This window comes from Grampus griseus (assembly GCF_964374135.1).
Source record: "Grampus griseus genome assembly, chromosome: 19".
Classification (NCBI taxonomy): Eukaryota; Metazoa; Chordata; class Mammalia; order Artiodactyla; family Delphinidae; genus Grampus; species Grampus griseus.
In genome coordinates, this window is record NC_139013.1 from 46,289,085 (window position 1) to 46,410,980 (window position 121,896).

At 50.9% G+C, this 121,896-nt stretch overlaps 5 protein-coding genes and 1 pseudogene across 8 annotated transcripts; 4 read left to right on the forward strand and 2 right to left on the reverse strand.

The window, feature by feature from the left end:
* Positions 1-6,891: 6,891 nt before the first annotated feature.
* On the forward strand, positions 6,892-8,826 carry ZFP1 (ZFP1 zinc finger protein; the record flags this gene model as incomplete). The annotated part of the gene is made up of 2 exons (XM_082677831.1): positions 6,892-7,047; positions 8,651-8,826. 2 exons carry the CDS (start codon positions 6,892-6,894, stop codon positions 8,720-8,722), a joined length of 228 nt encoding a protein of 75 aa, XP_082533957.1. The 3' UTR covers positions 8,723-8,826.
* Positions 8,827-48,241: 39,415 nt separating this feature from the next.
* On the forward strand, positions 48,242-49,346 carry LOC309836611 (4-hydroxybenzoate polyprenyltransferase, mitochondrial-like; annotated as a pseudogene). The gene has a single exon. The product of its transcript is annotated as a 4-hydroxybenzoate polyprenyltransferase, mitochondrial-like (transcript).
* A 13,245-nt stretch (positions 49,347-62,591) lies between these two features.
* On the reverse strand, positions 62,592-67,029 carry LOC309836595 (chymotrypsinogen B; the record flags this gene model as incomplete). The annotated part of the gene is made up of 7 exons (XM_082676708.1): positions 62,592-62,753; positions 63,214-63,347; positions 64,261-64,441; positions 64,698-64,776; positions 64,878-64,957; positions 65,080-65,183; positions 66,978-67,029. 7 exons carry the CDS (start codon positions 67,027-67,029, stop codon positions 62,592-62,594), a joined length of 792 nt encoding a protein of 263 aa, XP_082532834.1.
* A 10,296-nt stretch (positions 67,030-77,325) lies between these two features.
* LOC309836783 (chymotrypsinogen 2) lies at positions 77,326-80,443 on the forward strand (the record flags this gene model as incomplete). 2 transcript variants are annotated; one of them, XM_082676952.1, is made up of 7 exons in its annotated part: positions 77,326-77,380; positions 78,146-78,249; positions 78,373-78,452; positions 78,793-78,871; positions 79,213-79,393; positions 79,472-79,605; positions 80,258-80,443. In XM_082676952.1, the coding sequence occupies 7 exons, from the start codon at positions 77,329-77,331 to the stop codon at positions 80,417-80,419; spliced, it is 792 nt and encodes a 263-aa protein (XP_082533078.1). In that variant the 3' UTR covers positions 80,420-80,443. The 2 variants fall into 2 exon arrangements, with proteins under 2 accessions (XP_082533078.1, XP_082533077.1); XM_082676951.1 differs by lacking the exon at positions 79,472-79,605 and having other exon boundaries at positions 77,329-77,380.
* A 490-nt stretch (positions 80,444-80,933) lies between these two features.
* On the forward strand, positions 80,934-85,239 carry LOC309836218 (chymotrypsinogen B-like; the record flags this gene model as incomplete). The annotated part of the gene is made up of 7 exons (XM_082676100.1): positions 80,934-80,985; positions 81,768-81,871; positions 81,967-82,046; positions 82,429-82,507; positions 82,917-83,097; positions 83,967-84,100; positions 84,561-85,239. 7 exons carry the CDS (start codon positions 80,934-80,936, stop codon positions 84,720-84,722), a joined length of 792 nt encoding a protein of 263 aa, XP_082532226.1. The 3' UTR covers positions 84,723-85,239.
* A 118-nt stretch (positions 85,240-85,357) lies between these two features.
* On the reverse strand, positions 85,358-121,003 carry BCAR1 (BCAR1 scaffold protein, Cas family member). 2 transcript variants are annotated; one of them, XM_082676099.1, is made up of 7 exons: positions 120,865-121,003; positions 98,097-98,708; positions 92,851-93,012; positions 92,557-92,673; positions 90,577-91,674; positions 89,656-89,745; positions 85,358-86,682 (listed from the first exon to the last, which is right to left on the reverse strand). In XM_082676099.1, the coding sequence occupies exons 1-7, from the start codon at positions 120,874-120,876 to the stop codon at positions 86,170-86,172; spliced, it is 2,604 nt and encodes an 867-aa protein (XP_082532225.1). In that variant the 5' UTR covers positions 120,877-121,003; the 3' UTR covers positions 85,358-86,169. The 2 variants fall into 2 exon arrangements, with proteins under 2 accessions (XP_082532225.1, XP_082532224.1); XM_082676098.1 differs by lacking the exon at positions 120,865-121,003 and adding an exon at positions 108,245-108,319.
* Between the last annotated feature and the right edge of the window lie 893 nt (positions 121,004-121,896).

Below are 121,896 nucleotides of genomic sequence, written 5' to 3' on the forward strand. Positions count from 1 at the left end.
TCTGCCAATAACTTAACTATCTGGTGGAACAAAACTGCTATACTCTGCTAGTTCTCCTGGAGGCTTGCCTTCCACCTGCACATGTTAGGAGCCAGCCAAAGATCTGAGGTGAATTTTTTTTTTTTCTTTTGCGGTACGCGGGCCTCTCATTGTTGTGGCCTCTTCCGTTGCAGAGCACAGGCTCCGGATGCGCAGGCTCTGCGGCCATGGCTCACGGGCCCAGCCGCTCCGTGGCATGTGGGATTTTCCCAGACCGGGGCACGAACCCGTATCCCCTGCATCGGCAGGCGGACTCTCAACCACTGCACCACCAGGGAAGCCCTGAGGTGAATTTTTATGCAGAATTTTAGAGCCCCTTCTCTATGGCTTCCTATCTCCATTACTCTGCCCCCAAATCCCAGTTGTTTTGCAGACCCAAATCCAATTTTTATTTATTCCATGTAGCAATACTGTCACTTTCTGCTTGATTTCTATTTCTCTGTGCCATAGTCTAGAAAATATCTTTAGGGACATTTTGCTGGATATAAAACTCAAGATTGATCATTTTTGCCTTTCAGCACTTTTATCATTGGTGTGAATGTTTAGTTCCCTTCATGCTCACCCATCTTTTCAATAATTGTAGCCCTGCAGTGGTTGCTTTCTGTTTTAAGCTGCAAACTGTTTTATTTATTTGCCCAGCTTTTGTTGTTTTCTTCTTTCAGAATTTTGAAGTCATTGCTTTTTGGTGTTGTATTTCAACAAGTACAAAGTCCTGTCTATTTATCAGAATGTGACCTGTTCAGTTCTCTCCTGAAACTTACAGGCTTTTCTCCTTTTTCCCAGGGTTCTAAATTTTTCTGATTTCTCTTCCTGTTTGCCTAGTAATTCATAAAATATTTTTATTTTTCTTTCTTTTTACTATTTTTTATTTTTTCTTACCATTTTCTTTGGGTTGAGCTCCAAGGAAGTTTGTCACTTACCTGTGTTTGGTTTGATTCTGTTAAGTATGAAAATGCACAGAAATACAGATAAAAGCATATTAGGTTGAGCTATATGAAATTGCCATTTTTGTATGTCCAAATAGTTGAATGTCATCACTTGCAATACAGTTCAGTCTAATAACTATCAACCAGTTACACCATCCAGTAGTCAATATTTATCATCTTGGCTTATTTGCCTCCACACATAATACGTTTTTTCCTGTTTGTTACACAATTCATACATGAATTCTGTCTCTTACTCTCTCTCACTATATCATGGTTCTGCCCTCCTAGCATGCTGTCACTGCTGGTATTAGGTCACCTCACTCAATGCTAAAATCTTTTTGACTATTAAAGCCAGTCTCCTCACTTTAGAGGTAGCCAGTTCTCTTTTCTGATATTTTTATATTCATTAAGTAGAATTTGAGGATCATGGTATATACATATTTTTAGAATTTTTGTTTTAACTAATTAGTGATGTTCCTGGGCTAGCCGTTACAATGCCTTTTATTTTCAAGCTTTGTGTTATTTAAGTTTGTCTCTTGTAAAAAGTATGTTGTGGTTTTTGTTGTTGTTTTTAAACTTCTCTGAAGGTCTTAATCTTTTATGAAATGTTTTCAAATCTCAGTGTCCCTAGATCAAGTTTTATTGGAACACAGCCATGTCCATTTGTTTACATATTGTCTGTGCCTACTTTCGTGGTAAAACAGCCAACTTGATTAGTTGTAGTTGAGGCTACATACTGTCTACAAAACCTAAAATATTTACTAATTGGCCCTGTATAGAAAATATTTGCCAACTCACATTCTAGTATCATGAGCGCTTTGAGGGTATTCTGTTACTTTCCGGCTTCCAGTGTTTGTATTGAAACAACAGAAAACAATGTATTTTTTTTCTTCTGAGATTGTTAGTTTTTTTATGATGTGCCTAAATGTGGTTTTCTTTATATTTATTCCTGGGGTTAGAGGTATTCTATAGTCTGATGTGAGCTCTTCCAGAAAATTCTCAGCCATTATCTCTTCAAATATGTTTCTGTTGCATCTTGCTTCTCTTACTGGGGCTCCAGTTGCAAGTATATTAGACCTTTACTTTGTGCCACGTATCTCTTAGGCATTTTGATGTGTTTTCCATCCTTTGTTCTTTTTCTATTTCAGTCTGGATATTTCTCACTGATCTATCATCAGGTTTACTAATCATCTCTTCAGTTGAATCTAACCTGCTATTAAATCCAATTATATATATTTTCTAAGATTTTTTTTTTCTACTCAGTTTTACGGCTGGGCTGTTCCTTTCTTTTGTGAAAGGTTATTTAGCCCATGACTTATGCCTCTGTGATGATGAGTCACATTGTGTCTCTACTTACATTGTACTGACAATGTAGTGATGATTTTACTTATACTTACTCCATGAATAGAGTGACCATATCCTGGATGCTGAAGAGCTAAATTACCACTAATAAGACCAATACCAAAATGCAAATAAATTGTCAAGAGCAAGTTCAGCCAGAATTGATCTGGGAATCAGTTGTATTCCCAATTGTTATTATTGTTTGTAATGTAGATTACAAACAATAAAAAGCATTTTTAATGAAGAGACAAGCATACTAGGGCATGCATGACATCTCAGGAAAATAAGCCACATTTTAGGATTTACCAGATATTACCAAATTTTTTTGTATAATCTGAGTACAGTTCAGATGCTATATTATTTTAGCTAGCTACTTAGGATATTGCTATAGGAATTGTGTGGCATGGCTCTTCAGGAAGCAAGAAAATAGTGGGAGAAAAATTTGAATACTGAGCACCATTCAGTTAGTATTGTTTTTTGTTTTTTATAAGTTTATTTATTTATTTTTGGCTGTGTGGGGTCTTTGTTGCTACACGCAGGCTTTCTCTAGTTGCGGTGAGCGGGGGCTGCTCTTTGTTGTGGTATGCAGGCTTCTCATTGCGGTGGCTTCTCTTGTTGCAGAGCACAGGCTCTAGGCACGCGGGCTTCAGTAGTTGTGACACGTGGGCTCAGTATTTGTGGTTCACAGGCTCTAGAGCGCAGGCTCAGTAGTTATGGTACTCAGGCTTAGTTGCTCCACAGCATGTGGGATCTTCCCGGACCAGGGCTCGAACCCGTGTCCCCTGCACTGGCAGGCGGATTCTTAACCACTGCGCCAACAGGGAAGTCCCCAATTAGAATTCTTTTTGTTTTATTTTATTTTATTTGAGTCCCTAACTTGTACTCATGTATTTTGTGCTAACAGAAATACAGAGATACAATTTCTGGTCTAAAAAATCATAACATCTAATGGGGAGAGTAAAAGAAATAGGGCACATTTTTTAAAAAAGGAAAGAAAAAAGAAAGCAGAGTGAAATATATGCCACAAGAGACATACAAATAAAGTACTCCAGGTTTAAAAGAGAGTAGGGACTCAAATTATGGAAGATCACATCTAAGTGATCTGTGATGTGTCCTAAGTGGGAGGACCTGTGCATAGAGGGGGAGTCAGGGGAGAGAGGGATGGAAGAGGAATTTGAATGGTGTTGAATGCTAGGCAGTCATAGTTTATTTCAAGACATAATGGATGATGTTTCTAATCAAGGTAATTGTATGAGTAGAGCTATACTTTAGAAAAATCACGTCAGCTTTATAATGTGGAGTAGATGAGAATGAGAGGAGACAGGAAATAAGAGTTAGGAAGCTTTTGTAATAGCTGGGGTGGCAGTGGAAAGAGGAAGCAAAGATAAGACTTGAGGGGTTCTATAGCTTGCCTATAAGGGTGAAGAGTGGTCTTGGGTCTTGTGTCCTTAGTACTTAATTTAGTCCCTGGGAAATTTCCTAGTGTTCCTATTTTTAAAGCTATAATTTCAGAAGTGATCTGAAAGTGGGAATAAATATTTACTGCTGGGAAAATCTTGACTCCATGATTGTTGACCTCAATATCATTGATCTCAGGCATAGATGACCCACCACTGGCATTCTCTGCTCCCATGCCATGTGGCTAAAGATTCCTATAAGATGTCCTAAAATAATACTATTGGGTTACCTGAAAATTTGTGCAATATAACTAGGTCATTTGTAGTGCTCAGACCTTTATCTCATTTTTTTCTTACTTTCTGTGACTTTTCCTGAGGCTACGAGTTATGAGTGGGAGATGGTGGAAAGTCACTGACTGGGGCATGTATTTTAAAGATGGTGACAAGCGTAATGTAGATTTTGGAGGTATTTGGAGAAAGGAGCGGTTAAGGAACTGGAGGTCATAACTGAAGAGGACAGTTACGTGGATTCAGTAGACAGGGAATGTGAATAGGTTAAAGAGGATTCTTGTACTCAGAAGTAAATTCGTAGGTGAAGATTTTAGACGTTTAACAGTTTGAAGTATTGAGGTCTGCTCTGGGTGTCGAATACACTAAATACACCTACTCGTGGCCATAGGATTTGTGCTCTGAACACCAAACTGATTCCATCAAAACTGCGTCTGTCATTGACAAAAGTAATTCTTTGAGGACAGTCATGTTTGACATCCCTTTTAGTCTATACTATCAGAATTGTGTTGTATCTCTAATTTTTGGAGGTTTTTTGTTTGTATAGAGTATGGAAAACAGCATTGTGAGAAAAAATACAAAATATTTTCATATTTGAGGGTAGAGTCATTTCTAAATCATTGTAACTTGAGCCAGAATGGTGTGCCACAGGTTTATTAACCCTTGTTGGTCTGGCAGCGATGCAAAAGTTCTTATTATACTTATCCTGTGGCCAAGTGAATGTAGATGATTTTTGAAAGTTATCAAATGGCCTTCAGTTTTTTTCCTTATAACTCTTCTTGGTTTTCATTACAGTCTTGGTTTTCTAGCTCATGACTCCTCACATTTATATGCTTCAGCATGTCTTTTGTTCCATGCGGATTGTTTACTGTAGTGAAAAGTGTCATATATACATTCAGACCAAGAAATGAAAATTAGCCAGCATTCTTGAAACCCTTGTGAAATCTTCCCTCTGTAGCTGGAATTAGTTCCTTTTCATTGCTTTATAGTACTGATTGTTTTAATGTACCACGACAAATTAATCTATTGATGAATGTTTGTTTTTACAGTTAAGGGCTCTTATGTAAACTGCTGCTGTGGATATTTTTTTATTAAAAGTAATAGACTTAACTTTTAATTATTTTTTATTGAGGTATAATTGACATAACATTTTTAGTTTCAGTTGTACATTATTTGATATTTGTGTGTACTGTGAAGTGATCACCACAATAAGTCTAGTTAACATCCATCATCACCAGTTATAATTTTTTTTATGATAAGAACTTTCAAGATCTGTTAGCAACTTTCAAATCTGCAATACAGTATTATTAACTACAGTCCTCATACTGTACATTACATGACTTACTTTGTAACTGAAAGTTTGTACCTTATGGCCCCTTTCATGCATTTCTCCTACCTCCACTCTCCAGCCTCTGGCAACCACCAATCTGTTCTCTGTATCTATGTGCTTGTTTTTCTTTTTTTTAGATTCTACATAGAATTGAGATCATACGGTTTTTGTCTTTCTCCGTCTGACTTATTTCATATAGCATAATTCCCTCAAGGTCCATCCATGTTGTTGCAAATAGCAAGACTCCCTTCTTTTTTATGGCTGAATATTCCATCCGTGGATACTTAGGTTGTTTCCGTATGTGACTTTTGTAAATAATGCTGAAATGAACATGGGGATAGTCATCCTTCAGTATCCTAGGGGTGTTGGTTCCGGGGCCCCCCATGGATACCAAAATATGCAGATACTCAAGTCCCTTACATAAAAGGCATAGTATTTGCATATAACCCATATACATCCTCCCTTATACTTTAAATTATCTCTAGATTACTTAAAGTACCTAGTACAATATAAGTGATGTGTAAATAGTTGTAAATGTCTTTTTTTATAATAGCCTTTCTTACAGGTGTGGTGATATTATTTCACTGTGGTTTTGATTTGTATTTCCCTGGTAATTAGTGATTTTGAACACCTCCTGTACCTGTTGGCCATTTGTATGTCTTCTTGGGAAAAATGTCTATTTATCTCCTCTGCCTTTTTTTTTTTTTTTTTTTTGCAGTACGCGGGCCTCTCACTGCTGTGGCCTCTCCCGTTACGGAGCACAGGCTCCGGACGCACAGGCTCGGCCATGGCTCACGGGCCCAGCCGCTCCGCGGCATGTGGGATCTTCCCAGCCCGGGGCACGAACCCCTGTCCTCTGCATCGGCAGGCGGACTCTCAACCACTGCGCTACCAGGGAAGCCCTCCTCTGCCTATTTTTTAATTGGATTGGGTTTTATTTTTTTCTTTGCTATATATTAACCCCTTAGCAGATATATGATTTGCAAATATTTTCTCCCATTTGGTAGGTTTTGCCTTTTCACTGTGTTGATTGTTTCCTTTGCTGTGCAAAAGCTTTTTAGTTTGATGTAGTCTCACTTGTTTGTTTTTGCTTTTCTACCCTTTTTATGGCTTGGATATGGTAGAGCGATCTTTATTTATGCCTGATATTTTATCTTACAATTGGGATTTCATCTTCTGCCTTTAAATATTCAAAGCTTTAATTAACTCTTTAATATTGTGTAGTTTGAGACCACAAAAATAATACCTATATGAGCATCATCACTAACTGGTAACATTATATACTGCATAATAATGTTTATGTAACTGTCTTCATATGTACATCTTCAGAGGAGAAACAATGTTTTAGTAATCTTAAATACCTGCTTAATATGACAGCACCAGAGATACAGGGGAATCTGAATAAATGCTTTAACTATTTATAAAAATATTTTTTGGAGACATGACAAAACAGTTGGTATCACATGTAAGTTTTTTTAAATGAATGATTCTTTTACAACATGGTAAGAGTAAGTTTTCATATGTCCTTCCTGCATCACCAAATGCTGATCATTTCAGAATGAATAGCAATATGCCATTTCAGGGATCAGTATCATTTACGGATGTGACTGTGGACTTCACCCAGGAGGAATGGGAGCAACTGGACCCCTCCCAGAGGATCCTCTACATGGACGTGATGCTGGAGAATTACAGCAACTTACTATCAGTGGGTAAGGACAGCTTTCAGGTGTAGTTCGTAGTTCAATGTTGCCTAGTAGTGTTTAGGTCCTTTCTCAGTTACCAAAAATTATAAGATTCTGAATTGCTAAATGGTTTTGGTGTCAAGCTTCATGTATTTAAGCTGAGAGAGAGTGCAGACTCTGAAGTTCTACCTTCTTTATTTTCAGGCTTTCTGAAGTCCAAGCAGTTAGGAGCTGTGTTCCATTATCAAGTTCTCTGATATTATCAAACCAGATTTTCATGTTGGATCAGTGAGAAGAGTTATGGATACCAGAGTTAGAATTTCCAGTTCACAACTTTCTAGGGAAGATGTGGAAGGTCGGAAGGAGAATCAGATAGAAGCCAGTGGAAGTAATATCCTAGAGATTATGAATGGGTTGGTATCTTTGAAATATTTTTTAGGAATCTATTTTTCAAATCCCTAAACCTTTAGAGGTAGCTGAGAACAGATGACTTGTGCACCTCATATCCTGAGTCATACCTCCAGATACCAGTCTATTGCTGCTTAACGTTTTCCCTGTTTAATTTCTATAGCTTTTCACCTCTCACACTCAAGCCTTGATTCTTGCCTAACATGTTTTAAACCTTTGTTCTGTGATTAGTTCCTCTTTCATTAGTATTCTCACTTAGCCAGAATGGTGACTTCTATATTTTAGGTCATGGGAATTGGTTTAGTGGCCTCAAGGAAAATACAAACTTTTCAGTACAAGAGTGATACAAATGGCAGCAGGATCACAAGAGTCAGGAATAACCAGTAATACAGAGATCAGAGTAAAGGTTCTTAAAGCATAGCTTGAGGCCGGGTAAATTTGATCCTTAAGATTCCTTCAAATAAAAGCAGGGACGAGATTGGTTTGAGGAAGAAATTAAACACATGAAAAGGAGAAATACAGGATACAGTGATGGAAACACTTTCCAACAACTTCGATAGAAAAAGTAGTGCAACCCGCAGTAGCAGTGAGCAATTCTGTCAAAAATATCTTAGATCCATTTTGTATTTCCTACAGAATCTATGAATTTCTGGATTTTGCCTTCCACTTGGAAAAGTCCTACTTGGGAGATTTGGAGCTCTGCATAGGGTTCTCTCTGCAAACCTGTGAGAAAGGTTGCCTTTAGGATGTTATTGGTGCAGATGAAAGAAGGAGAGAAAAGGGGAAGGAGCCTCGAGCATGTAGGTGAGGTGGCCATCCGACCACAGTAATTCAGAGTCTCAGTGTTGGCTGCTCAACTTAGACCTGCCTGGGTTTTTTCCCTTAACATCTCCTTATTTTCTTGGTCTGTACCAACTGGTGTCCTTGAGGACACCAAATAGACTTTGTCTCTGGAATTGCCAGCCTTCTTACATCATTTGTTTTTATTTATTTCCCTTCACCCACTTTTAAGGCCATTTTGTAATCTGGCAGTGCTATTTGTGCCCATTTTGCCACAGGCTTTGTCTTTTTCTTTCAGAGTTTAAGAGCTAGGAGCACTTGGAACTGGGGACTTTTTTATACTGGAAGACTGGGTCCCAAACTAAAGAGGTAGCCCTACAATGGAACATTTGTGGAGTCTTCACATTCCGTAACATTGTGGTGAAAGGGTTGACAGATATTTCATGTGCTCTTTCCTAGAGGTATGGAAGGCTGATGACCAGATGGAGAGGGACCACAGAAACCCAGATGAGCAGGCAAGGCCATTTATAATCTTTAAGAACCAAACCCCAATTGAAGAAAGAGATAATCTCTTTGGAAAAACATTTAATCTTAGCACAGACTTTGTTTCTTTAAGACAAGTACCCTATAAATATGACTTATATGAAAAAACTTTGAGATATAATTCAGACTTACTTACTAGCGATAGAAGCTATATAAGAAAGAAAGACGACGACTGTAATGGATTTGGAAAAGCACTCCTCTATCTGAAGCAAGAGAAAACCCATACTGGAGTGGAATACTCTGAATATAATAGAAGTGGAAAAGCCTTCAGCCATAAAGAAGGCATTTTTAAACACCAGAAAATCAGAAATTTGGTGCAACCTTTTATCTGTAATTATTGTGACAAGGCGTTCTCATTTAAATCACTCCTTATTAGTCATAAGAGAATACATACTGGAGAAAAACCTTATGAATGTAACGTGTGTAAGAAAACCTTCTCCCATAAGGCAAACCTCATTAAACATCAGAGAATCCATACTGGGGAGAAACCCTTTGAATGTCTTGAATGTGGAAAAGCTTTCACCCACCAGTCAAACCTCATTGTACACCAGCGAGCACATATGGAGAAGAAGCCCTACGAATGCAGTGAATGTGGTAAGACCTTTGCCCAGAAATTTGAACTTACTACACACCAGAGAATTCATACTGGAGAACGACCCTATGAGTGTAATGAATGCGCCAAAACCTTCTTCAAGAAATCAAACCTCATTATACACCAGAAAATTCACACAGGGGAGAAACGCTATGAGTGCAGTGAATGTGGAAAATCCTTTATCCAGAACTCACAACTCATTATACATATGAGAACTCATACCGGAGAAAAACCCTATGAATGTACTGAATGCGGCAAAACATTCAGCCAGAGGTCAACTCTTAGATTACATTTGCGAATCCACACAGGAGAGAAACCATATGAGTGTTCTGAATGTGGGAAGGCCTTCAGCAGGAAGTCCCGACTCAGTGTCCATCAGAGGGTTCATACCGGGGATAAACCCTGAGACTGCAGCCAGGTTGTACTGTGAGAACCCTTCCAATAGGGAGAAACCTTGCAAAGGTGCTGAAGGAACATGGGAACTCATACTGAGATACAATCTGTCAACTCAAAGTGTGTAAAAATGAGGTCCCCTAAGAACAATATTGTACTGATAGTTAGGTATATGATACCCAACTAAAGAATACATATCAGAATGTATCCAATTGTAAATAGACGTACTTGGCTGTATTACAGTGAGTTTTTTAAAATCTTGAATAATTCATTCAATGATGAAATATTCTGGGCAGCAAGCAGCATAAAGGAGCTAGAGACAGTACCCTAGGAATTCAGTGGTTATGTGTGAGAATATGCCACAAAAAAAAAACTATTTTAGATCTGCACATGTAAATTTAACAGACACTAAGAGTTTGGAATTCTTGTCTTGATAATCAAATTAGGACACATCAAACATGATTTTCCATACTGAACATGTGTTTTTCAGTACCTTTACAATCCTGTCTGCATTCCAAATGAAACACATAACAGATTTCCATAGCATGTAGCATATGTTTTCTCCTCCTCCTTGCTGGCATATATAAGTTGGTATGACCATTGTTATTGAGCTGCCTCTTCAGTCAACAGAAGACAATGTTGTTGAAGTTTTAACCTGGGTTTGCTGAAGATTTCCTAGAAGTATTATTGACATAAATATGCAAGTGTGAGATAATTAAGAGAGACTGAAGAGAGTGAAAGGCAGCAGATGTGGGTTCTATCACTCAGTGTGCACCAGGGAATAAATGGGCTGTGTAAAGCATAGCCACACCCATCATGCTCTTGTTATTTTCCACTGGGATATTTACATACAAATGCAAATGCATGTCTTTTACCAAAATATTATATAACCCAGAAACTACATGTATTTTTGGGTGTTTCGCTATTTCTCTTAATATTTTATAAATTGTCTTGCAAAAAATAGGATGCATATGTAGTTCAAGTGTTACATTTCAGAGACTTTAGAGGAAAAATAATTTAAGAAACTGTCAATAAATGTCTTATATTGCTTTTTAAATTTTCCATGTGCTTAGTCCACTTTAGAAATAAATTTTTGCAGAATTCTGTTTAAAGGAGGCATTTCTTCCATGAATTTCACTATCATCAACCAAAAGCATTTCCCTTTGGAACCTGACTTAGCGTAAGTTACAACTTTGCTTTAAAGGCTCACAAACACTTCATAAATTAGACTTTAGTGATCTCTCCATTATATTGATTATTAACCTTAAAAAATTTCTTATTTTTGCATAACTCAAAGATTCCATTTTAGGCTTGATTTCAAATTCACCAGTTCCTGTCCTTATCCATCACAAATCATGCATTAGAATTGTAAATGGCCACTGTAACTGGCCTTTTTTTCTTTTGTTTTTGAAGATTATTGATGTGCTATGACTGTATATGAATGTGAATGATTTTTCTGAACAAATTTATCAGAATATCCATAGTCCAGTAAGTCTTTGTCTTTCTAAATTGTCATCTTATCTATAGTAATGGCAAGGAAGCAAGGGAAGAGGTTAACTTCCTACACTGCTGTTAGAAATGCAAATTGTGACAACCTCCTTGGAAATAATTGACTCTGTCTTCTAACGTTAAGAACACACATGCAGTTGGCTCTTGAACAGCACCAGTTTAATATGCGCAGGTCTGCTTATACACGGATTGTTTTCAGTAAATGCTACAGTCCTACACAATCCATGGTTGGTTGAATCTGTAGATGCAGAACCTTGGATACGGAGGACTGACTTTATACTTGGGTTTTCGACTACACTGAAGATCCGTGCCTTTAACCCCTATGTTATTCAAGGGCCAACTGTACTCTTCAACCCAGCAGACTCACTTCTGGGAATCCATCACTAAGAAAAAAAATAATGTGCCAGTACCTAAGACTATGTGTTTATCAATGTATATTGTAGTTTTTGGTAAGGACAAAAAAGGAAACAATGTGAATGACCATCAGTAAGGGAATGATTGAATAAACTGTGGTAAAGATATACCACAGCTGGACAGTATTCCATAGGAAAGAGCGTTTAGGGGCAAATGCCACCAAGACAGATGGGGGGAGGGGGGAGAGAAAAAGTGTGTGTGCGTGCCTGTGTGTGTGTGTGTGTGTGTGTGTGTGTGTACACCAAATTTTGTAAAATAAAAATCTAAAAATGTTGTGTTTATGTGTATTTGTATATGATTTTATGGGCCTGGAGAGTAGAATTCTCCAAAGTCAAAAATATAATTAACATTAATTTCAATGGAAAATTTTTCATGCATTCCTTAGTCTCTAACATTTGTTTATTCTGGAATACCAACATAACCCATTTAAGTGGACACAGTTAACTAACATGAGTTAACATAGCATGACATAAAGCAGTTCCCTTACTCTGTACGGTGGCCGGCTGCTGTGTTCTGCTCCAGCTTTCATGGCTGTGTTGTAGTCTTGAGCCTGGGTTCTCAACTAAAACACATATTTGACATTCCTTGTTGACATGATGGAACCTTTAATACAAAAAAAAAAAAGACTAGTAAAGACAGAAAAACCAATGAAAAAAATGCAGGGAATGCCAAGGTTATCATTACTCTAAATTAGCAAATAACAAATGCTTTGAGAAAATTCAGCATAAACACCTTTACAATTAAACAAATGACCATAGGGGTGACTGTCCTTTCATGAGCTGTTTGCTCCCAAGGCCTTAGAAATCCAGATCAGAACTCATAATTTTTTTAAAAAGTGCCTTGTAATCCTCGTATACAGAAGTGGTCTTAGAGGATGAGACTCCTGAAGACGAGTTCTTATAGCCTGGACATATGACTTTATTTCACCAACCTTACAGCAAGCTAGAAGGCAAGTTGTCATTTCACTGGTGAGGTGCAGGCCAAGAGGCGGGACAGTTTGCACAACAAATTCTACCTGTCTGACTCCAAAACCCATGCCCACTGTACTTGACCCCGTGACATCTTCACTCCACTGATTTTTTTTTTTAATGTATTTATTTTTGGCTGTGTTGGGTAAATGGAATTGGTGTCACTCTACTGTTGGTAAGTATCAGGACTAGTCAAATGGGGCATAAGATGACAGCACCATAGGCAGGAGGCACAAAGCTCGCAAAGATGTGGAAATGTGAGACACTGGGTCCTCCTCAGGAGGTGGGGGCTTTGTGGGGTGCTGCTGGAGGTTTAGTCCCAGCCACCCCTGCTGTCTCCCCTGTCACATTCACTACTCTCGCCCACAGTCCATCTTCATCTCTTCAGCTGAGTGACCTACATAGAGCCCTGTGCCATCCCCAGGCCGTGTGTGGCTCAACCCCTTACCTGATTGTCACAGCAAATCCTGCTGGCCAAAGTACAGTGGACTCTTGGGACCTGGTCTCCACTCGACAGTCTTGCGACTTCATCCGGTCTGTTCTCTGGTGTTTGGAGAAGGAAACTCCATAGCTCATCCTGCTGAGCACAGTCAGGGAACCACGGCTGGGATCCCTCTGCTTTATTTTCCAGACCTCAGCTGGATGTTAGTGACCATCTTCTCCTCAGGTCTTAGCTCTCCTCCTGCCCCCAGAGAGAGGCTGCCCTTCTGCCTCAGACACACACATTGAATCATTTCATGTGTGACATATGTTTTAGTAATGTAGAACCCACCTTCCTCAGTAGTATAAGGACTGTCAGAATGTTAAACAAAATGCAACTAACAAGCCAAAACATATAAAAATGTTAGGGACTCGTGTGAAAGAACCCAGAGATGGGTACTGAAGAACCTAAGGGAGCATAAAACCCCATGAGACATCTGGACCATGGCTACTGACACCAATCATGGCAGCAGATGAGGAGACACTCATTCATTCCAAAAAGACACTCTAAGCACCAACAAGGGAGCAGGCACTGTGGGCTTCTGGGGATATGCTGGTGAACAAGATAATACTATGACAGAGGGCTCCTGCCCTTGGGGCATTTACATATGAGCAGTGCATCCCAGGAGCAGACAGACAATCCAGGCAGAGGATAGGTTCCCTGAAGCTGGAAATGCAGGTATGGGCTGGGCCTGTCCCTGTGAGAAAAATGAGAAGCCATAGTAGGGTCTTAAATAAGAAGTAGCATCATCTGCTTTTTAAAAAGTAAATGAGCTTGATACTAACTGGGAGGAGAATTTGGGTAGAGATGCCCAGAAGCAGAAACCCCCTCTCAGGAAGAGAAGCCTAAGAGATGGCGTTCTGCCAATTGATAGCTCCCATCTGACTGCTTTCAACAAAACTCCTTCAGAGAGTAAGCAGTGTTTCCTCCTGTTACTGACTGTTGGCAATTAGTGAGAAACCATCTTGCAAGGATCCAGGTTCACTTCCTTCCACCTTCCTAGATCTGTTCCTAGTGTCTTCTGGTGTTTTCCCTATTCCTCCTGCCTCCAGCCTATCCAGACCCCTGAGGATTACCTATGCCCACCTCAGAACTGTGGAATTCCATGCCCTGAAAAACATTTACAGTAGTTCATGCAGGTTGTTTGGGGGTGGAGCTGACATGAGCACTTTTCCTTTGTCTGGTTGATGCTGAATGTGGGAGGAGGAAGTTATTCTGTGTCCCTGCAGGTTGCTGAGGCCATTACTGAGAGTGAGGAAACTTGGGGCAACAGGTGGGGCTTGATACCTCTTAGGGAGATGAAGAGACACCAGGGCTGAGCAGAGACTGCCCCCTGAGATACGGGGAGTCCTGTCATGTGGGAAGTATGCACTTGAAGATAGCAGGAGGCCTGTGGGACTGTGGCCTCAGATTATTTTGCTCAGAGCAACAGACAGCGAGCCAGGCTTTGTCTGTGATGAGGACCTACGGGCGGGCCTGGCTCTGATCAGCTGATTTGGCTCTTCTGGGTACAAGAGCAGCCTGAAGGGTAGGCACCGGACGGCTGAGCCTGAGTAAGGAAGAGGCAGCTGCGGGTTGCCCTGCTGAGACAAAAACTTTCATCGATGGAGCAGGCCACCTAGAGGAGCGGGTAGAAAAACGTGACCTCAAGGGGGTCAAGCTGGTGAGGATGTCAGTATGGCTCCCCTGTGGCCTCAGGAGGTCAAACAACAACAATAGCAACTACCACCAGACCAGTAGTCGTAGTGGTCATAATAGTGAGACAAGCTGGGACCTGGACCCTGGGCTGCAGTGCTTACACCTGGACAAATGTCTCCTGGAGCAACAAAATACGAAGAAATTATAAGGGACTAAAACCCCTGTGCTCGCACAGTTGGGGCAAATTATGGACAACAAGGTACAAAAAGACAAAACCAAACCAAACCCAACTGCCACTTCTGAAGAGCTGGGAGCAAAAAAACAGGGTGTCGGGAGCAAAAGCAGGGTCCTGCGCGTGCCCCCTGCACTCACCACCACCAGAGGGGAAGGCAGACCAGCTAAGCCACCCCTCCAGCGTGACCCCTGGACACACCCCTACCCTAACCTCATATAAGGAACCAGCTCGCCCCCCCCCCCACCTTTATGGAGCGAGAAGGGGAACCTGTTACTTTTTCTCACTCCCTCCTGCTGCAGCAGGGGCCCCAGTAAAGCCTTGCCTGAATTTCTTGTCTGGCCCCTATTGACTGGGAAAGGCCAAGAACCCTGTTCTGTATCAGACTTAGTGGCACCCATCGTGGGGCACTTGTCCCACGTTGTTCCAGGGAGAGGAGCTGGGCACCTCCAGGACCACCGAATGCAGCTTCCCTGTGGGTGGCAAGTGGCCACCTGAACGTCTTGTGTCAGCATCACCACATTTGGTAAGTCTGCCTTCCTGGCCCCTGGGGGCCTCAGTACCCTCATTCAGGCAACGTTTTCCCCTCCCCTTTGTCCCTTTCCCTCTCCTGAAATCTCTCTACTTCTCCTTTCTCCGTCCTCTCCTACTTCTGTCCTGTGGTTCCGAGAGAGTGGATGTTGGGCAGCTACAGCATCACTCCTCCCAGCTTCTGAGACCTGCTCCCTCTGGCCGGCAGTGGCTCACCTTGATGGGTGACAAGCAGAGGTGGGAGAGGCTCGCCTTACACCATGCCGACACTGGTCCAGCAGGCTCTTCTTGATGGGAGATTTATGAACGATAGAGGTTCAAACCTCATATTGTGTACTGGCTGGAAGTCCTATCGTCCCAGTATTCCCACCTTTATTACTGTCTCTTTCTCTTTTTCAGTCTTTTCTGTTCCTCCTCCCTTTACTTCTCCATTGATCCTTATAACCGCACTCCCATCCCCTTTATCCTGAAAACTTCTTGTTTGTGTCTTTAAGTTTTTGTCATTGGTGTCTTTGTTTCATGTAGTTTTGTCTGTCCAGCTGCTCCTGCAAGTCTCTGCTGAAATTGTGGGCACGATGGAGCATTTAAGCCTTGAAATACAAATACAGCCCACATTACCTGAGACTCCAGCCTTGGGTTACTTGGTGGGATTTTAAAGAGCAAAAAAGAAAAGAGAGGCGCTTGCATTTCTCTCCTCTGCCTTTGCAATGTAGCTATTCTACCTGGGCTCTCAGGAACTACCTGATCCATCTGTAGTCCCCCAGACTGAGGGAAAAAAGAGAGGCCTTTTAAAATTCAAGCGGGAAAACCATGAGGTCTCTGGTTCTGTCTGTCTTTATGTAAGAACTAACTTGTAAATGAGTTGTATTTAATTGGCTTAACAGAAAGTAAGCACTTAAATACATTCTCAGAAATAATTTTTAAAAAACTCAACAGAATACTTTTCAGGTTCATGGGATCTGGGAAATATCCAATATTGAATTAATATCTGGTATTAAAGCTAGCTTAAGTTTGTGGGTTTAATGAATACAGACCTGTCTTTAGAGTCATCAACATTACATATAATACTTCTATTGTCCTAGGGTTACTGGAAGTGCACATTGTTATGAAATTTGTCAAGAGGGAAAGTAACCTGATATGATTAAACTTTTAAGTAAATGTAACTGAGATAAGAGCTTTTTGGTAAACTCTATAGGAATAATTATGTTTTGGAAATGTCCATCTAAAATAGTCCCCCCAAATTTTGGTAACTTGAAACTAAATTAAGCTAAATGATAGGAATTCATTGAATATCCAGGCCATTTCAAATAAGAAAAGGGAAAAACTTAAACTCTACCATAACACTGCCTGGCCTTTAAATAAGTTGGGGGAATGGAGAAAAATGGTCTGAAATGGGTCTCTAAATTATAATACCATCTTGCAATTGGATTTTTACTGTCGCAAGATGGGAAAATGGACTGAGGTTCCCTATGTTCAAGCCTTCATGATCCTTTACCAAAACCCTGCTCTGTGCAGCTCCTATAATCAAAAGCCTGCGGAATCAGAAAGCACTCCTGACATTTCAGACGATCCCCTTTTAACCTTCCCCAGCTCTCAGGGGGGAACCAAGTCTCCCCTTCTTTTCCGGAACCACCTGCCTCTCCGGAGCCACCTATTTCCCCAGATCCCTCTGACCGGTCCCAAACTCCACCTCCCTGTGTCCCTTTATACCCTCCGTTACCCCAGAAAGAAGAGACTAGTCCCTCTGGGGTAACTTTTAGTGGAACTTCCTATCACCCAGGATCACGAAAATATGCCCTCTTAGGGAAGCGGCAAACGGTGAAGCGACAATCAGAGTACATGTGCCCTTCTCTATAACCAATTTAGCCCATTGCAAACAGAGACTGGGCCGATTTTCTGAAGACCCTAGTAAGTTTGCTGGAGGGTTTCAGGCCCTAACTCTGACCTTTGATTTTACTTGGAAGGATGTCCAGATAGTCATATCCAGCTTGCCAGGGACCAACCCAAACATTTTGGTATGGGTGGGGAGACAGTCCCAAATCAGGAGCCCTGCTGGAATTATAATTCCCAGGATGGAACAGAAACCAGGAAGCAAATGATCCAATGTGTATCAGAAGGGATGAGAAAGTATATCAAAAAGCCAATTAACTATGAAAAGGTTAAAGGAGTGACCCAAGAAGGCCAAGAAAATCCAGCTCTCTTTCAGGGACAGCTTGTGGAGGCTTTTAGAACCCTTACTGATCCATCTACTCCCGAGGGCCAATCCCTACTTGGACAACTTTTTATCAGCCAGTCTGCCCCCGGCAAGAGCTCCAAACGTTACAATTATGCACACAAACCCTGATGCCCAACTCCTAGAGGTGGCCTTCGGGGTATTTCATAATTGAGACCAAGCTGAGGAGGAATAGAGAACTTAGTGTGAAAACAGGCAGACCAGGGCTCCTGCTAAACCAATGGCCGTAGCTATCAGCCACGCCTTATGACCTCAGGGCAACCCAAGGGGGCCAAGGAAGTTTAACCATCCACCTGGAGACAAAACCAGCAAGGGGAAATGCTTCAAATGTAAGTCAACCGACCACTGGGCCCAAAACTGCCAAAAAGAGCCCCTGGTCCATGCCCAGTCTGCAAACGAACAGCTCATTGGAAATGGGACTGTCCCCAGTTCCGAAGGGGAAGGGAGGTTCCCGCTCCCGAGACGGCCATGCTAGACGACTGAGGAGGCCCAGGGACTCTGGCGGCTCCCTTTCATGAGACGTCTGTCTCTATCGAGTAGCCCCAGGTGGTCCTTGACATGGCAGGTAAGAAAACCAGTTTTATAATTGATACAGGAGCCACTTACTCTGTCTTGATCTCTCATGCTGGGCCTCTTTCCTCCACAAGCTGTACAGTGACTGGTGTTGATGGAAAGCCTCACTCCTGTTATTTTACTGGGCCTCTCACTTGCCAATGTGAACAGCATTTAATTTCACATGTCTTTTAAGTTGTGCCTGAGTGTCCTACCCCACTAGTGGAAAGAGACTTTCTAGGCTCCCTTGGAGCCGTATGACGATTAGGAGGCGCTGAGCAGCCCCTTTTCTTGACTCGAAGACAAACCAGCTGGAAGAACAAAGCCCTATTCCCAGCCATATTCTACACAGAGTAAACCCTGCAGTTTGGGACAAAGGAATCCCTAAGAAGGCTATAAACGTCCAACCTGTAAAAATCAGCCTTAAGCCAGAAGTCACTTATCCTCACGAGACAGTATCCCATAAAGTTGAAGCAAGAAAGGGTTTGCAACCGCTCAGAGATAAATTCCTAAAGCATGGGCTCTGAGTGCCCTGGTCTCTGTGCATTACCCCTCTTTTGCCAGTTGTTAAGCCAAATGGGGAACATCAAATGGTCCAAGACCTTAGAGCAGTAAATGATGTAGGGATCCCTATACATCCCCTTATGGCTAATCCTTATATTAGCCCAGATTCCTGGAGATGCCAAATGGTTTACTGTCCTTGACCTCAAGGATGGATTCTTTTGCATCACAGCTCATCCTTCATCTCAGTATCTGTGCCTTTGAGTGGACTAACCCCCACTCAGGCCAAATGCAACAATATACCTGGACAGTATTGCCTCAGGGGTTTCAGGACAGCCCACTTGTTTGCCCAGGCCCTAGGAAAAGAACTAAGGGAAATACACCTAAAAGAAGGGGCTGTCCTACAGTATGTAGATGACATATTAATACGTAGCTCCACCGTGGAGGCCCCAGATCAGAATACCATTGAAGTCCTTAATTTCCTTGGGGCCCGGGGCTGCAGGATCTCCCAGAAAAAAGCACAAATCTCAAAGCAACAAGTTAGGGCTTTCCTGGTGGCGCAGTGGTTGGGAATCTGCCTGCCAACGCAGGGGACACGGGTTCGAGCCCTGGTCTAGGAAGATCCCACATGTCGCGGAGCAACTAAGCCCGTGAGCCACAACTACTGAGCCTGCACGCCTGGAGCCTGTGCTCTGCAACGGGACAGGCCGTGACAGTGAGAGGCCCGCGCACCGCGATGAAGAGTGGCCCCCACTCGCCGCAACTGGAGAAAGCCCTCACACAGAAACGAAGACCCAACACAGCCAAAAATAAATAAATAAATTTATAATTAAAAAAATAAAGCAACAAGTTAAATATCTGCAATATATTGGGCTTCCCTGGTGGTGCAAGTGGTTGAGAGTCCGCCTGCCAATGCAGGGGACACGGGTTCGTGCCCTGGTCTGGGAAGATCCCACATGCCGCAGAGAGGCTGGGCCCGTGAGCCATGGCCGCTGAGCCTGCGCGTCCGAAGCCTGTGCTCCGCAACGGGAGAGGCCACAACAGTGAGAGGCCCGCATACCACACACACAAAAAAAGAAAAATATCTGGTATATATTATAAACCCTGGAAGTAGACAGTTGTCTCCAGATAGAAAGCAAGCTATATTAGGCCTCAGTGCCCCAAAGACAAAAAAAAAAAAGAACAAAAACTTCGTACTTTCTTAGGCATGGCAGGATTTTGCAGAATTTGAATTCCAGGATTCTGACTAATGGCTAAGCCTCTGTATGAAGCCACGAAAGGCCCAGAAACAGAAGCATTACTTTGGGGAACAAGAAAAGGCTTTGAATAATATCAAACAGGCCCAGCTGAAAATCAGGGGACAGCTCTGGGGGTCCTTGTACAAAAGCTAGGAGAAGTTCCTCAGCCTAGGCTATTTTTCCAAACACCTAGATTCCATGGCCCGAGGCTGGCCTGGCTGCCTCCAGGTGGTAACTGCCACTGCTTTATCAGTGGAAGAAGCTGACAAGCTTACCTTGGGACAGCCACTGGAAGTCCAGACCCCTCATCAAGGACAAGGGATTCTGGAGATTAAAGGCCACCATTGGTTAACTGGAGGTTGCCTTACTAAGTACTGGGCTTTACTCCTTGACTCCCCGGAGGTAACCTCAAAACGTGCCACATCCTTAACCCGTCTACACTGATGCCCACTGAAAGCCCAAAGCTAACACATTCCTGCCTCGAAAACTGTGCCCAGGTTTATGCCTGTAGGCCCGATTTAACAGACCAGACTGTAGAAAACCCTGAGGGAGAATGGTTTACTAATGGCAGTAGTTTTGTTAAAGACGGAGTCAGGAGGGCAGATTATGCTATTGTGAGCGCTCATAGTGTTATAGAAGCAAAACCTTTGCTCCCTAACAAGCCCAGAGGGCTGAGCTAATAGCCCTAACTTGAGCCTTAACGTTAGGGAAAGAAAAAGTATAAATATACACACAGGCTCAAAATACGCCTGCCTTGTTTTACACGCCCATGATATCTGGAAAGAAAGAGGACTTTTAAATGCAAAAAATTCCCCTGTAAAATACGGGGCTGAGATTTTACATCTCACAGAAACGGTTCAAAAACCAAAACAAGGGCTTCCCTGGTGGCGCAGTGGTTGAGAGTCCGCCTGCCGATGCAGGGGACACGGGTTCGTGCCCCAGTCCGGGAAGATCCCACATGCCGCGGAGCGGCTGCGCCTGTGAGCCATGGCCGCTGAGCCTGCGCGTCCAGAGCCTGTGCTCCGCAACCGGAGAGGCCACAACAGTGAGAGGCCCGTCTAGATTCCCTGGCCAAGGTGTTACTTGACAAACAACTGACCCTCGATTATCTACTGGCAGAACAAGGAGGGGTATGTGCAATTGCCAGTACTTCTTGTTGCACATACATCAACACCTCTTCCCAGTTAGAAACCAACATTGAGAAAATTCGACAAGCCACCTAGCTTCAGTGGACAATTAATCACCAATCCTTGCTATTCAACATGGGCGGGGAAATTGAAAACTGGTTCTCTAGTTTGTTGTCTTCGATCCCACAGGGTATAAAAAACTTTCTGGCAGGAGGTTTTCATTTTCTCATAATCCTTTTCAGTCATGCTGATTTATGCTATATTTCACCTAGCGCTCCATTGTCTTCGCTACTGTTGTAAACCTGTGACTAAGACTTTTCAGTCCAAGAAGGAGACCAGGGACCACTAGGTCCAGACCTTCCATTCTAAAAATAGAGAATCATGTTAAACTTTAACCCTGAGATTAACAAAAATATACACCCAAGCAGAATGGCTTCTTGGCAGGGGTGACATCACCTCCCCTGTCTGGTCAACAGTTAAGGAAGCCCTCCCAAAGTTACCCTGGTTCCTTCCCTTTCTAGGCCCTTTAATGGCTACTGGTGTTCTTCTCCTTTTTAGCCCTTGTTTAACCTTTTGGTTAAGTTTGTGTTTTCTAGGCTCCAGCAATTTGAAGTAAGGCTTGTGATGGTTCAAGAAATTCAACCCATATCAGCGCAGAGTGGCCCGGGTCCCTACAGGTCCTTGGAATAGTCAGAGAGGGACTTATACACCTCTAGGGTAGGCTAGGGTCTGCGGCCCCTGTCCAGCAGGAAGGAGTTTCAGAAGAAGAGATCTTTGGCTCCTTACCCCTTAAGAGTAAGGGTGTAGAGTCTCTCGGGGGGAATGAGACAGGCTGGGACCTGGGACTTTTTGCTGCAGTGCTTACACCTGGACAAATGTCTCCTTGAGCAACAAAATATGAAGAAACTATAAGGGACTAAAAATAACTGCATGTGGGCTTCCCTGGTGGCGCAGTGGTTGAGAGTCCGCCTGCCGATGCAGGGGACACGGGTTCGTGCCCTGGTCTGGGAAGATCCCACATGCCGCGGAGCGGCTGGGCCCGTGAGCCATGGCCGCTGAGCCTGTGCATCCGGAGCCTGTGCTCCGCAACGGGAGAGGCCACAATAGTGAGAGGCCCGCGTACCGCAAAAAGAAAGAAAAAAATAATAATAATAACTGCATGCATGTGCAGCTGGGGCAAATTATGGACAAAAGATACAAAAAGACAAAAAAGAAAATAAAAAACAACCCAACTGCCACTTCTGAAGAGCTGGGAGCAAAAAGAGGGTGTTGGGAGCAAAAGCAGAGTACTGCACATGCCCCCTGCACTCACCACCACCAAACGGGTGGGCAAAACACCTAAGCCACCCCTCCGGCCTGACCCCTGGACACACCCCACCCTCACCCCACATAGAACCAGCTCGCCCCCAATCAGGGAGTGAGCAAGGGAACCTGTTACTAGTTTTCGCTGCCCCCTGCTGCAGCAGGGGCCCCAATAAAGCCTTGCCTGAATTTCTTGTCTGGCCTCTAGTCAATTTCTATTGATTAGGGAAGGCTAAGAACCCTGGATGGTATCAATAATAACAACAGCACTGTTGTTATTGATGACGGTACAAAGGTATTTCCTTGCTTATTCTGCTCTTGAAAGCATACTATCTGCTTCATATGTGTTAGCGCGTTCAATAGTCAAATAACCCATGACCCAAGTTGTTTATTCTTGTTTATAAAGGAAACTGAGGTTCAGAGAGGCTAAGGAATTTGCTCAAGTTACATGACGTGATACAACACTAAGACCATGAAAAGTTCAGGTACATTGTAATCTAGAGCAACCACTGAAAAAATTATGGAAAGAAGTATATCTAAAAAGCTAACAGATAAATTAAAATGGAACTCTTAAGAACATTTTTAACCCAAAAAGAAGGCAAGAAAGAAGAAAGGAACAAAAAGGGGGGGAGGAACAAACAAAACAAGTAGTATGATGGTAGACCTAAAGTTCAATCATATTAATGAAAGGCAGAAATTGTCTAATGCATAAAAAAAAAGCAAGGCCAAACTATATGTTCTACAAAAATCATGCTTTTAATGTAAAGACAGATGGAAAAGTAAGTGGATGGAAAAAATATTTCACAACTAGTAAACACAAGAAGCTTGGAGGGTACTATTACTATCAGATAAAACAGACTTCAGGACAGAGTATTACTAAAGGGTAATCATAATGGGTTAATTCAGGGAGACAAACATGTATGTGCCTAGTAACAGAGCTTCCAAATAGACAAAGCAAAAATGGACACATTTAAAAAAAAAATGAACACATTTAAAGAAAGACAATAAAGATGTAAAAAAAAAAAAAAAAAGACAAACCCACAAGCATAGTTGAAGATTTTAACTTCTTCTCTCAGCAATTGATAGAATTAGACAAAAATTCAATCAAGATATATAAAATATGAACACCACTATTAACCACCTTGATCTGACATTGATAGAACATTTCACCAGGAACTTCCCTGGCAGTCCAGTGGTTAACACTCCACACTCCCAGTGTATGGGACACGGGTTTGATCCCTGGTTAGGGAACTAAGATCCCACACACCACACAGCACAGCCAAAAAAACAAAAAAAAAAATTTTTCACTAATATCTGTGGAATATACATTCTTTTCAAATGCACATAGCACATTCAACAGAATAGATGTATGCTGGGCCCTACAAGTCTTGTTTAGAAGGATTGAAATCGTACAGAGTGTTGCCTGACCACAATAGAATCAAATTAGAAATCGGTAACAAGATAACTGTAGTCTAAGCACCCGACTGCTGAATTTTTTTAAATTGTAATGCAGGTGCCTGGCTTAAGCTTTTGACCACTGAGGCATCCATCTGAAAGACAGGTACCCCAAATAACAGGAGACCCTACCTGTGACCACTGAGTCGGTGGGTCATACCTGGACCATGTGTCCTGACCCAGACAAGTGAAATAGCACCAATGGCACCATGAAAGGGGTGATACAGTGGAGGCGTCGGGTCTCTGTGTCACCACTTGACTCACTGCTATGGCTCTTCCTCCCCTGACCCAATGGGATATATCATGGGTCCAATCCCTGGTGCAATGTTGCTAAAAAATTAATAGACCAATATGAACATCCTAAACATCTGGTGCCAGCTTCTCCTAAGAACCCTGCAGAGGTGCACCGGCTCCTTGATAAACTCAGAACCTCCAACAAGCATCCTGTGCTGCCGCACACCAGCATGCCAGGCCCTTATGTTCCACTCCAGAGGCTGAGCAGCTGTTCCCAAAGACCATGTGAGTACTGTGCTAGTGGAAGCAGACCCCACCCCAGCGAGGTCAGCTGGGGCACCCTGGAGAGGAGAGCAGCCGCTTACAAAGCGGGCTCACAGGGACGTCATCCACAAACATCCAGTAACAACGCGTAAGATTAAGGTAACAGGAGAGGATCACAAAGTAGAAAGAGATCAGAAACTATACCTTAACTGAAATTCAAACCTTCCTGAAAGATTTTGGGAGACAGGATCAGGATGGCAGAGGAGTAGGACAGGAAGCTCACCTTCTCCCACAGAGACGTTAAAAATACATCTACAAGTGGAACAGTTCACACAGAACATCTACTGAACACCAACAGAAGACCTCAGACTTCCAAAAGGGCAAGAAAACCTCCACATAACCAGACAAAAGGAAAAAGAAAAAGGAGTTGGGATGGGGCCAGCGCCCAAGGGAGGGAGCTGTGAAGGAGGAAAGGTTCCCACCTCCTGGGAAGCCTCCTCACTTCAGGGAGATCAGCCTGGATGGAGGGGGAGCTTTGGAGCCTAGAAGGAGAGTGCAGCAACTGGTTTGCAGAAGGCAAAATGGAGAATAACCTGCACAGAAGGTCAGCACCAGTGCCCTGCGCTCCCCACCCTGAGACCCCCGTCTGTTGGTGCAGGTGGGGGCTGGGTGCTGACGTTTAGGCTTCAGAGGTCAAACCCAGGGAGAGGACTGGGGTTGGCTGCCCAGGGACAGCCTGAAGAGGCTGGACTGTGGCAACTGAGGGTGTACTCAGAAGAAGCCTGGGCCCACCAGAGAGGTAAGGTACTATTACTGGGGGGCACATGAGGAGAGGGGCAGGACCACCATAAGAGCTTCTTTCCTGTGAGCCCTCCCACACAACAGGACACTGCCTACAGGAGCTTCGGGGGAGAGTGCAAGTTGATGCCACCATCGTGGGCTGCAGAGGTGGGCACAGGGCACTGCTACAAGACCCCTGATCAGGTACCAAGCACTGCCCCTGCTGTCCCCGGAGTGTGCAGACAGCAGCTGCACATACAAGACCCGTGAGCAGGCAGCAGGGCCTGCCCCCACCATCCTGGGAGTGCGCAAGGGCCGCTGCACCTGCACACCCCATATCAAGAAGGTAACAGCCAGCACACACTGAGGAAAGAGACAGCAAGCATCCGAACTAAAAGCAGCCCCTTGATTTCAGAAAAGATGGCAGCGCAGAAGGACTTGAGCTCCCCTCCCCTCGCGAAAACACTCAAATCACAAGTAACTGCTGAACAACCATCTACAAAAAAGACTGGAACCTACCAAAAAAGATATTTTACATTCAAAGACAAAGAGGAAGCCACAACGAGACAGTAGGAGGGGCACTTTAGCAACATATTCAAGTCCCACACCCACAGGAAGGGTGACCCACAAACTGGAAAATATTTATATCGCAGAGGTTCTCCCACAAGAGAGTTCTGAGCCCCACAGCAGGCTCCCCAGCCTAAGGTCTGGCGTCAGGAGGAGTAACCCCCAGAGCATTTGGCTTTGAAGGCCAGCAGGGCTTGAGTGTAGGAGCTCCACAGGACTAGGGGAAACAGAGACTCCACTCTTGGAGGGAGCACACAAGCTTACACATACAATGGGATCCAGCACAAATCAGTAACTCCACAGAAGCCTGGGCTGGACCTACCTAAGAGTCTTGGAGGGTCTCCTGGGGAGGGGGAGGTTGGCTGTGGCTCACAGTGGGGGCAAGGACACTGGTGGCAGAGAGGCCCCAGAGAAAACTGATTGGCATGAGCTCTTCCAGAGGTCGCCATTTTGGCATCAAGACTTGGCCCTACCCAACAGCCTACAGGCTCCAGTGCTGGAACACCTCTGGCCAAACAACCAGCAGGATAGGAACACAGCCCCACCCATCAGCAGACAGGCTGCCTAAAGCTGTTCTGAGCTCACAGCCACCTCTAAACACACCTCTTGACATGGCCCTGCACATGAGATGGACAAGACCCAGTCCACCCACCAGTGAGCAGGCACAAGTACCTCCCACCAGGAAGCCTGCACAAGCCTCAGGACCAACCTCACCCACCAGGGGGCGGACTCAAGAAACAAGAGGAGCTACAATCCTGCAGTCAGAGGAAAGGAGACCACAAACACAGAAAGTTAGACAAAATGAGACTGCAGACAAATATATTCCAGACAAAGGAACAAGATAAAAACCCACAAGAACTAAATGAAGTGGACATAGGAAACTTACCTGAAAAAGAATTTAGAGTAATGATAGTAAAGACAATCCAAGATCTCAGAAAAAGAATGGAGACACAAGAAATGTTTAACAAAGAGCTAGAAGATTTAAGGAACACACAAACAGAAATTAACAGTACAGTAACTGGAATGAAAAACACACTAGAAGGAATCAATAGCAGAATAATTGAGACAGAAGAATTAATAAGTGAGCTGGAAGACAGAATGGTGGAAATCACTGCCATGGAACAGAATAAAGAAAAAAGAATGAAAAGAAATGAGGACAGTCTCAGAGACCTCTGGGACAATATTAAATGCACCAATATTGGCATTATAGGGGTCCCAGAAGGAGAGAGAGACAGAGGGCCTAAGAAAATATTTGAAGAGATTATAGCTGAAAACTTCCCTAACATGAGAAACGAAACATTCACTCAAGTCCAGGAAGTGCAGAGTCCCAGGCAGGATAAACCCAAGGAGGAACACATCAAGACACATATTAATCAAACTGACAAAAATTAAAGACAGAGAGAAAATATTAAAAGCAACAAGGAGAAGCAACAAATAACACACAAGGGAATCCCCATAAGGTTATCAGCTGATTTTTCAGCAGAAACTCTGCAGGCCAGAAGGGAGTGGCATGATATATGAAATCATGAAAGGGAAAGGGAAAGTGATGAAAGGGAAAAACCTACAACCAAGAATACTCTACCCAGCAAGGCTCTTGTTCAGATTCGACAGAGAAATCAAAAGCTTTACAGACAGGAAAAAGCTAAGAGAATTCAGCACCACCAACCCAGCTTTACAACAAATCCTAAAGGAACTTCTCTAGGTGGAAAAGAAAAGCCCACACCTAGAAACCAGAAAATTATGCATGGGAAAGCTCACTGGCAGAGGCAAATATAAAGTAAAGGTAGTAAATCATCCACACTCAAATATGCTATTAAAACAAGCAATCATGAAAAGAGGAGAGTACAAATGCAGGATACTGGAGATTAAGAGACCAGCAACTTAAAATAATCTTGTACCTATATAAACTGCTATATAAAAACTGCACAGGAACCACAAACCAAAAATCTACAATAGATTTCTACAAAAAAGAAAAAGGAATCCAAACACAATACTAAAGATAGATATCAAATCACAAGAGAAGAGAGCAAAAGAGGAATGGAAGCAAAAAGACCTTTAAAAACAAATTCAAAACAATTAACAAAATGCCAATAAGAAGATACATATTGATAATTACCTTAAACGTAAATGGATTAAATGCTCCAACCAAAAGACATAGACTGGCTGAATGGATACCAAAACAAGACCTGTATATATGCTGTCTACAAGAGACCCACTTCAGATCTAGGGACACATACAGACTGAAAGTGAGGGGATGGAAAAAAGTATTCCATGCAAATGGAAATCAAAAGAAAGCTGGAGTAGCAATACTCATATCAGAAAAAATACACTTTAAAATAAGGACTGTCACAAGAGACACAGAAGGACACTACATAATGATCAAGGAATCAATCCAAGAAGAAGATATAACAATTGTAAACATGTATGCACCCAACACAGGAGCTCCTCAATGTATAAGGCAAATACTAACAACCATAAAAGGAGAAATCAACAGTAACACAATAATAGTGGGGGACTTTAACACCCCACTTACATCAATGGACAGGTCATCCAGACAGAAAATCAACAAGGAAACATAGGCCTTAAATAACACATTAGACCATATGAACTTAATTGATATTTACAGAACATTCCATCCGAAAGCAACAGAATACACTTTCTTCTCAAGGGCAAATGAAACGTTCTCCAAGATAGATCACATTTTGGGACACAAATCAAGCATTCGTAAATTTAAGAAAACTGAAATAATAGCGAGCACCATTTCCAACCACTCTGAGATTAGAAATCAATTACAGGAAAAAAAAACAGTAAAAAACATAAAGACGTGGAGGCGAAACAATGTGTTACTAAACAACCAATGGATCACTGAAGAAATCAAAGAGGAAATCAGAAAATATCTAGAGACAAATGAACATAAAAACACAATGATCCAAAACCTATAGGATGCAGCAAAAGCAGTTCTAAGAGGGAAGATTATAGCAATACAATCTTACCTCAGGAAACAAGAAAAATCTCACAAAAACAACCTAAACTTACACCTAAATCAACTAGAGAAAGAAGAACAAACAAAACCCAAAGTTACTAGAAGAAAAGAAATCAAAAAGGTCAGAGCAGAAACAAATGAAATAGAGACAAAGAAAACGACAGAAAAGATCAATGAAACTAAAAACTGGTTCTTTGAAAAGACAAACAAAATTGATAAATCTGTAGCCAGACTCATCAAGATAAAAAGGGAGAGGGCTCAAATCAGTAAAATTAGAAATGAAAAAGGAAAACTTACAACAGACACCACAGAAATGCAAAGGGTCATAACAGACTACTACAGATAACTATATGCCAATAAAGTGGACAACCTAGAAGAAATGGACAAATTCTTAGAAAGGTAAAACCTTCCAACACTGAACCAGGAAGAAATAGAAAATATGAACTGACCAATCACAAGTACTGAAATTGAAATAGTGATTTTAAAACAGGACCAGATGGCTTCACAGGTGAATTCTATCAAACATTTAGAGAAAAGTTAACATCTATCCTTCTGAAACTCTTCCAAAAAACTGCAGTGAAAGTACACTCCCAAACTCATTCTATGAGACCACCATCACCCTGATACTAAAACCAAAGACACAACATAAAAAGAAAATTACAGGTCAATATCAATGATGAACATATACACAAAAATCCTCAACAAAATAGTAGCAAACCAAATCCAACAATACACTAAAAGGACAATACACCATGATCAAGTGGGATTTATCCCAAAGATGCAAGAATTCTTCCATATCCACAAATCAATCAGTGTGACACACTAAATTAAAAAATTGAAGAATAAAAATTATATGATGATCTCAAGGTGCAGAAAAAGCTTTTGACAAAATTCAACACCCATTTATGATAAAAACTTTCCAGAAAGTGGGCATAGAGGGAATATACCTCAACATAATAAAGGCCATATGACAAACACACAGCTAACATCATTCTCAATGGTGAAAAACTGAAAGCATTTCCTCTAAGATCAAGAACAAGACAAGATGTCCACTATCACCACTTTTATTCAACATCATTTTGGAAGCCCTAGCCATGGCATTAGGAGAAGAAAAAGAAATAAAAGCAATCCAGGTCTGTTCTTCTGCAGACTTACAAAGAGGTTTATGTGGGCCCACAGTGAGATGGCAGCGGCTTACAGGCCAAGAAACAAAGCCTCAAATGAAACGCCAAGTACTCCTTGGTGTGAGCCCTCCCAGAGTCCGCCATTAGCCCCACCCATCAGCAGTCAAGCAGATTAAAGTTTTACTGAGCTCTGCCCACCAGAGCAACAGCCAGCTCTACCCACCACCAGTCCCTTCCATCAAGGAACTTGCACAAGCCTCTTAGATAGCCTCATCCACCAGAGGGCAGACAGCAGAAGCAAGCAGAACTACAATCCTGCAGCCTGTGGAACAAAAACCACATTCACAGAAAGATAGACAAGATGAAAAGGCAGAGGGCTATGTACCAGATGAAGGAAGAAAATAAAACCCCAGAGAAACAATTAAATGAAGTGAAGATAGGCAACCTTCCAGAAAAAGAATTCAGAATAATGATAGTGAAGATGATCCAGGACCTCAGAAAAAGAATGGAGGCAAAGATCGAGAAGATGCAAGAAATGTTTAACAAAGACCTAGAAAAATTAAACAACAAACAAACAGAGATGAATACAATAACTGAAGTGAAAACTACACTAGAAGGAATCAATAGCAGAATAACTGAGGCAGAAGAACAGATAAGTGACCTGGAAGACAGAATGGTGGAATTCACTGCTGCGGAACAGAATAAAGAAAAAAGAATGAAAAGAAATGAAGACAGCCTAAGAGATCTCTGGGACAACATTAAACATAACAGGATTCACATTATAGGGGTCCCAGAAGGAGAAGAGAGAGAGAAAGGACCAGAGAAAATATTTGAAGAGATTATAGTCGAAAACTTCCCTAAAATGGGAAAGGAAATAGCCACCCAAGTACAGGAAACACAGAGAGGCCCATACAGGATAAACCCAAGGAGAAACAAGCCGAGACACATAGTAATCAAACTGGCAAAAATTAAAGACAAAGAAAAATTATTGAAAGCAACAAGGGAAAAATGACAAATAACATACAAGGGAACTCCCATAAGGCTAACAGCTGATTTCTCAGCAGAAACTCTACAAGCCAGAAGGGAGTGGCATGATATACGTAAAGTGATGAAAGGGAAGAACCTACAACCAAGATTACTCTACCCGGCAAGCATTTCATTCAGATTACATTGAGAAATCAAAAGCTTTACAGACAAGCAAAAGCTAAGAGAATTCAGCACCACCAAACCAGCTTTACAACAAATGCTAAAGGAACTTCTCTAAGTGGGAAACACAAGAGAAGAAAAGGACCTACAAAAACAAACCCAAAACAATTAAGAAAATAGTCATAGGAATATACATATCGATAATTACCTTCAACGTGAATGAATTAAATGCTCCAACCAAAAGACATAGGCTTGCTGAATGGATACAAAAACAAGACCTATCTATATGCTGTCTACAAGAGACCCACTTCAGACCTAGGGACACATACAGACTGAAAATGAGGGGATGGAAAAAGATGTTCCATGCAAATGGAAATCAAAACAAAGCTGGAGTAGCAATATTCATATCAGATAAAATAGACTTTAAAATAAAGACTGTTACAAGAGACACAGAAGGACACTACACAATGATCAAGGGATCGATCCAAGAAAAAGATATAACAATTATAAATATATATGCACCCAACATAGGAGCACCTCAATACATAAGGCAACTGCTAACAGCTATGAAAGAGGAAATCAACAGTAACACAATAATAGTGGGGGACTTTAACACCTCACTTACACCAATGGACAGATCATCCAAATTGAAAATAAATAAGGAAACAGAAGCTTTAAATGACACAATACACCAGATATATTTAATTGATATTTATAGGACATTCCATCCAAAACCAGCAGATTACACATTCTTCTCAAGTGCGTATGGAACATTCTCCAGGATAGATTACATCTTGGGTCACAAATCAAGCCACAGTAAATTTAAGAAAACTGAAACCATATCAAGTATCTTTTCTGACCAAAACGCTATGAGATTACAAATGAATTACAGGGAAAAAAACGTAAAAAAACACAAACACGTGGAGGCTAAACGTTACTAAATAACCAAGAGATCACTGAAGAAATCAAAGAGGAAATTAAAAAATACCTAGAGACAAATGACAATGAAAACACAATGATCCCAAACTTATGGGATGCAGCAAAAGCAGTTCTAAGAGGGATGTTTATAGCTATACAAGCCTACCCCAAGAAACAAGAAAAATCTCAAATAAACAATCTAACCTTACACCTAAAAGAACTACAGAAAGAAGAACAAACAAAACCAAAGTTAGCAGAAGGAAAGAAATCATAAAAATCAGAGCAGAGGGCTTCCCTGGTGGCACAGGGGTTGAGAGTCCGCCTGCCTATGCAGGGAACACGGGTTCGTGCCCCGGTCCGGGAAGATCCCGCATGCCGTGGAGCGGCTGGGCCAGTGAGCCATGGCCGCTGAGCCTGCGCGTCCGGAGCCTGTGCTCCACAATGGGAGAGGCCACAACAGTGGGAGGCCCGCGTACCGCAAAAAAAAAAAAAAATCAGAGCAGAAATAAATGAAATAGAAACAAAGAAAACAATAGCAAGGGTCAATAAAACTAAAAGCTGGTTCTTTGAGAAGATAAACAAAATTGATAAACCATTAGCCAGACTCTTCAAGAAAAAGAGGGAGAGGACTCAAATCAATAAAATTAGAAATGAAAAAGGAGAAGTTACAACAGACCCTGCAGATATACAAAGCATCCTAAAAGACTACTACAAGCAACTCTATGCCAATAAAATGGACAACCTGGAAGAAATGGGCAAACTCTTAGAAAGGTATAAGCTTCCAAGACTGAACCAGGAAGAAACAGAAAATATTAACAGACCAATCACAAGTAATGAAATTGAAACTGTGATTAAAATTCTTCCAACAAACAAAAGTCCAGGACCATATGGCTTCACAGGTGAATTCTATCAAACATTTAGAGGAGAGCGAACATCTATCCTTGTCAAACTCTTCCAAAAAATTGCAGAGGAAGGAACACTTCCAAACTCATTCTACAAGGCCACAATCACCCTGATACCAAAACAAGACAAAGATACGACAAAAAAGAAAATTACAGACCAATATCACTGATGAATATAGATGCAAAAACCCTTAACAGAATACTAGCAAACAGAATCCAACAACACTTTAAAAGGATCATACACCATGATCAAGTGGGATTTATCCCAGGGATGCAAGGATTCTTCAATATACGCAAATCAATCAATGGGATAAACCATATTAACAAATTGAAGAATAAAACCATGTGATCATCTCAATAGATGCATAAAAAGCTTTTGACAAAATTCAACACCCATTTATGATAAAAACTCTCCAGAAAGTGGGCATAGAGGGAACCTACCTCAACATAATAAAGGCCATATACGACAAACCCACATCAAATATCATTCTCAATGGTGAAAAACTGAAAGTATTTCCTCTAAGATCAGGAACAAGACAAGGATGTCCACTCTCACCACTATTATTCAACATAGTTTTGGAAGTCCTAGCCACGGCAATCAAAGAAGGAAAAGAAATAAAAGGAATACAAATTGGAAAAGAAGACGTAAAACTGTCACTGTTTGCCGATGACATGATACTATACATAGAAAATCCTAAAGATGCTACCAGAAAATGACTAGAGTTCATCAATGAATCTGATAAAGTTGCAGGATACAAAATGAATACACAGAAGTTTGTTGCATTCCAATACACCACCAACAAAAGATCAGAAAAGTTAAGGAAACGATTCCATTTACCATCTCATCAAAAAGAATAAAATACCTAGAAATAAACCTATCTAAGGAGGGAAAAGACCTGTACTCTGAAAACTATAAGATGCTAATGAAAGAAATCAAAGATGACACAAACAGATGGAGACATAGAACTTGTTCTTGGATTAGAAGAATCAATATTGTCAAATTGACTATATTACACAAAGCAATCTACAGATTCAATGCAATCCCTATCAAATTACCAATGGCATTTTTTACAGAATTAGAACAGAAAATTTTACAATTTGTATGGAAACAAAAGACCCTGAACAGCCAAAGCAATCTTGAGAAAGAAAAACAGAGCTGAAGGAATCAGGCTGCCTGACTTGAGACATTACTACAAATCTATAGTAATCAAACCAGTATGGTACTGGCACAAAAACAGAAATATAAATCAATGGAACAGGATAGGAACTCCAGAGATAAACCCATGCACCTATGGTCAACTAATCTATGATAAAGGAGGCAAGAATATACAATGGACAAAATACAGGCTCTTCAGTAAGTGGCGCTGGGAAAGCTGGACAGCTACATGTAAAAGAATGAAATTAGAACACTCCCTAACACCATACACAAAAACAAACTCAAAGTTGATTAAAGACCTAAATGTAAGGCCAGATACTATGAAACTCTTATAGGAAAACATAGGCAGAACATAGGCAGAACACTCTCATAAATCACAGCAATACTTTTTTAGATCCACCTCCTAGAGGAATGAAAATAAAAACAACAATAAACAAATGGGACCTAATTAAACTTAAAACTTTTGCACAGGGATTTCCCTGGTGGTCCAGTGGCTAAGACTTTGCACTCCCAATGCAGGGGGCCCAGGTTCAATCCCTGGTCAGGGAACTAGATCCTACATGCCCCAACTAAGAGTTTGCATGCTGCAACTAAAGATCCTGCATGCCTCAACTAAAGGTTCCGCATGCCACAACTAAAAAGATCCCGCGTGCTGCAACTAAAAAGATCCTGCATGCCACAACTAAAAAGATCCTGCATGCCACAACTAAAAGATCCCACATGCAGCAACAAAGATCCTCCTGTGTGCTGCAACTAAGACCCAGAGCAGCCAAATTAATTTTTAAAAATTATTATTTATTTTTAAAAAACAACTTTTGTACAGCAAAGGAAACCATAAACAAAACGAAAAGAGAACCTGCAGAATGGGAGAAAATATTTGCAAATGAAGCAACCAACAAGGGATTAATCTCCAAAATACATAAACAGCTCATGCAGCTCAACATCAACAAAACAAGCAACCCAATCAAAAACTGGGTGAAAGATCTAAATAGATACTTCTCCAAAGAAGGCATACAGATGGTCAAAAAGCAGATGAAAAGATGCTCAACATCGCTAATTATCAGAGAAATGCAAATCAAAACTACAATGATATATCACCTCACACCAGTCAGGATGGCCATCATTAAAAAATCTACAAACAATAAATGCTAGAGAGGGTGTGGAAACAGGGAACCATCCTACACTGTTGGTGAGAATGTAAATTGGTACAACCATATGGATAACAGTATGGAGGTTCCTTAAAAAACTAAATGTGATCCAGCAATCCCACTCCTGGGCATTGACAGATGAATGGATAAAGAAGATGTGGTATACATATATACAACGAAACATTACCCAGCCATTAAAAAGAATGAAGTAATGCCATTTGCGTCAACATGGATGGACCTAGAAATTATCATACAGGGACTTCCCTGGTGGTCCAGTGGTAAGACTCTGTGCTCTCAATGCAGGAGGCGCAGGTTTGATCCCTGGGCAAGGAACTAGGTTCCACATGCATGCTGCAACTTAGAAGTCTGCATGCCACAACTAAGAAGACCACATGCCACAATAAACATCCTGTGTGCCACAACTAAGACCCGGTGCAGCCAAAATAAATACATACATATATACGTACATAAATAATTTTTTTTAATTATCATACTTAGTAACCCAAATAATGAAAGATAAATATCATATGAGAGACCTTCAAGATGGCGGAAGAGTAAGATGTGGAGATCACCTTCCTCCGTACAAATACATCAGAAATACATCTACATGTGGAACAACTCCACAGAATACCTACTGAACGCTGGCAGAAGACCTCAGACCTCCCAAAAGGCAAAAAACTCCCCCACGTACCTGGGTAGGGCAAAAGAAAAAACAGAGACAAAAGAATAGGGACAGGACCTGCACCAGTGGGAGGGAGCTGTGAAGGAGGAAAGGTTTCCACACCCTAGGAAGCCCGTTCACGGGCGGAGACTGCAGGTGGCAGAGGGGGGAAGCTTCAGAGCCACGGAGGAGAGCACAACAGGGGTGCGGAGGGCAAAGCGGAGAGATGCCCGCACAGAGGATCGGTGCCGACCAGCACTCACCAGCCCGAGAGGCTTGTCTGCTCACCCGTCGGGGCAGGCGGGGCTGGGAGCTGAGGTTCGGGCTTCGGTCGGAGCACAGGGAGAGGACTGACAGCGTGAACACAGCCTGAAGGGGTTACTGCACCATGGCTAGCCGGGAGGGAGTCCGGGGAAAAGTCTGGACCTGTCGAAGAGGCAAGAGACTTTTTCTTACCTCTTTGTTTCCTGGTGCGTGAGGAGAGGGGATTGAGAGTGCTGCTTAAAGGAGCTCCAGAGAAAGGCGCGAGCCGCGGCTAAAAGCGCGAACCCCAGAGACGGGCATGAGATGCTAAGGCTGCTGCTGCCGCCACCAAGAAGCCTGTGTGCAAGCACAGGTCACTATACGCACATAGCCTCCCGGGAGCCTGTGCAGCCCACCACTGCCAGGGTCCCGTGATTCAGGGACAACTTCCCCGGGAGAACACACGGCGCGCCTCAGGCTGGTGCAACGTCACGCCGGCCTCTGCCGCCGCAAGCTCGCCCTGCATCCGCACCCCTCCCTCTCCCCGGCCTGAGTCAGCCAAAGCCCCCTAATCAGCTGCTACTTTAACCCCGTCTTGTCTGAGCGAAGAACAGATGCCCTCAGGAGACCTACACGCAGAGGCGGGGCCGAATCCAAAGCTGAACCCCAGGAGCTGTGCAAACAAAGAAGAGAAAGGGAAATCTCTCCCAGCAGCCTCAGGAGCAGCAGATTAAACCGCCACAATCAACCTGACGTACCCTGCGTCTGTGGAATACCTGAATAGACAACGAATCATCCCAAAATTGATATGATGGACTTTGGGAGCAATGATATATATGTATATATTTTTTTATTTTTCTCTTTTTGTGAATGTGTATGTGTATGCTTCTTTGTGTGATTTTGTCTGTATAGCTTCACTTTTACCAACTGTCCTAGGGTTCTGTCTGTCCGTTCTTTTTTTTAGTATATTTTTAAACGCTTGTTATCATTAGTGGATTTGTTTTCTGGTTTGGTTGTTCTCTTCTTTCTTTCTTTCTTTTTTTTTTTTTTTGCGGTACGCGGGCCTCTCACTGTTGTGGCCCCTCCCGTTGCAGAGCACAGGCTCCAGACGTGCAAGCTCTGCGGCCATGGCTCATGGGCCCAGCCGCTCTGCGGAATGTGGGATCTTCCCAGACCGGGGCACGAACCCGTGTCCCCTGCATTGGCAGGCGGACTCTCAACCACCGCGCCACCAGGGAAGCTCCTCTTCTTTCTTTTTATTTTTAAATTTTTTTATTACCTTTTAATTTTAATTTTTAATAATTATTTTTTATGTTTTACTTTAATAACATTACTTAATTCTTTCTTTCTCTCTTTCTCCCTTTCTCCCTTTCCCTCTTTCTTTTCTCCCTTTTCTTCTGAGCCGTGTGGCTGACAGCCTCTAAGTGCTCTGCCTGGGTGTCAGGCCTGTGCCTCTGAGGTGGGAGAGCCGAATTCAGGACAATGGTCCACCAGAGACCTCCCAGCTCCACATAATATCAAACAGAAAAAGCTCTCCCAGAGATCTCCATCTCAACGCTAAACCCAGCTCCACTCAAAGACCAGCAAGCTACAGTGTTGGACACCCTATGCCAGAAAACTAGCAAGACAGGAACACAACCCCACTGATTAGCAGACAGCTGCCTAAAATCACAATAAGGTCACAGACACCCCAAAACACACCACCGGACGTGGACCTGCCCAGCAGAAAGACAAGATCCAGCCTCATCCACCAGAACATAGGCACTAGTCCCCTCCACCAGGAAGCCTACACAACCCACTGAACCAACCTTAGCCACTGGGGCAGACACCAAAAACAACAACTACGAACTTGCAGCTTGTGAAAAGGAGACCCCAAACACAGTAAGTTAAGCAAAATGAGAAGACAGAGAAACACATGGCAGATGAAGGAGCAAGGCAAAAACCCACCAGACCAAACAAATGAAGAGGAAATAGGCAGTCTACCTGAAAAAGAATTCAGAGTAATAATAGTAAAGATGATCCAAGATCTTGGAAATAGAATGGAGAAAACACAAGAAACGTTTAACAAGTACCTAGAAGAACTAAAGACCAAACAAACAATGATGAACAACACAATAAATGAAATTAAAAATTCTCTAGAAGGAATCAATAGCAGAATAACAGCCAGAAGAACGGATAAGTGACCTTGAAGATAAAATAGTGGAAATAACTACTGCAGATCAGAATAAAGAAAAAAGAATGAAAAGAATTGAGGACAGACTCAGAGACCTCTGGAACAACATTAAATGCACCAACATTCGAATGACAGGGGTCCCAGAAGAAGAAGAGAAAAAGAAAGGGACTGAGAAAATATTTGAAGAGATTATAGTTGAAAACTTCCCTAATATGGGAAAGGAAATAGTTAATCAAGCCCAGGAATCACAGAGAGTCCCATACAGGATAAATCCAAAGAGAAACACGCCAAGACACATATTAATCAAACTATCAAAAATTAAATATAAACAAAAAATATTAAAAGCAGCACACGAAAAACAACAAATAATATATAAGGGAATCCCCATAAGGTTAACAGCTGATCTTTCAGGAGAAACTCTGCAAGCCAGAACGGAGTGGCAGGACATATTTAAAGTGATGAAAGGGAAAAACCTACAACCAAGATTACTCTACCCAGCAAGGATCTCATTCAGATTTGACAGGGAAATTAAAACCTTTACAGACAAGCAAAAGCTAAGAGAATTCAGCACCACCAAACCAGCTTTACAACAAATGCTAAAGGAACTTCTCTAGGCAGGAAACACAAGAGAAGGAAAAGACCTACAATAACAAACAGAAAACAATTAAGAAAATGGTCATAGGAACACACGTATCGATAATTACCTTAAATGTAAATGAATTAAATGCTCCAACCAAAAGACATAGACTGGCTGAATGGATACAAAAACAAGACCCATATATATGTCTACAAGAGACCCACTTCAGACCTAGGGACACATACAGACTGAAAGTGAGGGGATGGAAAAAGATGTTCCATGCAAATGGAAATCAAAAGAAAGCTGGAGTAGCAATTCTCATATCAGACAAATAGACTTTAAAATAAAGACCATTACAAGAGATAAAGAAGGACACTACAGGGCTTCCCTGGTGGCACAGTGGTTGAGAGTCTGCCTGCCGATGCAGGAGACACGGGTTTGTGCCCCGGTCCGGGAAGATCCCACATGCTGCGGAGAGGCTAGGCCCGTGAGCCATGGCCACTGAGCCTGCAAGTCCAGAGCCTGTGCTCCGCAACAGGAGAGGCCACAACAGTAAGAGGCCCACGTACTGAAAAAAAAAAAAAAAAGGACACTACATAATGATCAAGAGATCAATCCAAGAAGAAGATATAACAATTGTAAATATTTATGCACTCAACATTGGAGCACCTCAATACATAAGGCAAATGCTAACAGCCATAAAAGGGGAAATTGACAGTAACACAATCATAGTTGGGGACTTTAACACCCCACTTTCATGAATGGACAGATCATCCAAAATGAAAATAAATAAGGAAACACAAGCTTTAAATGATACATTAAACAAGATGGACTTAATTGATATTTATAGAACATTCCATCTGAAAACAACAGAATACACTTTCTTCTCAAGTGCTCATGGAACATTCTCCAGGATAGATCATATCTTGGATCACAAATCAAGCCTTGATAAATTTAAGAAAATTAAAATCATATAAATTATCTTTTCCGACCACAACGCTATGAGACTAGATATCAATTACAGGAAAAAATCTGTAAAAAATACAAACACATGGAGGCTAAACAATACACTACTTAATAACCAAGAAACACTGAAGAAATCAAAGAGGAAATCAAAAAATATCTAGAAACAAATGACAATGAAAACATGATGACCCAAAACCTATCGGATGCAGCAAAAGCAGTTCTAAGAGGGAAGTTTATAGCAATACAGTTCTACCTTAAGGAACAAGAAACATCTCAAATAGACAACCAAACCTTACACTTAAAGCAATGAGAAGAACAAAAAAAAAAACCCCAAAGTTAGCAGAAGGAAAGAAATCATAAAGATCAGATCAGAAATAAATGAAAAAGAAATGAAGGAAACAACAGCAAAGATAAATAAAACTAAAAGCTTGTTCTTTGAGAAGATAAACAAAATTGATAAACCATTAGCCAGACTCATCAAGAAAAAAAGGGAAAAGACTCAAATCAATAGAATTAGAAATGAAAAAGGAGGAGTAACAACTGGCACTGCAGAAATACAAAGGCTCCTGAGAGATTACTACAAGCAACTATATGCCAATAAAATGGACAACCTGGAAGAAATGGACAAATTCTTAGAAAAGCACAACCTTCCGAGACTGAACCAGGAAGAAACAGAAAATATAAACAGACCAATCACAAGAACTGACACTGAGACTGTGATTAAAAATCTTCCAACAAACAAAAGCCCAGGACCAGATGGCTTCACAGGCGAATTAAACATATAGAGAAGAGCTAACACCTATCCTTCTCAAACTCTTCCAAAATATAGCAGAGGGAGGAACACTCCCAAACTCATTCTACAAGGCCACCATCACCCTGATGCCAAAACCAGACAAGGATGTCACAAAGAAAGAAAACTATAGGCCAATATCACTGATGAACATAGATGCAAAATTCCTCAATAAAATACTAGCAAACAGAATCCACCAGCACATTAAAAGGATCATACACCATGATCAAGTGGGGTTTATCCCAGGAATGCAAGGATTCTTCAATATATGCAAATCAATAAATGTGATACACCATATTAACAAATTGAAGAATAAAAACCATATGATCATCTCAATAGATGCAGAAAAAGCTTTTGACAAAATTCAACACCAATTTATGATAAAAATCCTCCAGAAAGTAGGCATAGAGGGAACTTATCTCAACATAATAAAGGCCATATATGACAAACCCACATCCAACATGGTTCTCAATGGTGAAAAACTGAAACCATTTCCAGTAAGATCAGGAACAAGACAAGGTTGCCCACTCTCACCACTATTATTCAACACAGTTTTGGAAGTTTTAGCCACAGCAATCAGAGAAGAAAAAGAAATAAAAGGAATCCAAATCGGAAAAAAAGAAGTAAAGCTGTCACTGTTGGCAGATGACATGATACTATACATAGGGAATCCTAAAGATGCTACCAGAAAACTACTAGAGCTAATCAGTGAATTTGGTAAAGTAGCAGGATACAAAATTAATGCACAGAAATCTCTTGCATTCCTAAACACTAATGATGAAAAATCTGAAACAGAAATTAAGGAAACACCCACATTTAACATTGCAACAAAAAGAATAAAATACCTAAAAATAAACCTACCTAAGGAGACAAAAGACCTGTATGCAGAAAACTATGACACTGATGAAAGAAATTAAAGATGATACAAACAGATGGAGAGATATACCATGTTCTTGGATTGGAAGAATCAACATTGTGAGAATGACTATACTACCCAAAGCAATCTACAGTTCAATGCAATCCCTATCCAACTACCAATGGCATTTTTCACAGAACTAGAACAAAAAATTTCACAATTTGTATGGAAACACAAAAGATCCCGAATAACCAAAGCAATCTTGAGAAAGAAAAACGGAGCTGGAGGAATCAGGCTCCCAGACATCAGACTATACTACAAAGCTACAGTAATCAAGACAGTATGGTATTGGCATAAAAACAGAAATATAGATCAATGGAACAGGATAGAAAGCCCAGAGATAAACCCACACACATGTGGTCACCTTATTTTTGATAAAGGAAGTAAGGATATACAATGGAGAAAAGACAGGGCTTCCCTGGTGGCGCAGTGGTTGAGAGTCCGCCTGCCGATGCAGGGGATGCAGGTTCGTGCCCCGGTCCGGGAAGATCCCACATGCCGCGGAGCAGCTAGGCCCGTGAGCCATGGCCAAAAAAAAAAAAAAAAAAACTAAGGAAAGACAGCCTCTTCAATAAGTGGTGCTGGGAAAACTGGACAGATACATGTAAAAGAATGAAATTAGAACACTCCCTAACACCATACTCAAATATAAACTCAAAATGGATTAAAGACCTAAATGTAAGGCCAGACACTATAAAACTCCTAGAGGAAAACATAGGCAGAACACTCTGTGACATAAATCACAGCAAGATCCTTTTTGACCCACCTCCTAGAGAAATGGAAATAAAAACAAAAATAAACAAATCGGACCTAATGAAACTTAAAAGCTTTTGCACAGCAAAGGAAACCAATAACAAGACAAAAACCTCAGAATGGGAGAAAATATTTGCAAACGAAGCAACTGACAAAGGATTAATCTCCAAAATATACAAGCAACTCATGCAGCTCAATATCAAAAAAACAAACAACCCAATCCAAAAATGGGCAGAAGACCTAAACAGACATTTCTCCAAAGAAGATATACAGACTGACAACAAACATGTGAAAGGATGCCCAACATCACTAACCATTAGATAAATGCAAATCAAAACTATAATGAGGTATCACCTCACACAGGTCAGAATGGCCATAATCAAAAAATCTAGAAACAATAAATGCTCGAGAGGGTGTGAAGAAAAGGGAACCCTCTTGCACTGTTGGTGGAAATGTAAATTGATACAGCCACTATGGAGAACAGTATGGAGGTTCCTCAAAAAACTAAAAACAGAACTACCATATGACCCAGCAATCCCAACACTGGGCATATACCCTGAGAAAACCATAATTCAAAAAGAGTCATGTACCACAATGTTCACTGCAGCTCTATTTACAATAGCCAGGAGATGGAAGCAACCTAAGTGTCCATCCACAGATGAATGGATAAAGAAGATGTGGCACATATATACAATGGAATATTTCTCAGCCATAAAAAGAAACGAGTTAACTGTAGTGAGGTGGATGGACCTACAGTCTGTCATACAGAGTGAAGTCAGTCAGAAAGAGAAAAACAAATACCATATGCTAACACATATATATGGAATCTAAAAAAAAAAAAGGGTTATCAAAAAACCTAGGGGCAGGACAGGAATAAAGACACAGACGTAGAGAACGGACTTGAAGACTGGGGAGGGGTAAGGGTAAGGGTAAGCTGGGACGAAGTGAGAGAGTGGCATGGACTTATACATACTACCAAATGTAAAACAGATAGCTTGTGGGAAGCAGTCGCATAGCACAGGGAGATCAGCTCAGTGCTTTGTGACCACCTAGAGGGGTGGGATAGGCAGGGTGGGAGGGAGACGCAAGAGGGAGGAGATACGGGATATGTGTACATCTGTATAGCTGATTCACTTTGTTATAAAGCAGAAACTAACACACCATTTTAAAGCAATTATACTCCAATAAAGATGTTAAAATATATATATATGATATCACTTATATGTGGAATCTAAAAATAATAATAATAATAATACAAATGAACTTATTTCCAAAACAGAGACTCACAGACATGGAAAACAATCTTATGGTTACCAAAGGGGAAAGGGAGGTGGGGTGGAGGGATAAATTAGGAGGTTGGGATTAACATATACACACTGCTATATATAAAGCAGAGTGCTCGCCTTGGCAACACATATATTAAAATTGGAAGGATACAGAGAAGATTAGCATGGCCCCTGCACAAGGAAGACCCACGAATTCGTGAAGTGTTCCATATTTTTGTTCAGAAAACATAAGGAAGATGAAGATTCACCAAACAAGCTCTATACGTTGGTTACCTATGTTCCTGCCACCACTTTGAAAAATCTACAGTTAATGTGGATGAACACTAACTGCTGATTGTCAAATAAAATTATAGAACTGCAAAAAAATAAATAAAATAAAATAACCAACAAGGACCTACTGTATAGCACAGGGAGCTACACTCAATATTTTGTAATAACCTATAAGGGAAGAGAATCTGAAGAAGTATATATATATATGTGTGTGTGTGTGTATATATATATGTGTGTATATATATAATCACTGTGCTGTACAACTGAAACTAACATGATATTGTATCACTAAATCAACTACACTTCAATTTTTTAAAAAACAACAACAACAACAAAAAAGTCTTAGGAGCTCTGTGCCAGAAATGGGGATGAGGATCAAATATTTATTTCTTATTATAAATCACGGCTTCACAGTTGTCAACCAAGAAATAGTGCAGGAGGCTGCAAATAAGAAACGAGTTTACTGGGCGTCCTAAGAATTGCAATTCAGGAGACACAGATTCAAGTAAAACCAAAAGAGTGTTTCCAGGAAGAGTCACGGCTTACAGAGGCAAAAAGCCACAAAGTTAAAAGTTGCCTGGCAAGAACTGTGATCAACTCTGACACAAGTTGGAAAACATTTGTCCTTAAGGAATCACAAGTTATTTTAGGGTCGGGTCCAATAAGTAGATAGGTTATCATGAGTTATTTTAGGGTAAGGGTCTGATAAGTATCTTGAGTATCTGGTAGATGTTCTGAATGACTCCATTAGGACAGTAAGTGGTCAAAATGTCAGATTCCATCCAGGCTGAGATGTGTATAAGCCACACTTCCTTAATGGCCTCCAGGCTCTCTTAGCAATGGCAACTCCATTTTGCTTTTCCTTTCACACAGTCCACCCCTTGGTCTTCAAACATGAATCCTTTATAACAAAACAATCTTAAAAGTCAAAAGATACTGGCACATTACTAGAATCCCATTTAGTTATTAATAAGTATCCAGTCCACCAGGATGTCCTATGAAAATGTCTACCACAGTGAGGTGGAAACCGAGGGCAGTCAAGAGTTTGATCCCTTACACTCTAACTTGCTTAGTAACATCCCATAACCTGCCCTCACCAATCAAGCTTGTCTTAAATGTTCCTGCAAATTGTATACCCTCCAAGCTTCACATAGCTTAGACACATAGCTTATGGTAAGACTCCTTTAACCACCCCCAACAGATAACACCTGTGACACAAGGGTCACTATAGTAACGGTTACTTAGTTTGTTTTTCAGGAACATGGAGTTAGTCTTGCCAAGTTCAAACTGACTGGCACCATGGACCCTCCTGCTGGGCCTGTACAAGTGTCCAATGGATGACTTTTTGATGTCAGGGCCAAAATCTCCACCCTCAGATCATGCTAACACCACCATTTTCTGAACATGCACCCCTGAAGAAGCATGTAACTCAGATATGCCTGTACAGAGCAGCCAGTACTTCACCTTTTTCCTGCCTCCAATCACCTGGAAAGTCAGCTGATAGCTTTCTGGGAGTTCCCTTGTACATAACTTGTTGCTTTTCCCTTGCTGCTTTTAAGATTCTCTGGGGTTTTTTTGTTGTTTTTTTGGTAATTTATTTATTTATTTTTGGCTGTGTTGGGTCTTTGTTTCTGTGCGAGGGCTTTCTCCAGTCGCGGCGAGTGGGGGCCACTCTTCATCGCAGTGTGCAGGCCTCTCACTGTCGCGGCCTCTCTTGTTGCGGAGCACAGGCTCCAGACGCGCAGGCTCAGTAGTTGTGGCGCACGGGCCTGGTTGCTCCGCGGCATGTGGGATCTTCCCAGACCAGGGCTCGAACCCATGTCCCCTGCATTGGCAGGCAGATTCTCAACCACTGCGCCACCAGGGAAGCCCAGATTCTCTGTTTTTAATTTTTGCCATTTTAATTACAGTGTGTCTTGATGTGATTCTCTTTGGGTTGATTCTGTTTGGGACTCTCTGTGCTTCTTGGACCTGAATGTCTGTTTCCTTTCCCAGGTTAGGAAAGTTTTCAGTTACTCTATCTTCAAACACATTTTCGGTCCCTTTCTCTCTCTCTTCTCCTTCTGGGATCTCTATCATGTGAGTTTTAGCATGCTTGATGTTGTCCCAAATTCTCTTAAACTGTCCTCACTTTTTATTTTTTCTGTTCAGCTTCAGTGATTTCCATTACTGTCTTCCAGCTCACCGATCTGTTCCTCTGTCATCTAATCTACTTTTGATTCCTTCTAGTGTATTTTTTATTTCAGTTATTGTATTCTTTACCTCTGTTTGGTTCTTCTTTATAAATAAAAAGGCTCTTTAACTCTTTGTTAAACTTTTCACTGTTTTCATCCATTCATCTCTCGAGTTCTTTGATCATCTTTATGATCCTTACCTTGAACTTTTTTTTTTTTTTGGCTGCATTGGGTCTTCGTTGCTGCATGTGGGCTTTCTCTAGTTGCAGCAAGTGGAGGCTACTCTTCATTGCGGTGCTCAAGCTTTGTTTTAGTTCTTCTTCTGGGGTTTTATCCTGTTCCTTTGTTTGGAACACGTTCCTCTTGTCACATCATTTTGCCTAATTTTGCTGTTTTTATTTCTGTGTATCTGGTACACTGATATTATTTCCTGACCTTGGAGATGTGGCCTTTTGTAGGAGATGTCCTAAGCCTCCCAGCAGCACACTCCCCTCTGGTCACCAGAGTTACGTGCTCTAGGGGTGCCCCTATGTCCATGAGGGCTGCGTGGGTCCTTCCGTTGTGGTGGGTTGACTATGTAGGTGGTCTGCTAGGCGTGGCTGGCCCCTGGTCCAGTTGGTTGCCAGGCCCTCCTTGTGCGGAGGCTGCCAGCCATGGTTCCCAGGGCTGGGTCACAGGCAGCTGGCGGTGGAAGCCTGGGGGAGGGGGGTCCCAGGGCTACTGCTGGCCCACTGGTGGACAGAATGGGGTTCTAGGGTGAGTAGCTGTGGGGCTGGGGCTCCCAGGTCCATTGCCAGCCTGCTGGCGGTTAGGGTCAGTTCCCGACATGGCTAACTGCAGGTTCCGGGATGTCCCAAAGCTGGACTTGGCCCACTGCTGAGCAGGGCTGGAAACTGGAGCGGCTGGCTGAGGGGTGCAAGGTGTCTCAGAGCTGGGGTTGGCTTGCTGGTGGGCACAGCTGGGGCCCAAGGAGCCCTGGGGCTGGTGTGTTAGTTGGGTCCTGACAAGGCCAGCTGCAGAGCTGCAGTGATCCTGGGGCTGGTGCCCACCCACCGGTGGGTGAAACCAAGTCCTGGGGCCAGTACTAGTCCACCAGCATACAGAGTCAGGTCCTGGGATCTCTGGCTGCAGGGTGCAGGGGTCCCAGAGCTGGTGTCGGCCCACTGGTGGGGGTCCTAGGGCTAGCGCTAGATTGCTGGTGGGTGGATCCAGGTCCCAGGGTCTCTGGCTGCAGGCCCCTGGGGGTCCCTGAGTTTGAACCCAATTTTCATTGTATATGTGAGGAGATTTCCCCCACACCAAACAACTCAATTCTGAGGCCGTCTACCTGGAGATGTAAGCAGCTCTTGTCAGGAAAAAGAGCTCTCTGCAGGAGGCCCCTTTTGTCTTGTCACTTTAGCTAAGCTACATTCTAACTAACCGTAAGCCAGGCACCCCCATGCTCTACTCATCTCCGGCCCAAGCACACCTTTCTTAACTTTGTTTTTTTTTTAATAAATTTATTTATTTTATTTATTTATATTTGGCTGCGTTGCATCTTCATTGCTGCACGTGGGATTTATCTAGTTGTGGTGAGTGGGGGATACTCTTCGTTGTGGTGCTCGGGCTTCTCATTGTGGTGGCTTCTCTTGTTGCAGAGCATGGACTCTAGGCACGCAGGTTCAGTAGTTGTGGCACGTGGGCTCAGTAGTTGTGGTGCACAGGCTTAGTTGCTCTGCAGCATGTGGGATCTTCCCGGACCAGGGCTGGAACCCATGTCCTCTGCATTGGCAGGTGGATTCTTAACCACTGCGCCTCCAACTTTCCTAACTTTTTTTTTTTTTTTTTTTTGCGGTACGCAGGCCTCTCACTGGCCCGGAGCATAGGCTCCGGACGCGCAGGCCCCGGACGCGCAGGCCCAGCAGCCATGGCTCATGGGCCCAGCCACCCTGCGGCATGCATGCGGGATCTTCCCGGACCGGGGCATGAACCCGCATCCCCTACATCGGCAGGCGGACTCCCAACCACTGTGCCACCAGGGAAGCCCCACCAACTTTCCTAACTTTTGATCACACAATACCGTGCCTAACCTGTTGGTTCTTTCCATAGATCAAAGAAGTAGAAAGGAAGAATAAATAATTAACAGATGACCAGATCTCCTCCCTAGCTTCCCCTTCAGTAATCTCTCAAACAAACTGTGTGAACAAGATAGCATCTAAAGAAAGGTCGACAAGCCTGCATGCAGTGGGAGAAGGTGACAAGTCTGATCCCCTATTTCAATAAGTAACTGAGGCCACTTCCCCTTTTCCCTTTAAAAACTTCCATGGCCCGATGCTGGGCGCGGGAGGCGTGGGGCTCGCGGGCCAGGACACAGGCGTGGCTATGGGGCTCACAAGGCCGCTCCCTGGCCTTGGCGCACGCGGCCCGCGAGCTCCACACGGGAGACTGGCGGCCCTCGGCGGGGCTGGGGCCGGGCGGGCGTCGGCTGAGCCTGTCGGCGGCGGGGATCGTGAATCGGCGCCCCACCGTCTGCAGCCCCACCTGTGCCTCATGCGGTTGGACAAGCCCATCGGAACCTGGCTGCGGCACCCGCCATGTACTCGGAGCACTGCTTTGGCAGCCCAACCAGGCTGTTTTCCGGATTGGTACGTGTTATCCCTCTCTGGCACTGGAGCTGTTCTGCTGCGTGAAGCAGGCTGTACTATTAATGACATGTGGGACCAGGACTATGATAAAAAGGTTCCAGGAACAGCAAGTCACCCAATAGCTGCTGGAGACATTTCAACTTTTCAGTCCTCTGTTTTTCTCGGGGGACAGCTGAACTTGGCACTAGGTGTTCTTCTGTGTCTGAATTACTACAGTACAGCTCTTGGAGCAGCATCCCTACTTCTTGTCATCACCTACCCGCTAATGAAGAGAATTACACACTGGCCTCAATTAGCCTTGGGGTTGACTTTTAATTGGGGAGCATTACTTGGATGGTCTGCTATCAAGGGCTCCTGTGATCCATCTGTTTGCCTCCCTCTTTATTTTTCTGGGATTATGTGGACTCATATAAGATACTATCTAGGCTCGTCAGGACAAGACAGATGATGCTCTGATCGCGTTGAAGTCCACGGCAGTGCTGTTCCGTGAAGATACTAAGCAGTGGCTTGGTGGCTTCAGTGTGGCAATGCTGGGGGTGCTGAGCCTGGTGGGAGCGAACAACGGTCAGACTGTGCCCTACCACACTGCTCCGGCTGCTGCAGCAGGAGCCCATCTGGCTCACCAGATTTACACTCTGGACATGCACAGACCTGAGGAGTGTTGGGATAAATTCACCTCCAAAAGAACAATAGGACTAATACTTTTTTTAGGGATTGTCCTTGGGAATTTGTGGAAAGAAAAGGAGACAGGTGAAACAAAGAAAAATACCGATAATAGAATGGAAAATTAGCAAATTAAGTTTATGTGGTGATTTTTAAAACAAACTTTTACAAAACACTCTCAGGTCTTATTACCACATAACTGGATCTGAATAACAGTCTTACAATATGTTAATGAATTACAAACCAGTAGACGAAGTTTTAGAGCATTTTTGCCTGGATTTTAGTTCACGTATGTACTAGTCGAGTTCTTACCCTGTCACGGAAACCGGGAACTCGTCAGGATTTGCCATCGCCTGCAGTATTTTTAAGTTAATGCATGCTTCTCATTATAATTCTCATCTGCAGTTACAGGAATTATGTGAGTTTGGGCACTTCGGAAAAAACCTAATGTGTGTCTCATCTAAATGAATGTCTCTGTATGAAAATAGACTCTCTTTTTAGGGGAAAATAAAAGTTGCTACAGAAAGTTTGGGCTTATTGTTCTCTGTGTTGACCTTTACTTATGGCCAAAAGCTGTAATTCAGGAAACCATTCTATTTTTTATATTTTAAGAGAATTTAAATCAGTAAACAAAGATTTTTACCTATTATACCTGTTAAACAAAACAACAAACTTCTATGGCCAAGCATAATCTTCAGAGTTAGATTTGGGACACGAGTCTGCCTTCTCTCCAGAATGCTAGCTTTCTGATTAGGAACATTAGGAAAAGGAACATTTTTCATTTCTCCTAACACTTGCCTCCTGAGTATTGATTTTCAAGCAGTGGCAGCTGGACCCGAGTTTGGTAGCAGAGGTAACCTCAGATTCTGCATTTTAAGGCTTCAGTCCTACCAGACAGCACCCCGACTCATTTCACACTCCAGTCACAGGTCCACGTTGTTACCTGTGCTTCTGACCAACCAGCTATAAATCAGAGGTTCCCACGACCCCCTCCTTGGGTTCAATTAATTTGCTAGAGTGGCTCTCAGAACTCCAGAAACTCATTTTTACTCACTGGATGTATTATATAAGAATATAAGTCAGGTGGAACAGAACAGTAGTCAGTTGAGAGCCCAGAAATAAACCCCCACACCTACAGTCAATTAATCTGCAACAAAGGAGGCAAGAATACATAATGGAGAAAAGACAGTCTCTTCAGCAAGTGGTGTTGGAAAAGCTGGACAGCCACATGTAAATCAATGAAGTTAGAACACTCTCTCACATCATACACAAAAATAAACTCGAAATGGCTTAAAGACTTAAATGTAAGACTGGATACTATAAAACTTCTAGAAAAGAACATAGGCAAAACATTTTCTGACATAAATCGTAGCAACGTTTTCTTAGGTCAGTCTCTCAAGGCAATAGAAATAAAAGCAAAAATAAACAAATGGAACCTGGTTAAACTTACAAGCTTTTGTACAGCAAAGGAAACTATAAACAAAATGAAAAGACAACCCACAGAATGGGAGAAAATATTTACAAATGATGCGATCGACAAGGGCTTAATTTCCAAAATATACAAACAGCTCATACAGTTCATACAGCTCAATATCAAAAACAAACAACCCAATCAAAAAATGGACAGAAGACCTAAATAGACATTTCTCCAAAGGAGACTTACATATAGCCAACAGGCACATGAAAACATGCTCAACATCACTAATTATCAGAGAAATGCAAATCAAAACTACAATGGGGGGCTTCCCTGGTGGCGCAGTGGTTGAGAGTCCGCCTGCCGATGCAGGGGACACGGGTTCGGGCCCTGGTCCGGGAGGATCCCACATGCCGCAGAGCAACTAAGCCCGTGAGCCACAACTACTAAGCCTGCGCTCTAGAGCCCGTAAGCCACAACTACTGAGCCCGTGTGCCACAACTATTGAAGCCCACATGCCTAGAGCCCGTGCTCCACAACGGGAGAGGCCACGGCAGTGAGAAGCCCGTCCACCACAACAAGGAGTGGCCACTGCTCGCCACAACTAGAGGAAGCCCGCGCCTAGCAAAAAAGACCCAACTAAGCCAAAAATAAATAAATAAATTTATAAAAAACAAACTACAATGAGGTACCACCTCACGTGGGTCAGAATGGCCATCATCAAAAAGTCTACAAATAACAAATGCTGGAGAGGAGGAGAGGATGTAGAGAAAAGGGAACCCTCCTACACTGTTGGTGGGAATGTAAATTGGTGCAACCACTATGGAGAACAGTATGGAGGTTCCTCAAAAAACTAAAACTATAGTTGCCATATGATCCAGCAACCCCACTCCTGGGCATATATCCAGAGAGAACCATACTTCAAAAAGATACAGGCACCCCAATGTTCATTGCAGCACTATTTACAATAGCCAAGACATGGAAACAACCTAAATGTCCATTGACAGATGAACGGATAAAGAAGTGTGGTACATATATACAATGGAATATTACTCAGCCATAAAAAAGAATGAAATAATGCCATTTGCAGCGATGTAGATGGACCTAGAGATTACTTTCTGAAGTCAGTCAGAAAGAGAAAGACAAATACCAGATGATATCACTTATACGTGAAATCTAAAATATGACACAAATGAACTTATCTACTAAACAGAAGCCGAATCACAGACACAGAGAACAGACTTGTGGTTGCCAAGGCGGTGGGGGGAGGGATGGACTGGGAGTTTGGGATTAGCAGATGCAAACCATTATATAGAGAATACATAAACAAGTTCCTACTGCATAGCACAGGGAACTATATTCAATACCCTGTGATAAACCATAATGAAAAAGAATATGAACAAGAATTTGTGTATATATATATATATATATATATATACACACATATGTATAACAGAATCACTTGGCTATACAGTAGAAATAAACACATCATTGTAAATCAACTATACTTTAATAAAATAAATTTTTTTTAAAAAGAATATAACTCAGAGGACTTCTCTGGTGGCACAGTGGTTAAGAATTCGCCTGCTGGGCTTCCCTGGCAGTGCAGTGGTTAAGAATCCGTCTGCCAATGCAGGGGACACAGGTTCGAGCCCTGGTCCAGGTAGATCCCACATGCCGCGGAGCAACTAAGCCCGTGTGCCACAACTACTGAGCCTGCACGCCACAACTACTGAAGCCCACGCACCTAGAGCCCGTGCTCCACAACAAGAGAAGCCACCACAATGAGAAACCTGAGCACTGCAATGAAGAGTAGCTCCCGCTCGCCGCAACTAGAGAAAGCCCACATGCAGCAATGAAGACCCAATGCAGCCAAAAATAAATAAATAAATAAATGAGTGAATGAATGAATATAACTCAGGAACAGCCAGATGGAAGAGATACACAGGGCAAGGTATGGGGAAGGGCACAGAGTATACACGCTCTTTCCAGGTGTACCACTCCCCCTGAATCTCCAGGTGTTCACCAGCCCAGAAGCTCTCCAAACCCCGTCCTTTTGGGGTTTTATGGTTGCTTCATGATTGATTCAACCTCCCTGGAGGTCAGATCCCTCTAATCACATGATTGGCTTCTCCAGCAACCAGCTCCCAACCTTAGGTGAGTTCCAAAAGTCACCTCATTAACATAAAAAAGACACCTTTGTGACTCTCATCACTTCAGAAATTCTAAGAGTCTTAGGAGCTCTGTGCTAGAAATCGGGATGAAGAGCAAATATTTGTTTCTTATTATCAGTCACAACATCACAAATGGGTTTATTATTTCCATGGCCATAGTGACCCAAATGACCCCTTCATTTCCAACCCTGAAGAGTCCCAATTTGACCCTGAGTCCAGAGAATTCTTTTCACGTGGCACTCCCCCTTGTTACAGGGTGGCAGGAGTACATTTTATTGGAGCTGCTGAAACCATCCAAAAGGTACTGGAGGGCGCTGACATGGTTGCTAGACATGGAGGAGATTCCCACCCAGGAGCCCAGATACTTCAGACTTGTGAAATGGAGCCAAGAGGCCAGCAGAGGGAGCTCTCCCCCCACATACCACTCCGCCATCAACCCAGACCTTGACAGGTAGACCCTTACTTGGCATCTCCCACAGGAAGTGACAGCACCATCTCCAGGAGGAGGAAGATTTTCTCCTTGCCTGGCAGCAACTCAGCCAATGAGAGACTGTCACCACTCAACCATGAAAAGCCCCTATACTTCAAACTCCCAGTTTCCCCCAATGGACTTTGGTTTATAACAGCCCATCCCAACTTCCCCTTCTCTAGGAAAGAGGTTCCTCTCCTTTGTTTTACTGGACTTCCATGTGGTTTGCCCTAGGTGCATGTCCCAAATCGCAATTCTTTGCTGTTCTCGAATAAACAAATTTTGCTAGGCTGTTTTACTGTTTTAGGTTACGGACTCATGGCCCTCTACTCCGGTTGCCCTGGAAGGGTCTCCCTTGAACAAATTTCCCTCAACAAAAAAGATTCCCCACTCCCTCTTCAACAAACCCCCAACTTAGACAATAAGTTGCCTCTTATGGGAATACTTATGGGACTACTTAGGCAAGCCTTATGGGAACACTTAGGCAAGCCTCTACTGGGAGTTCCAAAAACTCAGGGGTCCTGGCCACTTGACCTCTGGGTAGCCAGTCTCAACTCCAGGCCCTGGAACCTGCATTCTCCAGCTACAGCCTCCCTCTGCTGTCCACCTTCCTGCCACACAGACACCTCCTGACCCCGAGCCTGTCCCCGATGCTCCCTCTGCCTGCTTCCCTAACCTCCAGGGCTGGCAGCCACCTAAGCCCCCACCCTAGAAAACTGGCAGCTCCCTGAGGCTTGTCCCACCTCCTGAGGACAATCATCCTTATACCACTCTGGTGGTCCATTTGGGACAATAAAAATTTAGTCCTTTTTGGCCCTATTAGGCTCTGGGGCCCAAGTCACTGTCATTTGAGGCAATTCCTCTAAATTCCCTAAAAGGAAGTCCTTTCCCTATAAATCAATCAAAGGTGTAAAAACCCATTCGGATGTAACTATTGGGACCATTCATCTCAAACAGCTAGCTACCTCTGGTGGTGCCCCCCTGTTTTTTTCTTTTCCTATTGCAGGCATGGATCCATTGACACAACACCATGCCCCATGGACTAAGCCCAAGCTCTTGGCTTCGCTGGTAGGACTCGCCAATTGGGCACCGGTGACTCTTTCTCCGGGTCAAGATGGTAAACATTCCCCAATACTGATGTAAACAGGGCACTGAAGGCCCATGTCCTATGATTAAAGATATGCTTGAGGGGGCTTCCCTGGTGGTGCAGTGGTTGAGAGTCCGCCTGCCGATGCAGGGGACACGGGTTCATGCCCTGGTCCAAGAAGATCCCACATGCTGTGGAGCGGCTGGGCCCGTGAGCCATGGCCGCTGAGCCTGCGCATCCAGAGCCTGTGCTCCGCGACGGGAGAGGCCACAACAGTGAGAGGCCCACGTACCGCAAAAAAAAAAAAAAAAAAAGATATGCTTGAGGGACTTCCCTGGTGGTCCAGTGGCTAAGACTCCAAGCTCCCAATGCAGGGGCTCTGGGTTTGATCCCTGATCAGGGAACTAGATCCCACATGCCGCAACTAAGAATTAGCATGCTGCAACTAAAGATCCCGCACATTGCAGTGAAGATCCTGCATGCCTCAACTAAGACCCGACACAGCCAAATAAACAAATATTTTAAAATAAATACATAGGACATCGCTGGTGGCTCAGTGGTTAAGAATCCGCCTGCCAATGCAGGCCACACGGGTTTGATCCCTGGTCCGAGAAGATCCCACGTGCCGCGGAGCAACTAATCCCGTGTGCCACAACTGAGCCTGCCTGCCACAACTACTGAAGCCCGCATGCCTAGAGCCCGTGCTGTGCAACAAGAGAAGCCACCGCAATGAGAAGCCCGAGCACCGCAACGAAGAGTAGCCCCCGCTCGCCTCAACTAGAGAAAGCCCGCGTGCAGCAACGAAGACCCAACGCAGCCAAAAATAAAAATAAATAAATACATACATAAAATAAATGAAGATATGCTTCAGCTGAGAGGCATTCGGCCCACAGTCTCCTTTGCAACAGCCCCATGAGGCTGGTACTTAAGCCACTAATGATGGCCCCTCACCCTTGACAATGGAAACCTCAATGCTCAGCTTCTCCCCGCTTAAGGCTTCAACTCCTAATATCATAGAACTCACTGAGGACGTACAACGGGTCCAGGAAGCATCCTCAGTAGTCGTCAACCTACTCACCAGTTCTATTCTGTTCCCATTATGGAGGATGGGGACATGTTCCCCGGGGAGACCCACCACTCCCTCGGGCAGGTTGATTTCCTCGGCCGCTGCCCCCTCCTGTCGACACACTCATCGCTGCTGACATGCAGGACCCCTCTGCTCGACCCCCGCCCAGGGTTCCTCCTCAAACAGGCCTTTCCTGACTACATTTGTCTTGTGCCCTTTGCATCACTAGACATTACTGACTCTGACCCGGGCACCCACTTTGCTGGCCTCACCAAGCACGAGAACAGCATATTTTCTTCCTTTTTTTGGCAGTGTTGAGCCATGCCGAACAGCTTTGCGGATCTTAGTTCCCCGACCAGGGATCAAACCCGGGCCAGCAGTGAAGCCCCGAGCCCTAACCACTGGACTGCCAGGGAATTCCCAGAATGGCCTCCTTAAAGAGCCTCTCCTTACAAGCAAGGGGTCCCTGAAATGGATGAAGCTAGGGCCCCATCTTGCTTGATTCTCACCCCCGGGGCCTTCTTATCCCACATAACAATTACTATCCACCCCCCACCCCGAAGTTCCACTTTCAGTCATCTCCGGCAATCCTCAAGCTTTCACCCTCCAAAACAGGGTCCTTTTTATTCTGTCCTCTGACTCTACTCCCCCCTTCCACCAGGGTTTTTCCATCATTTCATCATTTGCTTCACACTGGCGACCTGATCGAGGGCAGGTAGTCCCACGTGACCCCTCATCAGTGCGTGTCCCCCAGGCCAGAAGCCCAGCAAGTTAGTGCGAAATCATTTCTTCTAAAGCCCTGACAATGGAGGGGTCACCTCCATGCTGGTCGCTCTCCCTGTTTATAGAGGCTGCTAGGGCTGGCAGATGAAATGAGATCTCCTACTAATTCACAGGAAGTAGAACTCACTGCCTGAGGACCAATCCCTGGCACAGTTTGGGTGTCTGAAAGAGGGAAAGAAACTCTCTGCTCGGTAGCTTTGAGCCCAACTTGGAGACGAGAATATGGTGAGAAAGCTACACGTCATGGCCGTACCCCCATGCTAGACACCGTAACCCACCACTTTCTCCCCAAGCATCACCACTCAGCCGTTCATCAATATACAAAAAGCTCAGCCACGGAACCTCCACCCCGCCCACCCAAGCGCATCAAGCATCAGTGGCTGTGACTATTCTTATGACTTTGCACTGGCCCGGGTGATGGGGTTACTTGTAGACCGGTTACTCGGGCCAACCATCGTGCAGATCCAATGCTGGAAGGTACCACTCCCGCTTGCAATTGCACCACCTGGTGGAGAAGCAGGAAGTGTTGGAGAGCCCTACTGAGAAGGGCTCAGGCCACTATGCCACCCAGCCTGGGGCAAGGGAAATCCCTTTATAGGCAACTGGTCCTCTGGAAGCAGTGTCTGAATGACACTCGCCTCCGGTTTCCTATACATGGAATATTGCTACCAGCTGGCCCTGCTATTGCCTGTACATAAAACCCCTCTGGTTATGGGAACTGTGGTCTCATGGTCTCTCCTCTGCCCTCACAGATCGGTCCCAGGAAATAGCACTCCTAAGATCCTCTCTAGCCTGGAATATAAACGTGCGCAGGATCTTCACATGCTTTGGAAGAGCTCCTTGGGAGATGACAGGGCAGCTGCCTATGCCGTGGCCGAATGTGCCCCTGAAGACCCCGGGGAGCCTTCACAGTTAGGTTCACTAGGGAGCAGCAGCAGACAGGCAGCTCAGTCCTCAGGGAAACCTCCGAGTCACATCAGGGTAGCCTACGACCAGCCCATGACCAGTACCCCAACCGACAGCCACATGGGAGGGTCGCCGGGGTGACTGCCTCTCCACAGCACCTCACCTCTGAGATGGATTCATCGCTGGAGAGGACACCATCTCAGACGACATGGCCCCAGCCCAAGTTTGCCACTGGAGATGCCTATACCTCTTGCACCAGAGATGACACCCCAGGGACACACCACCACGTCAGAGACCTCACCATTTCACGTGCCCAGATGTTGAAATATTACCCAAATCTTCGAACAGATTCCCAGAGTCCCCGAGATCACTGACCTATTCTCATGGCTGGACGCTTTAAGTTTGCGACAATAGCTACGAACAACATCGCAGACTGTATGTCATTATAGGATTTGTACATTTAGGATTTAGAGGTGTACTTCATAGGTTACAATGTGCCCTCCCCCTGACTTCTAACTTATCTGCTACCCAGGCTGTTAGTGTCCTTTTACCACTGACTCTGATGCCTCAGCATCACAGGGTGGATTGTAGTGTAAGTGCCAGACAGTGAGGTGTTTTGTTTTGTTTTAATCTTTTGGCCGCACTGTGAGGCATGTGGGATCTTAGTTCCCCGACCGGGGATCGAACTCAAGCCCCCTGTGTTGGCAGCATGGAGTCTTAACCACGGGACTGCCAGGGAAGTCCCTGTTTGGTTGGGTTTTTTTTTTTTTTTTTAGATTTCATTTATTTATTTATTTTTGGCTGTGCTGGGTTTTCTTTTCTGTGTGTGGGCTTTCTCTAGTTGCGGCGAGTGGGGGCCACTCTTCATCGCGGTGCGCGGGCCTCTCACTGCCGCGGGCCTCTCACTGCCGCGGCCTCTCTTGTTGCGGAGCACAAGCTCCAGACGCGCAGGCTCAGTAGTTGTGGCTCACGGGCCTAGCCGCTCCACAGCATGTGGGATCCTCCCGGACCGGGGCACGAACCCGTGTCCCCTGCATTGGCAGGCAGACTCTCAACCACTGCGCCACCAGGGAAGCCCTGGTTGGGTTTTTTTAATTTTAAATCAACTGCCTGATAAACTTGCTGAGACACCCACTTCAAAGACAACTACGTCACAATAAACACGTTGCCAGTCGCACGACGAGGTAAATAGTCAGCCCACCCCCACGTGATGCTGCCGCAGCTGGGCTGGAGACCCACTGCGGGAACCTCGTTCGTGATTAGCAGCACTGCTTTGTGGCGTAAGCAGAGGAACGGCTCCTGCCTCATAAAGCCCACAGTCTAGCCTAGTAAACAGGTGAATCCAGTGGAGCATAATTAGTTTCTAGCAGAGGGGAATACAAGGCTTGTGAGACCTCGGAGGAGGAAGCATCTAACTCTGGTTGAGGCAAAGGAGGCCTGAGGCAAGTTGGAGGTGCCGCAGAATGCCAAGTTGTTTACTGAGGCCACTTAGCCTGCTGGTCGCCCGTCCTTGATTTCTTTCGATCACACACATTGAGCAGGGCCCCCGGTAGCGGTCCATCTATTCTGCCCCAGCGCTTCCAGGCCCTCCTAACCAACTCCATCACTCTGCGGGCCAGGACCCAGCTGCCCGTCCCGCCCTGCCACCATCACGGTAACTGCATCCTCCTGGCAGCTGCTCGTAGCAGTGTCTCCTACTGCCCAGGCTGGCCCAAAGAGGGCACCGGGGGGTGAACTTCTCAGCCAGCCTGGTGCCCCTCCCTCCAGCACATTCCTTCCTACTCTGGTGCGCCTTCCGGGCCTTCCCGTGGAAGCCAGCCACTGGGCATCCTGCTTTACACAGCACGGCCACCCTACCACGCCCGCTTCTCTCAGCCTTAAATCCCTTCTTCCACCGTCTGACCTGGTCATTCTGGCATGTGGCCCTCATTTAGTGGGGTCCAGGGCTGGTTTCTGGCTTCTAGGAGCCATCCAGGCAGCAAGTGGGCAACCATCCCTGGGGGACCCGGCTAGGGTGTTAAATCCTGTGTCCTGGGAGAGGGCTCCCAAATCAGTAATCTCTCCCTTACCTGATTTTATGTTCTGACCCCACTGGATCCAGGGCTCACCTGGCCTTGCTGGCGAGGTCCTGCAGCGCCCTTGGGACACGGTTTCTTTCCTCTCTTATCCGGCCCAGCACACCTCCAGGAGTGGAGGTGGGGCCTGTGCGGAGGAGCCTGCGGTCCTGCAGGGCCCTGACCCTGGCCTGGCAGACCCGCCTAGCTTGACCGTTTACGCTGCTCTACGACTACACCCTGGGCCCTGTGCTCAGCTTTCTCACCAGGGAGCCGCGGAGGTTGGGCAGCTCTGCCTGTGCTCCCAGGGAGGCTCTCTGGCCTTCACACCTAGCTTTTAATGGGCTATGAATCACTCTCAGCTTTTCCTTTCCTTTTTCTGAAGCCTGAATTGTGCTTAGCAACAGCTACGCCGTTTCACCAGCCTTACAGTTTCTCCCTCCCCCCCCCCCGTATTTCACCAACTCCTGACATATGGGAAAACCCACTAGTGAATTCTCTCCCACCAGACGACCATCCCAGTTTGTCAGGGGTGGAAGTCTGAACAATTTCATCGTTACCTTGTGCCGCGGGCGGTGCCGCTCCTACCAAAGGGGAAGGTGTCCTCACGGCCACAGCCGGCAGAGAGCGGTCCAACTCCAGAATCCCGTCCTAGCGCCTGCTTTCTGGAGTCCACCCACTCCTGGTACCAAGAGTCACAATTCGAGCTTCCGGGGAGCAGACTCTGAGATGAAGGTCAGCACCAGGAAGTGAATCAGGGAGTGCTTCCAGGATCAACACCTAGGAAGGGAAGGGATGGGCCTTTAAAAGCCAGCTGACCAATCAGGGATGTGGGCCGCCCAGAAAGGCAGCATGACCTTGGTCAGGAAGATTCTCTGCAGCTGAGGAAATTGCCAGAGAGGGCTGACAGCTGAGGGCTGTCTGTGGGCAACACTCCCTGCAGCTGGGGTGTGGGTCAGCGCTGGAGGGGGTCTGGGCAGCTCATCACCGTGTCCGCTAGCTGTGGGTACAGATGTCGGCTGATAAGTGACTGGTGAACGATGTGACACTCTCCAGATGTGAACGATGACCATCCTCTTCTGATCGGTCCAGACATTTCAGTTAAATAGGAAGCTAGGTGATCTGTGGACAGAGAAGGTTGGCCATATGCCCTAATTGTGCCTGAGGAAGAATAGGAACACTGGATGGGCCAAGGGAAGTAAGTCAGAAAGAGAAAGACAAATGCCATATGCTATCACTTATATGTGGAATCTAAAATATGACACAAATGAACCTATGTATGAAACAGAAACAGAATCACAGACATAGAGAACAGACTGGTGGTTGCCAAGGGGGAGGGGTTGGGGGAGGGATGGAGTGAGAGTTTAGGGTTAGCAGGTTCAAACTATTATATATAGGATGGATAAACAACAAGGTCCTACTGTAGAGCACAGGGAACTATATTCAATATCCTGTGATAAACCATAATGGAAAACAATATGAAAAAGAATATATGTATAACTGAATCACTTTGCTGTACAGCAGAAATTAACACAATATTGTAAATCAACTATACTTCAATTTAAAAAATTTAAAATAAACAAATAAATAATAAAAAAAAAAAAGAATACTGTATGGGGCAGCCTCAGCAGGGCCCATTAAGCACACCCTGCCTTACAGAGGGTCTGTTTGCAAACGGAGACAGACTCCCAATTAATCATGGAATTTTTTAACTATACTTTTCAGTGTAACCCCTAATTGGAAACCACTTGGGTATGCAAGTCTACTTTTTCAACTGCAATATTTTATGAAATTTAAATACAGATCAAGTATTCCTGATGAAAATTTAGCATCCTAATTGAGATGTGCTGTAAGTGCAAGTTACACACTGGACTTCAAAGACCTAGTATGAGAAAAAGAATGTAAAATATACCATTAATAATTTTAAAACATGTTGAAATGATAATAATTGGATATACTGAGTTAAATAAAATATATACGTAAAATTAATTCACCTATTTCTTTTAATTTTTTTTTAGAAAGTCTATGAGATCATCTAAAATCACCCATTGGGCTCACATTACATTTCTAAGTCAGAAGCCAGGCACAGACTTGCAGTTTTCATATGGGCCACGAGGTGGCGATCTTATCCCGGGATTGCGGTTTTCAGACTCCAGGGGGAGGGTTGGCAAAATGGTTGGCAGAGGTGAAGGCAGGTCTTGCTAGTGAGTGAAAAAGTAACTTAACCAGGCTTGTGTTCGCTACTGCATTTTTTTTTTTATTTTATTTTTATTTTTTATTTTTTATTTTTTGCTACTGCATTTTTATACGCATCACATCCCACATTCATTTGCATGTAAATGGTTTTGATGTAGATATAAAATGCTTGTACTTTCCTCTCCAAGTTTGAGGGGTTCCCCCACCCCAAACCTCCAGTGTTCCTTAAAACACTGGGCTTTAAATAATATTTTAAACACTTTACTTTGTGACTCCACTCCTCTGCCCAACGCTTCTCTCTCATTTTTCTTTTCTCCCTTTCACATGTTCATTCTCCAAATCAGGTTCCGCTATCTGGGGGCTTTCTTCCGTGTCCTTAGTAATTAAATGGTATGTGTAACCTTAATTTCAACATATTATGACCCACTATCAGAACACCTAAAATTCCACCAGGAAGGGAAAGATATTAGGAAGAATACTGAAAGGGAAATGCAGCAGGGAGGCCAATGCCATTCCTTCCCAGATGCCCGGTGAGTGTGGACTACCAGCTGCCTTCCCAAAGACTAGCCTTGTAGAAACTCCAGAGGGAAAGAAACATCAAGATATGGGACCTGGGAGAGGATGATGTGAACCGGGGTTGTGCGTGACCGACACGTAGTGCCGTGACTGATGGCGGAGGCTATAGGTCTGACTGTGGGAGGATAAAATGGGAAATGAACTGTTGTAATTCTGTCTGCTTCTCCCCTAAACCCAGTGCTTTGGGGGCAATAGATGCCTGCTCCAGGCCCATCTATGACAGAGAGTACAGGAATCGTCGGGATAAATGGGTCTTACAGAAATGTGCAGTGAAGAGCCAAGGAGGATAGAAAGAGCATCTCCACAGTCCCACCCTGCCTTCCCAATGCCCACCTCCGGGGACTGCACAGCCTGGCCGAGACTCCTGCCTTCCAGAAAGCTCCATGGGCCAAGCTGCCTCCAGCAATTAGTCCCTGGGCTCTACCCCAGGACGGAGTCCTGAGCAGGGAGGATGAGATACAAAGACTCAGCTTCCTGAGAGGGGGGTTGCTGGGGTACTGGCAGCCTGGAAAGGGAGCAGTAACACCTCCCCTTAGTGGGTGACAGGGACCACTGCAGCCCCACGTCGCCCAGGCCACACAGAGAGACATGTGCAGACAGATGCTTTTATTGGGGACCCTCAGGGTTGGGATGGCAGGAGCCCTGGGCTCAGTTGGCGGCCAGGATCTGCTGTACCCAGGGGATGAGTGCAGTAACACGGGCGTACACAGCAGGTGTTGATGTGGAACAAGTGCCGCTGCCCCAGGACACAATGCCCACCAGGGTCCAGGCTCCATCCTTCTGGCAGACCAGGGGGCCACCAGAGTCACCCTGCAGGAGGAGATAGGACTTGTATTCAAGCCTGAAAGGGAGTACCAGGGCCCTGGTGTGCCCTGACCTGGCAAGTCCAGGGGTGCAGACAAAGCACAAGTGGGGGCCCAGTGGTTGTGCACAGGAGACTCAGATCTGCTCAGATGGCAGCCCCAGCCCTGCCACCTACTCCTGGAGGGCCTGGGGCAGGTGGCTTATCCTCTCAGCCTCCCCATCAGCTGTAAAACAGGCTGAAGCGTCCAGCTCGTGGGGTTGGTGTGAGATTACATACGCCCGGGAAGCCCCACACCACGCCTGGCCAGAGCCGGCCCTCACCAGGGGCATCTGGTCCAGCCCTTCACTGGGGCACTGGGCAGGGCATGAAGTTAGACAGGTCATGGCAGAGAGGAGTGGGCCTCCTGGCCTGGCCAGGGGAGGCACGGGCAGTGAGGGCGGGCAGGGTGGCGGAGCTAGGCCGTACCATGCAGGAGGAGACGCCGCTGGCGCCCGCACAGATCATCACGTCGGTGATCTTCCTGCCCCAGTACTTCTTGCAGTCGGCGTTGGACAGGATGGGCAGGGTCGCCTGCTGCAGCTTGTCGGGGATCTTGTGGGCTGGAAGGACAGAGGGCGTGGGGTCAGGGCCCCTCATGCCACCAGCCCGCCCCTGGGGAGAAGAGACCAGGGGCCGCCTGAGCCCCGCCCTCCCCCTGCAAGGTCCCAGTCTTCCTCCATCGCGATGATCGTGGACACCGAGCTTCGAACCTTCCCTGACACCTTCAGGGAGTCTGGGACGCGGCTCCTCTGCGATTCCACACCAGGCAGCGGGGACTGTGCTTCCAGCAGCTGCTGCAACAGGTCCTGCCTCGGAGCCCCGCGCGCCCTGGGCCCTGGCGGCCACTGTGTGTGGGTGGAGGGGCCGTCCTTCCCCCCCAGGGAAGGGGATGCACGTCCTTCTGACCGGGGACACCGGAAGGGACCCCCGAGGGAGCACCTCCCTCCTGCTGCCCTTTCCCGGCTGCTTCTGTCCTGTTACGGGACCAGCCGGGGGCCGTGGCCGGGGCAGAAGAACTCAGGACACCGAGGAAGAACCTGCGGATGGAGCAGTGCTGGGGGGGCGGTGGGGGGCCGGTGGGGGGCACCTGGGCGCTCAGGCCTGAAACCGACCAGGACACTGGACTCCGGGCCCAGACTTCAGGGGCGCTGGACGCACCGCCCTCCTCAGTCTGGAGGGAAATCCGGGCTGTCCCTCTCCTTGCAGGTGAGAGGGGGCGAGACTTGCTGGTACTTAGGTGTTTCTTCAGAAACTGTTTATGTATATATTATTAACCCTCATTTTTATTCATGTCTGGTAGCCTTTTAATTGAGAGCGTTTTAAATAAAGAAATGGAAAGATTGATGACTGTATAGGAATTTAGACTAAAACATTTTTAAAAGAGCCACATGTGTCCCGCCTGGAGACTCCTGCGGCTCAGGCCGCCCCTACCCCGGACACGCCTCGTGGATGGAAAGGCCACGGCCCGCTCACCGTTGTGCTTGGTCTTGCCCCAGCCCGTGGTGGCGCACAGCGTCCCGGGGGGGAAGTCGTCGTTGGCGCTGGGCAGGCACACGGCGGACACGGTCTCGCAGAAGCGCGCGGGCGTGGCCAGCTTCAGCAGGGTGATGTCGTTACGAACGGTGAACATGTTGAACTTGGGGTTCTTGAAAACCTGCGGGTGGGGCCCAGAAAGACGAGGTAAGGCCCTGGGTTAAGTCGGGGATCTCCAGGTTTCAAGGAGACCAGCTCCTTTCCTGGCAATCCATTCAGCGGAAACAGACCCATCGGAGCCCGGAATGAGAATCCTGAGACCGGCCTCATCTGCGCTTGGCTCCTGTCTCTCAAGCGGCCGAAGGGTCTTCGTCCCCCTGCCCCTGCCTCCAGCCCCGCGGCTGATCCCGGGGCGGCCCAGCAGGGCCTGGGCGTACCTTGGCAATCTTCAGGACCTGGATGTTCTCGGCGTCTGAGCCCTGGTCAAACTCCCCGGCCACCACCAGGTCAGAGGTTCTGGGGGAATCACATGGGGGTTGAGGACTGAGAACGTGCCCTACTCCCCTCCCCCACCCCAGACTGGAGCCCGAAGCAGAACCCTGAGCCCGGGCCCTCACTTGACCCCGCAGTGGGCAGCGGTGACCACCCAGTCCTCGCTGATGAGGGAGCCCCCGCAGAAGTGGAAGCCGGTGCTGTCCTAGAGGAAGATCGGAGGGTTAGCCCTGCCCGGACACCAGCAAAACCAATCTGGGCAGCAGCCCCCAGCTGGACTGATATCCCAGTGCATCCCCCTACTCGTGTGCAGAATTCCCCCCTCACCTGCAGGGACACCTGCCAGGGCCAGGAGCCGGGGACAGCCTCCTCCCCGTTGACGATCCTGGACAGGCCACTCAGCACAGGGTCGATGGCAGGGACCCCGCAGCCTGAGGAGGGCGAGGGGACGAGGAAGAAGGTTTGAGACCCGGAGCCAGTCTGCAGAAATCCTGGTTTGTAGCTCAGCTGCCCAGGCTGACTCAGGACCCTCTGCCACACTCCCCCCTCCTCCAAAAAACTTCTCCTGGTGCCTTCCACCTGTGGACTCAAGGATCCCCACATACAGCCTGCTGACCCCAGTGTCCCATCCAGGGATGCAGAGGAACAGGGCTGCTCCCACCCAGGGCCACCCTGCCTGAAAGAGCAGAAAACAGGCTGAGTAATCGGACTACCCTGCCTGGACTCCTAGGCCCCACCCTTCCTTGCTGTGAAGCCTCAGAGCAGTCACTGAATCCCCGATGCTCATTTTCCTCAGTACACTGGGGAGCAAACAATCTCACCTCACAAGTCAAAGCTCACCCATTAGACTGGTGGGGCCTGGGGGGTATGGAATTCAAATCTGATAACCCCAGCCCCTGGGGGACCCAGAATTCCGACAGCTGATGGGGTATGTTTTACACTGAATTCACTAGTCCCAGAGATTTCAGGAACTCTTCATTGTATAAAGTTTTAGTTAATTATTTAATACAACGGGACTTTGATTCTTTGATGCCGTAAAAGGACACGTTGAGGAAACTGAAAACAAAGGACCTGAATTGTCACAAAACAATGAGAAAAGTCACGTGTACTTAATGTGTCCCTGACGCATTTGCTGTGTCAGGACCAGGTGAGTTCTCGGCACCTGCGTACAGGTTTTACAATTTGGCGACAGTAAAGAAAGTTGGGCAGGTACAGCCCTTACGACCAGCCAGGCCACCCGGGGGTCATGCAGGCCTTGCCGCATGCCCGGACCGGCATCCCGCCCCTGGGGACGGGGGGATGCACCAGCCACTCACTGAAGGTTGTTATCGCCCAAACATGTCATCAACATAATCCACTTTTTTGTAATAGCAAGAAGATTAGAACATCAGCTGTGACGTATTCACACAGCCGAGTGTTTTACAGCGATTAAAGTCAACGAGCTGGGTCTTCATACGAACCGGGATAAATCTAAAACCACCCGGGTGGGAAAAGGCATGTTATAAACCTGATGTGGCGGATAACACAGTTCATGTAAGTTCTTACAAATGTTACACTGTGTTGATGGACTTACGAATGTGTAGTAAATTTGTAAAACCCCCACAGAAGTGACACGCAGTGAGCTCAGAATAGGGGTCACCTTCCGAGGAGGAGAGGGGACTCTAGCTGAATCTGTTTTATGTTTTAAAAAGAAATACCTGAAGCAAACCTGGAAAAAGATAACATTCGCTAAATCCCAATGGAAGGTACATGGATGTCGTATTATTTTTTGTATTTTTCACTATTTCATCTTTTTTTAATAGAAAATGAAACGCTTAGCAAGTGCCCAGAAGAGTAAATAAAAACCCCAGGTGGAGGCCGTGGGAGGGCTCTTGCTACCACACCCTTCTCTGTCCACAGCTCCCCAACTTGAGCCACTTCTGGGGCCTCAGATCTCGGTGCGGCCCAGACTGGCCTTTTCCACCCTTCCAGTGCAGGGTGTGAGGGCTCAGAAAGCTCCAGAAGGACCCCTCTCCTCCCTGCAGGCTCGATTGCCTATCGGGGTGTGAGGCCCAAGGGAGCAGGGAAGGGGGCTCAGATCTCCCTCTTGGCCAGGCCCCCAGGTTGCTCCGGACAGAGCCCCTCCAGCCTCTGATGGGGCCTGGCTGCGGTGCCATTAGGGGCTCAGGGAACTACTCCTCAGCCCCCTCCCAGACCTGGCTGGCGCCCCTAGCCCCAGCACTCACCGAAGGCGGCCCCCAGGAGGGCGAAGGAGGAGAGGAGCCAGAGAAAGGCCATGCTGCTACCGTCAGGGAGATATGGGGCACCTGCCCCAGCGGCTCCTTTTATATCCCCTGCGACCCCACAGGCCCAGCCCAGCCAGAGAGGCCTGAGAGCCACCCTCCTGTTATCCAGGAACCTTGGGCGATAAGCGGGACGGGGGTGGGGGGGACGAGCCCCCTTCGAAGCCTGTACTGGCTCTCAGCTGGGGACATCCAGCCCCTGGAAAAAGGGCAGCTGCCCTGGCACAATGTCACCCAGGAAACTTGGCAACGCCTGGCATCCCCAGGACACTGCGGGCAAGGCCAGTGTCCAGGCTGGGAGCTCAGGCCCTGCATAGCCCAGCTCTGCAACCAGAACGCAGGGCCGGGGGCTCTGCCACGCCCAGTGCACCAGGGAGGATTCCCAGCTCCTCAGTACAGGCAACCCCACCGTGGGGTCCAAAGAATCCCAGCTGGTCATCACTGGGGGGCCTCGCGTTCCCATCGAAGAGGGTTTTCAATGTGAGATTCAGGATGGGACTTCCCTGGTGGCCCAGTGGTTAGGACTCCGTGCTTCCACTGCAGGGGGCACGGGTTCGATCCCTGGTCGGGGAGCTAAGATCCCACACGCTGTGATCCTACATGCCTCGCGGTGCGGCAAATAAATAAATAATGTTTTTTGAAGTGTAGTATCATACAGAGACGCCGTGTCATCCAGAGGGTCACCTTGAAACCAGCCCAGCCAAGCAGCTTCAGAGCCTGCATGAGGACACATGTAGGCATGAAAGAATCGCCCCCATGGGTGGCTGTGGGCGGGTCACAGGCTGGCAAACATGCTGACTGCCTGTCCCTTATCTGCCGCTGAGCTCACCCGAATTCTCTTCTCCTGTCATCATTCTCAACTTAAGGAACTGGTCACCACATAACGCTTGAGTTTCATATAAAATGGGGCTTTGATTTCACACCATCAAATGACACATGGAGAAAACAGAAAAACGATTTTAATTGTCACAGAACAACGAGAAGAGGACAGATGTAGGTAATACACCAGTGATGCGTTTGCCGTAAGTGGAGGCCAGAAGACTTGTCAGCACCATGGGCACAAGTTCCTTCTCTCCCCTGGGACAGCGCCTGATCTGGACACTGGAGCACCCACAGGAACAGAGCACAGGGCACCCCTGCCCTCATGGGTCCAAGACCCCAGTGAGAGACACAGACAGGAAACAAACAAGAAAAGAACAGGATGAGTCTGAGAAACCTGGAGAGGGTCTGGAAAGCTGCTGCCCTGGACAATCCAGCCTGGGCCTCACTGCTGAGCCGGTTTGAGAAGGAAAATATGCTGACTGGGTGAACTGCACCTGCTTCCAAGGCCTCCGGGGCTCTGCGGCCACAGGGCCATGGTCATCTAGGGAGAAGTGGGTCAGAGCAAACAGGACAATGTCACAGGTCTTGATTTGGACTTGATTAGTTTTGAAGTTTTGTCTCTGAGTTGTAACTTTAGTTTTGTTTTGGAGCTGTAAATTTAATTTTGTTTTAGAGTCGTGTGTTCTCTGCAGGGGGATGTTCAAACTATTTAACCACTGTTGAGCAGAAGCTCTGACCAGGGAGAACAGTGGCTTCGGCAGGGACTGGCCCGTGGAGGCCCCGAACCCTGTTCTCTGGGGGAGGGCGGAGACAGCCAAATTTCAGGGGGCAAACAGACTGGGGCCAGCAGCTGCTTGGTAACCGGGTCTGAAGCTTTGTGATATTTTAACAGACTGGGTTCAGGCCAGGGATGTCAGCCCTGGCTTTGAGCATAAGGAATCCATATTGAATTCCAGGCCAAGGTAATTTATGTAAATATTAACATTTGCTGTTTCGTTTTGTTTTTCCTTCACTCATTCCAAGCAGGTAGAAAAGACATTTGTATTTTCCTCGCCTCGAGGACTTTTCCAGAGCAGGAAACGGAAGCAGCCTGAGGCCACTGGCTCTTGAGGTCTGTTGGGAAAGTAAACTCTTGGCGAGCAGAGTACAGGAGGGATATGGCCTTGGAGGGTATGTCACAGGGGCGGGAGCGTTTCCCTGGCCCACAGAGATTTGTGCACATTGGCTGGTGTGTTTCTTACTTTGAAGGATCCCTTTTTGCTCCACCCATCCCCTCGTTCAAACCAGACCACGAGGTGAGTACTCCCTGGGAGCAGGGTGACCATCCCGTCACAAGGAGGGACAGCCTTTGCCACTCACCTAGAGCCATCTCCCCCTTCTTGTCCCCGTGGAGGGTTCCCGGGGAGCGTCACACCACCCCAGCTCTGGGGGCGGCGGGGGGAGAGCTCTGATGAACATAATCCCGTGGAGGCAGAGAGGTGAGGAGAAGCCCAGCCCTTCTCCTGCACTTGGGCTGAGTCCTGAGGGGAGGCGGGGCTGGCCGCCATCTTGAGACCAGAGAAGAAAGACCCTGACCAGAACCACACCATCGCCCAGTGCTGAGCGAAAGGCTACAACTGCACACCTCCAGATCCCTGCTGTGTGAGAAAAGCAAACGACTGTTGTTTAGCCACTGTTAGCCACCTGCTCTATTACTAACAGCATCTGAAGTGATACAGAATAGCTGTAAGAATGGCTGTGGATGTCTTCCGTTTTCCCCTTCAGATCCACTCTCCATCCTTCTCCACCTTGCTGGCCTACAGCAAGACTGACCCTCAGGGACGAGACTGCAGAACAGCTTCCAGGCTCTCAGGCTTCCTGTTGGGGTCAGAGCCGGAGACGGGGGAGGAGAGAGAAGTCGGGTATTTATTCTCTGGGTTCCCTCCCTGGGAGGCTGCTGTGGGCTGGCTGTCTCCCTCTGCAGAGGCCACGGATAGCTCGGCTCCTTTCAGGTGGCTCTGTCTGCTCAGCCACCCTTGCTGGGTTCCACAGCTACTCCCGCTGTGTCCCTTCAGCTCTAGGTGTGTCCCCATTGTTGCTAGAACCCTGTGCACCTCACCATCCTTTGTTGGTTCCCTAAACCCTGCCCACACCTTTGTAAAAATTCCCTTTATTCAAACTTTCCTCAAATAACCCAGTTTGAACGTGCCACCTTTTCTCAGGCACGACCATGACTGATACAGTAACCGTGGCCCCAGGACCACTGAACATGGGATTCTGGGATTGGTTAGCTCACACACTGGAGTGGTCCATGGACAACTTTGCCGGGGAAGATGAGACGTGGTGGCCCATGGCACGCAGTGGCATCACAATTACTCAAATTAACATGGGAGGCGGCAGAGGCTGAAGTGCAGGTGGAAACAGGCCCTGGCGGTCATGTGGCTGGGGCACTAAGTTCCTACAGCATCAGTGGTGATTATAAATATTGAGGAGTCATACAGATGGCCAATGAGCACATAAAAAAGTGATCAAAAATCACCAGTCTTTAGGGAAATGCAAATCAAAACCACAGCGCGGTATCAATTCACACTCATTAGGATGGTTAATATAAACAACAAAAAAGAAAAAAAACAAATTAATAAGAATTGGAGAGAATGTGGAGATATTGGAACCCTTGTGCACTGTTGATGAGAATGTAAAATGGTGCAGCCACTGTGGAAAACAATATGGTAATTCCTCAAAAAATTCAAAATAGGGCTTCCCTGGTGGCACAGTGGTTGAGAGTCCGCCTGCCGATGCAGGGGACACGGGTTCGTGCCCCGGTCCGGGAAGATCCCACATGCCGCGGAGCGGCTGGGCCCGTGAGCCATGGCCGCTGAGCCTGCGCGTCCGGAGCCTGTGCTCCGCAACGGGAGAGGCCGCAACGGGAGAGGCCGCAACAGCGAGAGGCCCGAGTGTACCGCAAAAAAAAAAAAAAAAAAAGATGCACAACATCGATAATTATTAGAGAAATGCAAATCAAAACTACAATGAGGTACCACCTCACACTGGTTAGAATGGCCATTATTAAAAAGTCTACAAATAACAAATGCTGGAGAGGGTGTAGAGAAAAGGGAACCCTCCTATGCTGTTGGTGAGAATGTAAATTGGTGCAGCCACTATGGAGAACAGTATGGAGGTTCCTCAGAAAACTAAAAATAAAATTTCCATATGATCCAGCAATCCAACTCCTGGTCATATATCCGGACAAAACTATAATTCAAAACGATATATGCACCTCTATGTTTATAGCAGCACTATTCACGATAGCCAAGACATGGAAACAACCTAAATGTCCACTGACAGATGAATGGATAAAGAAGATGTGGTACATATATACGATGGAATATTGCTCAGCCATAAAAAAGAACAAAATAATTCCATTTGCAGTAACATGGATGCAGCTAGAGATTATCATACTAAGTGAAATAAGTCAGAAAGAGAAAGACAAATAACTACCATATGCTATCACTTATACGTGGAATCTAAAATATGCCACAAATGAACCTATCTACAAAAGAGAAGCAGACTCACAGACATAGAGAACAGACTTGTGGTTGCCAAAGGGGAGGGGGAGGGGATGGGGGAGGGATGGAGTGGGAGTTTGGGGTTAGTAAATGCAAACTATTACATATAGAATGGATAAACAACAAGGTCCTACTGTATAACACAGGGAACTATATTCAATACCCTGGGATAAACCATAATGGAAAGAATATAAAAAAAGAATGTATAGGGATTTCCCTGGTGGCACAGTGGTTAAGAATCCGCCTGCCAGTGCAGGGGACATGGGTTTGAGCCCTGGTCCGGGAAGATCCCACATGCCACACAGCAACTAAGCCCGTGCGCCACAACTACTGAGCCTGCGCTCTAGAGCCCACGAGCCACAGCTACTGAGCCCGCATGCCACAACTACTGAAGCCCGCGTGCCTAGAGCCCGTGCTCCGCAACAAGAGAAGCCACCACAATGAGAAGCCCGTGCACTGCAACGAAGAGCAGCCACAGCTCGCCACAACTAGAGAAAGCCCGTGTGCAGCAACAAAGACCCAACGCAACCATAAATTAATTAATTCATTAATTTTAAAAAAAGAATGTACATATGTGTATAACTGAGTCGCTTTGCTGTACAGCAAAATTAACACAACATTGTAAATCAAGTCTACTTCACTTAAAAAATTAAATAAATATTACAAAAAGATATTTGTACACCCATATTTATAGCAGTATTATTTACAGTAGCTAAAAAGAGGAAGCAACCCAAGTATCCATTGACCAATGAATGAATAAACCAAATGTGGTATATATAAACAATATATACATAAACAATGCGGTATTATTCAGACCCAAAAAGAAAGAAAATTCTGACATATGTTACATCATGGATGAACCTGGAGGACATTATGCCAAGTGAAATAAGCTAATCACAAAAAGACAAATACCGTATGGTTCCACTTATACCAGGTACTGAGGATAGTCAATTCAATGCTAGTTGCCTGGGGCTGGGGGTAGGAGAGTTATAGATTAACGGATATAGAGTTTCAGTTTTGCAAGATGAGAAGAGTTCTGGGGGGAGGGGCAATATAGGGGTAGAGGATTAAGAGGTACAAACTATTATGTATAAAATAAGTTCCATGGGGGATTTCCCTGCTGGTCCAGTGGTTAAGACTCCTCGCTCCCACTGCAGGGGGCACAGGTTCAATCCTTGGTCAGGGGAACTAAGACCCTCCCCCCATGCCGTGGCAGGGAGGTCGGGGGGAAGAAAAAACAAAAAAGCTACAAGGACACATTGTACAACATGAGAAATACAACCAATATTTTACAATAACTATAAATGGAGTATAACCTTTAAAAAATGTGACTCACTATATTGTACACCTGTGACATACAATATTGTACATCAACTGCACTTCAATTAAAAAAGAGTTCTGGAGATGGATGGCGGTGATGGCTGCACAACAATATGAATGCACTTAGTACATTCCGAGCTGTCCACTTAAAATGACTAAGATGGTAAATTTTATATTATACGTATTTTAGCACAATTTTGAAAATTGAAAAAAAAAACAGTGAGGTATCCCTTCACACCTATACTTTTTTAAATGGAAAATAAGTTTTGGCAAGGTTGTGGAGAAACTGGAATCCTCATACATTACTGGTGGGAATGGAAAAGTGATGCTGCCTGACTGCCAGGCTATAGCAAGCTCCGAATGAACAGCCTCTACTCGTTCTCATTGGGGTGGTCTTCACTGATTGCCACAAAGGCCAAGCTCCTGTTGGCGGCCTCCCCCTTGCATATCGCCCTCCCCAGGGGCCAGGTAACCACTCTTGTGTTTCCAGGCCCACTGACCCTAGCCCTAAGCTGACCTGCACCTCCTTATGGTTTCCCTAAACCCTGGCCACACCTTTAGAAACAGTCTCTTTGTTAGACTCTCCAGTGAGACTCCTGGGAGAATAAAGGATCGAAATTCAAATTTCATTCTCTAATAGAAAAAAAAGAAACCTACATTTCTTGCCTGCCTATGTTTAGGGCTGAGAATCACTTCATTACAAGGAGCAAAAAGGGAGTGGGGGGCTTCCCTGGTGGCGCAGTGGTTGAGAGTCCGCCTGCCGATACAGGGGACATGGGTTCGTGCCCCGGTCCGGGAAGATCCCACATGCCGCGGAGCGTCTGCGCCCGTGAGCCATGGTCGCTGAGCCTGCGCGTCCGGAGCCTGTGCTCCGCAACGGGAGAGGCCACAACAGTGAGAGGCCCGCGTTCCGCAAAAAAAAAAAAAAAAAGGGGAGTGGGGTGGGGGAGGGGTAACAGCCCAAATGTCCTAGCCGGAGAATGGGTGCACAAAGTGTGGTGTGCTTATGAAGTGGAACACCACTCAGCAATAAGAAGGAACACACTGGGGATACACGCAGGAACACAAGTGAATCGCAAAACCATCTGGTGGAGTGAAAGAATCCAGACACAAAGACAGCATACTGTATGGTGGGGGTGATGATACTTTATATGGTGGTTGTGGCGTTTGTTACACTATGGTATGTATATGTCAAAATTTATCCGTCTCTTCACTTAAGATCTGTGCATTTCACCATGTGTAAATTATACTTTCAATATATCTTATTTTTAGTAAAACAGAGGGTTGGGATTTGACCCCCTCAGTGGCACGACTTCAAGAGGAGTAGCTCCTTCATCTAAGAAAACTGACTTCTGAGTTCCTGCCTCGAAGAAGATGGCACAGTCTCAGAGATGCGGGTCCTGGAGGGACGCATGCGCACTGCCCCGCCGCCCAGTCAGGACCTGGAACCCTGACACACCACCACTCCCAAGGCCAAATCCCAGGAGGTGGCTGGGCAGGGAGTGGATTAGGGCCCCCTACTCCAAGCAAAGCTCTTTCCCCAAACCCAGGCTGCCTGGGAGAGAGCCGACCCCATGAGGGTCCCCGTGCATTGGGTCATCTCCTGAGTGACTTTCTTTGATTTACACCTGTTCGTGGGCTGATTTCAGCACTGCCCATTAAACACACTAGACGCCACATACCTGCAACGAGGTAACAGGTGCAGAGTGAAGGTTTTCTGACGTGGCAGACAACCCGCGAACAAGGCTGTACCTTCTCCCTGGGAGTTTGCATGAGCAGAGATGGCTGGGCTCCAGGCGTCTAGAGATGAGGCAGGGTTCCAAACCCGAGGATGGGAGAGAAAAGTATCAGCGACAAAGTGAACCCAGGAAAATGCTCTTTACTGTAAACTTGATTGGCTAAACAACTTCTGGGTCCAGGGATCTATCGACTCATCCATGGCCTCTGACTGACGCCGGCTTTGCCGCTGGTCAGCCATAACCAAGGCTGAACTGCTGCCTACAAGGAGGCGCTCACGGCCGGGGCCGGGGCCGGAAGGGCGGTGGACCTTCTAAAGGGAGCGAACAGAGCGGGCAAAGGCCCAGAGGCAGGAAGTTCAGGGCCCGGCGTTTTGGAGAATGGGGGGCACCTAACACTCTGAGCTTAAGCGTTCTTCCTCGGGGTCGGGCGTTCTGCGGAGTGCGCAGTCTCTCTGGTCGAAACGCCAGGCGAGGGGGCGGGGCGGGTGGAGGTCCGCGCGCCCGGCCGCAGTCAGCTTTGGCCCCGCCCCCAGCAGGAGTCGAGCACCTGCGGGGGCCGCCTTCCCCGCCCCCACCCGCAGCTGCGCGAGTTCCCAGGTCTCTGGCAACCGTGAGCAGGGGGTGCTGGGCGGGCAGGACTCGGGCCAGCTGTCGGCTCCCAAGGCCACAGCCACGGGTGGGTTCGAGCCGCCGCGTGCCCTCCCTCACCGGCCACGCCCCTCCCCCACTCAGGCCCGGCGGCTGCCACCTCGCATCTTGGCAGACACTCGGGACAGCCCTGTACCTTCACCAGGGCCCTCCTCTGTCGGACCCTTGGCCTCTCCGCCCTGCCTCGTGTCCTCTCGGCTCTTGGTGCCACCCAGGCTCCCTCCACCAGGCCTTTGCCCTCCCTGAGCCCTCTCCCTGGACACCGTCTCCCCCCAGATAGCTTGGCAAACTCTTGGGTAGCAACTTAATGTCCCCTTCGGAGTGAGGCCCTCCTGCCTCGGTATTAATAATAATAATAACAATGATAATGATAACTCCTTAGCTGGTAGTAATGTATATTTTACTTTTTTTTTTTTTTTTTTTTTTTTTGCGGTACGCGGGCCTCTCACTGTTGTAGCCTCTCCCGTTGCGGAGCACAGGCTCCAGACGTGCAAGCTCAACGGCCATGGCTCACGGGCCCAGCCGCTCCGCGGCATGTGGGATCTTCCCGGACCGGGGCATGAACCCGTGTCCCCTGCATCAGCAGGCGGACTCTCAACCACTGCGCCACCAGGGAAGCCCCCTACTTTTTTTTTATTTTTAACTCTTTTCCATCAACTCCCCACCCCTTTCCCACCTAAGCTTGTAAGTCAGGAATTTGTGTTTCTTTCGTTTGTTCTGTTCCAGCAGGGGCCTGGTAAGCGCTGGTTGATGGGATGGATGGAATTGCACAAGTGGTGGGTTTCACACAGATGGTGCCACACTCTGCATCCTGTTTCGTTCCCTGCTTTCCCACCTAATGCACTGTGGCCATCCCTCCCTGTTATTGGCAGTCTTCTAGAAAGCACAAAGGGACCCCACAGGCAAGTCAAGAAGAAGTACTAGGTCTGACCAGCGTGGACTGTGTTAGGCCTGGTCCCAGCACACTCAGTATGGACTGTGCCCTTTCATAAAGCGGGGCCCTTGCTCTAAGGATCCCCATTTTACATATTTAGAAATGGGATCAGAGAGGGTAACTTGCCCAAGGCCCCACAGCTGTTTTGTGCTGAAACCTGTGACCCACCACACAACAATCATCAATGCAATGGAAATTAAAAATAGCCATAAGTGGGCTTCCCTGGTGGCGCAGTGGTTGAGAGTCCGCCTGCCGATGCAGGGGACATGGGTTCGTGCCCCGGTCCGGGAGGATCCCACATGCCGCGGAGCAGCTGGGCCCGTGAGCCATGGCCGCTGGGCCTGCGCGTCTGGAGCCTGTGCTCCGCAACGGGAGAGGCCACAGCAGTGAGAGGCCCACATACCGCAAAAAAAAAAAAATAGCCGTAAGATATCGTTTTACCTATGTGTTTTGGGGTACTTGCCCTGTGCCTGGTAGCCTCACCTTCAAACTTCCCCCTCCCCAGTTTCCCAGTTGCTGGGAAAGGGCCCTGCTGCCCACCCAAAACAGGCCTCCTTGCCCCCTGCTTTCCCGCCTGGTGTAGCCTCCAGAAGCTCTTGCTGGGATGATAGCAGAGGCCCCCTGGCTGGCCCTGGGCCCAGTCCTGCACCTGAATGCCATGTACTCAATTCCAAGGGCAGGATGCCTGGGTGGAGGGGCCTGACTCCGCGTGAACGGGCAGTGGGCGGCTTGCCCTCTGAACCAGCCCACGTGACTGCCCCTGATATTGAACTGAGCCACTGAGCCTTCTTGGCCATCCTAAGACTAGGGGAGCATCCTCAGCCCACTGGTCCCCTGTGCCCTCACCATGCTTTGGTCCCTGCCCCTCCCCCTACTTGACCACACTGCCCATGGGGTTTTGAACAACTGCAGACCAACTAAATTACTTGTCCAAGGTCCTCCAGACCATGAGAGACTTGGCTGGGGCTCAAATCCAGCCCAGGCCTGGCTGCTGCCCGCAGGGCCCTCTAGCGGTAGGGCCTGGAGGAGGAAACCTGAATGTCCCCTTCCCCTTAGCTGTGGGTGGAGGGCCGCCTTGTTTGGCCCCAACTTTGCCCTAGATCCTGGCCCCAGCTGCTGCCATCCCAGGCCCTGATGCCAGCCCTGCTCTGGCATATCCTGCCCACTGGGACACATGCCCAGGAAAGGGATTATCACCTCAAGGTCTTCAGATAACAGCCTGGTGCACAGGGATATAATGGGGAGCCCTCCAGGCAGGCGTCCTACACCTCCCTGACTGCGGCACCATGACCTTCCTCTGGCTTCTCTCCTGCTGCGCCCTCCTGGGCACAGCCTTTGGTGAGCACCAGGGCAGGCAGAGGCCGGGAAGGCTGCCTACCCTTCCACCAACTGCTGGAAGGGGTGCTGGCCCCACCAACCCCAAGGCCAGCAAGGAGCAGCGGGGTCCCTGCTCCCAGTTCAGTTGTGTGTGGTGGTGTGAGCCCGAGCGAGTCTTTCTCCCTCTCTGAGCCTCACCAGCTCCATCTCTACAATGAGGATGCTGGGAGGACTGGACCAGACCAGCCAGTGTGAGGCCCCCGGGGTGGAGGTGGACCTTCCTGGGGCCTCGCATCGTGTGCAAGGAGGGGCAGCAATTCCAGAGGGACAGAAAGCTCTGTGAATAGTTGGTGGCTCCCAAGCAGGCTCAGATGATGAGCAAGTGTGGCTTGGCCCCCATCAGCCCTTTCATGCCCTTGAACCAGCCCTTTTAAACTTTTCCACTTTTGTTCACTGTGTGCCAGGAACTGAGCAAGTTCCTGCTTTGCCTGCTTTGTCTACTAAGGCAAAGCATCTTTCATCCTTATTATACCAACTCTGTGAGGTTAGCCAACTGTAAGATCCCCATTTTGCTGGTGGGAAAACTGAGACTCAGAGTGGTTGAGGTAGGCAGTGATAGGGCCTCCCAGCCCAGGCTTTGGCCCTGCCACCACCTCAAGCTCAGCCTGTTGGGCTTGTCTGGGCTGGAGCACATGTCAGCCTGAATTGTCCCCGGAGTATTCCTGGGGTGGTGAGTCCTGGGTGGGACCTTGGCCTCCACCCCTCACTCCATACTTCCACCCTCAGGCTGCGGGGTCCCTGCCATCGACCCTGTGCTGAGCGGCCTCTCCAGGATCGTCAACGGGGAGGAGGCTGTCCCCGGCTCCTGGCCCTGGCAGGTGTCCCTGCAGGTGAGGGGGCAATTCTGCACACGAGTAGGGGGATGCACTGGGGTATCAGCCCAGCTGGGCGCTGCTGCCCAGATTGGTTTTGCTGGTGTCTGGGCGGGGCTGACCCTCCCCATCTTCCTCCAGGACAGCACCGGCTTCCACTTCTGCGGGGGCTCCCTCATCAGCGAGGACTGGGTGGTCACCGCCGCCCACTGCAGTGTCAGGTGAGAGCCCGGGGTCCCCAAGAAACCCCTTGGGGTGGTTTCCTCCAGCACTGAGGCCTTGCCCTTTAACGCCTTCATTTCCCAGTTTCTTATTTGGAAATGTGTGGCAAAGCCAGGTCCTTCCAGTGACCTGGGGCCCCTGGGAAAACACATGGCGGGCTGTAGGCCCAGCTGAGATTCTGAGCTTCCATCTCTGATCGACACCACAGCCGTGTGTGCAGACGCACAAAGACACGCATGCGCATTACGCGTGCACACGCGTGCCCTCACACACATCAGCACCCTGCATCCCAAATGCCCCCTCATGGCAGGAACCACTCCTTTCTCTGGCCCTCTCCAGAACATCCCACCTGGTCGTGGCCGGGGAGTTTGACCAGGGCTCAGACGCCGAGGACATCCAGGTGTTGAAGATTGCCAAGGTATGGCAGCCCCCAGGGTCCAGGTGTGACCCCAGGCAGGGTGGACCCTCGGGAGTGTGCAGCCCAGGCTAACCCCCAGGGCCCCAGCTCCTCCCGGTCACCCCAATACCCCATCATGATGGGGCAAAGCAGAAAGCAGGGTATGCAAGGCTCCATGAGGGGAAGGTCTGCACCTTGGGCCTGGGCCTCGGGCTCCTGGGGCCATGGAAGGAGCTGCCGAGTTGAACAGGCCATTGTCGACGGAGGAGCACTGAGGCCGTGAGGGGTAGCCTGGCGCCAGGTTCTGCCCCGGTCGGCTTCTTCCCAGACCCCAAAGGCAGCTGTCTGGCCCTGCCCCACAGGTTTTCAAGAACCGCAGGTACAACCCGTTCACCAACAGCAACGACATCACCCTGCTGAAGCTGGCCACGCCTGCGCGCTTCTCCAAGACCGTGTCCGCCGTGTGCCTGCCCAGCGCTAACGATGACTTCCCCGCCGGGATGCTGTGTGCCACGACTGGCTGGGGCCTGACCAAACACACCAGTGAGTGATGAGAGACCACTGGCTGGCCAGGTGGGAGGTAGGGGCAGCAGTCACTAACCACCCACCCTGCCCTTCCAGATGCCAACACCCCCGACAGGCTGCAGCAGGCGACTCTGCCCCTCCTGTCCAACACCGACTGCAAGAAATACTGGGGCAGCAAGATCACCAAGAGCATGGTCTGCGCCGGCGCCAGCGGCGTGTCCTCCTGCATGGTATGGCCTCCTAGGCTCCCTTCCCTCCCAGCCTGGGGTGGGTTCAGGCCAAAGCCCAGGCCAAGGGCTTGGGCAAAGAGAGAAGAAATGGAAGTAGCAGGCAGACCTCTTTCTAGGGCCTGCCACTCTCTCCCTGGGCATTCCTGCCTGAGTAGTTGGGAAGACAGGGCTCCTGGAGGGTCATCAGTGACCTCAGCAGAGAGGTACCAGAGCAAGGGGCTCTGGTCTCAGAGCTACCATATTGCAAGATTCCACTAATATCAAAGTCTGAGTAATGGCACCTCCTGGAATTGTGCAGTGCACAGCCTGGGCAGCAGAGCATGGTGGCCCAAAAGGGCTCCAGAAGGGGTCTGGCAGCCCTTCCTCCCTCACAGTAGCCCCACGGCCAGCACCACCCATGCTTTCCTCCTATCAGTGAAACCTGCTCTATTGAGCCTCTGTTATAGGACCCCACCCCAGGGGGTAGCCCAGACTTCCAGGGGCACAAACCACAAGAGCTGCTGAAGTTTCTTTCATAATCCTTCTCATATGCATGTTCTGAGCTTCTACTGGCTATCAGGCCTGGGACTGGGCTCTGGGAACAACGTTCAGTGGCCTCTGGGCCAGGCCACCTGGGCCGCCAGACCCAAGCCCCCTCCTCCCTGTCCTGCAGGGCGACTCTGGTGGCCCCCTGGTCTGCCAGAAGGATGGAGCCTGGACCCTGGTGGGCATCGTGTCCTGGGGCAGCGGCACCTGCTCCACCGCCAGCCCCGGCGTGTATGCCCGCGTCACTGAACTCATCCCCTGGGTGCAGCACATCCTGGCAGCCAACTGACGACCAGGCTTCACCCTGGCCTCCCTGCTGACCTTGCTTCCACAAAGCCTCAATAAACCAGTGGAAGACGTGCTGATGGTGTCTGTGACCTGTTTTGGGGCTTCTGGGAGTCCACTCTGCTCCTGAATTTGGACCTTCACTGAGCCAGGTGTCCGGGGGTGTCCAGGAGGGCCCCTCCTTAGTCCACCTCCCAAGAGTGGCCAGGAAGGGCACAGGCAGATAAAGGGGGACCGTGACCCCCACCTCTCACCTCATGCTCCCACCTCCAACTTCGGGGTCCTCACCATCTGCCCCCGGCTCTGTGTGCCCGGGGCCTGCCCACACACCTGTGATTCCAGGAAACCTTCCCAGGAGTGGCCCCCAAGGGCTCAGGCCCGCGCTGGAGCCAGGTGCTTCTCGGCCCAAGGTCTCATGATAAGGAGGGGATGGCGAGGCAGGCTAAGATTGGAGGCTTGAGGGAATATATTGGGCGGTCCCTCGGGCAGGCCCCATCTCACCTGCTGAGTCGCGCGCCATGGCCCTTCTCTGGGTTGTCCTTGGCTTCTTCCTCTTTGGCAGCAGCTTCGGTAAGCGCGAGGCTCAGGCAGCCCCGGCAGCCCCAGGCCGAGCCTCGCCCACCCCCTGACCCCCCCACCCAGAGGCAGGGAACAGGAGGGCCCTAGTCCTCGTACCTCTAACACCCCTGCCACCTGCCCCTGCAGCTGCCCCCTGAGCCTCCTTGGGCTGCTCTGCCCAGCCCCCCACTCCTCCACTGGGCGCTCCTGGAGCGCCCTCCGCTGCCTGGAGGTCCCGTGGGCCCTGCCTAATTTGGTCTCCTCCATTCACTCAGAAGCTGGGGTGGTCTGGGCTCCTCCACCCTCCAAACGTGCCACCAAGCTGTGTGAATGCTGCCTCGAGAACGTCTCCCAGGTCCATCCATCTTGCCCTGCACCTCCACCCTCGGGATCTGGACAGCCTCCTGCGTGTGTGCCCCCCCAACTGGGGTAACAACCTCACCCAAACCTGCTCCCCCGGCAGACTCAGAGGCCATGAGAACCCCCAGGACTCAAGCAGGACATCCCAGCCCCCAGGACAGAATCCTGGGCTCAGAGTGGCATGGACACTCCCCTCAGGGCACAGAGCAGGCTGGGGAGCCTGGGCCCCGACTCCAGATACCCTCAGCCTCGGGGACCGTCCACAAGGGCACCTTCTAAGGGCAGCTGTCAGCTGGACCGGTGGGGGGCTGAATTCCTTGCAGCGGACAAAACTCTGAGTGCCAGGGTGCCACAGAGGCCTGGAAGTGCTGAGTCTTCCCCTGACCCCCTTGGGGCACCACCCACTGACCAGCCGCACTGTCCTTGTCCCTCAGGCTGCGGGGTCCCCACCATCGACCCTGTGCTGAGCGGCCTGTCCAGGATCGTCAACGGGGAGGACGCTGTCCCCGGCTCCTGGCCCTGGCAGGTGTCCCTGCAGGTGAGGGGGAGTCTGGGGAGGGGCAGGTTAGACAGAGAGGGCTCAGGCAGAAGAGGCAAGGCTGACTCTCTCTCCCCCCGTCCCGGTCTCCGCAGACTAGCTCCGGCTTCCATTTCTGCGGGGGCTCCCTCATCAGTGCGGACTGGGTGGTCACCGCCGCCCACTGCGGGGTCAGGTGAGGCCTGGGCTGGGGCAGGAGGGGCCCCCACCTCACCTGCCTGAAGAGACCACCTTCACTCGCCCCTAACCCCAACCGGGCGCTGCCAGCGAGTGGGAAAGAGTCTGGCAGAAGCTGCTCTGTCCCCAGGCTGCAGGCAGAGCCACAGTCAGCAGAAAACCCCAGCCCTAGCGCCCCACCTCCCCAGACCCCAGCTTGGTCCGGGGCAGCTGGCCTGGGCCTCTGCCTTCACTGTACAGATGGGGAAACTGAGGCTCCAAGGTCACCACGCGGTTCAGTGGCCCAGCCGGGGCTCACCCTGCCTGGCACGCTCTCCGGGCGCTCCTCTGAGGAGGTGGCCGTAAGCCTGAGCTCCGTCTGCCACCTCCTTTCTCTCCAGGAAGAGTCACCTCGTGGTGGCCGGGGTATCTGATCACGGCTCCGAGGAGGAGGCTGTTCAGGTGCTGAGAATCGCTGAGGTACGGACGGCCGGGCGGGCAGCCAGGAGGGTGGGCCCCTGGGGCACAAAGGAAAAGGAGGGCAGGGGGGGAGTGGGCAGGCGACCCCGGCCGGCGGCTCAGGCCTCACCCCACTGGCACCCCTCCAGTCCGAGCTCTCTTCTCTTTCCCACATAATAAAGCTCCTTTACAAACGCTGAAGGTTGTTTCTGATTATAAACTTTGCTCATTGTAGAAAAACGCAAAATACGTCACATGCCATCTCCCCAGCACCCCAGAGATTTGGTCTGTTCAGCCTCATCTGGGTTCCCTTCTCAACACTCTGCCCCTTTAGCACCGCCGGCCCCTCCCAGTCTGCAGGTCTGTGTGTCCCTAAAATCTCCCAAGTCATCCCTCTGTGGCCCACCGAGCCCCCACCCTTTCCACACAGGTCTTTGAACACCCACTGTGGGACCTGCGCACGGTCCAAAACGACATCGCCCTGCTGAAGCTGGCCACGCCCGTGAGCCTCTCCAGGACCGTGTCCGCCGTGTGCCTGCCCAGCGCCAACGCCAGCTTCCCTGCGGGCTCCCTGTGCACCACCACGGGCTGGGGCAAGACCCGGTACAACGGTGAGTGCCCTGAGGACCTTTCAGGAGTGAGACTCATTCTGTATTTTGGTCTAAATTCCAAACACAATCATAAATTGCAACAGTCAATAAATCTTCCATTTCTTTACTTAAAACCCTCTTAATGAAAACCCTACCAAACATGAATAAAAATGAGGGTTAATAATATATACGTAAACAGTTTCTGAAGAAACACCTAAGTACCAGCAAGTCTCGCCCCCTCTCACCTGCAAGGAGAGGGACAGCCCGGATTTCCCTCCAGACTGAGGAGGGCGGTGCGTCCAGCACCCCTGAAGTCTGGGCTCGGAGTCCAGTGTCCTGGTCGGGTTCAGGCCTGAGCGCCCAGGTGCCCCCCACCGGCCCCCCACCGGCCCCCCCAGCGCTGCTCGATCCGCAGGTTCTTCCTCGGTGTCCTGAGTTCTTCTGCCCCGGCCACGGCCCCCGGCTGGTCCCGTAACAGGACAGAAGCAGCCGGGAAAGGGCAGCAGGAGGGAGGTGCTCCCTCGGGGGTCCCCTCCGGTGTCCCCGGTCAGAAGGACGTGCATCCCCTTCCCTGGGCGGGGAGGACGGCCCCTCCACCCACACACAGTGGCCGCCAGGGCCCAGGGCGCACAGGGCTCCGAGGCAGGACCTGTTGCAGCAGCTGCTGGAAGCACAGTCCCCGCTGCCTGGTGTGGAATCGCAGAGGAGCCGCGTCCCAGACTCCCTGAAGGTGTCAGGGAAGGTTCGAAGCTGTGTCCACGATCATCGCGATGGAGGAAGACTGGGACCTTGCAGGGGGAGGGCGGGGCTCAGGCGGCCCCTGGTCTCTTCTCCCCAGGGGCGGGCTGGTGGCATGAGGGGCCCTGACTCCACGCCCTCTGTCCTTCCAGCTCTCAAGACCCCCGACAAGCTGCAGCAGGCGACCCTGCCCATCCTGTCCAACGCCGACTGCCAGAAGTACTGGGGCAGCAAGATCACCGACGTGATGATCTGTGCGGGCGCCAGCGGCATCTCCTCCTGCATGGTACGGCCTAGCTCTGCCACCCTGCCCGCCCTCACTGCCCGTGCCTCCCCTGGCCAGGCCAGGAGGCCCACTCCTCTCTGCCATGACCTGTCTAACTTCATGCCCTGCCCAGTGCCCCAGTGAAGGGCTGGACCAGATGCCCCTGGTGAGGGCCGGCTCTGGCCAGGCGTGGTGTGGGGCTTCCCGGGCGTATGTAATCTCACACCAACCCCACGAGCTGGACGCTTCAGCCTGTTTTACAGCTGATGGGGAGGCTGAGAGGATAAGCCACCTGCCCCAGGCCCTCCAGGAGTAGGTGGCAGGGCTGGGGCTGCCATCTGAGCAGATCTGAGTCTCCTGTGCACAACCACTGGGCCCCCACTTGTGCTTTGTCTGCACCCCTGGACTTGCCAGGTCAGGGCACACCAGGGCCCTGGTACTCCCTTTCAGGCTTGAATACAAGTCCTATCTCCTCCTGCAGGGCGACTCTGGTGGCCCCCTGGTCTGCCAGAAGGATGGAGCCTGGACCCTGGTGGGCATCGTGTCCTGGGGCAGCGGCCGGTGTGGCCCGTTCTCTCCAGGCGTGTACACCCGGGTCACCAAGTTTATTCCCTGGGTTCTCGAAGTTCTGGAGGCCAACTGAGCCTCTGCCCCGCCCCAGCCCCCATGTGTGTAAAACCCAAATAAAACTGCTCGCATCTTCACTTCTGTGCCTTCGCCGGGGCGGGAGGATGGCTGCCTTCACTGAGGTCCCCTCTGGAGCTCAGAGCGGAGAGAGCTGGCAGATACCCAGCCCTATCCCCTTTTTCACAGAGATGGGGGAAATGAGACTCAAGTTCACACACAGAATGGTGAGAGCTCGGAGCAGGACCACTGGTCCCCAGAGCCCTCACCTTACTTGGGCTGCCAGACATACTCCCGACTGCCGGAAAGGGGACCACTGACCCAGGGTGAGGGCCCCTCCTGTCCCCTACCTCCCAACTGGGAGTCCAAGTCCATGTGTAATTCAAATGGACACTTGTGGAGAAGTTCCACAAGCTGAAATTAAGAGCTTCCTTCTACGAGCTACGTTCTAGATAAGGCCTGTGAAAGCAAGTTTCTCTGCGTGGAATAGTGTCTCTCCCAGCGGTGCCCCCAGCGGGGCGCCCTCTGCCTCGGGACGCAGGGGCCCGAGCAGGGCTCACTGGCTCCTGGAGCTGCTCCCACCCGCACATCACCCTGCATCTGCCTTCGCCTCGGCCGCCTGCCCAGGGACCATGCTGGATTTTCATCGAAACTCGGCGACGGCTGCGCCCTTGGCCACTGTGCTCACGCTGAGCCTTCCTGGCCTCAAGCCCTGGATTCTGACGGCCGCTCTTCAGCCTCACTCCAGCTGCCCAGGCTCCCCCCACCTCAGCTCCCGGCCCAGCCCCGCTTCCCCAAGCCTTCCTTTTCTGCTGAAGGGACCCACCTTCTCCTCACCCTCCCGAGGCGCTGCCCACAGCCTCGCCACAGATCTCGCCAACGCGTGACTCCACCTGTGGCATCCAGACTGGCAAACACCTGCCCTCCCGCTCACAGGTCCTCTTGCCTCTCACACCTCAGGAGAATGCTTTTCATCTTTTTAATTTTATTTAAATGTAGACTATTAGTCAAATGATTGGAAAATCAATAATGAAAAATAGTTTTTTAGGGTTTTCTCCTGGTGCAGAGAGAATACACCACAGCCACGCTTGCCCTGCCAGGGGGGCACGGCACCCTCATGGTCAGCCCGAGGGGTCACCTGAGGCCATGTGGGTCAAGCGGTCTGCGAGCCCCCAGCCCAGCCCCGAATGTTGGGCCCCTCCGGGCCCTCAGCACGCTCAGGAAAGACGGCCAGCCACTCCTGGCCTGGGCTCCGGGGCCCAGCTCTGCTCGGGCTCCTTTGAGGAGGCACCGTCCCACATCCTGCCCCGCCATAAATATACACAACTCCCTGTACAGTGTACAGTCTGGGGCACCAGGCCCAGGTGGAGCTGGGGTCGCCTGTCCCCACGCCCGCGGCACGGTGGCTCTCTGGGGCCCATCGCCACCCTCCTCCCCTTGCCCTCCGTCCCTCTGGCTGACGGCTCTCAGGCAGCTGCCAGCTGGCCCAGGACCCGGCGGAACTGCTGGGTGCTGTGGCCCAGCTCCTTGACCCTGTCCACCATGTCCTGGGCGGCGGCAGGCGACGGGTACTGGAGGGCAGCGGCCTTGGTGGTGGCCACGATGCCGCGCAGGAGGTCACACAGCAGGTTGCTGTAGTGGGTCACCTGGCTGCGGACGTCGGCCGCCTTAGCCTGCCGTGACAGTGTGTCCCCGATGAATACCAGCTTGTGGGCGCTGAGGATGACAAACTTGCTGTGTGCCACGAAGATTTTGGGGGGCTGGTTGGTGGCCACGGCGGTGAAGAAGGCATCCACGGCGTTGGTGAGCGTGGTCAGGTTCGCCTCGCACTGCTCCAGGTAGAAGAGCAGCAGCTGCCGGTCCGAGGGCCCCAGGCCGCCCGTCCGGCCCGGGGCCAGGGGCTGGGCTGGCATCCAGTTGGCCAGGTCATGGTCTATGGGCCGTGACACCTCCTGCTCCAGCCGTTCAAACTGCTTCAGCTGGGGAAGAGGGAGAACAGAGTGAAAACCACGGCCACAGAGCAAAAGGGACAGCGAGGGGGCCCTTCTGGCCCTCTGAGTGACAAAGCTCAGAGTCAGTGGGCAGGGGAACAGGCCACCTCTGTCCTGCTGGCCAAGCACATGTCCCTGCCTGCCTCCAAACAACTTTCCCACCAATCTCAAATAATTCCGTTTATATAACATTTTTGAAATGACAAAATGCTAGAAATGGGAACAGATGAGCAGCGGCAGGGGTGAGGGATGTCAGTCTCTTGGTTTGGGTGCTGTTATCTAGTGATTTCAGATGCGGTCACTGGGGGAAGCTGGGAGAAGGGGACACAGGACTGCTTTGTACTTTCCTTCAAACTTTCTATGAATCTACAAATACTTCAAAATGAAAAGTTAAAAAAAATATTTTTCTCCTTAACATATGCAGTGTAAAAAGATTCACAGACACCAAGCAGAAAGAAAGATAGTTACCAACTGGAATCCCATGCACCCAGAAATCTGTTAAATCTTTGGTAAATCGTCTTTTAGAAATATACACTGACGTATTTGCACATGAAATGATGTAACGTCTTCAAAACGATCGGGCGGAGGGGGTGGGGGTGTCACCGGGCGGGAAAGGGGGCTACATACACTGGATTAGTTGTGCTGAGAATGGCTGGGGCTGGGTGAATTGTACCCGGGCTTCCTTTTCTCCAGTGGGTACCTGGGAGACTATTTTCCTCAATTTTATACATGTATTAAATTTCCCATAATAAGAATTTTAAACAAAAGCAAAAAGGTCATGGTATTTGCAAATTTCAGAAAACAAATATTCACAGCAAAAACCAGTGAATATTCCTCAAAGACATCTTCCTTTAAACAGGAATATTCCTACTTCTTTTACAATCAGAAAACCGGAAACACACAATATATAATATTTTATAGCCTACCTTTAGCACCCAAAAACGGGTCATTCATTTCCTATCAGTGAGAACGTATAAAGCACGTGGTAAAAGTTTCCACCAGCAGCAGCCCTGCCTAGGCGTCAGCGGTGTGGACTGACACGTCCTCACCACAAGCTGGTTCTGACTGGGTCGTTGGGACCAGCCGTGCACACAGACTCAGGGACTCAGGTACTTGTCTAACCAAGGTTTCAGGCTTTACTTTAATTAGCAAACCAGCGTGAAACTGTCCCTTCCTAGCATGTGAAACCCTCTTTCTTTCCCTCCTAGGCTACCTGGTGAAATTTGCTTGGCTCTCCTGTCCGGCGGGAGAATACACTCATTTTTGTTCTGTTTTACCTTCAGTGGGTCTTCTGCATTCTTTGACAAATTCTGGGTAGCTACACAATATTCTACTGTACGAATGCTCACACGATATTCAACCAGTACTCTACTGTGAGGTATTTGGTGGTGGCAGCCAGGGGCTGTTTCCAGATTTTTCACTGATGCAGAAATGGAGCGACAAACGTCCCTGTCAGGGTATTTTATGTTCTTGTATTTTATTTGTACTTGATGTCCCTCGCTTAGGAACTCTAGATCTTTAGTTTCTCACTCACATTCCTCTTACTCCAGCTTCCAGTAATTTATCTAAGTGACTGACCAGATATGTGAAGAGATTTGGTCAAAAGTAGCTCTGGGAACAAACGAAGTGTCCACCGACACGGGACTGGTTAAATAAATGCTGCGACAGTCCAGAGGAAGACAAAGAAGATAAAGCACATGCCCATTTCCTAAGTCGGTGGAGATTCCATACACATATAACTATTAACATCTGTACCTTTATTGGACATGTTCTATGTGCCCAGCACCTCCTAAGTATTACATATTGTTTACTCATTTAATTCTCACATCGACCCCAAGACGGATGCAACTACGCTTCCTGCTTGACAGCTGGGGAAACGTGGCTTTGAAAAACGCACGCCATGGCCCGGGTTTCAGGGTGAACCTGGCAGGCTCTCTCCTACACCATCCTTCCCCATGCCCAGGGAAGGTGGGGTGAGGAAAACTTTCCGGGTGATATTTCTGTGTTTATTTTGTATTAGACTATATTTTAATTTTTAAAATCTTCATAATCAAAATAAAACTCCCTTACAAAAAGAAAATCCCAGACTCCCCTAGTGGCGCAGTGGTTAGGAATGCGCCTGCCAATGCAGGGGACACGGGTTCGAGCCCTGGTCCGGCAAGATCCCACATGCCGCGGGGCAACTAAGCCTGTGCGCCACAACTACTGAGCCTGTGCTCTACAGCCCACGAGCCACAACTACTGAGCCCACGTGCCACAACTGCTAAAGCCCACGCGCCTAGAGCCCGTGCTCCGCAACAAGAGAGGCCACCGCAATGAGAAGCCCACGCACCGCAACAAAGGGTAGCCCCCGTTCGCTGCAACTAGAGAGAGCCCGTGCGCAGCAACGAAGACCCAGTGTAGCCAAAAATAAGTAAATAAATAAATTAAAAAAAAAATCCCTCTCCTACTCTATGGAAACAAACCAAAATATGAAGAAAATCCAATGTCCTTAGATAAACACAGTAGCATTATCTACAGTAAGAAAAACTGGGTACAACGTAAACATTCGACCATAATAGACATAGGTTGACGTTAAAAACAACTTATGACGAATATTTAATGCCATGGAAACACCTTGCGATAAAAGCAGACATAATTGTTCACAAAGTAGCATCTCAGACACGGACAGAGGCCCCTTCCGAGGCAGGAGCAAGACCGGAAACCAGCCCCAGAGCACGGTGACCACCCCTGAGGGTGAATGGCTTCTTTTCTGTCTTCACACTTTTCTGTGTGCGCTGAGATACCTAACTGTGATTACTCTGATAATAACCTAAACATAAATCCAACGAACACACGGAGACCGTCATGCAGTTGAGTAGGGACGGGCTGAGCAGGGAGGGCCCTGGGAGGCTCAGCTTAGGCGACAGATTCTTAGGGACGCCTGTACTGGGAGAGGCTGGGGAACCTGAGTGTCCTCACCTGCTGCAGCTCCAGCTGGCCCTTCCCCTGCCGCATTATGTTGCCCTTTTCCAGCAACTCCTTCTGGGTCTTCTCAAACTCTTCCTTCCCCTGGAGGGTAGACACAAGGATGCGGCTGAGCCGGAAGCCCCCTGAGGCCCAGCGGGGTGCAGTGAGACCAGCGGCCACCAGGTGGCGCTGCAGCCGCGCCCAGCTCCCGCTGTGGCCTCAGGCCCAGGGTGGGGGCAGCTTCCGGAGGAAGCGGCTCTCCCGGGCCTCCTTCACCTCCTGACCCCAGGAAGGGGCTAGGCACACTCCACACGGCCATGTCAATCTTCCCTGCCCCAGCTCCCATGGCAGGAATCACATCCAGGCCCCTCCCCTCGGCATACAGGGTCTGCCCACCCATCCCTGACCGCTGGGCCTTGGCACCTGCTGGCTCTCAGCCCGGAATGCCACTCACCGGGACGCCCAATTGGCTGGCACCCTGGCCTCTGCCCAGAGGCCCACCCCACCCCACCTATCGATCACTTTGCTTGTTTTCCCCACACCTGCTACTATCTCTGTCTTTGCTTGTACTTCGGAATTCACCTCTCCAAATCCCTAACCTCTGCCCTGGCCACGAGAGGCCCAGCCCTTGCAGGTGTTCAGGGGCCCTCCCTGGCTGGCACTGCAGGATCCCTGATGTCAGGGCCACATGGGTCCAAAGGCCTGAGACAGCTGAGGATGGGCTTCCAGGGACCCCTATGGCCTGGAAGGTCCAAGTGAGGAGGGCACAGGGACTCAGCAAGGTCTTGCTGGGGACCACACCTTCCTTTGGCCACAAGAGCCCTCTGTGGGGGGGAATCAGGGTGCCCACGACAGGGTGGCAAAGTCAGAGCCCCGAGAGGACCAGGGGACTTCCCCAGGGGCCCAGGGAACCTGGGCAGAGCGGGCACCCACCTGCAGGTGTACGTAGTCGTAATCCTCCATCCAGCCTCCCTCACTGTTCTCGTACTGCCCATCAGGCGAGTCCTGGGAGGTGAACTTGGGGGGTGAGGGCAGGGGCCGGGACTGGATGCTGCTGGCCTTGTCGGTGGGGTTGAGGTGCAGGGGGCCACCCCCCTCAGGCCCTGGGACAGAGGGCTTGGTCCGTCTGAAGAGCAGCGAGGCGTTGCCATGCAAGAAGGAGGCCAGCTGCTTGACATCCTCGGGCACAGCCCGCGAGCAGGCCACCAGGCGGTCCAGGTCTTCGGGAGTGGCCCCCAGGCCTCCCCGGCTACTGTCAAGGGCCTGACCGTGGGCCACCAGCGTCTGGTACACGTCCTCCATCTTCTGCAGTTGCCGGCTAAGCTTGGCATGCAGCGTGCGGTCGGAAGTGTGGGCGGCATTGCCCACGGCGCTGCGGGCAAACTCCAGCAGCTCGTGGACGGCCCCGTGGACGGCGGCCACGGCAGCCCGCAGGTCCTGTGCCGGAGGCTCCTGAGGCTCAGAGGTGCTGCGCCAGCCCCCACACCCGCCCGCACTGCCTGCCAGGTCCAAGAGGTGGGCCACGGTGGCGCTCACGCCCTGCTGTAGCCGTGCCAGGGCCTCCACGGCCACCTCCAGCTCCAGGGGCTCACGGCCCGGCACCGCTGCCTCCAGGGAGGAGGCCGACTGGCTGCTGCGTGTGCTGCCCGTGCTGGAGGCTGACAGGCGCTTGGCGTCGGCCGGGGCCTCTCGCTCGGCAGGGGGGGGCACCGCATACACACCGTCGTCGGCCACGCTGCCGTTGGCTGCCTCGGGAGGAAGGACCCGCTCTCGGGGCACGTCGTAGAGGGTGCCCGGGCCAGGCCGCCGCAAACCGGGGGGCACGTCGTAGAGGTCAGGAGCCGGGGGCGGCACGTCGTACACGTCCTCAGCTGGTGGCGAGTCCGGAGGGGGTGCGGCGAGCACCAGCGGGTGGCGGGTCGGGTCAAAGGGCTTGGCCTTGGCGAAGGCGGGGGGCACGTCATAGGTCTCCTCACGCAGCAGTGGGCCGTCGGGCACGTCTTTGCTCACCGATGGAGGAACATCGTACACCTGGGGGCCAAGAAGTGGTCAAGGCTGCCAGCCCATCTGCCCACCCGGGAGCCTACGGGCAGGACCCAGCCACACACACAGACACAGCCCAGCGGGCACATTTGTCATGATTCTTACTCATGCAGGTTACGATTGAGAGCCCGACTCTGGGGCCAGACCAGGGTACGAAATCCTGGCTCCACTGCTTACCACCTGTGAGACCTAAGGCAAGTGACTCCACCTCTCTGTGCCTGTCTGCTCACCTATAAGATGGGAAAACTCCCTCACAGGTTTGTTGTGAGGATTACGTGAGCTAATTCACTGCGTACCTGCAAACGCTCAGTGAGAGGTCAGCTATCATACCACTACTGCCGCCACCATCAGCACCCCCGTCACCACCATCACCACCCACGTGACCACCAGCATCACCATCACCACCACGTGCATCTTCTCTACTCTGTGGCAGGTACCTGGCTGAGCTACGTGCAGGCTGTATTCAGGGCGAACACCCTGGTTCGCCAGGACAGTCCTGGTTTGTGCCTGATGCCCCCTCATAACTATCTTGTCATTCTCCTTTCACTCTCAGAAGTATCCTGGTTTGGATGATAAGTCCTGTGGTCACCTTGCTGACATCCTGTGTGATCCTCTCAAGAACCTTCTGAAGAAGGCCTTACAAGGGACCCTTTTACAGACGAGGAAGCTGAGACTCAGAGGGGCTCAGTTTCCACCTCCGTCACAGAGCGAGTGAGGGGCAGAGCCGGGGTTTGGAGGCAGGTCTCTCGATGCCCCCGGCTCTGCAGACCTGAGTCCCCACTCCAGGGCACGCACATACACTCACACCCAGAACCCCATGCACAGATCGGGCCTCAACCTGTGAGGGCCCCGCATCCCCTAAATGCTTACCGCATGATGGCTGGACGGCGGCAGGCCCTTCTCCACACTGGGGGGCACATCATACACGTCCAGCGATGGGTCCCGGCCATTGGGACCCTTGACAGCCATGGGGGGCGTGTCATATACCTGAGGGCAGAAAAGGTGCAGTAATACAAGTGCCAGGGCCATCTGAGGGGACAGAAAGAGCAGAAACCCGCAGCTCTACCCCAGGACCACCCAGGCTGGGGCCAAGAAAGCCCAGCTCTCCATGCAGGGCCAGGCTGAGGCCCCCCCCTCCCCGTGCCCACCGGCCCCGACACCTACCTCCTGGCCGTACTGGCTGGGAAGCAGCCCCCGAACAGGGGGCACGTCATAGATGTCCTGGGGCCCCGGGGCCAGCAGGTGGCGTGGGATGTCGTACTCGTCCTGCTCGGGCTGGGGGTCCTCGAACACATAGCCTTGCCCCACGCGGGTGGACACCGCCACCTGGGGGCAGACAGCCAACCGTCACCACCGGCCCTGGAGAGATTCCACCGCCCCGTGAGGTGAGCGGGACATACGTAAGGGGGCTCCCCAAGGGTGGGCTCAGAGGCAAGGGTGTGCGCATCCCTTCGTATTCCCTGCCCTCTCTCTCTTCAATGAAATGCAGCACGTGGGGAATACAAGGACCCCCACTATTTGTTTAGAGCCGTCTGGTTCTGGCAGGAAACAGAAGTGGTCTCTACAGCTGAATGACCCAGAAGGTTCCAGAGGAGAGACCATGTGGGCTGATGGAGAAGGGGCCACCCTTGAGTGAGGCGCCCCTGCTGGATGGTACCTCCAGCTGCACCCTCCTGCGAGAGGCCTGCCCAGCAAGGGGTTGTCCCTACCATATGACCCAGCAGCCACCTTCAGGCTACAGGACAGATGCGGGAGGGCTGGACTCAGAGGAGGTGGCCTGCAGGAGATCCTGACAGTCAGGGCCTGGGGGCTCCAAGCCCTGCCCTCCTCGTCCCCCCAGCGCTCTTGGGGAGATTCCTGAGAACGGGGCCACCAAGAGCCCCCAGCCCCTCGGGGCCAGCCCTCCCACAAATGGAAGGAGGGAAGCTGTTTTGGCAGATTGTGTGTGGGTGTGAGGGACTGACCAAGACCAGAACCAAGACCTGTATTCCCCACCGCACCACACCCTCGGGGCCACGGGGACCACCCCTCACCTAACAGGATAAGGCCTTCGTGGGGGGATGTTCGCCCAGAGAGGAGGCCAGCCCCTTCCCTCCCCGGTGCCCCTCCCCTGTCCCGAGGTGCAGGGCGAGACCGCTCGCAGGCAGTGTTGGGTGGGCAGCTTCCTTCCCTGTGGGCACCCGGCCCTGTGGGAGGGGTCAGCCCTGTAGGAGGGGCTGGCAGGATCTTCTAACCCAGCTCAGGGTACACCTCCTCCACAAGGCTCCTGGCTCAGCTCTTCTCTGACAAAAAGGCCTTTTGTTCCCTAATCAAATGGGAGGTCTGGGACAGTGGTGACTCAGGCGCTCCCCCCCACACATCCCTGGGGACAGCAAGGCGGAGGCAGGGACTGCCCTGGGGCTCATGCCCCCGGAACCCTGCATCCCGTGCCTTGCACAGCCCCCAGGACACCAACAGCCAGCTCTGCAGGCCCGTGGGCCCTGGAGGGCACCGGCTGTGTGCACGCACCGGGCACCCCAGGAGCAGCAACGACCCCGCTGAAGTGCAGGCACCATCACTTTCTGATCAGCCCAGGGCTCCGCAGAGCCTCCTGCTGATGCAGCCCCCGTGGCCTCCCAGGCAGGCCGGCAGAGCTGGCTCCCTGTCAGCTGCTGGGGTGAGCGCCGCCAGGGGGTGTTCCAGGTCCACTGCACCCCACCCCCGGCGGGTCTGGGAGTGGTGCTGGCAGCCCTTCCCAGACTCATTTCTCTCCTCAAGCCCCAGACTTGAGTCTCCTCCAGAGCTATTTTTAGACCCTGGAACCTGCCAACAGCAGGGGGGGGGCGGGGGCTGGCGGGGGCTGGCGGGACGTGGCAGGTTGGCGGGGCCTTGAGGCGAGGCCTGAGGTGTCTCCAGGCCCTGCTGGCCTCGGAAGGCAGGTGGGGACCCAGCCCAGGACAAGGGGTGTGTGCCGCCCTCTCCACGCCCCGACGCTGGTGCGAGAGGGCGGGGCGCAGGCGGAGGGGCGCTGGGGCCGGACCCCAGGCCTGGGCCGTGGGCAGCTGGCCACTGACGCGGCTGAGTCAGTGACAGTAAGCAGCCATACTGGCCAACAAATGTTTTCTGTTAGAAGAAAAGGCAGGCAGCCACCAGCGGGGGAAAGCTTGTTAGGGAAACCAACGCTCCAGAGAGCCGCTGAGCCCGCTAATCACAGGCCACCCTGCTCCACACCTGGGGCCCCATTAGCAGAACCTGGAGCCCCCTGGGGCTGGGGGACAAAGCCAGAGTCTGGGAGGAGACACAGAGCCCAGCCCAAGACCCACAAGCTCTCTCACACACACATCTCGAGGGCGCAGAAGGCAGACACGCAGAGGCAGAGAAAACGCGCACAATGCCCACGCCAGACGCACACCCGGACACACAGACCCAGGCCGGGCAGCTCATCAGGGCGCCTGCAGGAGTGAGAAGGGAGGCTGAAGGCCCCCAAGACCCCAGGGACGGGGCAGGCCGCCTGCTGCCTTCTGCCTGGGCCCCTGACCACCTCCGGGCCGCCTGGCATCTCCCCTCGTGACCCAGGCCGGCTTGCTCTGTCACTGCCCCCCCCGTCCCCCCCCAAGAGCCTCGGGCTCCTGCTCTGGAAAACGGAGCACCGCTGGGGGGCCTGGGGGATGGAGGCACACGCCTGATGTGGGTCCCCTCCCTCCCAAGCTCCTGTCCTCCAGAAGGAACAAGGCTGATCTGAGCTGCGTCTCCCCCAGCCTGACCCAGTGCCACAGCTGTTCCCTCAGGCACAGCTGCAGCCCTGACCCAGAGCTCCCCCAAGAGTGACCTCACAAAACACCTCCTCCTCCGGGGGCCCCACGTGCTTCTGCCCTCAGCAACCTAAAAGCGTGGCCCAGCCCCAAAGGGTGCTGACACCCGGTGTGGCCCTGACCTTCCCCCGGCAGCCACGCGGGTCACCCTGCTCCAGGCTCCAGGAGGCTGACCCCTCCTGGCCACCAGCCTTGTCACTTGCCCTCTGCTTTCCTGGACCCAAGGCCGCACCCACCCACCCCACGGTCTTGGCAGGGTTTCCCCTCAGCAGAGCCGACCTCCAGCCCTGGAACCAGGGGCCTCAGTTGCCCAGGCTTCTGAAAGCACAGCCTGAAAGGTGGGCACACATGCACGCTCCAAGACATCTATGGCCTTACTGCCATTAGAAACCGCCTGGAGCCTGCCCGCAGCAGAAGGGGCGACCCAGCAAAACCAGTGGTGATCGTCATGATCACGCTCAGGGACCCAAAATGCTTCTGATATCTGACGTTGGATTTACAACCTCAAAATGCAAAAGTATGTGTACAAATCTGTGAAAGATGAATAGGGAACACGCTAGACAAAACATGCTGAAATCCCCCAGCGATCCCGTCTTGACTGGGGAAGCTCACCTCCAGGCCTCCTCATACATTACACATTCCCGTGACAAGCAAGCACACTTCCATGGACCATAACACGAAAGCAGCCGCGATGGAGACTGCCCAGGCCAGGAGCCATGAGGCTTCTCAGGGGAGGGCAACCAGGTCCCAGCACACAGAGCTTTCCTCCTGGGGCCATCAGCCCGGTCTGGGTCCTCAGGGACACAGGGCCTGGGCAACCCCGCCAGTGGGCATGTGCAGAGCACGCACCAGCCAGGTGAGCTCAGAAGCAGTCTGAGAGCAAAGCCCCTCGTATGGGAGGGAAACAGTACCAATGACCAAAACGTGGGCTCAAATCCACAGCCCAGAGTAAAGGCCTCACTGCTGCTCCCTGGGCCACAGGGCTTCCAGGGCCTGTCCTGGCCTTGGAGCTGCCTGGACTCAGGAAAGGAGAGGATGGAAAGGGGAAGGGCATGCCTCCCTGGGGAGTGTGCACAGTGTGAGCTGTGTGTGGGCATGGGCACAGAAGGATGGCCTATGGCCTGTCCCAAGGCTAACCACCGGTCACTCCTCCTCCCCCAAAGCCATCTTGGGAGCTGCCCAGTCTGGGCTATCCCAGTCCAGCATGGCTCACTTCTGCCACTGGCCTGTCTCCGGCCAGGCGGTTGAAGGAGCAGGTAGGGAAGTGGAGCCAGTGACCCAGAGTCCCCTGGGGGCCAGTGTCCATGGAGCCCCACCCTGAGCCAGCCAATGACCTGTGTCCAGGTCTCCCGCTCCAAGCTCTGCCTGTGGCGGGGCAGGGCAACACTGCATGCTGAACCGCTGCCCAGCTGGCATCTGACCCCTGGGCAGGCTCTGAGGAGAGGCTCAGCGCCACGCGGTGAGTGTCCTCAGACACTAGACATGGCACTCTCCAGTCCTGCCTCCTTCCTAGGCAGACAGCCCTGGGTGTGAAGACACATACGCAGGTCTGTGTGGAGCTGAGGTGCTGGGCTCAGAGCCTTGCCCCCCGCCCAGCCTCCCACTGGTAACAGCCCACAAGGGACTTGAACAAGAGCCCCTTTCACGGTGACCCTACAATCCCGCAGGCAGTGTCCTCCCCGTGGTTTAGGAGTCACGAGCAGGGCACCCTGCAGGCGCCCACAAACACGGCCCAGGAGAGGAGAGGGTTGGGTGCGTGTGGATCTAGATGAGCTGCACCCACAGGGGGACCGTGGGAGCCCCTGGGCACGCGTTGGCTGGCCTCGCCCCTTTGTCCCTTCCTCCCTTCTCTGCCGGCTGGAACTCACACGGCCACTGTTCTGGCCCGCGAGCCCTGTGACGAGGCGGCAGAGCAAGAAAACGGAGGACCTGCCCTCCACCGCCGGCGCTCCAGGAGGAACCACAGGCTCCGACAGTCTCGGAGGTGCCACCAGCGCCACACCGCTCACCCCCAGCCGTGCTACGTGAGAGAGAAATGACTCTGTCATCCAGTCCAATCTTCTGGGTTTCCAGCCACTCTGGCCCAACTGCGGCCCTGTGCTCCATACTCCGTTTCTCCCCTTCAGGTGCCTCCCAGCTCCCCTTTCCTGGGCTCCCTACACCCTCCCCTCTGGGCAGAATGGCTTCACCAGGATGTGGTTGGGCAGGTCACTCCTACCCAACACCCTCCGCCCTCACGAAGGTTCCAGGCCCCTGGGGGTCCGTTCCCAGCTGCTGCTCAGGCCTCCGTGGTCAGGCCCCACCTGCCACAACAGTCTTTGACAGGCTGTGTCCTCTGCTGCCGACACCCTTCCACTGGGGCTTGTCAGCTGAAGGCCACCTCACGGTCCACGGCCAGCTCGGTGTCTCCTCTCGGGCTGCTCACACCCACGTCAGCAGACATATAAACACATTCCCCAGACACTCACCTCCCCCCTCGACCCCAGACCAAACGCGGAGCCGCTGCTGGAGTCCCGGAGGTCCCAAGCAAGGGTGCCTGGCCGGGCCCTGCTGCATCCAAAAACTGGGCCCAGCCAAAACCCACCAGGAGGGCTGCCTGGCCACCCAGGGAGGCCTTACCTTGGCTGGTGGCTTCGTCCCCTCCCAGCTCCGTGCATCCATGGATGGGGGGACCTGGTAGATGTCGTGTCCTATCCCAGCGGAAGGCGGCACCTGGTAGATGTCCTGGGCAGGGCTGCCAGGCCCTGGGGGCACCTGGTAAAGGTCTGGGGCTGGGCTGGGAAACGGGTGATGGGGCATCTGCTTGGAGAATGTGGCTGTCTGCTTGGCCGGGGGAGACTGGAACTGGGGGCTGGGCCCAGGGGCTTGGTAGAGGCCTTGCTGAGTCTTGCTGGGGGTGGGCACCAGGTAGACACTGTCCGGCTGGGGCTGGTACGTGGCAGGCAGCATGGGTGTGTACTGGGCTGCCGGGGGGTGGAGGCTGGGCTGAGGCAGGGCCGAGCTGGCGGGCGGGCCGGGGCCGGGCCCCACGGGCTTCTTGTCATGCATGCCCACCAGGATCTTGAGGCGGTTCCCGGGCACGATGCCTTGGCGCCCGTGCAGCGAGCAGAGCCACCAGCCATCTAGGCCCTGCGTGTCCCGCTCCAGCACCGTCATGATGTCGCCCTTGCGGAAGGAGAGCTCATCTGGGGACTCGGCCACATTGTCGTAGAGGGCTTTGGCCAGCACGTTCTGGGGGAAGAGGACACAGGTGGGCGTGAGGGCAGGAGGACGTGCGCTGGGGGCTCGGCGTCCCGCCCAGCTCCCACCCCCTCCAGGACTGGGGAGGCACCTGGCCTTGGCACCGAGAAAGGAACTAAGTAGGGTTTGGCGAGATCCCCACGCCTCTGCCCCCGCTGCCCCTGGCGGAAAGGCCCAGCTGATCCCGGCAGTTTTTCCAATGAGCCTGGATAGTGTCTCAAAATCCTCTTGACCACAGCCATCACCTGCACTCCAGGATGGTACTCAAGATACTCTAAAAAATACTCCCGGAGTCACGCTATAAGCTGGACCTAATGCTGGGGAAGGCAGCGATAATGACAATAATGGCCACCACGTCCTGGGGAGAAAACAGGATGCACACCCTCCCAGCTTCAACTCAACTCCCTGCTGCCCCACCAGTGCAATCAGCCAGGAGGAAAAGACCAGAGAGTGGGGAGGGGACACACAGGGACAGAACAGTCATCATCTGCAGACCATATGTCATCTACATACAGATTCCAACAAACAAGAAGAATCAACAGTGCTGAGGAGTGAACCTCACAGAAAAGATGTCACCAGATAACAGAAACTACAAGTTATCCAGGAGTTAATGAAGCAAAGACTCCAGAGGAGAAAATGTAACAACTGGGCCAAGCTTGCTTAGTAAGTTACAACTGCAATAAAAATGCCAGCCGAACATTTTTTTTTTTTTGGAGGAATTCAACCAAAGGAAAAAAATCCTTCTAGAATTAAGCAGAGGAATAGAGGTCCACAAATAAGCAGGTCAATTCTGAAAATGAAATGCAAAGAGGCACTTCCTTCCTGCCGTGAGGACAGGCCACAACTCCAATCCCTAAGCAGGACAGGCAGCAGCGGCTGGGAATCACGCAGCGATGATGGGGGCAGGACTGTAACCGAGATGCTACCAGGAAAACTCACTCACCATAGGAAGAAAAGTCAATTGGGACACTTTGCCTCATGTTATAAACAAACGGTAATCAAACACCTACATGTGAAAGTTATAACCTTAGAGCTGATAAAAGAAAAGAATTGTGGGAGAATATTTCTGTGACCTTGAGGTGGAAAAAAATTATAAACAAAACCCTAGAAAAAAAGACCACAAAAAGCACAAAACATAAGGTAACAACAACAGAAACAAAGAGATGGATTCAACCTCATCAAAGTGAACGGTTTCAGCTGGGTGGGGGAACAGCAGAAAGCTGACAGGGTGACAGGCCACCAAATGACAAGAGTCTCTGATCTAGAATCTGGAGGTTCTCCTACAAACAAGCGAGGAAAAAACAAGAACACCAACAGAAAACCAATAAAATATGAAGAGTTTTCTGAAGGGGAGACCAGAATGGCCAAGATGGCCACAAAGGACGTTCAGGGATCCAGCCAGCAAAGCGGGACAGACCTGCGACTCTGCTCTGTGCTCCAGCAGGTGCCCAGGTGTCTGGTGAGGAACACCAGCCACACCCCCCGAGTCAGAGGAACAAACAGGAGATCTACAGCCCAGAACGCTTTACGTAAATGTTACGAATACCTACAAAAGAACTCTATGTATTTTTCACAGACACTTGTCCAAGGGCAGATTCCAGACACATTACATTTGCATGGGTGCTTCTGGAAGAGGGACGGGAATGAGACAGGCATCAGGAATAAATGGGGAGAATAAAGCAAAACAAGGAAGCCGTCCCATATAGACTGAGGACGGCCACAGAAGGACAGCACCCCACGCCCAGCCCCGCTCTTTACTCCTGCAATTCTCCTGTTAATTCTCACAGGCACCCCAGAACCACTGCTATGGGTTCCGTGAGTCGGCAAACCCTCCTGGAGCCGGGACACATGCTCCGTGCAGAGGCCCAGTAGCCCAGCAGCCTGTGCAGGCCTTGGCGAGGCTGTGGGGACAGACAGGAGGACCCCAGCATTGGCAGGCACTGTGCCGGCAGGCCCAGAACCTCACCGGGGACAGAGAACCGGGTGGACAGGCCCCACATTTTCAGTCCTTGGCCTCTGCTGCTTGCGCGGGTGAGGGCTCAGTCTGGGCCCAGAGATAGCACAGGGGGGCCCCAGCCAGAGGGCCAAGGTGAGTCCAGCAGAGGGCAGGAGCAAAGCAGGTGCCTGGGTGGGAAGGCCAGGCCTGTGGAGAGGACAGTGCCAGGCCAGCTGGGCACCGGCCCCACCAGCCAGGCCTCAGCTCTGGTCGCCCTCCTCTGAGTCTCCTGGGGACTGAAGATGCAGAGCCTGGTCTAGATCTGACTCGGAAATGGGACCTGGGTTCGGACCACCCTTCCCCACGTGGGCCTGGGTCTCATCCCCTGGATTCCAACTCGGGGCAGAGAGAAGTCGGGGTGAGGCCTCACCCAAGTCTAGGAGGGCCCACCTCCACACCAGCATCAGGAGCCGGAAGGAGCCCCTCTGAACTCTGTCTCCCCTGCCCGTCACAGTGAGGATTAGGGAAGAGGACGGAACACCATCAAGGGGGACGGCAGCCCACGGGGGAAGCCGGGGCAGGCAGTGCGTGCTCCAGGCCCAGGACTGCACGCTCAGACTCGGGGGCGCACTGGCGGGAAGCCCACTCCTCCAGGGCAGCTCAGAAGGACCCAGAGGCCAGAAAGCTGGGAGCCAGGAGGGACAAGGCCCAGGGGAGAAGCCAGCCCAGGCAGGCAGCGCACAGAGAGCAGAGCAAGCGAATTCACCCTGCACCAAGGTGAGCGCCAGGGCAAGGGCCCTCGGAACTACTGGCGGCGCCAACACTGTCCACACCAGTCAGGACGGTTATCACTGCACTGAGGTATAAATGAGTCCTCAATAAAATGTCACTTGAACTTAACAACTGGGGAGAGGGTAATGTTTGAGACAATGGGGGATGCTTTTTCTTCCTGCTTCTCAGAAATTTTCAATTTGTATTTAATGAGCATTTCTTGGTTTGGGGGTTGAAAAAATATACACCCTGAAAAAGAAAACAGTGGACTACCTCCTAGGCTCCAAGGCAGGATGGGACGGACAGGGCCGAAGCAGCTCAGAGGCCAAAGCCCCAGGAGGAGCAGATGGGGCGGGGGCTGCCCTGCTGCCCACTGGGCTCATGGGTCCCATCCCCAGGCTGCCTGCAGGAAAAGCAAGTTTCCCAAATATGGTCTGCAGCCTGCTCAGGGAATCACACCCTGTCAGGGGGGCGGGACACCCAACCCACCCTCCCCCAATGACCCCAGAACACAGAGCCACCCCTCTGGGTCCCCTCAGCCCCTGCCCTGGTGACCACAGGAAGTGCCAGCAGAGTGAGTCACAGGAAAATTCCCCTCCAGCCCAGTCAAAGGGGGCAGGGTGCAGACAGAGGGGAATGCCCCTCAGAGGCCCCTCACCTCTTAGAGGAAGGCTGGCAGAGGGGCTTCGGCCAGGCCCTGCTGGGCAGGGCTGGGCTCTCAGGGAGGCTGGAGAGCTCTGCCAAGGGCAAGGTCCAGCGGGAGGGGGAAGGGGGTGGAGGGAGGGTCCCCTGGACCCAGGAGAGCTGCCCAGGGAGCTACCGGGGCCTCTCGTGCCCAGGGTGGCCAGCTCTCACCTCCTGGGTATGAGCTCGATGAGCAGTCAAGGCCAATTCCAACTGCAACTGTATAGTCCGGGGAGGCCAGAGCCAGGCTGGGAAGCACCTCTCAGGGTGGGCACGTGGCACCAGGCGCCTGGCACCAGGAGCTCCTCTGCCTGCGTCAGCTGGTGCCCCCCTCCCCCCGCCGAGCCCCCAAGGCAGGCTCTCCGCAGTCCTGGGCACTGCTGGCGCCGCAGAGCTCCAGCTGGCCAAGCACCCGCCCCTTTGGGCCCCTAAGCCTCTCCAGCTGCTCCTGACACACTTCTCCCTCCAGTGCTGAGCAGCAGCTAAGACCAGACCTGGGCCTGGCTCTCCCTCCCACTGCTGGGGACCTTGGGCAAGTCCCTTAGCCTCTCTGAGCACCCAGATCCCTTGTGTTAAGGTGACAATCCTGGTTTCATAGGGAAGTTCTTTTGTTTAATAAAAGATTCACCTGGCATCTGCCCTCTGCCAGGTGCTGGGCCAGGCCCTGCAAGACGGTGCAAGCCTAGGTCGACCAGGCCCTTGTCTGCACGGGGCTTGCATCCCAGCAGGGCAGGCAGACACAAAACGATTTGCCAGGGCAGGGGGAAATGTGGCATGTGCAACAGGGCCACTACACATAGGATGGTCAGAGGTGGCCTCCCCCAAGGAGGACATTTCAGATGACTCATGAAGACCGAAAACTAGGCGACCATGAAACCAGCCAGGGAAGGGCATGTGGGCAGAGGGCAGGCATGAGCCAAGACACTGAAATAGGGAAAGGCTGGAGGGGAGACAGGGTTGTGGCCCTGGACCGGCAGGCAGGCTGGGCCGGTCACACTGCAGGGTGCCTTGGGATGCTGCAGGGAGAGCTCAGTCCATGCCGTCCAAATGGTGGCATCCCATGGCAGGATAAGGCAAAACCCACACCACCTGAGCATTCCTGCTCTGGACATGCTCCCCAGGGCCCAGTGTCTTGTCCCAGCTTGGAAGAGCGGGGTCAGTCTACCCAGAACCTGGCTTTCCAGCCTTCCTCACTGTTGGGCCCATCAAGTGCTTCCCCCAAGCTCACAAGAGGACACAGCTGTGATCTCTGGGAGGGGCACACCACCAGGGCACCATCGCAGTCCAGGCCAACTCTGCCAGCCACCTGGGTCCAAGGCACCACGGAGACTGCTGCTGACTCGCCCGAGTCTCTGGCCGCCTCACCCGCGACCCTAGGAAACCTCTCGCTGTGTCCTACTCCTCCTTCAGGACGTGACTTGGGTGTCACCCCCCCACCCCGCCAAGAAAGCTCCCACATCCCTCCCCGGGCACCCACACCTCACTGTCCCCACCTCGAAGTGCTGATCAACACCTCTTGTTACTGCCCACTTCGTGCCCCCAACCCGGGCGCCCAGAATGGGAGGGGCCTGTCTGCTTGAGCAGGGAACGTCCCTCCGCTGCACATGCACGCCAGGCCTGGCCCAGAGCAGGGCTGAGCGTGGGGCTGCTGGATGGGCGGGTTCAGGCAAAAGCCCCCCTTGCGGTGGTGCCCTGCCCTCCCTGGGAGCCGCGTGGCCACGCCTGAGAAAGCCAGGAAAGGCCCTTTGGGCTCACTCACCCCAGAGGGAGGGGACAGAGGAGAGCCCCCTGCCCAACGCCAACACCCCCCAGGCAGCGGCCTGCCAGCCAGGCCCGCCCAGAACAACACCCTGGTTGTTGCACACGGGAGCTGAGAGGGCTGCCCCACGGCCCTGCCGGGTCTGAGAATGGCCCTCATTGTGTGCGCCAGACTCACCCGGGCCCTCAGACACGGAGCAGCTGGGCCTTGGCCGCCAACGGGCACGTGTCAGCGGCCATCTGACGGGTTCTCCCTCGGTCTGCTGCCCCGGAGAGCCCTGGATGTGCTCTGGGTATCCCCAAACCCCGACTCTGCGGGACGGTGCTACCTGGTGGTGGGGAGACTGACAGTTCACAATGATGACGATAACGCCGGCAGTGAGAGACAGGGCTCTTCTACGTACCTCAATTATCTCTTTCAACCCTGTGAGACACTGTGATTGCCTCCACCTACGGATGCAGAGACTGAGGTGCACAACAGACACTTGACTCGCCAGGGTTATGGTCAGGAAGTGGCAGAGGCAGATCTGCTGTATGACAAAGTGCAGCTGGGTGGCTCCCGGGGTACTGCTTAGGTCCATGGAAGCCAGGAGTGGAAATTTCACAGGGCTTTTCCATCCCTCCCTGTCCCCCACCCTGACATACACCCCAGCCCCAGGCACAGAGCCCCACACACAGCAGTCACTAGGGAAACTCTAGTTCTCTTCATACAAAGAACCATCTCAAACCTGGGCCAAGTTTATTTCTGGGGTATTCTGGTTGCTTGTCCCAAGGAGCCCCCGTGGCCACTGGATACAGGCCCGACGTACGTGTGCCCAAGTGGCAGTCTACACCCACAACCGCTGCTCACTTGTGCCCTGGGAATCCCGCCGGAGGGGCAGCGGCTACAGGCCCACTGGCCAGGGTCCTGACAATCCTCTGCTCCGCCTCCCGGCTGCGATGGGGCTGGGCGGGCAGTGCCTCCTCCCTTCCCAGGAGGCCCCACACCCTCATCCTGGGTGGAACTCCGCAACAGCAGGCCTTGGCATCACCCTCCCCTTAATTCTTCCAGGACAACTGAGTGACCAGGGTCTGGGCTCAAGTCCTCAGTGCTCAGCGTGACAAGCGTGGATGAGCCCCCCACTCCAGAGCCACTCCAAGGGGACGAGGGGAGCATGGCTCCTTCCCTGCCTGCTTTGGCAGTGCCTGAGGCTCAGAGGACAGAGCAGGGGCCGTGTGGGGGTCCTCAGCCCCATGCCTGACAGCACCCAGAGGACAGGTCTACAGAACAAAGGACTAAAAACCCACCTGTGGGTGGCCACCGCCAGCAGCTCCCTCAGACAATCAGAAGCCCCGAGCTGGCCTTGCTACAGTGGCAAGAGCAGATGTCTTTGTGCCCAGCTCTTGGGCCGAAGCAGGCCCCTGGCCCCTCTCCTGCCAGGGCATCCCAGGCACTGTCCCTGAGAGGCTGGGCAGAGGAAGAGAGGTGGCATGGGGAGGGCCCTCCTACTGCAGGACATGGCATCTGCAGCCCCCAACACACCTCGGACGGTGGGAACAGGTGGGTCTGGGGCCAGGGCACCAAGGAGCCCATGTGGGTGACACGAGAGCGGAGCCCTCCACCCTCCAGCCCACCCCAACTTCTGACAGCTTGGGAGTGGTCCTCAACCCCTTAGAACCCTCACCACTGCCACCCAGCCCAGGGAACCGACCCAGGCTGACAGACCCCAGACATGTTTGAGTAGACCGGCTTGTTCAGCCTTGGGATTTGGTCTCTCAGCAGAGGGCCCAGCATGAGGTTGACCTTCACTTCAGGGACAGTACCAGGCCCTGGTAACCCACCGTGGCCAGCCCCAGATATGCCACTGGAGGGGCAGAGGTAGAAGCCCGGGTGGGACAGCAGGGACTTCACTCCTTACGAAGCCTTAGTTTCCCCACCTGGACATCTAAAGCCTCCTCAGCTCTGCCCCTCTAGCCCTAAGTGATAGCTTTCAGCAGCCCTTAGAGCAGCACCATCTGCTTCCGCAGGGATGGAGGAGGACACACTGGCACAAAAAGCAGGGTTCTCCAGCTCAAAAGAAGTACCAAGCCCCTGACTTCAGGATACGCAATGGAAACAGGGGACTGAGACGGGGCCCTGCCCCTCCACCCTCTGAGCTCCTTCCACGGCAGGCTGGTACTCTGCCCCACTCCTCACTCAGAGGTGGGAGGAAGTTAGCACAAGGAGATGGAGATAGAGCCAGGGCCTCTCCCCAGTGCTAAAGGGCCCAGCCTGGCCCCTGGAGGGAGGCCACTCTGTAGCCCCTTATTTGGGGGCCTTAAGGATCCAGAGGAGGAGGAATTTGGCCAGTGTCTCTGCTGGAGAACGACCCTGTCCCGCCCTACCCTACAGCCTGCCCTCCAAGCATGACTCTAACACTGCTCCTCCCCCTTCCACCTGCTGGCTGGTTCTGGCTGCCCCAACTGGCTGTGGGCTCCTGGGGCATGGTGGAGGGAGTTCTCCAGGCCTGAGAGACAAAGGGTGGTGGGATCTCCTAAAAGAATAATGGAGGCCAGGAGGGGGCTACTAAGGCACAGTTCTGGAGCCAGAGAGACCCCACCAAGTTGGCAGCCCCAGTAGAGCATGGCAGCACCCCAAGGACCAGAGCACCCTCAATCCCAGAGCAGGGGGAGCACGTGGCTAGAGCATGGGGCCATACCAGGAGACTATGTTCTGGATACGGTTCTGTGAGGACAAGTAACTGCCCCTCTCTGTGCCTCAGTCTCCCCATTGGTACCATCTGTATGACTCGCGGGGAGAGCAGGTGTCTTAGGGGCCCTTCCTGATTAGGAAGGATTCCCTAGTGGCACTGCCCTTACTTCAATCCCTTGCCCAAGCCTGGGGAGATGATGCCAGCCCACAACGCTAACGTCTCTGTTCAGCACAAGCGTAAAAGTCACCGGGAGCTGAGGGTGACTGCCTTGGCAGAAGCTGGGGCTGCCCTGCCCTGCCTCCACCCGGCACCTACAGGACTCCTTCCTTGCCCATGGCAAGCGGGTAGTGGGTGCTAGTGCCAGGAGAGCTTGCCGGCAGGTCCTCCCAGACCTCCCTTCCTGCCAGTCTCCACCTGCACCTGGGCCCTTCTCCTGCTTTTCTAAGCCTGTTAGCCCTGCCATCCCTCCACTCCCACCATCAGCTCTCCACCCCGGAAAGGAAAGAGTCATGGGCAGGAGGCGTGTCCCCCAGCCCAGGGGGATGAGGAACATCTCCCTGCCTGGCTGAAATCTGCACAGCAAACCCAGAGAGTACCTCCCAGCTTAGACTCTTCCCCATGCTAAGAGTGCCAAGGAAGTAACTCTTCCTCATGCTAAGAGTGCCAAGGAAATAAACTCCCTGTTCTCAAGACCAGTTAGGAAGCCACTGCTCCTACCGAGGGATGGGAGACCCCAACATCTCCCCAGACTCTAACCCCCGCACACCCCCTGACCACGCCCGGCCCTCAGCAAATCTCAGCTTCTCCGAATCTTTCAACACCGCTCTGGGCTCTGCAGCAGCAATGAGGGGCTGGGCGCCCGGGCTGCGGCCACCCGGGCAGCGGCCCCGCCCCTCCCCAGCTCCCACGCTCTACCCGCGGAGGCTAGGACCCCGGGATCGCGGCGCGGCCCTGGACTCCCCTGCCAAGACCCGGCTCCTACAACCGTTTTTGCAACCACGGTAGGTAATAACCGAGAAGCTCCCGCCCTGGGTCCCGGAATCCAGCGCGGGCGGGCCGGGGGTTAATTATTAACTTCTCCGTGGACACCCGCGCTTGCTCACCCACCCCTCAACCCCTAACCTGGGGGCATGGGCAGCCCTCACTCCAAAACACACGGATCGCCACCCTGCTTCCTGGAAGTTCACGGTCCAAAGGACCTCGGACCGCTCCTCGTAGCGATGGAAAGTGAGGCTCGGAGACAGGGCTCACAGGCCCAAGGTCACCCAGCAGGCAGCGGCCGGCAGAGGGAGAGCGGGCCTCCGGCCAGCAACTTTCCCGGATCCAGGAACTCTCCTACCGGCCGGCGGCCCCCGAGTCCGGTCCTTCCAGCCGCCCCCGGGGTGCGCAGGCTCTGGGATCCTCCGCAGTCCTGGCCTCTGGGAGCCCAGGCCAGGGCAGAAGGGGGGTTTTCCAGGACCTCGGACCCCGGCCCGGTCACGCCCCCGCGGAGGCTCCAGCGGCCCGTAGTTCCCAGGACCTGCAGGTCCGGCAGGAAATGCCACTCACTTAACTCTTTCCCGCCTGGGACCGCCCCGGGCGCGGGTAGAGCTGGGTCGCCTCCAAGCCGGTACGCGGACCTCGGCCGACACTCCCTGGCGCGCGGACGCCGCCCCGGCCACCGCGAGTGGACTCCGGGCCGCACTGGCTGCGCTGACCGCACTCACCAGGTAGTTCATCGTGTCGGGTCGGCCTGGGGCCCCGGCTCCCCGCAGGGCGCACAGCGAACTGCCCGCGCCGCGCGCTCTCAGATTCCCGAGAGCCCCGAAGCCGCCCGGGTCCTGGTCTGGCCGCTTCAGCCACCTCGCAGGCCACTGCCGCTGCCGCTGCCGCCGCCGCCGTCACCGTACAGAGCCGGTCCCATCTCGCCCCGCCCGCCACCGCCGCCAAGGCCGGCGGGCCCAGCCCGGCTCCCGGCATGCCCGGTCGCGCGCGCCCATTGGCCGCTCGGGCTCCCCATGCAAATGAGCCGCCGGCTCGGGGGCGCGGCTGGCTGCGGGAGCGCGCGGGCACGCGCTGCCCAGTGGGACCGTCCACCACCCCCCACCCTTGCACCCGCGCTAGGCTCCAGGCGCCTGCCGGACACGCGGGATATCGCCTTTTCTCCGCACGCCCATCCCTGCCCTCCACCGTGGGCGAGAACGCGCCCCTCCTCAAAGGCCTAAGCCTTCTTCTTCTGGGAAGACTGCCGGAATTGCCCTCCTCCCCCGTGGCCGTTGCAGCCCCGGAGGCACCAGCTTCAAGTCTGCCTTCCCCGCCCACCAACCTGGGGCATTTCACGCGTGTCCATCCGGCAGTCCGACTCAGATCTGCATCTAGAGGGGCATGTCCCAGCTGGCAGAAAACTAATAATACGACCACCGCACTGACTCTGGTCAGGCCTTCGGTGTAAGAGCCCCAGGTTATGAAGACACAGCAAGGAAGCTGGGGACTGCGGCTGTCCCTGTAATCTAGGGAGAGTAGAACCGGAGCGCATCATGTTCTACCAGCCGTGCGCGGGAGGTTCCAGTGCACCCAGGGACAAGAAGCTTGCCATCTCCCACCTTCTCCTCGGAATTGAATTCAGTCTCCTCGAAGTGTCCCCCACTGTCTCGGTGCTGCTCTAGGAGATGTGCCCCTACCCCAATCCCTCCCTCAGTCAGCCCTGTCCAGGGCTAACGCCTGTGCCCCAACGACTCCTGTTTCAGCAACAGGGGGTAGGAGGGATGCTGATGAGAATGAGGGGGAGGGAAGAAGCACGACAGGGAAACTGAGTGGAGGGTGCCTTGGTTCTCCTGAGCTCCCGCTCCCTAGGGGGGCAAGTTGGTGACTGTCACCCCATGTAGCCAGCCAGAGTCCCTGAGCACAGTCCAGGTTTGCACAGTGGTCTGCAGAGAGATCTAGAATGGGACCTCTCCAGAACTAGACTGTCCCATTTGCTGAGTGTGTGGACACCATCAGGCAGCTCGAAATTCCAGGGAAGCATGGGGGCACACCCTGCAGAGAACCCTCGGGCACGGCCTATAAAATACATACAAGCCCACAGTGCACTCACAGGTGCCCCTCCACCTGACACCCAGGGATGGCCGACTCAGCCTCTCACCAGGTGTGCTACCTTGGCCGGGCCCTCTCCCATCTGTAAAAGGAAGGAGCTGGGCTAGGGAACCCCAAGTCTGGCTGGTCACAGGTCCCCTGGAGAGCTTGTCAAAAAACAGATTCCTGTTTTTTAGGAATCCCCTCCTAAAAAACCCCTCCCACAGGTCCCCTCCTCCAGAAATCCCGGGTGTGGGGGGAATCTGGACATCTGCATTTCCCCCAAAGTTTCTCGGGGAACCACTGGACAGAACTCCCAGCATAGGGTGTGGGTAAGGAGCAATGGGATTTGGACTCAGTGTGACCCAGAGTCCTCAAGAAGGAATGGGACAACTAGCTGCTACCCTCTGCCCTCCTCAAGACGGGACCTCCTGTAACCTTCAAAACAGCCCAGTTCTTCCACAGAAGAGCCAGCTCTCAGGGGAACACTACCTAGAGTATCCTCTCCTGCTTGTTCCCAAAGCTGTTCCCCAAAGTCAGAAAGGAAACTGCGGGCTCAGCCCCTCCGAAACCCTGCCCCTGCCCCTGTCCTCAGCCTGGCTGGCATTCCAGGTTCCAAGGAATCAGATCAGAACCAGCTGGGCTGTGTGTGAACATCTGTCCATGCTGGGAGCTGGAGGGAGTCCCTAGGTTTTCCCCGGGTCTCCACTCCGGTGGGGAGTGGGGTGGAGACCAGGCTTCACAGCCAGACGGCAGGAGGTCTCTGCAGGAATGGGCAGGGACGCAAAAGGGCTGGCCTTACTCGGTCCTAGCTGGCCTTGGGAGACAGGAGGAGGCTGCCTGGGAGGAGGAGGACCGGAGACCCTCCCTCTCTGGGGCTGGATTAAAGCAGCACTGGGGGCGGGGTTGCTCCTGTGGGCGGGCAGGCGGGGGAGGAGAACCCAGCTCTGGCCCAGGCATTTCAAAAATTTGCTGCTTTTCCACTTAAACTCCCCGCCCCCCCCACCCAAGACTGTGCCTCCCAGAATGGCATTTCCGCTTTGGAATCAAGGCCCCAGGATCTGTGCCCCACTGTGCTGCAAGGGGAGTAGCTGGAGGGGGAGAGGAATGCCCCCTCCCAGGCCTGCCATGGGGGAGTGGGGGAGGGGCACCCACTGGGCAGGCTCTGGCTGGGGTGTATGGGGGAGCATACCCTCCCGGGCCGACTGCCAAGTGACACAGCCCCCAGGACAGCATACAGGCTGGCCCTGGGCCAAGGTCTCTATGACCACGTGCTCATTTCATGCCCGCAGTGATCCTGCAAAACAGCCTTCACGCATAGCCCCGTCTTCCAGAGGAAGAGGGTTGAGACCCAGTTTACTGCCCCTTGCCCCATCCCACAGACTTCAGCCACAGAAGGGAAAGAACTGGTGGCCACAGAAGGGACGGTGGGGATGCTAGAGTGCAGTCCACCCTGACTCCCCTGTGACAGGCAACTTCAGGACAGGGCAGAAAGGGAATCAAGGGGCAGGGACACTCAGGAAAGCCAAGGACTCTGCCGCACTCAGAGACCCCAAAGGACAGGCATCTGAGACCCAAGCACCACCCTCAAACACAACTGAGTTCAGAACTGGGGCCCAGGGACTTCCCTGCTGGTCCAGTGGTTAAGACTCACACAGGGACGTTGGCTCTCATCTGTCCATTAAAGTGAGGGCTGGGGTGAGGGCTGCTGCTGATCCTAGACCCTAAGTGGGGAGACCCGGCTCCTGCTCTCTGGGCTTTTGGGGTCTTATTCTCTAGGTCAGACCCACAACACAAAGAACTATTCTTGCTTTAGCCCCAACAATGTCTGTGGCAGCATTTATAACAGCAAACAAAGAGGGGGCATAACCTAAATGCCCAACTATAGGGGACTGGTTGGGCCACCAGAGCCTCTCAATGGAAGATTGTGCAGCTATTAAGATGGCCACTTTCAGAGACTAAAATCATGCAAGAAAATGCTGATGGACAGTGAAAAGAGTGGGCTAAAATGGCTCGCACAGTGTGACTCAGACAGCCCCCTTCCCCTCCTAAAGCCTTGGTTTTCCCAGCAGCACAGAGGGTGGCTGGATGGGTCAGCTGATGGCCAGCTCGGGGAGCAGCAGCAGGAAAGGATTTCCTGAGGCCGGAGGTGAGTGCTGCCAGCCCAGGGACAGGAAGAAATGATGTATCTGTAGGGCTATGGGTGTTGACGCCTTGCCCCTGGGCTAGCCACGCACACTGGCAAGCTCCAAGCCAGCCTGCAAGCCGGAGCCAGCCCTGCCTGGGCAAGGGTGGAGGAACCCCTGTGGATGGCCTGGAGAAGAGGCCAGCCCGCTGCATCGAGAACCACTGTCACACAGGCCGGACACCCCACACACCCAGTGTCAGCCAGCCCTCACTGCCCTCCTGGGGACCAGGACAGAACTACCACCACCCAGAGGCTCAGAGAGGGGCAGTGCCTTGCCCAGGTCACACCTCCAGGAAGTGACAAAGCTACAAACTAAAAATGTAACCATACCTGGCTACCCAGGGGTGTGCCCACAGAACAGCACCCCAGGTGATCTCAGACAGAGCAGAGTCTGCACGCTTAGGGCGGGCGTCAGAGCCATAAAGAGCTCTCCCGTCCTCCCCTGCTCTCCAAGGGCGGAGTAACCATGGGGCAGTCTGTTTGTCACTGCAGTGGTGACTCGGACTGTGGGGGGTGGGCTCTAGTCCCCAGCCTTCGAGTCAGTTTAGCATCGTCCCAGGCCAGTCCCCAGAGACCAGGGTACAAGGGCACAACAGGACCGAAGGTGTGGGGACAGAGCCTAGGGGTGGCGGAGGGGGATAGATGGGCCTGGATCCCAGCAAATCCACTGCCCCCCACATTCCCGCAGCTCCCTCCCCTCTCGCTCTGGCTCTTTCAAGAACTGGGAACTGGAAAGAGCAACAGTCTCCCGATTCTTTTAATTGCTTTTCTAACTTGGAAATGAAAGAGCAGCAGGGGCACCTGCGGGGAGATGCCTGCTTCAGTGAGCGAGCAGCCCAGTTCACGAGGCTGGGGCACTTCCCAGGGGCTCTTTGTCCCAGCCCAGGGTGCTGCCCCCATGGCCTGAGTCCTCCCTTCTCTTCGAACCCCCTCCCCATGTGCCTCAGAGAAGCAAAAACCAGGCCCCACATGTGCATAATGAGAAGGCTGCCCTCCCGCATGGCACTGGGACACCACTCCCTGGGTCCTCACCCAGCGGCAGCCACCTCGGCACTGCCTGAGGGAGGACACGGGGGTGGGGGGAGGAAGGGCTGGGGACAAGACCCTGTCCTCAGACAGAAAGCTTAGCCGCTGGAGGCCCAGCTCAGGCTGACAGCCTGGGTGGGCAGGGCCCGGGGTGTGGTCAAGAAGCAGTCCCAGCCCGCAGTCTGCACCAGCCTCTCCCCATGGCAGCCAGCTCCAGCATGTCAGGGCAGGGAGAGGGGGCGACTTCACATGCCCTCTGCTGCCCCCCGAGCCTGCTTCCATAGCAGCACAGGTGCCCACACCCACAGAGACCCCCAGAGGGGCAGCAATGTTGGCCAGACATCAGCTGGGGTCAGGAGGACAGTGGAGTCACAGGAGGGACCCTGGGAGCTCTGGGGTCAGTGGGGTGGGAGTACAGGAAGGCGTGAAAACAAAGAGGGCACAGCTACAGCAGCCACCGAGGAAGTGTGGCTTTTTCTCCCTCCTCGAACCGCACTGGGGGCCTCCCACCTGAGCCTGCTCCAACCTACAGAGAAAGGCTCCATGTGCCCCAGGAGACCCAGGCCCAATCCTCACCCAGGTGTAGCCTACAAGGACAGGAGTAGAGCCCATTAAAGAGTCCACCTGGCATGGGACCTCGGTGGTCACTGCATCTTTCAGAGCCTTGGTTAGTGCGTCTGCTAAACGTAACCACCGCCAGGAGCCCTGCCCACCACCAGGCCATGAGACTGCAGGCACGTGCAGGCGCAGTGCATGGCGGCACCCTGGTGTCAGCAGCACACTCACGCACCTCCCCTGCCCTGCCAAACACACTCCCTTGGGCCCACAGCTCATGCACAAGTGCACTCCAGTAAGCCCTCCCTGTCCTCCCAGCCGCTGCTCAAGGGCCCTGAGCTTCCCTAGCCCCTGAACCACACGAGGAACAAAACCTCAACCTCGTCTGAGATTCTGCAGCAAAAATCGTTCTGCAAAGCCCTGTTGCCCCCAGCTCCACCAGCCAACGCTGGGAGGTGGGCAGGGTCTCCCCTCAGCCAGGGGGAGTGGGGAGTGGCTGGGCCTATCACTACACATGCTATAGCACCCACTCCCTGCTGGGATAGGCTGCCAGGAAAACAAGTCGTGTCCTCAAGGAACTTACACTCCAGGGCGTGTGAGGGGGACAAACAATAAACATGGGAGCGCCTGTGGGAGAACCAAGCAGACAGCAGAGAGCAGACTGGAGGCAGGGGCTACTTTATACAAGGTGCCTGGGGGCTCCTCTCTGATGAGGTAGCATTTGAGCAGATGTGTGAATCTTTTGCTAAGGTTCATTATGCAGAAAAAAATAACAGTAAAGGTTTGTAAGAACAGCACAGGCAGCCAATTCCCTCGGTGTGAAGAGCAGAGCACAGAGGTGTTAGGGAAGCAGGGAGTGGCTCTCAAGCAACCCCTCCCTGCTCTTAGCTTCTTGAGTGGTGCGGGTGTCCTGCTGGCTGGGGGCATCCAGAGTTAACTGGGAGCAGCCAGGAGTGTCTGCCTGGTGGGGTGTCTTGGCAGGCAGCCAGGGACAAAGTGCGGGGGGCGGGGGGGGGGGACCGGGAATCTGTCCCGACCAGGGAGGGTGGAGGGATAGGGTCAGCTCCCAAGACAGGCTCCATCCTCTCCTAGAAGCCTCTCCCCACTAGGACCTCTGGTGGGCACAGAGTCCTGGGAAAAACACAGGTGACTCAAAAACCTAAGACGCTTCACCTCATGGCCAACCTGGGAAGAGGGAATTCAAACCCTGGATACCTGCGGAGGGCTGTGAACAAGAAGGCATGTGGTCACACCACTCTGACAATCGTGTAACTTTGGGGAATCCAGGATTTGGGGGCACAGACGACTCTCTGGGCATGCCTCAAGGCACACATGATTGGATATCAGGTTTTATAAAATACTGAAATAGGGTATTACACCACCACTAACACTAGTACGTTCCAGTATTAAAAATACACAGCACAGAAAGACTAGAGACAGATATCCATCAGCAAGAGAATGGATAAGTACATAAATTCATAGTCAAAAGTGGAACACTCAGCAAAGCCACGAAAAGAGAACTACTGATACACACCATGTGGATGAAAATCTCAAAATCATTTTGCTGAATGAAAAAAGCCAGACCCCAAAGAGTATATACTATATGCTTCCACTTACATCAAGTTCAAGTTCAAGAACAGGCGAAACCATGCCATGATGAGAGAAATCAGAATGCTGGCCACCTTAGAAACTAACACAACACTGTAAATCAACTATATGCCAATAAAAATTAATTAAAAAAAAAAGATCACAGGATAATCATAGCTTTTCCTTTAAAAAAAAAAAAGAATGTTGACCACCTTACAGGGGGTAGGGCACACTTGACTGTGAAGGGGGTACTTGTGAATTTTCTGAGATGATGGAGAGGTTCATTATCTTGATTTGATTGATGGTTACATGGGGTCTACATTAGTCAAAACTTATTCAACTGTATTGCTAACATCTTTCAATTTCACTACATAGAAAATCTACCTCAGGGACTTCCCGGGTGGCGCAGTGGTTAAGAATCCACCTGTCACTGCTGGGTTTATGGGTTCAATCCCTGGTCTGGAAAGATCCCACATGCCACGGGGCAACCAAGCCCATGCACCACAACTACTGAGCCCGCATGCCACAACTACTGAGCCTGCGCGCCCTAGAACCCGTGCTTCGCAACAAGAGAAGCCACCACAATGAGAAGTCTGCGCACTGCAACGAAGAGTAGTCCCCGCTCGCCGCAACTAGAGAGAGCCTCCCGCATGCAGCAATGAAGACCCAACACAGCCAAAAATAAATAAAATTTAAAAAAAAAAGAAAATCTACCTCAACAAGAGAGTCTCAACTGGTAAAAATAAAAAAAGCACAGAGGAAACAATACATAGCATTAGGAATACCAAAAAATAGGTACTGCAATCCTAAACCCACCGTGTTACCCTTTTTGCCCTGGCTGTCAGGGAGCTTCAAGTTAAATCTGCATGCCTACCTTCCCCATACAGTACATAGTTCTGGATCTTTTGATGATCCCAGACTGTTTGTGTCTTTCACTATAATCTGCTTCAACTCCTTACTGGAACTCAGCAGGGTTTAAATAATAAATTAAAATTACTAAAAAGTTCCCTCAGCCTCTAATTCCCCTTAGAGAAGGGATTAACTTTAGAGCCACAACTTGTGACCACCTCTCCTGGCAGAGCAGGCATGCATCACCACCTCCAAGGTCCCCAACCTGTCCCCAGGTCTTTTTCTTTTTTTCTTTTTTGGCCGGGCTGAGCAGCATGCAGGATCTTACCCCGACCAGGGACCAAACCCTGAGCCCCCTGCAGTGGGAGCGCAGAGTCCTAACCACTGGACTGCCAGGGAAGTCCCCCCTCCAGGTCTTTTTCTTGAAGAGAGGGAGACAAAGGCCCCGCAAACTAAAGAAAGCCAAAGAAACAACAGGGTTAGACTAGGATGCAATCAAAGCAAGCGGTTGTGATGAAGCCAAGTCAGAGGCTGGGGAGGCAAAGAAGAGCACAGAAAGGGCAGGAGACGGGAGGGCAGGTGCAGCTCAGGCCTCATGCCAGGCCATGGGAGGCGGGGGGTCACAAGCTGCCACCCTCACAGCCTTGCGGCCCACCTGCCTCACCCACAAGCTTGAGCCCCCTCCCTTAAAGTGCCAGGACCCACCTCCGGCATGCTCTCTTTCCCACCCAGGACCCTGCCTGTTCCATGCTGGCCAGGCCACTGCTGACCACATCTGAAGTCAGGCTTGTACCCACCGATCCAACAGCTCCCAAAGCCGGCAGCCCTGCACCCGCTCCCGGGGGCCCTCAGGGCAGGGCATGCAGCTGGTCTGAGGCACAGTGGACCAGACGGTGGCCCCACTGGAGGCCACTCTATCTGTGGGGTGAGGACACGTACCTGTCCATCCAAGGCTCAAGAGGCAGGGGAGGGGCTGGGGTCATTCCACTGCTAAGGCCCTGGCCGGAACCGACCCTAAAGAGAAAGCTACTGGAGGCAGGCTGGATGGCGTGGAACATTATGGGGGCAGGGAGCTGATCTCTTCCCAAGCTGGTCGTGCCGGTGCCAGGAGTGGGTCTCGGCCACTGCACCAGTCAACAGTGGCAGGATGAAGATAATAACCTCAACAGCAGTAGCTGCTATGACTTATTAGCCTCTTAGTAAAAGCTTTCTGCAAACCTCACCAAGTTCTCATAAAACCCCAAGAGCTCAGTGCTGTTAACATCCCCATAACACAGAGGACACAGGCTCAGAGAGGTTCAGTAACTGGCTCAGACGAGCCAGCACCATTCACTCCGGAGCCCTTGCCCTCGACCCACCACAAATCCTCCCCACCCAGACTTAGCCTCTCTGGGAACCCACTCAGCCCCCAACAAGGCTTCCAGGACAGTGGCTGGGATGCAGGCTCTCTGCACAGGGACATAGACTCCTATATGGCGGTGGGCTCCTCGGTGCTCCCAGGGCCACTTCCTTGGCAGGTGGCCAGGATAGGCTGGAGAGAGAGGAATCAAGCAGGCCTGGTCCTGCCCTGAGGAGCCTAGCAGGCACCAGATAACCCCAAGGATGAATGCACTATCACAGATGGGAATCCTGGATGGCTTCCTGGCACGCTGCCCTCTGCCTGAGCGAGCGGGAGTGACGAGGTGAGCACGGCAGCGGCTGAAGACCTTCCTGCCGAGGGAGGGCCGGGCAGAGTCCAAGGCCAGCGGGAGGAGTGTGGCAGCAGGGGCGTGCCAGGGCCTTCGGAGACTGAACTGAGGACCTTGGACTTGCACACTGCCTCTTCCCACTGTCCTCTTTTGAGCCTGTTCTACCAGGCCCCAGCTGTCCATGGCCTGGCTGCCCAGGCCAGTGGTGAGCCCAGGGCAGAGCCTCCCAGCTCCCTGGCCAGCTCTCCAGTCACAGTGGTGGCTGGCACAGAGCCAGGCACAAAGGGCACCCTGGGACCGCTGGCAGAGGTTCGACCAGGTGCCACTCCTGCCCCGCCGATCTCCACTGACTGCTGCTGGGGCCCGCAGGGCTACAGCCCCGGGCGAGCTGCCTGGTCGCCCAGAGGCCCAGCTGCCTCATGTCCAGGGGTGCTGCAGGGGTTACCCAAACTCATGCTCAGAAAGCCACGAGCAGAGGGTCGCTCTCTCAGCAGCCTTGGCCTCTGTGGATGGCTCAACAGGCCACAGCCCCTACAATTAGAGAGGCCACACTCACTTTCTGGCTTTGGATCCTGCCAGACTTGGTGCCCACCCTGGCTCCGTCTCTCAGTGGCCAGGCGACCCTGGCAAGACTACAGGTCCTCCCTGAGCCCAGCGCCTGGCACACAGAATGCACTCAACACACGTCAGCACTTAGCTCCTTGAAAGGACCCATTCCTCACTTAATAAAGGAGCAGAGGAGGGGCTGGAATGGCTGTGCCCATTTCCCAGACAGGAAACAAGAGGCAGGAACAGAGAGCAGGCAGCTTCTCTACAAGCTGGAAGCTGGCTTCCTGCCTGACAGTGCCGGGGGGCAGTGTCACTCCAATGCCCACCAGGGGTCTGAAGGGGGTGGCACAGCCATCTTCCTTCCAAATGCTTCCTGCCTGCCCAGAGAGAAGAGACAGTCCTGGGTGCTGACCAGCCATACCCAAGAAGAAGGCGGATGTCAGATAGCACCCAGGAAGTGCACCTCCAGGTGCTGTGTGAACTGTGCCTCAGCTCTGGGCAGAGGAAGAAGCACGAGGCAGGGAGTCAGGAGGACCCCATGTGCCTTCCCCTCTCTGGACCCCAGACCCCACGTGAGTCAAATGACAGAGGGAGACAAGCTGATCCCTGCAGGGCCCCCCAGCTCTAACACTCAGGAGGTCACTCCTGTCCCAACCTGGTTTGCCCCAGCCTCTTCTCTCACCGCCATCACCTCCCATCCCATTCTGAAGCATTTTATAATTGCTGTGGGCCAAAGTGCCTGCGTCAGCCCCATCCAGGAAAAGACTGCCCAAATGAAGGGGTATGCTTAAAACCCAAATGTGTCCGTGAGCACCACATGGGCGGTCACCATTCTGGGTTCGCAAAGCAGGGCTTGAGCAGGAGGCTGGCTGGCCTCACCACTCATCAGCACATGAAAGCAATTTTCTGAACATTTCATGGCTGCTCCCAAAATGAACTTCCTCTCCCAGTGCCACCAGTTCACACATTGCTCAAGGTCCCAGGAGACAGCCAGGGTGATCTGACAGCCCAGTATGTAGGGGGCAGAGGGTGAGAACCCCCCCCACTCCCCTCTGCAGAATCTCCAAGGGCTGTGGCTGCAGATGGGAGGGTGGGAAGCGACGTGGAGCCGGCAATGGTGTGTAGAGACGGAGCACAGCTGGACTGCAGGTCTCCACAGCAGGTGTCCACAGCAGTGCCTGTCTGTCCAAATCACACCCAGAGCCTGGCCCTCCCACCATCCCTCTCTTGTTACAGATGGGACCACTGAGGCACAGAGCCCAGGAAGGCTGCCCAAAGTTCTATAAGGCAAGGGGTCTGGGTGCCATCCCAGACTCCAGATCCGCACCTCTGCTGTGATTGTGGAGGCCACACCAAATCAAGCGCAGACGTCCCAAACTTAGGCTGTCCAGCCTCTTATGTGGCCGGAGTCACATGCCCCATTCACTACTGCCCTGGAGACTCAGGTCCTCAAGCAGGCTCAGATGGCCCACCTCATCTCTCTGGTCAGTGCCCATAGGATCAGGGCAGGTTCCCCCAATGCCCTGAGCCAGAAGAGACCCAGAGCTTTGCAGGAAAGCAGGGCAGGAGAAGGGCTTGGCAGGCATTTTCTGTCTTCTTTCTTTCTAAAGATGAGGCAATTATGCTCTGAACCAGAACAGATGGGGGTGGGGACTTCACATCAGTACGGTCTGGAAGCCCTAATTTTTTCTTCAGTAACTCTGCATTACTGCTTCTGGAGGCGGGCAGGAGCTGGGATCTTTAATTCCATAATAACAATGCTTTGCACTTACACAGCATCTCTCCTCCAGCAATCTCCATACACTCTACAGTGGGTAATTAAAAGTCCACTTGCCCTGCCAGGAAGCCCCAGCTGTCTGCTTCACCGTAAGGACGGGGTCCCCCAAGTGACAAGCAGTTCCAGAAACAGGCCAGGGGACACGCGCGCTGGGCCACTGCCCCTTCCTGTCAGAGGGAAAGCCCCTAACGCAGCAGAGAAACAATGGCTGGAGGCCACAGCTTTCCAGCAGAAGGTGCCCCTTCCGGGAAGGAAGGAAGCAGGGTGTCAGCCCCCACCTCAGTCTGTGCATCTGTAAAGCGGGCTAGGGTCTGCGCTTGAGGCTTGGTGACCAGCGGTGGCCAGGATCACTTGCCACCTTCAGGAGGTGGGACTCAGATGCCTCCAGTTGCCGGCCAAAGTGTGGAGCCCTGGGGGGCTGCCCAAGCCTGCCTGCTGGGCTAGGAGGAGTGGGTGTCGGGTGAGAAGAGAAGCCCCCATGGCTAGGAGGGAAGAAAAGGCTGGGCCCTGAACCCTTGGGGGTTCAGCCGCAGAGGTAAACTTCCCGGGAAAGTGAGTGCATCCGCCGGTTCTGGGGGGTAGGCGCAGATCTCCACCCCGCCAGGCTGCCCCGGGTGAAGGGTGTCTCGGTCTTGGGAGAGGTACAGACCGGCTCCAGGCCTGGCCATCCCCGTGAGGTCCCTGAGCACAACAGGGCAGCTGTCCTAGGTGATTCCCAGGGGTACTACGCAGACCCCGCCCCCTCACCCAGCCCAACCATCCTGTAGGAGGGTTCCCGGGGAGCGGCAGAGACCTCTCCCCACTAGGCCTAGCCGTCCTGGTGGTGGAGGGATTCCTGGGGGACAGCACGGACCCCAGCCCGACCCGGCTCTCCAGGGAGAGGATGGAAAGAAAGGCGGAGGCGGAGAGGCCGGCTTCGCGGAGAAACCCCAGGCTGCCCCCATCCCCCGACGCGAGAAGGCCCAGGTGGGGTGACCCCCAGCCCGGAGCCCCGGCGGCATTAGGCCTGCAGCGGGCGGCGTGAGGTCGCGGTCCCGGCCGGCGGTCAGTACTCACCGGCACGGACATCTTGGCCGCCGCTCTCGGGGCCCGGGCGGGCAGCAGCGCCGGCAGGCTGCGGACGCCGGTCTGCCGCGCCGCTCAGAGCCCCCCGCGCGGGGTCCCGGCGCTCTCGGGGATCCCGACTGGCTCCTGCGATCTCCCGGCGGCCGGACTGTCCAGCCGCTCCAGCCCACGCCGCGCATGCGCCGCCCCGTGCCGCCCCTCCCCCTCCCGTCTCCTCCGCCCGGGGCCGCGTTAAAGGCGAGGACCCCGGACCCCGGCATTTTTCTGTCGGCCCAACGCGGCGACGAGGCTCGGCCTCCACCCTTTACCCGTCCTTCAGGGGCCACCTCGAGTCGCAGCATCTCCTGCGCGCCCGCTAGCTCTGGAGGCCAGAACCCCCCCACCCCCACCCCCACGTTGCCCAGCCCAGGGTGCTGGGCGCCTGCCCGGTGGTCTGGCTGGGCTCCCAATCTCTGTCTGAGGGCTACTGCAAGTCAGTGGAGCAGGGCTCCTAGAAACCCTTCCCACTCACCCAGCTGAAAGTCCAGCGACACCCCCGCCTCCTCCCCCCACCCCCGCCACCAAAACCCCACACACAGCTCTGCCCAGAGCTCCTCCGCCTGCTCTGTGCTCCCCTGACTGCCCCTCCCCGGGAACAGCCTGGCTGATCGTCAGGTCACCCTGACAGAGCTGGACGGGCTTTTAGGGAGGATCCTGTCTCCTGGTAACCCCCACTCAAGGGCCACCCATAACCAGGCCGTCCCTGCACCAGAGACCAGCCTTCAGACACTGGAAGACAGGCACTCCAGGGCCTGAGCCTTCTTTTCTCCGGGTTAAACCCCCGATTTCTTCAGCTCTTCCACATCTGACATGGTGTCCAAGCACTGTGCACATACCTGTGCATCCTAATTGCCCCGCCCCCTGCCAGGTAGGCCTTGCTGTTCCCATGTTACATAGAACAGATTGAGGCTCTGAGACGCCTCCGCTACCAGAAGGCAGTACCAAGGGTTTGACCACTTTGTTATGCTGCCCATCACATACAAA

Excerpts from the sequence above, each read along its gene's own strand:
- BCAR1 (XM_082676099.1), bottom strand. Across the intron at positions 93,013-98,096 it reads GGACGAAGCCACCAGCCAAG|GTGGCGGTGTCCACCCGCGT; the intron begins GTAAGGCCTCCC and ends GTCTGCCCCCAG. Across the intron at positions 89,746-90,576 it reads ACGACTACGTACACCTGCAG|GGGAAGGAAGAGTTTGAGAA; the intron begins GTGGGTGCCCGC and ends TCTACCCTCCAG.